This window comes from Cuculus canorus, chromosome 1 (assembly GCF_017976375.1).
Source record: "Cuculus canorus isolate bCucCan1 chromosome 1, bCucCan1.pri, whole genome shotgun sequence".
In the NCBI taxonomy this organism is placed as follows: domain Eukaryota; kingdom Metazoa; phylum Chordata; class Aves; order Cuculiformes; family Cuculidae; genus Cuculus; species Cuculus canorus.
In genome coordinates, this window is record NC_071401.1 from 155,766,137 (window position 1) to 155,904,319 (window position 138,183).

General features: G+C 50.4%; 6 protein-coding genes and 1 long non-coding RNA gene across 11 annotated transcripts; 4 read left to right on the forward strand and 3 right to left on the reverse strand.

The window, feature by feature from the left end:
• Positions 1–1,897: 1,897 nt before the first annotated feature.
• SNU13 (small nuclear ribonucleoprotein 13) lies at positions 1,898–4,997 on the reverse strand. The gene is made up of 3 exons (XM_054064302.1): positions 4,864–4,997; positions 3,862–3,982; positions 1,898–2,856 (listed from the first exon to the last, which is right to left on the reverse strand). Exons 1-3 carry the CDS (start codon positions 4,864–4,866, stop codon positions 2,594–2,596), a joined length of 387 nt encoding a protein of 128 aa, XP_053920277.1. The 5' UTR covers positions 4,867–4,997; the 3' UTR covers positions 1,898–2,593.
• On the forward strand, positions 4,870–48,469 carry MEI1 (meiotic double-stranded break formation protein 1). 2 transcript variants are annotated; one of them, XM_054064274.1, is made up of 31 exons: positions 4,870–5,843; positions 6,397–6,520; positions 9,591–9,641; positions 11,581–11,654; positions 13,066–13,171; positions 13,716–13,919; positions 15,146–15,276; positions 15,778–15,892; positions 16,702–16,818; positions 17,350–17,449; positions 20,668–20,805; positions 21,326–21,440; positions 22,974–23,092; positions 24,135–24,276; positions 25,662–25,773; positions 26,414–26,474; positions 28,091–28,188; positions 28,922–29,096; positions 29,207–29,351; positions 29,904–30,170; positions 33,902–34,067; positions 36,800–36,904; positions 38,824–38,934; positions 39,516–39,697; positions 42,074–42,155; positions 42,589–42,791; positions 43,513–43,594; positions 45,353–45,459; positions 46,356–46,487; positions 46,833–46,942; positions 48,272–48,469. In XM_054064274.1, the coding sequence occupies exons 1-31, from the start codon at positions 5,007–5,009 to the stop codon at positions 48,315–48,317; spliced, it is 4,557 nt and encodes a 1,518-aa protein (XP_053920249.1). In that variant the 5' UTR covers positions 4,870–5,006; the 3' UTR covers positions 48,318–48,469. The 2 variants fall into 2 exon arrangements, with proteins under 2 accessions (XP_053920249.1, XP_053920252.1); XM_054064277.1 differs by lacking the exon at positions 4,870–5,843 and having other exon boundaries at positions 6,021–6,520.
• Positions 48,470–50,003: 1,534 nt separating this feature from the next.
• On the forward strand, positions 50,004–59,101 carry CCDC134 (coiled-coil domain containing 134). Its single transcript, XM_054064293.1, has 8 exons — positions 50,004–50,142; positions 54,365–54,497; positions 55,206–55,323; positions 56,176–56,297; positions 56,528–56,612; positions 56,895–57,076; positions 57,292–57,363; positions 57,743–59,101. The coding sequence occupies exons 3-8, from the start codon at positions 55,221–55,223 to the stop codon at positions 57,866–57,868; spliced, it is 690 nt and encodes a 229-aa protein (XP_053920268.1). The 5' UTR covers positions 50,004–50,142; positions 54,365–54,497; positions 55,206–55,220; the 3' UTR covers positions 57,869–59,101.
• Positions 59,102–60,630: 1,529 nt separating this feature from the next.
• On the forward strand, positions 60,631–88,198 carry SREBF2 (sterol regulatory element binding transcription factor 2). The gene is made up of 19 exons (XM_054085351.1): positions 60,631–60,801; positions 66,422–66,808; positions 67,670–67,851; positions 69,045–69,185; positions 70,949–71,170; positions 72,232–72,346; positions 72,551–72,732; positions 73,503–73,695; positions 74,653–74,834; positions 75,226–75,499; positions 76,465–76,634; positions 76,847–77,015; positions 77,605–77,725; positions 80,031–80,140; positions 81,394–81,526; positions 82,092–82,260; positions 83,468–83,653; positions 84,311–84,422; positions 85,047–88,198. Exons 1-19 carry the CDS (start codon positions 60,720–60,722, stop codon positions 85,265–85,267), a joined length of 3,351 nt encoding a protein of 1,116 aa, XP_053941326.1. The 5' UTR covers positions 60,631–60,719; the 3' UTR covers positions 85,268–88,198.
• Positions 88,199–88,432: 234 nt separating this feature from the next.
• On the reverse strand, positions 88,433–98,932 carry SHISA8 (shisa family member 8). 2 transcript variants are annotated; one of them, XM_054056857.1, is made up of 4 exons: positions 97,933–98,932; positions 89,918–90,042; positions 89,668–89,808; positions 88,433–88,888 (listed from the first exon to the last, which is right to left on the reverse strand). In XM_054056857.1, exons 1-4 carry the CDS (start codon positions 98,451–98,453, stop codon positions 88,674–88,676), a joined length of 1,002 nt encoding a protein of 333 aa, XP_053912832.1. In that variant the 5' UTR covers positions 98,454–98,932; the 3' UTR covers positions 88,433–88,673. The 2 variants fall into 2 exon arrangements, with proteins under 2 accessions (XP_053912832.1, XP_009554956.1); XM_009556661.2 differs by having other exon boundaries at positions 88,719–89,183; positions 97,933–98,928.
• Positions 98,933–126,056: 27,124 nt separating this feature from the next.
• On the reverse strand, positions 126,057–131,509 carry LOC104055532 (tumor necrosis factor receptor superfamily member 13C). Of its 3 annotated transcripts, none has more exons than XM_054057025.1 (3): positions 131,211–131,509; positions 130,555–130,737; positions 126,057–128,957 (listed from the first exon to the last, which is right to left on the reverse strand). In XM_054057025.1, the coding sequence occupies exons 1-3, from the start codon at positions 131,353–131,355 to the stop codon at positions 128,635–128,637; spliced, it is 651 nt and encodes a 216-aa protein (XP_053913000.1). In that variant the 5' UTR covers positions 131,356–131,509; the 3' UTR covers positions 126,057–128,634. The 3 variants fall into 3 exon arrangements, with proteins under 3 accessions (XP_053913000.1, XP_009554955.1, XP_053913001.1); XM_009556660.2 differs by having other exon boundaries at positions 130,555–130,740; positions 131,211–131,498; XM_054057026.1 differs by lacking the exon at positions 131,211–131,509 and adding an exon at positions 130,916–131,204.
• Positions 128,815–134,649, forward strand: LOC128851004 (uncharacterized). The gene is made up of 3 exons (XR_008448285.1): positions 128,815–129,560; positions 132,418–132,548; positions 134,334–134,649. It is a non-coding gene; the product is annotated as an uncharacterized LOC128851004 (long non-coding RNA).
• The last annotated feature ends 3,534 nt before the right edge of the window (positions 134,650–138,183 follow it).

A 138,183-nucleotide genomic window follows, 5' to 3' on the forward strand; every position in this document is an offset into this window, starting at 1 on the left:
CGAGGGGCAATGGGTATAAACTGGAGAGGGGCAGATTTAGACCAGATGTAAGGAGGAATTTCTTCACGATGAGAGTGGTGAGGCACTGGCACAGGTTGCCCACGGAAGATGTGGATTCCCCATTCCTGGAGGTGTTCAAGGCCAGGTTGGATGGGACCTTGAGCAGCCTCATCTAGTGGGAGGTGTCCCTGCCTGTGGCAGGGGGGTTGGGACTGGATGATCTTTAAGGTCCCTTCCAACCCAAATTGTTCTATGATTATTGTTTGGGGTCAAGTGACGGGGGCACCCATCATCTCCACCCCTTATCACTGTCTACAACTGCCTGATATCAGGCAGCCTGTTCCGGTGCCTGATAACCCTTTCAGTGAATAAATTTTTCCTAATGTCCAATCTGAACCTACCCCGGTGCAACTTGAGGCCGTTCCTTCTCATTCTATCACCTATCACTTGGGAGAAGGGACCAGCACCCACCTTGCTACAACCTCCTTTTAGGCAGTTGTAGAAAGCAATAAGGCCTCCCCTCAGCATCCTCCAGACTAAGCAGTCTCAGTTCCATCAGCTGCTCCAGACTTGTGCTCCCGTCCCTTTACCAACCTTGCTGACCGTCTCTGGACACGCTCCAGCAGTTCCATGTCGAGCTACACAGTCTGTTAATAAAGATTTGGCTAAGCAATCAATTTATTTTTGCCCTTCAGCAGAGAAGTTACTGTAAATGCTTGTCTTAGCAAGACTTAAACGCAATAAAATAGTGAGGCTTTCCTATCTTTATTCGGTGAATTTTCACTCCCCTAACACCCATGTTAACTTCTCTCCTGGTTTGCTAACCCCCAGGCTCACTGTTCCAGGCTTTGCACCACTGTAGCATGATTTTTATAGGTTATTACATCCTCCTGGTTTGGTTGATTTTTTTTTCCACAGCAGGTCACTGCATTAAGCAGAAGTTCGGCAGGGATGGTTACAGGAGGCTTCAGAGCAGAAAAATCAAGACAGTTTTGCTTGCTCAATCATCCTTTATTTCTGCTCCTTATGTGCTTTGCCTTACAACAACTGTCTCGGCATGGTACAATAGGGCAACGCTGCAGCTTTAAACACCACTGGCTCCGTGGTCAGCATTGGTGGAAAGGAACAGCATTTCTAAACCTCATACGAATGAAAAGACTCACTAAATCTTTAGCTCACCTCAGCAAGGGTATTAGTTACCAGCCATTTACAAAACCACAGACATCAGTCTTCAGTCTTTCGTGGCCTGATTTTGTCTGCCTGGGAGTTACTGAAGGTATGAAGTTAGTGCCTCTGTGGAAATGTTACGGAACGTTTATTTTCCCTTCTGCTGTTGCAGCTATTGGTCTTTCCATGTTAGCTTTGCTTTGGCATCCTGCAATAGAAGACAGATTTGATATGACTCATTCCCACACAGAGGTTTAGACTCATCTGCTCAAAGCAGTAAGTGAATTTATTACACAATATGCATTTAGCTAAAGCTAGCTCCATAAAACCACCACTAATCCAGAAACTCGGTGGTGCTTCATGCTCTTCCAGAACACTGGAATTACCTAGCATTCTCTTCTTGAGAAACAAGTTGTTTTAGCTGAAAAATATTGTGCTTTCTTTTGCCTTGGCTGTAACTTTAAGGGTTTATCTTTTAGTCAGGTGACTACAGCAGCTTCCCTAGAAGCTGTAGGGTACTTGTCAGCAACAGCAGGCTGCTCTATACTGTGGGTTTTGTACTTAAATACCCTAGGAAGACCAAGCTCATTGAGAACAGTCCACACAAAGAAAACAGGAGTATAAACTACCACACTGCAGTAGCCTTAAGGCGATCTCAGAGATTAGTTTTACAAGTAGGAACACTCCAGTTAGTTGTTGCAAATGCTTCCCTGAGGGAACGACAATGAGATTCAGCTTTGTCAGCAATTTTATTTTTCTTAAAAAGTCAATACTTAAAAATAAGTGAGATAAGAGATTTCCCCTTGTGCACTGCCGCAAGATTTCTGCTCCCCATACAGCTCTCACAGAAATCTCGTCTGGTTTTGAGAAGAAAAAAGGTTGTGCTGTGTGCACTGAACCTGGCTCTGTCCCCTGCTGCTACTGCCTTTTATACACTTTCCATTACTTACAGCAAGAACTCCAGCCCTGCGCACAAACGCGCTGCGCAGGAAACCGACCTGCCTTACCCTCAGCAGACCAAACCGTTCAGAAACACAGAGTTAATCACGCCTGTTAGAAGCTGAACCTTAGCAGAAATACTGCAATGCAGAGGAAGCTCCTGGGTGGGTTAAAAAACCCCTGAGCAGGCAAACATGGAAAAAAAAAAGGGGCGATGTTTTTGTCTTTCTTTTCAACATCAAATAGGAAATACAGTTGTACAATCACTTTTCCAGAAGTAATACCATGAGAATGAATGCATTGGAGTGGAATAAAAAAGAGGGGGAAGCAGAGGCAGAAACACCAGGAATGAAGCCATTATTAAACAAAAAGTGTGGTGCTTTGAAATGAAACACTGATATAAAAATTATAATCTCAACTGAAGCTAGACATTAATTCCCTCTGACCTCAACTTTCCTGTTCCACTCACACTTAAACTCAGGGGCATTTAGACCAACAGTCTTTCTATAGCTTGCTGAACAGACTGGATCTGAGGCTTTAGCTGTGATCCCTCCTTAATGGTGATGGAGCAGGCGATGACAGGCCGGGAAACACCACACGCCCGGCCCAGAGCTTGCTTGGAGCGCACAAATACATAAGGGACGTTCTTGTCCTCACAGAGAAGAGGGAGGTGCAGGATGATCTCCAAGGGCTCTGCGTCTGCTGCCATCACAATGAACTCCGCTATCCCTCGGTTCAGTGTTTTGGTGGCTGTAAAGGAAACTGGAGAGTAAGTCTAGGTCCTTCTGGAAAGCACACGTCATGAAAAACAACATGAGGAGATGCTGAAATTAGTGTGAGCAAGAAGATGTGGTGGTAGCCAAAGGAAAATGGAAGCTATAGGGCTAGAGAAGGGGTTATCCACAGGGATGCACCTGGGATGCCGTGCCCGGTGCTGCCCTCAAACACAGCCGATTTGGCAAGGGAGCGAGGCCAACCCATAGCTGAGGAGCACCACAGCTGAGAAGAGGCTGAGGAAGCTGGATTTCTTTAGAAATAGGAAAAGGCCAGAGAGAAATGGGAGTCAGGGGATGCAGCTGCTGTCTTCCACTGCTTCAAGGGGATTGCAGAGAAGACGAAGCCAGGCTGTGCTCATGAGCACATGGGAAAAAAGGTAAGTTTCAGACTGAGACTGTTGCCACAGGGAGTCTGGGAACATGCTGCAAGTTTATATTCCCCTCACCTTGTGAGAGAGGTTTAAGCCATGTATCATGGATCCTGAGAGACTGGAGTTTCTATTCGTTAGGACTGGGGTTTTGTTTGTTTGGTTTTGGTTGGTTTTTTTTTTTTAAGTTTAACTAGGGAAAGCCCCAAGTAACCAGATCAAATTGTGTGGAAAGATACTCTCCGAGCATGTTGCTCTGGAGACCTCCAGAGATCCCCTCCAACCCAAACCTTTTAATGATTCTAAACTGGCTGGGTGCCTCGTAATCCCAGCTGGACACCACTAAAGTATGCATGATCGCAGGACAGGCACCAGGAACACAGTCCAGGCGTCTACCAGAACTGTATATAAACGTTGAAAAGATTACAGCTTAGTTCTGTCCCTGAATATTGCTTAGGCACGCCAGGAGGTAGAAGGAAGAGAGGCACACCTGCAATATTGAGATGCATGTAACATCAGTGGCCCACTGCTAGAGGGAAAAGACAATCTCTAGCCACAGCTTCTCACAAGATCCTTGCTATGCTGCACACTTCGCAACAGACTGGTCTCACCTTCATTGGCTCCCTTGCGTAGTTGCTTATAGTTGCAAGATTGTTGCACAAGATCCAGCAGTGTTTTGGTAAGCTGTGCATCAGCCAGAGGGTAAGCTTTGGGATTCACTTCTGCCTCAGTCTAGGCAAAGAAAAATGTCAAGAATATTACAACAGGAGCAATGGGGGTTTTGTTCTGAACAACAGCATGTCTACCACATATATTGACTACTGTCATCTCAGCATTCTCAGTGTCTCTGGACGTACACTAAAATTCCTACTGCATTTTATTTATAAAAAGGTGATTCTTCTCATACTCAATGCAGACAATATTTCTGCTCACACAGACAGCCAATTTATATCCTACAAATGTGCAGCAATGAACTTACAGGACAGTATTCAGGTATTTCCTCCCACAGATACTACATAAAATAAAGTGTTCCAGTGTACAAGAAGCAAGCTCCACCTAGCAGCAAATTAGCAAGCTCAGACTTTAAAGAAGTCCCGAGAAGAACACACATAGAATCATAGATTGGTTTTGGTTGGGAGGGACCTTAAAGCCCATCCAGTTCCAACCCCCATGCCATGGGCAGGGACACCCCCGACTAGACTAGGCTGCCCAAGGCCCCATCCAACCTGGCCTTGGACACCTCCAGGGATGGGGCAGCCACAACTTCCCTGGGCAACCTGTGCCAGTGCCTCACCACCCTCACAGGAAAGAATTTCTTCCTAGTATCTCATCTAAATGTCCCGTCTTTCAGCTTAAAAGCATTATCCCGGTACTATTCCTGCACTCGCTGATAAAGGGCCGCTCCCCAGCTTTCCCGCAGCCCCCTTTAACTACTGGGATGCCACTGGTATGGTTAATTTCTGCTAATTACAAGTAGCTCCTAAACGTTAACAGCAAGGGCGCTGCCAACCAAGCCACAAGCGGCGCTAACACCTCCCTGCTCTTCGCAGAAGCGGCCCCTGGCGCCTGCCCGCGCCTCCCTCCCGGCTGCCCCGTCCCCACGTGCCGCTCACCATGGCTGCGGCCTGGGCGGGGCGGCCCGGTCGCTGCTCTCTCGGCCCGAGCGCGCCGAAGGAGAAGGAAGCGGAAGCGCTGCTGCGCGCGCGCGCGCCGCGCCGCCGCCGCCGGAAGTGAAGCCGCCTCGCGCGAGGCGCCAATGGGAGAGGCTATGGGGAGGGGGCGGGGACAAATCTCCTCGGCGTTCCCAGGCACCTCAGCCTCGCAACTGACCTCAGCGCCCTCAGTCTCACTGTCTCCTAAGCCTCTCTGCTCTCCTCAATCCTTAGACTCCCCAGTCTCCAAAGTCTCCCCAGCCTCCCTATCTCCCAAGCCTCTCCGCTCTCCTCAGAATCCCCAGTCTCCAAAATCTCCTCAGCCTCTCATTTCCTCAGCCTCCCCACTGTCCTTATTCTCCCCAGTCTCCTCAATCTCCCTAGCTTCCTCAGCCTCTCCACTCCCCAGTCTCCTTGTCCTCCTGTTTCCCCTGTCTCCCCAGGCTCCTCAGCCTTCCATTTCTGCAGCCTTCTCAACATCCCCGACTTTCTCAGCCTCCCCAGTTTCTCCTGCCTCCCTGGTCTTCTCAGCATCCCCAGTCTCCTCAGCCCATCTAGCTTCCTCAGCCTCTCCACTTCCCAGTCTCCCGAGTCTCCTCAGCCTCCCCAGCTTCTCCTGTCTTCCTAGTCTCCTCAGCCTCCCCAGTCTCCTCAGGCTCCCTAGTTTCCTCAGCCTTCCCAGTCTCTCCAGCTTCCCCAGCCTCCCCAATCTTCCCAGCCTCCCCAGCCTTCCCCGTCTCTACAATTTCCCCAATCTTCCCAGTTTCCCCCATCCCCGCGCAGGGCTGCTCTCGGCCCCGCTCCCTGACGGCCGCCACCGGGCGGGCTGCGCGGCGATGGCGGGGCTGTGCGCGCAGCACGGGCAGCGGGGCCTGGTGCCGGTGTGGCCGCCGCTCTGCCTGCCCTGCACCCTGCACACCCTGGGCGACAGCGGCGCCTCGGTGGGCAGCCGCTTCCGACCCCTTCTCCGGTCCCTGCATCCCCGGGGCGAGCATCTCCAGGGCCCTGCTGGGAGTGAATGGGGCCGGGGGCTGGCAGGGGGTGGGAGGCTTGTGAGGGTGAATTGATAAGTTTAGCTGCAGCTGGTTTATATTTAATTACCTCGTCATATAAATCTGTCTTGTAAGATGTAGCTGGTTTAGGTTAAGAGGTAACCTGTCTTAGGGCCTCAAGGATTTATTAATACACTTAGTTGTCATGTAAGATGCAGCTGTTTTGGATCAGGAGATAACCTGGAGGGAGCCTCCAGACATGGTGGATAACCTAAAAATGAACATTCTTTGAGGATTTACATGCTTCTTTGTCTAAAACTAGTCTATATAACCACTGCTTTTGTAAGTTATGACCTTTATTTTAGGAGGGCGTCCAATTCGGTGCTGAATCGTAAAATAAAAATATTACTGTCTTTGCTTCAAAGACTTTATCCTTTTCAAATATTTTACCAGTGAATAAGTGTTTTTCACAGGCTGATGGGTTGTTGTCTCTGATCTGTAGCTGGTGCGCAAGAGGCATGTGCTCACCCATCTCCGCGACACCCTGGCCTCACAGGCGATGCACGTGGTCCAGGGGCTGGCATCGGATGAGAGGGGTTGCTGGCATTTGATAGGAACCCTCCTTGGTAAGAGCTCTGCTGTGTCCCAGGGAAAAGGCAGTGAGTGACCCTAACCCGCTGGGACACATGGTGTGAATGTTGGGGTTGTCCTCTGCAGGGGCAGAGGTTGGTCTCGATGGCCTTCAATGGCCTCAAGCTGCACCAGGGGAGGTTCAGACTAGGCATTAGGAGAAATTTCTTCACCAAAAGAGTTCTCAGTTACTAGTGGAGTGAGGTGGTGGAGTCCCCATCCTTCGAGGTATTTAAAAGACGGGTTGATGAGGTGCTCAGGAATGTGGTTTAGTAGAGGACAGGTATGATTGGACTCAGTCTCAGAGGTCTTTTCCAATCAAACGGTTCTATGATCCTTTTGGGTCCCTTCCAACTCAGGACGTTCTGTGATTCTAAGTGAAGCTTCTCCACATTTGAAGGAAAAAAAATGGCAGAAGGATCTCGAGGTACCTAATTCTATACTTCCTCCACTCTATATTAGGTGTGTCCCTGTGGAAAACTGACTGTTATTTGATTTAGAATAGGTTAATTAACGTCCTTATTCTCCAAGGAGCAGGATTGGCATGTTCATAGAGTGTTTGCAGTTTTTCAAAGTATCTTGATATACCATAGAATCATAGAATGGTTTGGTAGGGACCTCACCGATCATATAGTTCCAAACCCCCTGCCATGGAACTGGAGGAAAGGAGGCTGAGGCCTTATCACTGTCTACAACTACCTGAAGGGAGGTTGTAGTGAGGTGGGTGTTGGTCTCTTCTCCCAATAGCAAGTGATAGGATGAGAGGAAATGGCCTCAAGTTGCACGAGAGGAGGTTTAGATTGGATACTAGGAAAAATTTCTTTTCTGAAAGAGTGGTGAAGCATTGGCACAGGCTGCCCAGAGAAGTGGTAGAGTCTCCTTGTAGGTGTTCAAAAAGCGTGTAGACATGGCACTTTGGGACATGGTTTAGTATGCACGGTGGTGGTGGGTTGATGGTTCGACTTGATGATCTTGAAGGTCTTTTCCATACTTTATGATTCTTCCCTGAATACCCTCCTTTCTCGTCTCATGCCTTAGTGCTTTCTTATCTTGGTGTACTGTAGCATTTCATAGAGAAATGGAAGTACAAGCTTAAAGGGGTGTTGCTGGATTTACTATCAAATATGCAAAATACAGATCTGCTTAGTGTTTTTTTTCACACCATCACTTTAAATTTGTAGTCATAGTACTGTAATGCTGGCTTGCTTTCTGATGGGGCAGCATCACAGCAGAATACAATGTTTGGTAGGATGTCAGAAAGTGCCTTTCCTGTAATCCTATCTGCGATCTTCAGCTTCTTTTACTGGTTTGTTTCTGTAGGAGTGCTGTGGGAAAGGAGATGTTGTCTAAAAACTTCATGGAGAAGAAATGATAAAGGAACAGGCAGAAAGGGAAAGGTGGAGGGCATGAATGCAAGTGCCTTCAAAGAGCAAATAGACTGGATTCCTTTAATTCTGTGATCTCATTTGCACATCACAGATAATTCTTGTTCTTTGGGGGGGAAGGTGGCTTACAAGCCCCTTCCCCTGTCTTGTCACGCTGAATAATTCAAACAGTGTTTTCCCAGTTGATTTCCCAGCATAAACTGTTATGCATATTTGGGGAGCAGCTTTGTTAGAACTGTGTGCAGGTTTAGTTCTCTTCATTGCACAAATTTGTATTGATTGCTGTCTGTGCGCCGTCCTATACAGATGTGGAGGGAGTGGAGCTTATGGCCAGTTCAGTTTTCCACTCTACAACTCTGACATGAAATACCCCAGAAGACAGGAGAGCTGTGCTTGCATTTCAATGCTTTTGCCTGTTTTGAAATAATAATTCTCTCTCTCTTTAATTGGGTCGTTTAGAGACTGCTTTGGGAATTTACTGTGCTTGGTGTGACTTCTAGGGTGGCTAGAATCCCAGTCTACATTTGAGGGTCCAAATAACAATGTGTACATTTTGGATAGAGCTTGAATGAACCAAGAATCACTTGAAGCCAAATTGTAAGAGGGACCTCCCAAGGTTTGAGCAATGCTGTGGAGGAAGAATTAATGGTGAATTCAGGAAAGTTCGTTTTTGGAGAGAGACTATTGGGGTAAGCATAGGCAGAAGAAAGAGGGTTAAGAGAGCAGAGGTGCAGCGTGGAGTGTTATGTATGAGGAGATGATGAATTTCAGGAGACCCTGAATTTCATGCTGCTAAAATTGCAATGTTCACTAATGCTGTATGCAAATCTTTTCCAAAGTGTAAAGAATTTACTGAGGATTTGGCAGATGAGGCAGGAAGGAAGTGATTTCTTCACCTGCAGTGTCATAACTTTGCTTTACTTGGTCAAATTTCTGAGAGGTCATGGGGTCTCCAGAGGGGAGGTGGTTTGATCAGGTGTGTTGAAACAAGTAGTTTGGTGCGGCAGAAGTGGGGGCCTGAACCAGATGCCTGCTGTGGTAGATACCTGAATTTGGAAGGAGATGGGAGGTAAGATTTTTCTCTTCTATTGTTCTTTAGTAGAGACAGTGGCTTATTTTCATATATCCAAGCTTACGCTCTAGTTGTGCAAATGACTTGTGAAGTGATGCCGTCAGGTTCAACTTAATATTGTGATAGCTTCCATATGTTTTTAAACCTGGTGTTTAAATTTAGCCTTGGGATTTTCAGTACTGCGGAGGGACGGTTCGCGGTAACTGGTATGAATGGTAGATAGGAGAGTTAACTGGGCTCTAGTTTCTGTCATTCTTGGGTGTTGTAATTCAGGTGTGTAATACTGGAGTCATGCAGTGAGATGCAGTGATGGTAGCAGTTACATATTTACATGTATAGGTGGAGCCATTGACTTCAACTACAAAGTGCATAAAAAATTTGCAGGAGAACCGAATGCCATCATCTCCCTGTGTCCTGCTTATGGAGATGCCTTTTGCGATACTCTCTGAGTGTCCACCTCCCTCTGACAAAGCAGGCTGGTCTCAAATGAAGTGGGGAAAACAGAACAGTTTTAAAAAAAAGTTACAGCTGTTTTTATGAGAAAGCGTTGAAACACTGGTGATCACAAGTAGGAATGAGTTCCGTGACTGATGGTGGTTTGTCTTTTAGGGCTGTTGCATACAGTGGAAGACGGCAGTGCCCTGGACCTGGTTGTTGAAGGTGAGAGGCAGATGTTGTTTCTCAGTTACTGACAGCTTGCGAAGGGGGAATCTGTCTTGTCTGATAACTGTAGTGAGATGCTCAGCTTCTACGTAGCTTGAATTGGGAAGAGCATCTATTTTCTATCAATGCAACAGTGATGAGACAGCCGCCTCACTATTTAGGAGTGGAGGAATGCAAACAGGTTCAAGTATTTAGCATTTCTCTCCATATATGCCATGAATTTAGCATCAGGCTGGTAACAGTGGTAAACAAAGCCTGACTGAAGTCTCAAAGCAAATGGAAATCTTCCTGTTGACTTCAGTGAGCTTTGAGATCCACTGATTTCTCCTCAGAGATTTAGCTTTACAGGCTGCAGATATCTCTTTGTGAGCAGCCTTTCATTTGAAACCTGAAGGAAGTGCCTGCAGGGCTGACAAAGGAATCTGCAGTCCAGTTAACCTTGAGTGTGGCTGCTGAGTCTGGTGATATTAGCAATGCAATGATTTCCTCCTGTCCAGCTGTGAAAGATGAAAGAAGATGTGACCAGCTTCTTTCAGAGAGGCTTCATTTTTCAGGTGCTAGCTTAAAATGGTGTTGAAAAGGCGAGAAGTCTTTCTGTCATGTTACCAGTCTGTTACGAGATGGATGCTCTCAAACGCAGAAATTTTAATATAGCGTTACTTAACTTGAAAGCTTTTAGAGATTCTGAGAGTTCAGGGCAAGAAGGGGCTGCTAAACCACCTAAATATCACCCATCTCAAGATACTCCTTTGCTGTGTATCTTCTTATCTAAAGTGAGTCTCCCAGGTAAACTTCCAGTATTGCCCTTAGATATAACAAGAGATGGTGAAACAAAAGTCTTCTTCCTTTTTAATGATGTTTTTCCAGAATACAAATCAAGAGGGTGTTTCTCAGAGGAGTCATGCCATGAGAGCAAGATACATCCAAGACAGCCTTACCAAATCCCATAGAACAATGTTCTGCATTGTCTCCATAAAGGAGCTATTGTCAAGGCTTTATCTGCTGAACATTCAGGTGCCCACATTCTAAAAATATCAGAAGAGGGACTTTGCTTCCTGAAACCAGCACACGGCTATATGTATGGAGGCAAGGGCAGCCTGCCAGCATAGAATCATAAAATAGTTTGGGTTGGAAGGGACCTTAAAGATCATCTAGTTCCAACCCCTCTGCCATGGGGGATTTATGCTTATGTTGAGCATCAGGCAACTCCTTTGTGATTTGGTTAGGGAAAACCCCAGGAGCAGTGTAGCCAGTGCTGGGTAAACATAGTTTCTTGTTTAATCTTTTTTTAGGACAGAGCAGATAGAATTTACTTATAGTTGCAGTGAACCAAGAATAACAGCCTTTACTTGGGGTTGAGGAGGTGAACAGTGCCACAAAGGTGATGGGGGCCTTGCCTTCTGGCAAGATCTGTGGGATAACTGCAGTGGGGAGGAATGGCTGACAAGCTACACTGCTACCTCTGGGACAGCAGCACCTGGAGGAGCAGCTCTCAGTCTGCATCTAAGGATTCAGTTCTGATATCTTCGCTGGGAAGATATGTTTTTAAAGGCCAATTTTCATACGATACAGAATCTGCTCCATTCAGTTACCTGAAATTTTTATGCTTTTAAACTAGGGCTTTTGTTTCCTTCCTTTCCCGGTTCCTTACATTTACTTAGTGCCCTGATGCTCAGTTTGTTGCTTGCAGTTCATTTCCTTGCATGGTTTGTGGTGCGGCTGGAACAGGACTGCTGTAATGTTGCTGCAGAGAGCTGGGTCTCAAGTCTCAGAAACAATAGTGCTGGGAATGCTGATGCTCCCCTCCCTGCTCTCCTAGCGCTTCCACGCTCATTTAATTTCTAAGCTTTTTGCTCACTGGTCTGCTAAAGCCTTGTGGTAGATGGATTGTGAGTGCTCTTGGGTGTGAATTACTGATCCTGTTTCATCTGTCTAGTTCTGGTGCGGCTTGTAGTGGAGCTGAAGTCAGAAGAGTACTTACGCTGCATTTTGGATGAAAGCCAGAAAGAGGTCAGTGAAGATGAATTCCCTGCCTTTCCTTTCAGTCCTTCAGAGGCTGAGGAGATGGGAAAGAGTGGCTCAGCAAGACTGCAGCTACTGTGCTGGGATTTAGTCTCTGCTGCAGTTGGGGTGTCCTGGTGCCACCTTCCCTGCTGTGATTTTGGCAATGTTGGAATCTACCCTGGAGTTTTCCTGTTGTGCCCATGATGCTTTGCAGCCATGTGGCTTCGTGATATTCTCGTGAAGCTGTGTGGCTTCCTCAGATTCTTCTTTTCCTTCCTTCCTTCCTTCCTTCCTTCCTTCCTTCCTTCCTTCCTTCCTTCCTTCCTTCCTTCCTTCCTTCCTTCCTTCCTTCCTCCCTTCCTCCCTTCCTCCCTTCCTCCCTTCCTTCCTCCCTTCCTTCCTCCCTTCCTTCCTCCCTTCCTTCCTCCCTCCCTTCCTCCCTCCCTTCCTCCCTCCCTTCCTCCCTCCCTTCCTCCCTCCCTTCCTCCCTCCCTTCCTCCCTCCCTTCCTCCCTCCCTTCCTCCCTCCCTTCCTCCCTCCCTTCCTCCCTCCCTTCCTCCCTCCCTTCCTCCCTCCCTTCCTCCCTCCCTTCCTCCCTCCCTTCCTCCCTCCCTTCCTCCCTCCCTTCCTCCCTCCCTTCCTCCCTCCCTTCCTCCCTCCCTTCCTCCCTCCCTTCCTCCCTCCCTTCCTCCCTCCCTTCCTCCCTCCCTTCCTCCCTCCCTTCCTCCCTCCCTTCCTCCCTCCCTTCCTCCCTCCCTTCCTCCCTCCCTTCCTCCCTCCCTTCCTCCCTCCCTTCCTCCCTCCCTTCCTCCCTCCCTTCCTCCCTCCCTTCCTCCCTCCCTTCCTCCCTCCCTTCCTCCCTCCCTTCCTCCCTCCCTTCCTCCCTCCCTTCCTCCCTCCCTTCCTCCCTTCCTCCCTCCCTTCCTTCCTCCCTTCCTTCCTCCCTTCCTCCCTCCCTCCCTTCCTCCCTTCCCCCCTCCCTCCCTCCCTCCCTTCCTCCCTTCCTTCCTTCCTATTTCAGTGATATGAGGAGCTTTCCCAACCTGTACCCTGGGTTCTTGCTTTCTTCATTCCTAAGTTTGTGGTGGTCCCATGGGGAGCAAAAAATTGGGAAGTAGTGAAAGTGGGGAGAATTTTGGGTGGTTGGTCCGCTCATGTGAGAGCTAGACTGGAGAGTGAGGAAAAGGAGCAAAAAGCAAGAGATTTCTTGGATTTATTAAAAGACATTTTGGAAACTTGGTGGTGTGTTTGGGGTTTTCCTGTGGTTTATCTTAAGTAGCGAGTAGGACCCAGCTTAGGAAAAGGTCCTGTTCTGGAGCATTATGCATCACAGGGATCTTGCTGTTTTGTTTGCATTTCTGCCTTTAGACTGTATTCTCACCAGTGTAACGTTTTTCTTTTTCTGTCTTCTCTACAGCTCTGCAAAATGACTACCATGAGAGGCAGTCTGCCCACATTCACTCTCTTGGGCAAGCTGGCAGATGCCATCCCAGGCTTTCCTGATGTCCTGGTGGCAGAGCACAGTGAGTAACATGTCGTGCCCCACTGAAGGGTAATAGTCACAGCCCTAGTATGCATACTTATGCACTTCCCTATCCCCTATGTGAATTCATGAAGGTCACACAAGAAGGCTGTCCAGAAGTCACAGTGCCGTCCAGGCCTCCTGGGTTGCAGATCAGTACCTTCAGTGGAGGCTTGTCATCGTGCTCGTAGCCAGCCTGGCAAAACAAGCCTCTGTGAACTGGGGTTTGTGGGTCTGCATCACAAGCAACATACATTTAGTTTTTCTTTCCTTGGTCCAACCCCTGGGGGTCTGGTGAGCAAGCTGAGCTGTTCATGGAGGTACCTGGAAAGATGGACCTTCGTGTGGTGGACAGTGAGCTCCTCTAGCCATTTATTACTGCACCTCTGCTCAGAGGTGATGAGAACGTCACCTAGTCGTGGCATTCATTAATCTGCGTCCCCGAGTCAGCCTGTCCTCTGTGAGTTTTCAAGGGAAATAGGTTGGTGCTTTTAAAAGGTCGGTTCATTGGTGTGAATGTTTGCTGTTTCTGTTTCTCACACTAGGTAATTTAGTGGATCATCTGCTGATGGGCTTGATGTACCCAAATGAAGGAATAAAGGCTGCTGTCTGCTACTTGTATGGCAAGCTGTACTCCTCTTCTGTTGGCACAGAAAGGCTCTCAGCACACTTTGAAGAAAGGCTGTGTGGTCCCTTCTTGAATACTTTGGGACGTGCACAAGCAAAGGAGCTGCAGATTAATTGTTTGGGTAAGGCATTGCTGAGGGAAACTGCAGGGTGCAAGGGAGGGCTTAGAATTAGGAAGAAATCCTTGGCTTGTTTAGATGCTGTCATGTGGGTTGTTCTCTAGAGGATCTTCTTGCTGCTTTTCTGAAGCTGTCAATCCTTCTGTTACTCCATAGCAATAAAATCACCCAGACCTGCTGCTGAGGTCTCCCAGCCCTCCGTTGTCCCTCAATCCCCGTGTTTGCCAAGCCCTCACTAATCTTCAGTCTCTTCGGAACTTGCACTTGGCCGTGATTTGTCTCAGTGTGATGTTATCATCCTAGGAACAGGCCATCCTTCAAAGCGCCCAAATGCAAACATTATGCACAGACAAGTGGATTTCGTTGAGCAGCGAGATGGAGTCTAACAAATCCCATATTCTGGTGTGGGGCTTCATTTTATTTAGCTTAGAAAGCTGATGTAGAAATGGCACTTTCTTGCATTTATGCTTCCATCTGCATTTATTAGCTGTTGTTGGGGAGTGCAATTTCAGCCTTTCTGATACTGCTGGTTTGTGGACTATTCAGGGAATTCCTTTTTCTTGTACGAGGTAAGTAGGAATTGGATTACTCCTCAGATCATCTGCTCGGCTACTGGAAATGGATAATGATTCCTTTGAAAGTTGAATTCTATTGCCCAGGTGATACCCCTTTTGAATTTGTACTGGCACATTCTGATGATTTGCATTAGTTCCTGTTGCAGTGCTCTGTAGTTTTTTATTGAGGGCATTTTTTGTGTGTGTGTGTATCCTTTAGCTAAACAGCTGTGTCAGTAAAAGACTGTGAAAGTAGAAGTGGAAGATAAATGCCAGTTCTTTAGGAAGTTTTCCAGGGAACATGTCTAATTATTGTTAGATTGCTGATGGTAGCTTGGAAAAAAATGCAGGTCAAGAGCTCTCCCAAGAAACAGTTTAAAGGGAGAGTACTGGAGCACAGAGTGCTCCTGAGATCATTTACCAGTGCACGTGCACATCTCCGAGAAGGAACACGGAGAAGATCAGACCCAGCAAAAAGCATCAGCAACAAGGGATCACAAGACGTGGGGCTCATGACAGTTTCTGGGGGCACAGTGAGAAGCAGCTCTCTAAACTGGGGGTGAGAGCCTTTGTTAGGAGTGTGGGAAAGGAGAGGAAGTTGGCAGCAAGATTTAGGCTGTAAATACTGCATTAATGCAATCCTTGCTAAGCTCACTCTTGCTCCCCCTTTTGCAGGTCTGCTGAAGGAGCTGCTGAAATCTGACCATTTTGTATCCATTCTTATGAATAATTCAAATACAGAGGAGGAGTCCAAAACCCCAGACTTTTTAGAAGGGGAAAATCCACTGCCACTTGTTCTCAAAAAGGTGATGGCTGAAGCAGTAGTGAATTGTTGGTAGATGGAAAGAGTTTGCTGGCCTTTATTGAGTCTGTCTGAGGCACTTGAGCCTGCTCTTGGCAAAACCAGCAACAGAGGCTGCAGGAGGAGATGGGAACACCCCTGCAGAGCCCCTCATTGTTCATTCCTGCATCCTGAAGGGGGAAATTTTCCTCCTGGCCTCAGCTGATTTTACTCACCCTTGAGGTCTGATATAGTGCTTGTAGTGCCAGCATGGCTAAGCATGGGAGCAGAGCTATTCTTACTTATGATCATCTCTGTTGTGGTTCTCATTTTGAGGGTTTTTTTTTGGTTTTTCTTTTTTCAACTGTATTTTGTCCAGTTGCTTTAGGAAGTTGAATCTGTGAAATACATGCCAAAAGAAAGGTCTTAATTTTTGTTTTTAATTTAAAAATGTAGAGGAAACTGCTTCCTACTCATATCTGTATGGTTAACTTCCTCTCTCCTTTTGACTTCTGTTTCTCAATAGCTTTTGTTGACCAGAGATGAGATGTTGCAGGCAGCAAGTTCTGACTGCATGGCTGCAGTGCTGGCTCACTCTCCAAGCAGATACTCTCCTGCTTTTATCCATGCGGATGTCCCAGGTGAAGAAGAGCAGTGACATCTTATTGTTCATCTTCCAGGATTAAAGCATTTATTGTCTGTTTGTTTTAGCAGTCAGTCTGGCTCTATGAAATCCACTGATGGCAGAATCTGTGTGGTGACCATTTTGTACCAGTAAAAATGGCCTATGTGATTTTAGGAATAGGAGGGGAGAATAAGTTTTCAACTGCAAGTATAGAAGTATAGAAGCAGCTGTGTACAGGCAGAGAGTAGTTTCCATAGCAAGAATGTGAACAAGTCCTTGAGGCCAAGGTCCCTCTTGCAGCCTAGATACAAAGCCTAAACAGGTTGGGATTCCATCGTATCCCACTAAATATTGTATATTTGCACAGAGTTTGGTCTACAATTTGGCTTTAGAAGCTGGCTGTGGGAGATTCATTATTTCTCTGCAATCCCAAAAGACGGAAATGCTTTCATTTTACAAATTCTTTGGGAAATGTAAAAGTTCAGAGAAAAAAGATCAGTGCATGTGTGGTAAAGCTTGCTGCGTGGTTTTTCATTTGTGCCAAAGGCTAGAACCACAATTCTGCTCCTGCCTGCTGACTTTGTGCTGGGAAGCTGCCTGCCTATGGGACTCTGCTCTCCAGTCACCTTGTTTTGAAGACTAGCTTACCCCCAAGCATCCACTCCGTTCTCCATTTCTGCCATTTCATAACACAACTCTTCTCCCTGTGGCTGTTGCTATGTTTCCTCATCCTTCCCCTGCTGTGTTCTAGGAGCAGCTGTGTCATGCTGGGAGCAGACTGCCTTTTACCAGGGTGACCTTATTTATTTGTGTGTGTATTTGCAGAATTCCTGTTTGAGTGTCTCTCATCCAACAGTGAAATTCTCATCTGGTCAGTGTACTGCTGCCTGCTCCTCCTCACCGAGGAGCGGCTTTTCTTCTCTAAGTGTCACACAGTCTATGGTGAGTCATCAACCTCTCTGACAGAGTGACTGCAGTGATACCGTGGGCATTTGTTGTGCCTCTAGCTGAATTTCAATACTTTACGCACAATCACAATTTCCAGTCAGGATGGATAAAAGACTGAAAACAAGTACCTATCAGACATGTTTGTGGTGTCCAGCATAGCTTAATTTATGGTCTCGTTGTCCTAATGAGTTCCCAATGAGCACACATTCATTTTAATAATGAGTTATTATGACTGACACTACCTAAATTACTATTAGGTATTTCTGTGGACATACCAAGAGTGGATTTAGTAAGAAAGGCTAAATTCCTTCTATTCCTCTGGACTTTTGCCTCCAGCAGTGGAGGCTGGGGCCTGTTGTGAGGTTGCTGAGTGAACACTCAGCAGTTTTGGACAGTTTTTTTTCTTTCAGAGGCTCAGAAGGATAATTGTTCAAATCTTCCTTCCGTTTAAAAATTGATATTGGTTCCATCCTGGGATTTGGGATGTTAAAAGCCCTCTCTGTGACTTCTCTTGATCATGTGCAGGCATTGAATCTCTGATGAGGAGTCTCCGAGATGTCCTGAGGCTGCACAATGTGGAGTTGCAGAAAAAAGGGCTCCTGCTCTTCGCGGAAATACTGAAACGGTAAGGGAGTGCCCCAGTCAGGCTTGAACAGGCAGAGTTTGGTGCCCCAAAATGGAGGCTGTGGTCTGGTTTTGAGGTTTTTGTCGAAGACCAAGTGTCTTATGATTCTATGATTGTGTGATCTATACCTCAATAGCCTTTGTGTTTGAAAGATGTTGCAGAACAAATGCATCTCCGTTAATCTTGTAAAGAAGGGTCTGATGGTTGTTTCCAAACCTCCTAGCTTGTTTTCTTTGTGCATGCATCCATCAGTGTATCTGCCTCTTCCTGCTTCCTTGCCAATCTGGGAAGTGAAATCTCCTTTCAAGAGGAAGGAAGGCTAGGGAGATCCAGGTCTATGTGAGCAGGCCAGCTCCCCTAAGTGCACCTCTGTGACAAAACAGAGCATGCAATTTCATGACTTCTAGTCTTTTATCATCACCTGAGCTAAATTCAAACAGAAAAAAAAAATTCTAGGCTGAAATATTAATGTCTTCTGTCATTTTTTCCATCTTGTTTTCTTCTAAGAAATAACATAGCCTGGCTTGTTTTTCTTCTGTGCTTCCTGTTCTTGCCTCTATGATCTTGTTCCCATCCTGTCATGCTAGTGACAGAGTCTTGTTTTTGCCACTTAGTTCCCCCAAGAGAGCCCTTGAGCTGAGTTTTGGAAGTGTCATAATCAGCTTTGTAGCAAGTAGCAGTGTAAAAAGAGAAGGAAAAGCAGCAGTACTAGAACAGTGTGATGATGCCAGTGTGGGAGCTGTCAAAAAGAGAAACCAGGATGTGGGAAACACTAATTACGGCGTTTATGCTTGTAAAACAAAGAGAACGCTCTGTGCAATTACTCTCTTTTTCTATCACACCCATTCTGTTTCTCTGAGCTTTGCCTTAGAAATGATGTTTTATTTAAAACTATCTCATAGTGAGGGAAGAGGTCACATCCTGGAACCTCTCCTCTTGGTTTTCCCTTGCAGCTGGATTCTCTTGTGCAAGTGCTCCCCACACTCTGGTGGTGTCCAAACAGGATGTACTGCTCGCCTTGGCAGTAGGTCAGAAGAGGTGGGTCACTCTCCCTGGAATGTCCCGTATCTCTGCCAGCACAACCATAGCAGCAGGCACAATTTGGGGCCCAAAGTCAAGAGGCTGCAGAAAGATATGAGTGCCATCCTTCACATTTTTCTCCCAGGCCCTGAAGACGTAGTGCACCATATTGCAAGTGGGTTTGTGCCTCTTGGATGAGTCAGCAATACTCCTCCATCCCTTCCTCCCTGCATGAGTCAGTGAAGACTTTTTTTTTTTTCCATTATGTGTTTTACTTCAGAAGGTCAGCGATTAAAGGAAGGAAATACAGAGGATTAATGGAATTACAGTATAAGTAGAAACAACTTAGAAGTTGAGCATATCACTTATGGCTTGGGCCAGAGGTTGATCTTGATGCCCGAGTTCCACAAGCTTTTTCCTTGTCTTGACCTCCTCACAGCTTTTTCTAATAGCAGAACACGAGGTGACTGCTAAGCTGAGTTTCATCCCACTGAATACCTAAAAAGAGTGGTACTGCCTCTGTTCACCTTTTGTCCTATAGCTGGGCTATTAGGACAATTTCTACTGAAGCTCACTTTCCTCTCCCATTTGTGCATGAGAGCATGTGCTTCTGGCTTGCTTTTAGTCAGGCACATCTGTGAAAACCGGATAATGGGATACTTTTGGCTCCTAAGTCTGATTTCTGTTATGCTGTGCCACTTTTCTTGCTTTACTTCAAAGAGGGCCCCTGGCAGGCTGTTAGTGCCTCTCATCCACGTGGAGCTGCCTGTCTTCCCCTGCCTTCCCGACTGTACCTGACTTGCCAGGAGGCAAATGAGCACAATGTGTCTTTTAAACAGCTCTGTTGAGTAACGGGATTAATGGCTTGTCATCCCTCCATGCTCTTGTGCTGAATGTTCCTCAGTGCACCTTGGGCCATGAGATAATCAGACAACCAAAATGTTCATGATCAATTGTCAACATGGTTGGATTGTGTTTATTTTCCTGATGATTTTAAGTTTGTGAAAGTCCCTGTCCTTCTGGTAGCATCTGGCATTAGAAATGCTGGAGGACTGTGAGAGAAGCTATTCTCGCAGCATCGTCCAGTCATAGAATCATTGAGGCTGGAAAAGACCTCTAAGATCATCCGTTCCAACCGTCAGCCCAGCGCTACCGTGCCTGCTAAACCGAGTCCTTACGTGCCACCTCTACTCTTTTTATGAACATTTTCAGTGATAGTGACTCCACCACTTCCCTGGGCAGCCTGTGCCAGGGCTTTACCACTCTTTTCCTAAAGAATTTTTTTCTAGTATCCAATCTAAACCTCCCCCAGTGCAAGGCCATTTCCTCTCATACTATTGCTTGTTATTTGGGAGAAGAGACCAGCATTCTCTTCACTACAACCTCCTTTCAGGCAGTTGTAGACAGCAATGAGGTTTCCCCTCAGCCTTCTCCTCTCCAGACTAAACAACCTCGGTTCCCTCAGCTGCTCCTCATAAGACTTGTGCTCCAGTTTCATTTTGTGCAGGATTTATTCCATGTCTCTTCCAAATATGATAGAGACCCAAGGAAAATTTCTTATAAATAACCCCTTAAATACACAGCCACCTTGCATGAAGGTTTTGTTCTCTGAAGAATGACAAGACAGCCTCAACAGGCCACACTGGTGTTTGCTTGCTTAATCAAAAATATGATGTGCTAGATGAACCTGCAAATGCCAGAGCAGATGGCTTCACCATAAAATCCTAGTCAGAGAGATCACTGCATTTTGCTAAGCCTGTTTTTCTTGTGCTTTTCATGTCAATGGTTGCCGGTGCAGTCACGCAGTTATCCAGGCTGTGGCGTTTTTTCATCATAGTAGGGCTCCAGACCTGCTGAAGTTCACTCTTTGTAGCAAATCCTCCACTGGCTCAAGATTGAAACTGCACCCTTGAATGCAGCTGGCTCTGAATACTGAAAAGCATGGCCAGAACCACATGGCTCAGCTGTCCATTTGGTGAAGTGGACTTCACTTTACACATACTTTCCAACAGTTCTTACACTGTCAGTAGTTTTGGCTAATTTTCAAGCAGTTCCTCAAAGGCCAAAGACATGAAATAAACTGATAGGTCCCAGGCAAATTTCTTGGAAGACATATACAGGTGTCACAAAACTTTTACTACCTACAGTTACTTAACTCTAACAATATTCTCCTTGCTTACTCTGTTTCCCCTTTGCAGGCAACCAGTAGAAATCAAACTATTCACAAACCGAGGTGTATGTATGGAAGCCATTGGTGTTTTGATGGAGACAGTGAATAACTGCCCAGTGCTGGAGGTGGTAATGGAAGCTGTGAGAGCTGTGGCAGCTTTCCTGAGGTAGGCAGGAAAGTATCTGCAAGCTTTTCTTCAAACAGATCTGTTAATACCATGTTGGTCTCTGCGGCTCCCCTGTGGTGTGTGGGTGGGCGTGCTCTGCAGTGGGACTTCAGGCTGAGACAAGCGTGTGCATGGCAGAGCTTGCTTCCCACCCACCTCAAAAGGCTGCCAGGGCGATGAAGATGTGGTAGGCAGCAAGTTGCTGTATTTGGCTTGTACTGCGGCTGTGGTGGCTTTGTCTGTGCCCCGTCTGGATGGATAAGAGCAAGCATGGGACTCTGTACAGTCAATGCTTCCCGATGGTAGTAGGAGTGGACAGCTGACACAGTGACAAGTGTGTTTGGGTGCACATGTGGGTGAAGGCACTGTTCAGATGTTGTGACCTTAGTATGCTGTGCTGGAGAGAAGTGGCAATGGCACATTGCTGTCAGAAGAGCCGTTATTTCTGCTGGTGTTGCCTTACTGGGAGGAGTGTCCCCAACAGAGAATGTGCATGCTGTCTCTCTCTCTGCTTGTTCAGGAAGGACCATCTGAGCTCCCCTCCAGTCCCATATGAGGAGCTGCAGAAGCTGCTGGAGGCAATGCTGAAGCGATGTTCTGACCTTTGTCCACCACTGAGTAGAAAGAGGCGTGCAGTAAGTCAAAAGTTGCTGTTGCTTGTTGGTAGGACTAAGGAGTACAGCAGTGATCCTTGTAGCACACTGTGTGGATGTTGTTTGTATGTTCTGTCCCCTTACCCTGTGGCTGTTAGATTCTCCGGTGTTCCTTTTGCTCCTCATGCCTTGAGATGGTACCAGTCTTCATCTTTGAAGTAGCTGAAGATGGATGCTGGTGAATGTTGTCTTTCTAAATCAATGAAGATTTGTGGGATGCCACTTAAGCACATTGCTCTCTTTACATGTCCAGTATTCCAAGATCATTTGAACTTCCCTTTCTTCAGGACCCCACTTTGTAGGCTGCCTTGGTCAATCTTTTGGTTTTGGAATCAACATCTCTTTCTATGCCTTTACACCAAGAGGGCCACCACATATGCACTGTAATGCCTTAGCAAGGGAATTGTTAGCCACTCTTTGAACTGCAAATCCTTTCCTGTTCCTGGAATATGCAGTTACTATGATGTGTTGCTGGGACCTACCCATCTCTGAGGAGAGCTTCCATTACAGCTGGCTAGTGAAAAGGCAAGAGCTGAGCCTTCTTGCTGCAGGCTCAGGGCCAGGTAGGTTTAGATTCCATGTCTGTAGTGGCAAGAACGTCTTGCGCAGGAGCACCAGAGCTCCAGATGCTTGCTGAACTGTCTTTAGGTCTAAGTTCTGCGGTATCAGCTGTCTGTCTTGCCTGCCTGGAGAAAGCAGGGCTGATTTCTGCCACGCAGGCAGATGCTGGTCAGTCTGTTTGCATGCAGACAGTGCTTGGTGTCCTGTTCGCAATAAGGAGCTTTACAGGAAGGAAATCAGGCAGATAGGGAGGATACAGTTAATAGGAGAAAAGGGGATATGATTGTACCTGTTTGAAGATGTCTCAGCATTAAATGAAGAAGGAGGAGTTCTGAACTGCTAGGCATCGATGTGTCACTGTGTCCTCCTCTGGTAGAATTTGGAGAAGACCACACAACAGGTTGAGCTTTAAAAGCAGATTTGGAGTTCCAAGTAGTTCCCAAATTTGAGCAAATGATTAGTTCTGCTGCTGCAGTTCTGGCTGGACTCAGTAGGATGCTGCGTGGGAACAAGAGCTAGCACATGGATACTTGCTTAAAAATCTGAGCCAAAGTAGAGAACTTCCAAGATTTCAGTGCTGAGCAAGGAGAGGAACTGTTAGGTGTTGTCTGGAGAGTAACTGGAAGAAATGAAATTAAAAAAAAAGATATCAAATTTTCCCAGAAAGGCTTGAAGCTCCAACAGCTGAGCTGTTTAAAACTTGGGTTAGACCAAACCATGATTGTAAAGATGGGGCATTGCACAGCCAGTAGTTCTGTAACCATGTCTTCCCTAGGAACAACACAGAAGCTCTCTAACTCTGCTCTCAATGGGGAAAGCACAATAGTAAAAGCCAGCTCTGTGAAGTGAGTGAGTGAAGGGAAATCTGTTGTTCCTCCTGCTGCTGGCACCAGAGTAGAAAGCTTTTTTGTTTCTGACAATGAACACAAGATTTTTAATACTTCCCTCCTTTAGCAGGATGATCTATTCTCAGTGTCTCAGAGTCACTCAGCAAACAGAAATCTTAGCAGAGTTCCTCAGCGACAAGGCCAGCTCTTGCTCAACACCCTAGAAAGCTTCAATAGTGCTTGCAGGTGAGGACAAGTCAGAGGTGTGTGCGAGTGGATGGTGCGTGCGCCCATGTCTGTCCGTCCTTCTGGATGGAGTTCCTTCTGTAACTGAGTTCCTCTACCCAACCACACCACTGAAATATCACAGGTGAGTTCAATGTATGGCACTTGTAAGTGAAACAACAGGAGGACGGATTCATAGTGGTAGTAAAAGTTTTGTGACACCTGTATATGTCTCCCAAGAAATTTGCCTGGGACCTATCAGTTTATTTCATGTCTTTGGCCTTTGAGGAACTGCTTGAAAATTAGCCAAAACTACTGACAATGTAAGAACTGTTGGAAAGTATGTGTAAAACCCTATTTCTGTGCCCTGGGGTATTGTGGTCTCACTGCCAGAGGGGATTAGCAATACATGAATGTGTATCTGCTCCAGATGCTGGCCTTGCATTTGCTCATGGCTGTGACCTGTTACTTCAAGTGGGTTTGTAGCCACCAACTCTTCCTGTTTTGCTGGATGAGAGCTGTCTCTTACCCTTAGCTGTAGAGCAGACGGTGGTAGATGAGTTTCTGTGTGAATCCGGATCTGTTGTTAGGGAAGTCTGGCCAACTTAATTATTTTGCCTTGCATTGCTTGCATTTGGCTTGGCTGAGATAATTCAATCAGAAGCAGATGTCCCTGTCTGCACTGACCCAGTGTCTTCCGGTGGTTTTGTCATGGTTTTTAGATCAGCTGAATGGTCCCGCTGGCTGATTTTCACGAGGCTTGCTGTGTTGTGCTTCAGGCACTCTGGCCTGGCTGAGAACCTTTAGATTTGCCACACTAAGGCTTCCCACAGCAGATACTTTCTCCACAGAAGCTAAGCCTTCCTTTTGCAACTTGTACTGTTGTGCAACATTGCTGACTTTTAATAGCTTCACTCACGAGGTAACTCTGTGTGATTGCCAGACTCCTGTATTTCCAACTCATCAAGTGTTTGTGGGGTCCTTAATGGTGAAAGTTGTGAGGGAGATGTCATATCTCCTGGCTTCCTTTACAGACTATCTGGTATCTGCTGTGTGTTTGTAGGTTAGCAGTGGAATTCCAGAGTGACCCCATGGCCCAGGAGAATGCTTTCACTGCCCCCAACTCCGAGAGCAAGGACACGCTGTGCAACTTCTCTGAGTTCCTCTTGAGGATTTGTGACAGTCTCTGCATCCCCATGGTTGGGGTAAGGTTTCTTTTGAACTCGATCTATTCCTTGGATACCTGGAAAGGTGCTTTCAGGCACCAAGAGTGGGTTGCACAAGTGGTTGTTTTTTCGGAAAAGAGTGTGGTTTAAACCAAGAACAGCTGTGCATTTGCCATCTCTCCAGAGCCAAATGTGGCTTTATATAGTTCAGGTAAAATGGGAGCGAATAGCTTAGGAGGGTGGAGAAATTCATAAAGCTTCCATATAGGTGGCAGTGTCTTTCTTCAGACTGTACCATCCCCATAACCTACCTGCCATACTATTTAATCCATGGCAGCTTGGGTACTGCAGAAAATGAAGACTGTCAGAACTATTGTTTCCCCTTCTGCCACTTTTTCAAAGCTTGCCTGTGTCCCAGAAAGCAGCGGTATTTTGCACCTGCAATTTTGTTTTCATGCTTCTTTCCAGAAGATGTTGAGGAGGCTGCCTGCTCTGCACTGGAAGGGCGGTGCTAAGCATTGTGCCTCAGTTGGGCCAAGGACACAGTTTGAAAAGCAGCTGTGGAGAACCCACGAGTGCTTTAGTGCTGCGTACAGACCTGTCACTAGGACGCGTAATTGCCAAAGCAACGGGACTTTGGTTGTGGCTCTAAATGTGGAGGAAATTTTGCTTGTGCTTTGCCACAGGCTCAGGTACATGTATTCTTCCAGTTGTTGGGAGCTTGGAGATGCTTTGTTTTGTGTTTTTTTTTTTTAACCAATCTCCTGGGAGGCAGCTGCAGCAGCATTGCTGTTCTCCTCCTTGAAGGGATGGTGCAGTGTGTTTCTAGTTTGGCAGAGCTGGAGTCAGTGTGCTGTTTCTTGCTCGTTGAACTTCGGTAAAAACTAATGGACTGTGAGAAAATTGTCCAGTGACCTTCTAGAAGAATGAGTTGAGTCGTTCTCTCCTAAAGACTTTCCGGCTGGACTCTGGAGAGAACTGAGAGGCCTGTGTTCGCCACTACTGAATAAAATGCTGAAGCATAGGTGTGAAGTGGTACTGAAATCAGCTGCACTTAAGCTTATGTCCTACATAGTACGCCATGCTGGAGAATTAGCTATCTGACCTGTAGGAGCAGTTATGTCCAGGACAATATGGGCAGGAATGTCAGTTGCTGTGCATTAAAGCCTAACTGGTTGCCAGCTGGAATCAGAAAGAAGTTTCTCGTTTGATGTAATGTAACGTCGGCAGGAGGGAGCGTTAGTTGCTTTCAAAGTGCTCTGTGAGGCTGTGTACTTGCTGCCAGGCATTTTAGTAGAAGAACTGTTACTACATTTGCTTGGATTTAGAAATCTAACTTTCAGGGTGGGCGGAAGGCAGGAAGAAAACTTCTGCTTTCATTGTTTACTGCACATCACACACCTGATCTTTTCCTCTTTCCACAGAACTACTTGGAAAGAGCTGTCAGCCCATCGGTGATGGAGGTTTTCGTCTCAACACTTAATACCCTTTTTACAGCGGTACCACACATGCGGAATAAGTTCTCCAAAAAGCTGGGTATGGCAGTAGTGTGGGATTGTGTTCTCTGTGCTCTTAACTTAACTGATGGAACTTGCTGCTCCTGCATATTACCGAGGCAATGAGCTTAACGAGACTTTGTGTGGAGGATTATATTACATGTTTATATGAGCAAGAACAGGGTGCACAGTCCTGTTCAGCAGCCTGAAAAAGTTATTTGGTCCTGTAATGGTGATGGGACAGATTTTATTTTAGATAAGTAAGTTGTGTCAGCTTTGCTTTTTCCTCTGGAACATTTGGAACTGCCTGTTCCTGTAGACAAGGCTTATGGTGGAATTGTTTGTGGGATTTTACTATGTAGAAATGCTAATTACTCTGTGTATTCTTCACTGTTTGCACATCAGAGAGGTGATGTATGGAATTCCTCTGTTCTAAATATGTGAAGCTGGCAAATCTTCCCTCCTCCCCCTGAAAAGACAAATGAATCTCCCCTCCAATCCAAACTGGGAGTACTTTTCTTTGGGAGAGAGGCAAATCAAATGTATTTGTACTGAAATGCCCTGCCTTCTTCACCAGGTTTGCGTGGAGATGTGTGGGGATGGTTATGGGACCTGCTTACTCTTTTTCTTTATTATACACATTCCGTGCTCCTAAGACATTTGTCTTGCTTTCTGTCTAGCATCCTGTTCCTTCATCCGACTGACACTGGAGCTGAAGGACAGATTTTGCTCTATACAAAGGTATTTTCAAATGGGAAAGCAGGTCATGCCTTATCTAATGTGCCTGATTAGGCAAGATGGGAGGCTGAAACATTAGAGAGTGGTTTTATCTTATTGCAAAATGTAAATGGTAACTGGCAGTGGAAAAGCTGGATGAGAGAAACGGGAGAAGCAGTCAAGTAGGAGGCGAGTGGATTTACGCAGTGTTGTGAGAATTTTCTGCTCCTTCGTGAGCTGTGCAGATAGAGAAAAAGCAGCCTGACTTTGGAGTAGTCAAGTCGGTGGGTGTTTTGAAAATAAGTAAGAGTAGTGTCAGTTCCATCTGAGCTCTGGCTTCCTAGGCACATATTGCCACTCTCTTTTTTTTCCTTGTGAAATGATAATATATAAGAAATGGGAGGGAGGAGGAAGGCTTCAACAGCGGATATTGCAAAGGGTCTTCTGTAGCAGAGACGATGATCTCTAGGTTGAGGAGCGCTTGGGGAAACTCTTTGTGTGTCTAAAGAGATGACTAGAAGTCTGGCTAGAAAGCTGCCTAGGGGAGAAGGACGTGGGGGGGTGTTGGTTGACAGCCAACTGAACATGAGCCAGCAATGTGCCCAGGTGGCCAAGAAGGCCAATGGCATCTTGGCTTGTATCAGAAATGGCGTGACCAGCAGGTCCAGGGAGATTATTCTGCCCCTGTACTTGGCACTGGTGAGACCGCACCTTGAATACTGTGTTCAGTTCTGGGCCCCTCATCACAAGAAGGATGTTGAGGCTCTGGAGTGTGTCCAGAGAAGACCAATGAAGCTGGTGAAAGGGCTGGAGAATAAGTCTTATGAGGAGCGGCTGAGAGAGCTGGGGTTGTTTAGCCGGGAGAAGAGGAGGCTGAGGGTAGACCTTATTACTCTCTACAACTCCCTGAAAGGAGGTTGTGGAGAGGAGGGAGCTGGCCTTTTCTCCCAACTGACAGGGGACGGGACAAGGGGAAATGGCCTCAAGTTCCGCCAGGGGAGGTTCAGGCTGGACATCAGGAAGAAGTTTTTCACAGAAAGGGTCATTGGGCACTGGAACAGGCTGCCTGGGGACGTGGTTGAGTCACCTTCCCTGAAGGTGTTTAAGGGACAGGTGGATAGGGTGCTGAGGGGCATGGTTTAGGGAGTGTTAGGCATGGTTGGACTCAATGATCCAGTGGGACCCTTCCCACCTTGTGATTCTATGATTCTATGACTTTGCAGTACCTGAAAGGGCTACAGGAAAGCTGGGGAGGGACTATTTACAAAGTCTTGTAGTGATAGGACTAGGGGGAACAGGTATAAACTGGAGAGGGGCAGATTTAGACTAGACATAAGGAGGAATTTCCTCACGATGAGGATGTTGAGGCACTGGCACAGGTTGCCCAGGGAAGCTGTGGCTGCCCCATCTCTGGAAGTGTTCAAGGCCAGGTTAGATGGAGCCTTGGGCAGCCTGGTCTGGTGGGAGGTGTCCCTGCCCATGACAGGGGGATTGGAACTGGATGATTTTTAAGGTCCCTTCCAACCCAAACTATTCTATGATTCAATAAACTGAGGTTCTGGCAGACAGCATATGATACTAGAAGTACGATGAAGATGTTTCTAGCCTTATTGACTGTATCTTTCTGCTCTTCTCCACAGTAATCCTGCCTTGAATCAGGCCTGTTCCAACTTCCTCTGCAGCTTATGCCTCAGCCTTTACTCTGCCTCACAGAAGGAGAGGACTTCTTCTCAGGAGGGCAAGCTTGGGGAAAGAAACAAATTGCTTCATTTAGTTTGAGGCCCCACCACCCTCTATTTAGGCAATAGGTGCAAAAATAATAATAGAAAAAGGCAAAAGAAGAGGGAAGTTAAGACACATATAAGACCTATTTAGAGATTATTTTTTCCCAGCATTTTTTTAAGCTGATCCAACAAGGAGATGCCAGAATGCCTTTTGAAGAGTTTGGAACCCTACCTGAAAGAAAGTATTTCATCTGCCTATGGTTTTGTTTACGTGGTGACATTTATTAGCACAAGTGGGCATAGCTTAATCGAAACAATATTACTTAGCGCATAGTCACCCCTCTCTGCAGATTAAGGTAGTGTTTTCCTCTGGCATACTCTATAAAGCTTTCCTGTCTGTAACATAACTTCCATAACAGGTAAATTCCAAATAAATGAGATTAAAGATTCCACATTGGTCACTGTACAGGCAGCATCAGCAAATTGCTGGGAACCTCAAACAGAGGTTCAAAGCTAACTCCATTAAATCGGGTCTCACAACTCTATATCATCTTAACTCATAGAGGTGCACTTGCTATATGCAGGCTGGGGGGTAGTAGGTTGGCTTTGATATTTCTTACATCAGGAGCTTCCCTAATTTAATGTGCTTGAGTTAGAGCAGGCAGATGCTTCCCTGTTCCACTCTGATTTGTCATAGACATTCCTCATCACTGCCTGCTTGCCTGCTCATGTTAGTTTTATTTCTAGAGCGAGAGATGTCTGAGCTCCTGCAGAAGGGTCTGCCTCAATTGAACTACAGCATTGCTGAAAGCCTTCTCCTCCTGGCTGAAACCCCTGAGCCTTTCTCTTTGGATCAGCCTCTTTTCAGCCACCAACACTGCTTCATACTACTCTTATACTTCGCCTACACCCTTGAGGACAGGTGAGCCACGAGTATACAACACAAGTGGTTTTGTGGCCCTTACATACGATGTATTGGTGGGTAAGGCATGTCTGATGTTATTGTTTCCACTCCGATCTCCTTGAATGCAGGTTTGTCCCAGAAGAAGAATTATTTTTAGCCATTAGAAATTTCCTCCTGTCAGCACAGGACCTTGGAGACTGTCCTCCATACGTACTTAGAGCTGCACTTTACCTCCTTGCTGTCTGTCAGGACAAAGGCGAAGCCCTGGACTCGGTAAAAGATTTCATTTGTACCTCTTGGACCCTTTTTGTTGAAACTAAGGCTTCTTCCCACTCCTGTCTACCTGAAGGAAGCATTTTAGCATGGGTAGTGAGCGGTGAATGATTGTACAGTGCATCTACACTCTGGAAAGTTAACTGTGAAAAGCCACTAGGGAATATAGATCTGACTGAATAAACTTGTGTATGTGTGGGAAGTGTAAATGCGTTGGGTAGGCTGTGAATTCACATATGGAATATAATAAATTTCATTGCTTCAGTCTCCTGAACACATCTACAGTCTCTGCAGCAGGCTTTCTAGTGTTCCCATATGGCTCTTTGCTTCTGCACAGCTTTGAGCACTGTATAAAGCCTACAAGTTTCTTAGCCTTTGTGATGCAAATGGGCTTCACAAAATGATGTTTAACTGATATATTTGATTGTCTGCTTAAAAGGCAGTGTGACTTTCTCACAGTAAATGCTCATCACTTCATCTTTTTGATATTCAGTATCTAGTGATTATTTTATTCTCTCTCCCCCTCCCATTTCCCTCCCACGCACTTACCAGAGGTCGTTGTGTACCATAAGGAGGATCCTGGATAGTCTTCCAGATCTGAGCTTGGTCTATGTCCATTGTCCTCTCCTGCTGAAATTCTTCTTATGCTATCCTGAACTTATGGGAAGATTTGGACACCAAGTCCTCCAACTGTGGTTTTCCTGGGAAGACTACAAGCAAACTGAGGCTGAAGAAGCTGGTGCGTCTGATCAGCTGAACAGCTCTAACCCGTTACTTCCCATTCTGAAGAGCAATTCCAGCATTTTATTTATTTTACTGGTATGTGACTTTCACAAGGCCAGGCTGCTAGCCTGGCCCTGGTTTAGGGGGCTTTTTGGTTCATAAAGCTATTAGTGCTGTTATGAGGGCAAAGATTCTGCTAGAAGGGCCCATGTGTCTGTACACAGACTCTCACCTCCCAGGGAAGCCTGATATGGAAAATGGGACTGTGTGTGTTAGTTCTTTCTCTGTCATCCATACAGTGTGATAGAAAGGGGTCTTTTGAGAGTTGGCTAGGAAGGGATCTGAAGCGTGCTGCTTGGTGTATGCTTTGAAAACCCTGTTCCTTTCCTGTCTAGATATACAGCTGGGTATTCCAGATTCTTCTGTGGCAGCCTTTCAAGAAGCTGTTTTGCTAATTTGGGAGTGGTGGTTTACTACTGATAGATGAAAAAGCACATGGTGAACAAAAAACTTTGAAAAAACAGTGTGCAGAGATGGAGTCTTGAGGGCGCAGCTTTCCATTTGCTTGAGGTTTTAATTTTGTTTGTTTTTAACTGGAGAGTCTTGTCAGAGATTTTTGCAGTGCTCTTGAGCTTTCAGGACTGCAAATAGCACATTTTACTGCTCTTAAAAGAGAAAATAAAAATCATGGAGTGGGGAAAATTAATGAGTGCAGGGGAGAAAGGGGCCCTGAAGTATCAGGGTTAGTGTGTTTGCTTTAGCTTGCATCATGAGCTCTGTTAACCTGTGTAATCATGACAGAAACCAGGTCCTATTGGCTGCTCAGAGGCTTTCTCTCACTTCCACCTCTCCCACCTGCCCTGCCACTCCTTCCCATGGGTGGTCACTTGTCCCATGTGACATGTTCAGCATGTCATATAGTAAGTACTTGCTAACATTTCCACACAAGAACCGAGATTTGCCTGTAAGGGCAAAAGCTAAGAGCTGCAGTGCTTCTTCTCCAGCCTGCTAGAGAAATAAAACTCTGTATTATTGAGAATAGAAACCAATCTTGGCAGATAGTGAAGAAGAAAGGTTTGATTCTGAGAGGGCACCCATCAGGCATTACATCGCTTGCAGCCCAGGAGGCCAAACCATATCCTGGGCTGCATCAAAAGAAGCATGGCCAGCAGGTTGAGGGAGGTGATTCTGCCCATCTATTCCTCTCTTATGAGACCTCATCTGGAATATAGTGTCCAGTTCTGGAATCCTCAACATAAGAAGGATATGGAACTGTTGGAACAGGTCCAGAGGAGGGCTACAAGGATGATCAGAGGGCTGGAGCACTTTCCATATGAGGACGGGCTGAGAGAGTTGGGATTGTTCAGCCTGGAGAAGAGAAGGCTCCGAGGAGACCTTATAGCGACCTTCCGCTACCTGAAGAGGCCACAGGAATGCTGGGGAGGGACTATTTACAAAGTCTTGTAGTGATAAGACAAGGAGTGGTGGCTATAAACTGGAGAGGGGCAGATTTAGACTAGACATGAGGAAGAAATTCTTCACAATGAGGGTGGTGAGGCACTGGCACAGGTTGCCCAGGGAAGCTGTGGATACCCCATCCCTAGAGGTGTTCAAAGCCAGGTTAGATGGAGCCTTGGGCATCCTGGTCTGGTGGGAGGTATCCCTGCCCATGACAGGGGGATTGGAACTGGATGATCTTTAAGGTCCCTTCCAACCCAAACTATTATACGGTTCTATGATTACAGACTGGCACATGTTTGTTCTGATCTAAGAGGCTCTGAAGTAAATGTTAATATCTCATTTGGTGGCTATCAAGAGGACTCTTGCATAGGGCAGTCCTTTCGCAGTTATGGTGATACAGCAGAGTAGGTAGCAACACTCAGGCTTTGATACCATTGCAGAGCATGACTAAAAGTGATTAATGGATTACTGTATCAGTACAAATTATGGAGGAGGAATGTCCCATGAGACTGGCCTACCCTGTTACCTTTGGCAGTAGTTCTGAAATGTATCACTCCATGAAGTAAAGCTGAGGTATCCATCTCAGGTCTATTAGCAAGCAGAAGAGAAACAGTGGCTCCTTCCTTGAATGGTGCAGCATTCCTGATTTCCTTTTTCTGTCATGCCATGTGCTCTTGCAGAAATAAATTAATTTAGCTATGTCCCGGTCTTTAAAGTGAGTTGTAATAAATCACAGGCTTTGACAATTCACCTTTCAGTTGGGGAAGAGCATAATCAATCTGAATTTAGATGAGCTAATAAAACAGTGCTATATCCTGGGATAAATATACTGTCAAATGTAAACAAAACTTACGAAGTGAATAACCTCAGCCTGAGAATGCACTAGTAAAATGAAAAGGCCACTGCATGGGACAGTGAAACAAATATGAATGTCCTTCCAAGGATGACTTATTTGCTTATCTGCTTTTAATAATTGTCTGGATTAGATAGAACAGATGGTTAGTGGCTTCACCCGAGACCTCCAGCTCCTGAGTGGGAAGGAGGATGTTAACACAGTGATGCATTTACCAGGACCAGGAAAACTGGGTCCTTGGTTAGTGCCATTTTGTGTTCTGTCTATGTTTATCTGGGGGTGAATGATCACACATTGTCACATTTGTCTTCTCCATGCTCCAGAACTGAATTGCTCTCTCGGAAAATGTAGATGGGGTGACTGATGTTAGATTACATTCCTGAATGTCACATGGAGCAGATACATGTCAGCAGACCCAATTGTGCAGATAGCTCACTGCCCCTTTTTCCTGAAGGTCTCAGACATGGGCAGGAATCAGGCTCAGAACTAGAGAGGTATTTTCTAGCACAAGCAGCCTGTTCTTACCTTATGTCCTTTCTTTGCATATGGGGTCCATCTCCTTTCCATCAACCCAGTCTGGATGCATGGTTGCTGTGTGAGAAGGGAAAAGCAGCTGGAGAAGGCAGAAGGCTGTCCTGGCAGCCTCTAGGCTTGGTTTCTGAGACCAATTTTCTGTTTACCTCTGCCAGCTGTACCATTTGCAATGCAGTAGCCAGGGCTATTGGGGGAGGAGAGGAAAGGTAGTGCTGACATAATACATGATGAGACAGTCATATTATGTCAGCCCTATCAGGCATTTTCTGCCTGATCTTTATGGAACTGCATCTGTACGTGCTGTGCTGGTGAATTTAACATTAGACACCTTAACAACAAAGATAAGCCCAAATTTGGGCTACTGGCTGTGAGATTCGGCTCAGATACTCCAGACAGAGCTCTCTATGTTCAAGAAACGCTTGTGGGCTGAATGCTGCATACACGAGTCTTCCATTTTCCATGACTGAGTGATTGTTTGTCTGGTTTATGTACGTTTCGTGCAGTTTAACTGTTAGGTTGCTACTGCAGGTAGGAGGCTGCCAGCCTTTTGAAAATGAGTAACTATGGACTGACTCATAAGCTTGATTTTAGGTAAATGTCTTAATATTCAACCTGATTTTTCAAAACAACAAGGAGGGGAGGGGTGCCGGAGGCACTGTGCTTTTGCAAACAGGGCCCTGGCTTTAGGATCTCGCTTGTCTAAAATTTTGACCTTAAATGTATGTTACCCCTATGCTTGTATGCTGGATGGGAGTCACACAGCCAAATGCATTATTTAAATGGGGTATAGCTCTGATGTGCCTATCAGATGAAAGTCCATCTGATTTATTCAGTTCTCTGTTTAATCGGGACGTACTTAATCTGAATGGTGCTTTTTAGGCTGTTTCCTGAGGCACCAGATTAGCATAATGGTATTAAATAGCAGTGAATTCTGCCTAATCAGAGCAGAAAGGTGATGTGTGTGCTTCTTCCCTCGCAGGACCTGGTCTGCTCAAGCACTGTGGAAGTGGCTCAGAAGGTGTTGATGACTCTAAGGACCTTCCTGGAAAGAAATGAGGATATCCTTGTCTGTGACCTTCTCCGGAGTCAGTTCCTACAGATTCTGCAGCAGCTGCTGGTAGAGAGCAGCTCAGCCTCCTTGCAAGGTGACTCCCCTCTGTGACTTGGTCTTGCTGTAATATCAGCTAACAGGGTAGATGGCTGAAGAGCTACAATCTGGGATAAAGTGTTTCTGAACTGCTGATGTAGCTGTGGTACTTTCCTGCATGAGGAATTTTACAAACAGAACTGTGCTGATTTAGTTTCCTTCTCCAGAGATATTTTAAAGTGAGAGAGTCTTTTTCCTGATTCAAGTTGTTGTGGCTTCAAACTGTGATTGTTAAACCAAGGCAAGGTTTTCTTATACTGTTATAAGTGTTCAAGTGGGGACCTGTGCTGGTAAATCTCCCAGCTTGAACAGGGCCTCAACTGGTGACTGAAAGGCATCCTCCTCTCTGCCTCTTCTCTGTGCAGAACAGCTTGCGGTACCTGAGTACGCTTGGTTCCTTGGGCACAGGGACCGGGAGCAGAGACCGAATCATTTGTGATATAGATCTCCAAACAGGAACTGTGAGATCATCAGATGTCATGATTCTATTAAATACCTCAAAGTTTTAGCAGGGTTGTGACTGGGGGAAATCCCTCTGTTTTCCTTAGTAGCCTTGGCTGTGGAGTTGGGATTGTTGTCCCGTCATGAAAGGTGCTGTGCAAAGCATTCTGTGAGCTTGAACTCAAAAAGGGAGCAGCACTAGGATGTCCTTGGCTCCCCTGGGACAGGGGCCCAGCACAGCTTTTGCTTGTTCCTAAGGGGCTGCTGACACTTGTAAAAACCCTGCCCTATTTGGGGTGTTTTCTTGTGCAGCAATTGGGTTGGAAGCAAGAAGAGGGAAAATGGTTTTGCCTTACCTCTAGCAAAGTTAGGAGACTGGAGAAGGGAGGCATTGAAAGCGGAAGCATAGAGGCAATGAGGTTATGAATAAAGAAGGCAGTGTTGGCATCTGGCAGACCCGATCTTGTTTGGAATTGTGCACATTTGGAGTTGTGTCCCTCTGTCACTGATGCAGGGGTGCCAGGAGCGGTGGGGAGGTGGATTGTCTGTTTCCTGTTGCAGGCTTCAGATGTATTCCTCCAAATTGCTGCTGATGGAGACAGGACACTGGTGCTAGAGGGGCTTTTGAGACATTAGAACCCTTTTGCTGTGTCTAATATCCCCAGCTCCTCTTCATACTGCACCATGAACTCATTATCTGAGTTATAACATCTCCACCCGGGAAGTCAAACACTAGACATACTCTGGAGACACAAATTCCTCATCTCCCAGCGCACAGGCAGCTCTCTGTGAGGCCTGAGGCTGATAAGACCAGGGAATCTGCATCCAGGGAATCTGCATCCCTGTTCAAGAAGCAGCCTGCTCTTAGACAACAAGAAGACCCAACAGTGAGACTCCCTCAAGAATATGTTAACATTAAAGACAGCGTGACGTTCAACAAGGCCAAGTGCAAGGTCCTACACCTGGGTCAGGGCAATCCGTGGTTTCAGTACAGGATAGGGGATGATGTAATTGAGAGCAGCTCTGCAGAGAAGGACTTGGGTGTGCTGGTTGATGAGAAGCTCGACATGAGCTGGCAATGTGCGCTTGCAGCCCAGAAGGCCAACCGTGTCCTGGGCTGCATCAAAAGAAGCATGGCCAGCAGGGCGAGGGAGGTGATTCTGCCCCTCTATTCCTCTCTTGTGAGACCTCATCTGGAGTATTGTGTCCAGTTCTGGAATCCTCAGCGTAAGAAGGATATGTTGGATATCTGTTGGAACGGGTCCAGAGGAGGGCTACAAAGATGATCCAAGGGCTGAAGCACCTTCCTTATGAGGACAGGCTGAGAGAATTGGGCTTGCTCAGCCTGGAGTAGAGAAGGCTCTGAGGAGGCCTTATACTGACCTTCCACTACCTGAAGAGGCTACAGGAAAGCTGGAGAGGTACCATTCATAAAGGCTTGTAGTGATAGGACTAGGGGCAATGGGTGTAAACTGGAGAGGGGCAGATTTAGATTAGACATAAGGAGGAATTTCTTCACAATGAGGGTGGTGAGGCACTGGCACAGGTTGCCCAGGGAAGCTCTGGCTGCCCCATCCCTGGAAGTGTTCAAGGCCAGGTTGGATGAGGCTTTGAGCAGCCTGATCTAGTGGGATGTCCCTGCCTGTGGCAGGGGGGTTGGGACTGGGTGATCTTTAAGGTCCCTTCCAACCCAAACCATTCTGTGATGCTGTGAAATGTTTCCTCCTCAAACCTGAAAACTCCCGAGCTGTTGTGAAGACGTTTTCTGGAGGCAGTGGTTGCTTGCTGTAGATGTGGCCGTATACAATACAAAATCTTTACCTGTTTACAGCGCTCAGAAGATGCTAGAGAGCAAGTGCTGTGCAGTCGAGTGCTCTGAGGTGCTGGGCTGCTGTCAAAGCATGAGCTGCCAGTGATGGTCACGTAGGTGGGAATAGGGCAGTCTGCAAAGGGCTGGTGACTTGCAGCTTATTAGAGGCATCAAGGTGAATGTGTGGTGGCCTTGCCCCTTATGTGGTTTACTAAGGGTGTAAAAGACCCTAGCTTCCTTTTCCCTGACTCTTTTCTTGTTGTTCCTTGAACGATGTCACAGTGGCAGAAAAGGCGCAGTGGGGCCTGATCCAAAGGAAGAATTAAGTTGGGAGCGTATGTGTGTTTGTGTAGAGGTGTAATACTTCCTCCCCTAACCTACCCTGATTCCTGAGCTGAAAAATTAACAATTCTTGGCATGCTTTAAGATACAACAGTTTAGAGTTCACTGACAAGCTAAGCTATCTGTGCCCTTCTTAGCTAACAGGAACCTGCCTGTTTTGCTGAGCCTCCTTTTCCTGGTGCAGCTGCGAAGCAAAGGTGTAAGAGAGCTGGACAGCACAGACTTCAAGCTGCTTCACCAGGGTGAGTCTCTGCATCCATCTTCTCTCCCAGTGGACTTTGATCTGTGTTTGTTAATTGATCTATAAGATGATTAGAAGCTCTCTCTGGCCTTTGAGAGAAGGTGTATCTTGCATTACAGTTATGGTTGCTTTGAGATACTTCCATAGTTAGAGCATTGTAAAGAGCCCTGATTACCAGTGCAGTCAACAAAACCCTGATTCTCTTCCTCTTTCTTTCACATCACATTTGTTGTCTGAAACTTCACAAGGTAGCCAAAGTATTCTCCTGGCTATGGCGTGATTTCAGGGACTGTGACTATTGTTGACTTGGCACAGGGCAGCATTGCTGATGTGCTTCCTGAAACATCCTTCCCTGTCTACAATTGCTAACACAGTCCTGTGGGGTTCAGACCACAGGGGTGTCCTGTGAACCAACTGTCAAGCACCAGCAGCTTAGTGAACCTGGGCTTTCCCTGGAGTGTGAATCCAGAGAATGTGTGTCCTAACCAGCCATAGAACTTACCTGCTCCACCCAGCTGGTAACTTATAAGACCAGGCTATGTTTCCTTACCATACCATGACCTGCAGTCTGGTTTGGTGATCCTTACTTGGTGACTTCTCCTATACATTGGAGAGGGGCAGGTTTAGACTAGACATTAGGAGGAAATTCTTCACGCCAAGGGTGGTGAGGCACTGGCAGAGGTTGCCCAGGGAAGCTGTGGGTGCCCCATCCCTGGAAGTGTTCAAGGCCAGGTTGGATGGGGCCTTGAGCAGCCTGATCTTGTGGGAGGTGTCCCTGCTCATGACAGGGGGGTTGGAATTAGATGATCTTTAAGGTCCCTTCCAACCCAAACCGTTCTATGATTCTTACTTGGCTATTGAAGGTTCACACAGGCTGTGAAAAAGGAATGGATACTAGAAGGGGGTTCAGTTGATCCGTCCTCTCATCTCTTCTCTCCTCTGACAAATTGATCTCTTCAGCGGGCTTTGAAGGACTATCCCCTTCAATTTGAAACATTCCATGTCTCACAGCTCTCTACGTTGCCCTTGTAAGGAAGCAGTGTTTCTCAGACATTCATTAGCCAAGTGAACTGGGGTGTGGAAGAAGCGTGTCCTCTTTATACTAGCCCTTTTTAGCTGCTGTGATTTCAGAGCACAGCTCAGCTACTCCCAGAAGTCACAAGCTCCTTGTGCTCTTGCTTTTTGCTCTGTATTTTTCAGCACAGCTCTCTCCCTGCCCCAGCCCACCCCCTCCTTCATTCCCTGCTTGGCTCCTCAGGCTATGTTCTTCAGGCATGGGCATTCAGGGCAATCTCCTCTAATGACACCTATGTGAAATGAGCTCATAGATGGATGGAGTGAGGGAGGTGTGTTGATGTGTATTTTTTTGAGAACTGCTTACTCGGACTTTAATCTCTTCAAAAGATCTCCTATGACAGTTTTGCTGAGCCCTGCAATCCTGGATTTCTCTCCCAAACTTTTGCTAAACAGTGCTCGTAAGTGTTTGGTATTTACAACAACCATGACACGTTTATTCCTAGTGTGAGCAGAGTTGGAGAGAGTGGAGGAGCGCAGCTCTCTATGCCATTGCCCGGTCTTGTCACCAAGTGTGACAGGCACATGGCTGTTTACAGTTGACCTAGTATTAGGATCAAACTCACTAATACTGTGGAAACAGGTAACTTATAGTCTGTTTCTCTTGGATTCGTTACTGCCCTTTAACATACCCTTTTCTATCCCCCCCTTCCTCTTATCATCCTCCACTGCACTGTCTGGTCTAAAGCGAACACTCTAGGGCAGGTGCCTATTGCTTTGTCTGTAATTTCCACTTCAGGTTGTGTTGCTCTTGTCTGAATTCTCTCCCCACTGACTCACTCCTTTCTTGTGCCGAGGTGCTCTGTTACGTTGGTGTCTGTGTTGTGCACGTTCTTTTGTTTCCAGTCAGTAATCTCTGTGGGAAATGCAGGCCAATGGACACTGACCTCCTGCAGCCATGCTTGAATTTTCTGTACTGCAGCCTTCATCAGACAACACCGTGTAGTCAACAGAGAGGTGAGGCAAGATTTTATTGATTGCTAAGTTAATCTCAGCAAGGCTGTAGCTTGGCCATCAGAGACTGTATTCTAACTGTCTCAGCAGGTAAGGTGGATTTTTCCCCTTCCAGATGCAGCATTGCAGTTAACAAAGACCATTTTGTATTTGGGATGAGGTTTTTTTGGTTGAAGGTTTTGGTTTGGTTTTGCTGCCTTCTGATGATTCAGGAATTGGCTGCTGAGAGACAGAACCACTGTATTTTTCTCGTTCATAAAACACAGCAGTGGGGCTTCAGTGCCTTGTTTTGAAATGTCCTGATATTGCCATGGTTCAAAAAATTAAACAATAATAGAGAACAGCTCTAACCAACCTTCCAGCTGTGTTTGCTGAAGGCTGGTCATTTTATTAGCTGGCCGAGTAGTTGCTTGTGCTGTGGGAGATGAATACCAGAGTAGCTGGGCAGCCTCACTCTGATGAGCTGTGGCAGCTGAGGCTGTCTCAGTGCAGCAGGGGTGTGCTCTGAGCTTCTCTTCTGCTTGTCAAGCTGGTTTAACCTGTGCCATCCCATCAGTCTCTCCAATTCTTTTTCTCCCACACAGCAGCGGCTGTGCTGCTCTCCAACGTGTCCTTCCTAGAGCTCCTGCAGAAGGTTTTGGAGTGCACCTGGTTATGGTCCCCTCCCTCTGAGCCTCTTTACCTGTCACCTGAGGATGCACTGCTGTGCTCTGGATGGCTATTGGTTGCGTCCCTCTTGCTTTATCAGCATCGCTACAATACTGAGGTTAGAACCACTCTAATGTTCAGATCCAAGGAATGGCTTAACCTTAAAAAAAGAATCTTCATTAGCAGAGGAAAGTGCTTTGCTTTGGCCTGTAATCTGCTTGCCTTGGTTGGTCTTCTGTTACTGTCCACAAGTTGTTCCCTGCTGCACTTCTCCAGCAAGACTAGAAGCTGGCATGTTGCTGAAGGCTGAGACTTGAATCACTGGAGAGTTAGAGAGGGGCAGAAATCCTCAGGAGGGAAAGTGCATACCCAGTCCTCCTGATCCAAATCGCTTTCTTCTTCAGGACAGAGCCAAATACATGTTAAGGCCCATCTCAAGGGAAGACGGGGGGTAGGAGACACAGCTCCCATGTTGTAAACTGCTTTTTCTATACTTAAATGATCAATAGTGGAACAGTCACAATCCCAACCTTTTATTGGCAAGTAAGTGTTCGATACTAGCAAGCTCACATGAATGTGAGCGGCTGTCATTGTATTTGATGCTTTGCAGCTCGACAAGAACGCTAAGCTGGAGTTGTCTTCTGATGTTTGAATTACAGCTTCAGGGGAAGTATTTTATAATGCCGATACAAAGGAATAACATTTCCTTTTGAAGAGTCTACTCAGGCTTCTCTCCCTCTCTTGACACGGAGTTAAACAGCATGTCAAGTGTTATGAGCTCTGCTTTTGCAGTTATGCCCCACAGAGTGTGTTCTGTGGAATTCAATGCACCTATTTGCAGATGATAAAATCGCATTAAGGACGTATGTGTATCTGCACAGAGAAACAAGGACTGATTTTCTAACCCTGAGGGAAGACTTGGCCAAAAGGCCAACCCAGACCAAGCCTGCATCTTCACGGATGCTTCCTCCGCTTAGGTTTTACAGCATGGGACTTGTATGGACTGTCAGCTGTGTGAATGCATAGCAAGACCTGCCTGTCCCTGCTCTGTTAACTGCTGAACGCAATATACCTTCTCTGTTTCCAAGGCAGGACTGTGTCAGGGTGATCAGCATTCTGCTGGTCTCAAAAGGGATTCAATTCTAGCAGCTAGTGTTGAGCTTCGTCTTCTGGGAGTGACTCTCTCAGCTCATATTGATCCTTAAAGTGCAGTCGTTTAGTGGCTTATAAATCCATTGTTTGGTTTCCTCAATACCTCACTGGCTTGATGTGCTTTGATGTGCAATCTAGAATCCATCTTGCTCCAGAGATGGGGTAAGAAACTAGAGATACAGGTGGCAAATGGAAGTGGTTCAAGGATGCTTCAGTGTTTCTAATCTTCTGTGGAAGGGGAAGAAGAGGGACCAAGAAGAAGACTCGCTTCTTTTGCTGCTTTCTGCTGCTCAGTGTAGCTGAAGCTGCACAAAGCATCTTGGAGGTCCTTGTAAGAGTGCCTTTGACCTTTGTGCCTGTGAATGTAAGCTGATGCCAGGCTGTGTCCCTAAGCCTGCAACTTTTTGAGGGGAACAACGGCTCTGAGAAATGGTCACATTAATCTCAGGCTGATGTTAATAGTGAGGATTTGTCTGGCCATAGCAAGCTTGCCTGTTAACTGTATTACTGCTTCTGGCTTTAGCAGAAGCCTGGTGATAAACATGGGTCACGGATGGTCTGCTATTAAAGGCTTGGGCTTGTCAGTTCTTAGACAAGTAGCCACTGCCACCCTTTTGCAGGAGGTACTCTTAGCTCTCCTATTGAACATTTCTCTTTTCAGAGGACAGTTTGAAGGAGTTAGCCCTGTGGTCCTCATGCCCACCCTCCCATGCCAACTCTCTGCCTTACTGAAGAGCTTGAACCCTTTTGGGGCTCTGTGAGACTTTGTCATTTCTGCTGGATGGCTGCTTTGTGAGGGAAACAGCGTATTGCAGAACGCCCTCTCAAGCCCACCTTTCCTGTTGCCCGTAGTTCCCAAGACCCTAGCCTCCTCTGCCACCTTTACCTGTGCCGTAGTTCCCAACCTTGGGCTTTCTGGAGGCTTGCCAGCTCTAGCAGGCAGGGCCAGATTCTTATTGTCTTCACTGCTGGCTTTCTGCTGCCTGTCTCTCAGTCTTGCTGACTGGCTAAGGTACAGCCATGCTCGGGGATGGCTGTTCCTGCTACTCCATGTGCTCGGCAGTCTGCCAGCCATGTGTCAGAGGGCCTGCAGGGAACAGTGAGAGTGAGACAGGCAAATGAGTTGTGCTGTGGTTTGGAAGCTGTGCAGGGCTAGCAACTGGTGGTGAGTGAAACATGAGAGCTTGATGATGTGACCCTCTCTTCTGGGCCAGGCTCCTGTTCCCTTGTTTTTCTATGGTCATCATGGGGAAGTGTCTAAGGACTGAAAGTACGTAAGGGAGCTTTTTACCTGGTCCAGACCAGCACCATGTTTTCTCTTTTCTATTTCATTCTTCTCTAGGTTCACCAGACACTCTCTCTAGACCTAACGGAAGTCCTGAATGCAGTCATCTTCAGGAAGAAGAAGCCAATCCTGCTGTTAGGTATTTTGCATCTGTTATGGGGAGGCAGCTGCTCGTACCATGCTACAGGCAGTGAGGGAGAACTGTTGACTGTGAGATGAGACAGTGCAGGTGCTGGTGGGAATCTGGAAGCTTTGGTCCATTTGGCTTTGGGAGTACATAACAGGTGGTGAGAAAAGGCAAAAAGGAACTGTCTGGAGTTCTGTTGTCTTTGGACAAATCGTCCTTGGAGGTTGGTAGTGACATCTGGTGCTGAGTGTGAACTGTGATAGGGCCTTGCAGGGAGGAGACAAACTCATGTTGCCATGCCTGCCTGCAGCTGCTGGGCAACTTTGGTGAGCCCTTAAGCCCAAATTTTCTCTCCTCACCCTCTCCCGTGCAGTTGCACAGGCACCAACACAAGGGCAGGGGAGAGGAAAATACTGACATGCACTAACAAGCGGCTCCCTTCTAGTTAGCATCATGCAGTTCCTGAGAGCTCTCCTGCGACAGAACTTCTCCTCCTCTCTACTGGTGATCGTTAGCAAAAACACAGCTCAAAGTGCTATGCAACCACAGCCATCACCACAGGATGCTGCTTTGCAGCCCCTTGCCACACAGAAGGCCTTCTTGCTTGTTGTCAGTCTGCAGAACCTTTTGGTGCAAGTCCATTTGCAGGTATACAAAATATGACTTTTGGAACAACACTAGTGTTGGGTTTCAAGATAGTATGCTAACCTGAGGAGAAACCACCCAGTTGCACAACCTAAGAAGCTGCCTTTTTATTTTTCTTCTGCCTGCATTTTCCACCCCTTGCAGACATGCTGTGAGGAGAAGGGAAAATGCTCTTGCTGCAGCATGGCACAGTGAAAAAGAAGGTAAATCAAGCCATGCAGTACTTCCTGCTGCTGGACTGAATGGCTGAAATTCTGTCCTAATGATGATCTGTGTTTCCTCATCGTCCTGCTCTGCAGGGACGCCACACCCATAAGGACAAGAGTGGGAAAAGTGTAACAAATCCCAATCCCTTCCCCATGCACCTGGCAAGGTGCTCTGGCGGATAGTACATCAGCGTACATTTAACTTGTTCAAGTGATGTTGGGCTCCAGGGGATAGTACATCAGTTTACAAATAACTCTCTTGAGCGATGTTGGGCTCCCATCTTTATCCTTTGAAGGCTGTTACTTAATTTTCTTTTTTAGTCTCAGAAGAAGTAGTCATGCCTTTGTCTGGCTCCTTGAGGTGGCAGGTAATTTGTAGCGTGTTGCATCCTTGAAGGAGATGAAGAGAGTTGTTTTCCTGTGCTGCATGCTCTTCAGATCCTGCCACTTTATGAATTTTCCTCTTGCAATAGGTGTTGACTGTTTCTTTTCTTCTTTTTTTCCCCTTGGTATTCCAGAAAGAATTGCTGCTCTCTCAGGCTGTGGTTGCCTGCATGGAAACCTTAGTGGAATACCTGTATGTGAAGAACAAGAATGTTGGTAAAGTCTTCCTGCTCTTTCTTCTCCTGGCTTTTTCTCCTGCAGCGATTTTGATCTCTTTAATCTCCATCCAGTATCGCCCCGGAGCAGATGCTTAATGAATTTATGCCCAATAAGAAAAACTGTTTGTATGGCTGAAGTTAATCATGTGCTTTGTGGGGTGAAATCACAATGCCTGGCTCCCCTGCAGGCATGAGCCCTCACTTTGGCTCTGGACACGAAAATGCTTTCTAGAAGGAAAAACAGTCATTCCCCATCCCCTCTATATGGTACGAGTGAAAGGTTTAGGAATGGAGGGAGTATAGGAATAATCTTTCACTGCCCAGCCAATGTCAAACCTTTAGACCATAAATATAAGGGAGGATCTGAACATGATGTATCTTCCGCACAGGCAATATTGGTCACGGTTTGGCCCTCAGGGAGGAGAAGGGAGAAAGGGTACCTGGCAGCCTTAGGGAATGGAAGCTGGAAATTCTATATTTCCAGGGCTGAATGCAGACCTTGGTTTCTGGAATTCATGTCAGACCTAATGTTAGCAATATAACATAATATGACAGCATTGTACAGTCGGGGAAAAAAACCAGACCCTTCTGCTTATTGTCATTTAAGCTAATTAAGATTAAGCTAATGAAATACTGCTTCAGCAGCCACTGACTGTGGCTGCCTGAATTCTTGCTATGGTGCAGAAGTTCACAATAGCAACAGCAGGAGACTCCTTGTTCCAAGCAGAATGAGGATCAGAGCTTTGTTTTACTGAAAGATGTGAGAGCACCACGAAGAGTGTGGCCAGGATGCTGCCTCTAGGACTTGCTTTATTTGAGGCTTTCTAAAAACTTCTCTTGATCCTGAGATTTTTCCAGATGTGCAGAGTAGGCTGAGTGTGCAGTGCTAGTACTTCTGCATTTCCACCAGTACTTCACCATTTCCCCCCAACCATTTAACATGATTTTTTAGTGTTGTTTTCCCATAGAAAAGATTCTTATAGTGGCAATAGTGAGGTTACTTGACTGACGGTGGAAAAGGGAGCTTTTGTTGAGTTGCCATGGTGTAACAAGCTATATCAGCTGACTGTAGTAATTGTCCAGCCCATGCAATAAATATGTCCTAACCTGCAATAAATACAAGGTAATAACAGTGAACTATAGCATTCAATGAGAGACTTCATGCTGTCACAGGCGGTGACCTTGAGCCTTACCTCTATTTATCATATATGCCCCTTATTAAGAACATTTTCTCTGCTGATTGTTTGCATCGCTGCCATCAGCCTGGCTGGTCCCAGTAGTATCCTTTCTGATGCAGATCCAGGCTTATTTTGTGCAGCTTATGTTAAAGGTCTTTCTTCATTCCCCAAGGAGTATTCTGCAGCTAAATAAATTCCGTGGTCAGGAAACTTGTCCTCATATTGAAACCAGAGGGTATTATTTTTAAAACCCTGGGCTAAAGATAACCCCTTACTGTTTTATGACATGCACCCCAGGAGAAGGTTTCTCTTCCTGTACCAGCACAAAGATGGACAAAATGTATTTTCTGCTTTAAAAAGCTATTAAGCTTTTGTCCTCATGACTAAACTCTTGCCCAAAGACTGACCAATTTAAAAAGGCAAGCGAGTACAGAGCAAAACATCCCCTTAGTGTTTCACAGCATGGGGTCTAGAAGAGGAAGCTTGGGGTCAGTATTAAAGACTGTCCTTATTCAGGTCCAGCCTGTCAGCTGGCTGATTTTAAAGCTGTCTTTGATTGGCTTCTCCTTCTCTCTTAGCCCTACATGTTGTTTCACAGCCCTGGCACCGATTCCTGCTCTTCACAATACTCGATGGGGACCAGAAGGCCTTTCTGAAGCCAGAAGTTCTCAGGCTGATGACTTTGGTGAGCAGGGGAAGGGCAGGCTGTTTGGAGACAATCAGTATGTTGGTTGTATGCATGTATGCATGTGGGTTGGTTACTGAGCTTACCCCCCATGCACACACAAACTCTGATACTGCTGTGGCCGTTGTCTGTCACTATATTCATGCCCTATAATAATGATACTTTCAAGTGAACTTCCCTTCCACACCCTGCAGAAACTGACGTTAGTGAGCACATCCTGTTTTTCTGGTGTTTGTAGCATTTATTTATATCATCTAGGACCCCTGGGGAGGAGAGGGGAAACCTACAGAGACCATGCAACTGCTGTTGCCAGTCAATGAGCATTGCTACAGCGCTCTGAAGAGTGGAGCTCTGCTTGGCATCACAGCTCATCTCCTTGTCTTTGACCTTACAGACCTGACTTTTCCAGGCAGGGAGTTACTGCTGCCTACTGCTCTGCTGTACTTGGACCCTGCGAGCAAGAGAGGGCATGTGGTCCCAGCAGACATACTGAAGCTAAAGCCCTTGTGGCAGGGGTTGAGAGGAAGAGGTTATTAATGTGAATCATAGAATGGTTTGGGTTGGAAGGGACCTTAAAGATCATTCAGTTTCAAACCCCCTGCCATGAACCTTTTCTGTCCACATATATGATGGACTTGTGAATCTCAGTTATTCTTATTTGACTTTTTAAGAGTTTGCTGTTTCATTTCAGTTCTTTCCTGACCTAAACCAAAGTAATCTGGTTATAAATCAGAGTACCATCAACACTGATACTTGCACTAGTTCTATTAGAAGTGATATAAAAATCAGGCCTGTTGTTAAGGAGCTGCAGCAAGCCATTGCAGAGAAGAGGTCTTTCCAGGAGAACTCCGTGGGTCTTTCACTATTTAATGCCTCTATTTTTTTCTTTGTTCAAGTTTCTGAGATATCAGAGCAGCAACATTATTTCTCAAAAAGAAATTAGCCAGATTCTCCAGGAAGTAGCAGAAACCAACTTAGCAGACCTGCCTGAGGCCACCTCTCATGCTCTTCACGTCTTCCTTTGTCAGGTAAAAGAGCGGTGACAACCTTGGGAGATGAGAAGGGAATCCCTAGGGGATTGCTTTAGCTTTTGATGGGGAGCCATAAACTTCCATTGAGGAAGTCATAGTAAGGTGAAGAGGAATTCTGCAGTCACTGTCTACTGCCTTGAGGGATGCATGGTGAAATTGGAAAGCGAGTGATGCCAGCAACTGCCTGAACTGTGTTGTCATATTGGGCAGCCCCTGGATTCCCTCCAGATCAAAGTTTGAAGGTCTGATTGCTTTGTGTGGCGTTGAGGGAGGGAGGTATGAAGGAACAAGCCCAAAAGTTCCCTGTTGGTCTGGAAATCATTCCTTCTTCTGATTGCTCAGGTTCAGAGCAGTCATTGCCAGGTGGAGCCAGTGCAGTCAGGGACCATTCAGACTTGGCTGGAGCATCTCCTGCAACAGAGGAGCACTTGTGTGAAACGTCAGGACATTGTGTATCCTTTGCTGCGCAGATGCCTTTGACAGGTGGAGTGAGGGCGGTGGGTGTACCAGAAGGAGAAGGGATACTTAATCCTTCACTTGTTCCAGCTGAAGGCAAACAGGTAGAAAAACTCTTGAGTGCTTGCTACACTTGGCTAACTTTGGGATGAAAGTCTTCATCATCCCCAGACTCGAGAAGGCACTTGGGATATGAGGAGACATTTGGGATGAGAGATGGTGCTCTTTGCTGGAATTGCTGTTACCTATATGGCAGAGATGGTCTGATGGAAGGGGAGCAGGCTGAGAAGCCTGTGTTACATACCAGTAACGATCCCTGCATTGATTTACCTGGAGGATGAACAACCACTTAACCTCTGCCTGTGTGCTAACTAGTGCCAGTGTGCCTGTGAAGTTGTAGAAACCCAAAGATGACTCAGGCACTTTCAGAGAACAGTGGGCATTCAGAAACTGCTGAATGGAGTTTCTGAATTTTGTTCTGCTTGGCCTTAAGAGTCCCCTGCTGAGAACTGAATCCACCTCTCCTCTGGAGATGGAAGCAGGGGCTGTTCCCAGATTACTTGTGGAAACAAGAGGGAGCCTGATGCAGTGTTTGTGTACTTCTCAAACTGCCTGCTTTTGCTTCCTGCTTTCATCATGCCTCATTGCCTCAGACAGGTAGTAGTAATGGAAATGGCCCCAGCAGCGATTTCCTGTTGGGGTGGGGACTTACTCCACTGTGGTACACTGTCATCAGCCACGTGCAGGGTATGTGGTGGGTGAGGCATTTGTTTCCTGTGAGGAGTAGCTTGTCCTCATGCTTCCCTCCAATGTGATACTGCTGCTCTGTGGTGAGATGCTCAGAGCGCAAGTTGTCTGGTGGAGGCCATCCCGCCCAGTGAAGTTCCTCTCCACTGCCTTTGGTGTACAGAGGTGAGGAAAGGTGGACAGGAGGTCTTGTTATATTGTTAAAGTTGCTCCTCATTTCTGACTTTTCCACATATCAGGGAGCCTTCATGTCTTGGTGGTTAGAAAGGGTTTTGGATGCGCCTGTAGTATGTGGCTGGTGGCTGCCTGCATAAGATAGTTGTGAACACGGAAAACAAAATCTTCTGGTCAAAACTAAGCTATGACGTAAGTTTTGTCAAGGAGGAACTTTCTTCAGGTTCACCTGCACTGGTGCTTCTCACATGTGTTGAGGGTGGATGGGTGTTCCCATGGCTTGGGGTAGGGTTGGTTTAGTAATAAAAACCTGTCAGCCATGCATCAAATGTGGGAATTCCAGTAGCATCCTGGAGTTTCAGCCATACCTTCCCTTCCATTTCTGCTCATGCCATCAATGACAGATGTCTGGGAAGTGTGGCAGTGTCCCTCTCACACATTGGGGACTGAATTGAGAAGATAAAGTGCATGCAACAAGGCAAGAATGGAACAGGAGGCTTCATCCTGCCTTTTATTCCCAGTGAGTAGTAGAGAGAAGATAGATGAAAGAAGTAGTTTGTAGTTCATTTTCAGAAAAAAGGTTTGTTGGTTTGTTGTAAGTTGTTTATAAAGCCTGTTTAGTGAAATGGCTCCTTGTTTCTTTTTCTGTGTGGGTTGATGCTTAAAGAATCATTTAAGTTGGGAAAGACCTCTAAGATCAAGTCCAACCATCAGTCCAATACCACCGTGACAACTAAACTGTGTCAAGGTTTCGAGGCCAGGCTGGATGGGGCCTTGGGCAGCCTGATCTAGTGGGATGTGTCCCTGCCCATGCCAGGGGGGTTGGAAGTGGATGATCTTTAAGGTCCCTTCCAACCCAAATTATTCTACGATTCTGTGTCCTAAAGTGCTATGTCTACATGTTTTTTGAACACCTCCAGGGAGGGAGACTCCACCACTCCCCTTGGCAGCCTCTTCCAATGCTCCAGCACTCTTATGGGAAAGCATTTTTTTTTTAACATCCAATCTAAGCCTCCATTGGTACGACTTGAGGCCGTTTCCTCTCATCCTGTTGCTTCTCACTTGGGAGAAGAGACCAGCACCCACCTCACTACAACCTCCTTTGGACTTGGTAGATGCTTTTGAGTTACTAAAAGGCAGAAGTGGCTGATGGAAGCCATGCTGGGTGCAGTGGAGGAGGCATTCTGCTTCCCAACCTTGCCTTCACTGCTGGTGGGGCTGGGATTGCCCCTTTCCTTTGCGTGAGCAGGGGTGGTGGGGAGCTCAGCCAGGACCCTGGTCCTGCACTTGGGGCACAACAACCCTGTGCAATGCTTCAGACTAGGGGAAGAGTGGCTAGAAAGCTGCCTGGAGGAGAAGGACCTGGGGGTGTTGGTTGACAGTAGCTGAACATGAGCCAGCAGTGTGCCCGGGTGGCCAAGGCGGCCAATGGCATCTTGGCTTGTATCAGAAACTGCATGGCCAGCAGGACCAGGGTGGTGATTCTGCTCCTGTACTGGTGAGGCTGCACCTTGAACACTGTGTTCAGTTCTGTGCCCCTCACTACAAGAAAGATGTTGAGGCTCTGGAGCGTGTCCAGAGAAGAGCAAGGAAGCTGGTGAAGGGACTGGAGCACAAGTCTTATGAGGAGCAGCTGAGGGATCTGGGGTTGTTTAGCCTGGAGAAAAGGCTGAGGGGAGACCTTATTGCTGTTTACAACTACCTGAAAGGAGGTTGTAGAGAGGAGCGTGTTGGTCTCTTCTCCCAAGTGACAGGTGATAGGACAAGGGGGAATGGCCTCAAGCTGTGCCAGGGGAGGTTCAGACTGGACATCAGGAAAAAATTTTTCCCAGCAAGGGTCACCAGGCACAGTCAGAGGCTGCCCAGGGAGGTGGTGGAGTCCCCATCCCTGAAGGTGTTTAAAAGACATGTAGACGAGGTGCTCAGGGACATGGTTTAGTGGCAGATAGGAATGGTTGGACTCGATAATCTCGGAGGTCTTTTCCAACCTGGCGATTCCATGATTCTGTGACCCCTGGGGATAGTGATGTGGCAAGAGGACACTTCTTCCAGTTCGTTCCCCGCGGCTACAGCTTCGTTTGCCTGTTGCCTCCAAACCCCACCCGCATCCCTCTCTCCCGAGGGCTGGGTTTGCCAAGGAGCTGCGGGAGCAGCCGTCCCGCGGCGCTGGGGGCGGCGGGAGGGGCGGCAGCTCAGGAAGTGACACGGCGGGGCGGGGCGGCGGCATGGCCGGGGACGGGTGCTGAGTGGCACCGGCAGCGGGACCGGCCCGCAGGTGAGGGGGACACGGGGGGACGCGGGATGGGGGGGTGGGGGGCGGGGTGGACCTTCGGGTACGCAGCTTCCCGAGGGAGGCGCGGTGCCCGCCCGCTGTCCAGGCGGGGAACCATCCGGGACCCCCCTGGCCGTGCCGTGGGGAACCCAACGGAGCCGCGTCCTCGCATTTCCAGCAGGGACAGACGCTTCCCAGCCCATCTCCTCCATCCTGCTGGAAGAGGTCAGCAGGACCCCGAGGGGGGCTCAGACGGGCACAGGGAAATAGGGATTCTCTTTGGAGCACGACTGAAACTGATAGCAGTTGAACAGGGATGGAGACGTGGATGTTGGATCAGACCAGATACCCCTGGCCGTGCCGTGGGAAACCCACCCAGAACCGTGTCCTCACGTTTCCAGCAGGACCGATCCATCCCAGCACACCTCCCCCGTGTGCCCATCCCGCTGGAGCGGGACAGTGGAACCCCGAGGAGCTCAGACGGGTGCGAGGAGGTAGGGATTCTCTTTGGAGCACGGCTGAAACTAATGGCAGTCGCACAGGGATGGAGATGTGGATATTGGATCAGCCGAGAACCCCCCCTAGCCATTCTGTGGGAAACCTACCCAGAGCCGTGTCCTCGCGTTTCCACCAGGACAGATCCTTCCCAGACCACTTCCTCCGTGTCCCCATCCTGCTGGAAGGGGTCAGCAGGACCCCGAGGGGCTTGGATGGGCACAGGGAGATAGGGATCCTCTTAGGAGCATGGCTGAAACTAATAGCAATTGCACAGGGATGGAGATGTGGGTGTTGGATCAGCCCAGACTGCCCTGGCCATGCTGTGGAAAAACCACGCAGAACAGTGTCCTCAAATTTCCAGCAGGGACAGACCCGTCCCAGCCCATCTCCTCCATGTCCCCGTCCTGCTGGAGGGGGGCGGTGGGACTCCAAGGGGCTCGGGTGGGCACAGGGAGATTGAGATTCTCTTTCAAGCATGGCTGAAACTAGTGGCAGTTGCACAGGGATGGAGATGCGGGAGCTGGTGTGAGGAGCAGCACCGGGAGCAGCCCTCCTGCCCCGCGGGTTTGCATCCCCTCCTGTGGTGCCTGACAGCACTCTGGATCAGCTTGGCTGCTCTGATATCTGTACCTCCATCCCCCAATTGCCATTAGCTTCAGTTGTGCTTGAAAGAGAATCCGCATCTCCCTGTGCCTGTCCGAGCCCCTCAGGGTTCTGCTGACCCCTTCCAGCAGGATGGGGACACGGAGGTGGTGGGCTGAAACCAGAGGACATGGCTCTGGATGGGTGTTCCACAGCGCAGCCCGTGAAGTCTTGGCTGATCTGATTTCTCCATCCCTGTCCCTGAGTGACTGCCGTTAGTTTTGGTAGTGCTTGGAAGAGAATCCCCATCTCTCTGTGCCCACAGCTGTTTGAGGCCCTCAGGGTCCTGCTGACCCCCTCCAGCAGGATGGAGTCACAGAGGAGGTGGGCTGGGATGGGTCTGTCCCTGGTGGATATCCCACAGTACAGCCAGAGGGGTCTCGGCTGATCTGATTTCTGCACCCCTGTTCCTGTGTGATTGCCATTAGTTTCAGCGTTGCTTGAAAGAGAATCCCCGTTTCCCTGTGCCTGCAGCCATCCAAGCCCCTCAGGGTCCTGCTGACCCCCTCCAGCAGGTTGGGGAGCAGGGAGGAGGTGGGCTGGGATGGATCTTTCCCTGGTGGAAATCAGAGCAGCTCGCTGGCATCAATCAGAGCTGTCTGCCTCTGGCTGATGTCCATCACTACGATGTGCTAGATCTGGCTTTGGTGATCGAGGGACTTTTGAGATAAGCAGATGCAAGTGGCTGTTGTTTCGCTGAAGCACCCGGTCCTGTAAGAGTTCTGTATAGAAATGCCCCAGTAGAAGAAGTCTGAGCAGCCTGTGTTTCACCTCTTTTGGTTCAGTAGTGACAAGAGGTTAATCATCATCTGATTGACAGAAGAGTGGCTCGGGGATGGATTTGTGGGGCAGGGGGGATTTCATTTCTTATTTTGGCATGGTCTGCTCTCGGAGCAAGCTGGATGATGCTGCTTTTCCCCCTGCACTTCAGTGCCCTGTGTAGGAGAAAGGGGATCCTGTGAAAGTCCCTCCTGGGAGCCAAAACCTGGCAGTGTGACTCTGCCTTGCTGCCTTATTAAGTGAATAAATCCCAGGGATGCTCGGTTCAGCTGGGGCTCCTGCAGGAGATTTTATAAAGTCATTAAAAAAATTTTAATGGAAAGTACTAACCATCTATAACACAGCATCTGTTGTCGTGTCTTTGGAAAAACACATCTAAATTAGAAGGATGGGAGACAGTGAGACAGACTGGTGGGCTTTTTGCTGAAGCAACCAGCTGGCCAGGGCTGCCAGAGAATATTGGTGGAAACTCCTTCCCATCTGTAGCATCAGGCAAGACTGTGGCTCCACGGCCTGCTCTGGGAACGCTGAGCAGAACCAGCTTTGGCAGGAATCAGTTCAGGGAGGGAAGATGGGGAGCAGCTCTGTGGTGTTCCTGTTGCATCTCCTCCCTCAGTGGGTGTGAAAATACGAGGGAGGGTTTATAGAGAAAGCATGGAGAAACATCTGCGGGAAACTTTGGCATCTCTGTGCTTACACAGTGCAGCCTGGAAAGGAGGGAATGTCCTCTGCTATTAAAATGGGCAGGGCAGCAAGAGGGAATAAGCTCAAGCTGGTCCCGCATGGAACGAGCATGGAACTTTCCCTATGCATGAGGGCAACAACTGGCTCCTGCTTCATTTTCACCGGACTGTTTCAGCCCTGACGATGATAGCAGTCAGTACCTTCGATGTGAGAATAAGTGTCAGCAGGGAAGGAGTCAGACAAAAAGGTGATAGGCTCCTGGTGTGGCATGGTTCTTCGGCTGCCTTCTTCCAACCTTGTCCTATGGTGCAATCTTGTAGGGCCACTGCAGCAGGATTTATAAAGTCATTAAAAACACTTCCAGTGAAAACACTGACCGTTTATACTGCAGCATCTCCTGTCGTGTCTCTGGAAAAGCCCATCTCCATTTTGAGACTTGGAGGCAGCCAGGCAGGCTGCTGGGCTTTCAGCTACGGCAACCAGCTAGCTGGCATCTGCCTGGTCTGGAGGCCACCTGCTGCCTCCAAGGTTTTTCTTCGATTCTCCACAAGCACAGCAAATAGTCAGCTTGGTCCTTATGGCCGCGTGTCTGATCCAAGGGGCAAACAGGAGCCTAGGTCCCAGGTCAATTGCAGTTTGTGCTTTTGGTTTATAGAATCATAGAATGGTTTGGGTTGGAATGGACCTTTAAAGCCCATCCAGTTCCACCCCCCTGCCATGGGCAGGGACACCTCCCACCAGACCAGGTTGCTCAAGGCCCCGTCCAACCTGGCCTTGAACACTTCCAGCGATGAGGCATCCACAGCTTCCCTGGGCAACCTGTGCCAACTGCTGCTCTTCCTCTTCCCTGAGAGCCTGGGAGGGAGTGAGCACCTGTGGGTGACTCTGCAGAGGGGGGACCTGCACCCCCTTGCTGAGCCAGGCCTTAAGCCCTTTGGGTCATGTTTTTTGGCAGGATGGAGCAGTTTCTTGGAAGCCAGCTGGGCTGGTGGATCTGACAGAGCATCTACATGCCCAGCCTGGAGAATTTTGTACAGCCTCAGCTTGTCTGCATGCTTTGCATCCTTTAGTGATGCTGGAATATGCCTTAAGCCACAGAGGGCAGAGGGGCAGACCCTGAGCCCAGCATGGGAGGCCTGTGGTGCTATCCCGGCTCTGCATCGCATCCGAAACATGGGGCGTGATGCTGACCCCACAATGGAGGCAGCCATGTCTTCCTCTGTAACACTGGTTGCAGTCACTCTGATCCATTTCCTTCCAGAGGTGCTGCCTTTTGCAAAGCACAACAGCAAAATAATGCAGAGGATTTTTCGCGTCTGATGACATCTCTGCTGAGCTGGGGGTGAAGGGCCCTCTTGGTGGGAAGTGCATGGTCCTTGCACGCTGGGAGAGCTTCCGGTGCTGCCTGCTTTGCCTCACTTATGGGCCTGAGGTTGAACAAATTGTATTTGTTAAAGAAAGAAAAAAACCTCCTAGATTTGGTATAAAGAAGGGATTTGTTGCTGTTCCACTGTTAATGTGTTGCAGAGAGAGGCTCAGCTGGGAAAGTGAGCTTGTTCTTGGAAAGGGAGCAGGGCAGCAGGATGGTGGCCTTACATGTCTGCATTTCCTTTGGGAGCAGAAGCCAGGTTGGGGGATGCCTCTGAAGAAGCTGCTGCTGCTGCTTCCGTAATTGCTGGTGGCCACTGCTCAGCTCTGCAGAAACCTTATCCCTGCGGACTGGCTGCCTCAAGTTCCACCACCTGGAGATTGAGGTACTGCTCTCCTTTTCAATGTCTAGGCTGTCCCAAGTTCCTTGTTCCCAAGCACCTTCTCCTCCAGCCTCTTCTGCACGTTGGCTCTGTCTGAGGAATCATTGTGGCCAGAAGCAGCTCCATCTGACTGCATCCCCGTGGAGCCTCAGGAGGGACATGCAAGGGGGAAGTGACCACCACGTCACCCAGCTGCTGCTTTTCCCACAGCTGATGTCCAGCTTGTAGCAAGGGCGAAGGGGCCAGGTAGCAACACACCATGAGGTGAAGTGAGATGGCTGAGCTGGGCAAACCTGGTGCTTAAAGGAGAAGTACAGTTTGTCCCCTTGGTGGTCCTCCTCCTGTTCCTTCCTTGACCCTGCTGCTTTGGTTGCTGGGCTGCTCTAACTTGCAAACCCAGCAAAAAGCTGACGGTTATTTCTGGGGGAAGAGATTAGACTTAATTTTGTGTTGGGTCAGGTCCCTGGGGGACCAGCTGGCGCTCAGCTGGAGGCAGAAAGGGAGGAGAGGGCTTTCCTTGCAGGGAAGAACAAGGTGGCTGCAGCATCACCCCCGGCCCTGTTCTGGCCACTGCCTCCCTCAAACCCCTTGTGAGGACAAGGAACCTGGTGCTGAGGGTGATGTGCCGTTAGTCCCAAAAGGCTCATGTGACTTCTCCCTTTGGTAAGTCTCCTCTCTCATCGTTGGTTTTGTTGGTCCATTTTGCTCCAGGCTGCAGCAGCTGACATGGATTTTCTCTTGATCTGCCCCTTTGTGCTGGTGCTGCTGCTGTCCCGGGGCAGCTTTGCAGATCTGGAAAAGCAGAAGGTGGACTCTGGCTTGGAAATCTGTATCCTTCTCTGTAGCCTGCCCCTCGTGTCCTACATATGCACTCTCATCTGCTGAGGCTGGAAGGAGCTCACGCACAGGGAAAGGATCAGAGACCACAGAAAAGGGCACGTGGGGTAGAAGAGGGAGGACTCGGAACTGCTGGGCAGTTGCTCTCTTTGCTCTTCTGTAGAAGTGCTTTAGCCAAGCTCTTGGGTTTGCTAACCAAATGCGTGGCTCGGTGCAAGACCGGAGATGGTTCTTTTGGTGGTACTCAGGGTTCTCCAGAGTGCAGCACTCTTCCTTCCTGCTCCAGCGTGCTGGGTGCCAAGCACATTTCCCAGTCTGCCCTTGGGAGTTGCGTGGCCAGCCAGATGGCAAAGCATGCCTGCAGGTCTCAGTGCTTTGGGGTCACTGGCTGGGATGGTGGGAGAGGGCCCCTGGGCATGTGGCATGTGGTCACCTCTGTGCCATGAGCATCTACTGCCCACCAGGAGGTGGGCTAATGCAAGCCCTTCTTGGCAGACAGCAGCATCCCCTGGTGAACAGGCAAAGTATGAGAAGATGCCTGATGCCTGTGCTCATGGAGACACATGGGGAAGGTGTGGGTTCATGTTCCTCCTCCAGCCCATCAGCTAGAGCAGGAGATGGCAAGTAGAAAGCTCTGCACGAGCACCCAGTATTGCTAAGCCCTTCCACTGGGGTGTCCAGGGAAGGGTGCTCTCTGGAAACCCATGTTTCATCCTGGCTCAGGTGCTACCTCCCGGCCCTCAAGCATTCTATGGAGAACTCAGGGGGCTGGGGTGGTCCTGGAAGAGAGGGAGAATGGGAGCATGATGGAAGCATGCTGGGGGTGTCCTTGACAGTGGTGTAGATAAGAAGCTGTTTGAGGTGAAGCGCAAGGACCAGATGAACGCGCTGAAGAACCTGATCGAGCTCAATGACATCAACCAGCAGTACAAAATCATTGACATCATGCTCAAGGGACTCTTCAAAGTGAGCCACAGTGCAGGCTTCCCTCCGGGTTCAACGTGCCATGGGGCTGGAAGGGGTGGGCAGGAGAAGCGAGGAGGGCTCAGAGGGCTCTGTGCAGTCAAAGAGAAGAGCTGGGTGGGCAGGCGGGCTTGAGGACTTGAAAGGTGGATGCTGCGTGGCTTCAAAGCGAAGCACCCCGGGAGTATAGGGAAGGGCCAGCAGGACAAAGCAGTAACCAAGGACTCTGGCAGGTATTGGAGGACTCCCGGGCTGTGCTCATCGCTGCTGACGTGCCTCCCGATGGGCCTTTCCCTCAGGATGAGAAGATAAAGGATGGTAGGTTCTTTTCGGTCCTTACTCCCTTCCCTTTTCCAGTGCTCTGATGCATCACTGCCATTCCTTCTGGGACCAGTACTGGGGTAGGTACTCCCAGGTATCCAGAACAGACCTGGGATGGTCCTTGTCTGTCAGGGACACTATTGCTATCTCTCTGACAAGTTCATATGGGGAGCCTACCTGTTTGCCCTCAGTCTCCCCACCTTCTGGTGAGGCCATAGGTGCCAGTGGGACAGGGCACGTGTACCTGTGTGCTGATGGGGTGGGTGACTGTCTCCACAGCGTATTCCCACGTGATAGAGAACACCGCTTTCTTTGGGGATGTCGTCCTGCGCTTTCCCAAGATCGTGCACCACTACTTTGACCGCAACTCCAACTGGAACAGCCTCATCCGTTGGGGCATCGGCTTCTGCAACCTGACGGGTGTATTTGAGCAGGGACCCCACTCCCAAGTCCTGGGGCTGGTATGGCTGCTCCTGGTTCCTTGCTGCCACATCCTCTCTTTGCTGCTGGGGCTGGGGGATGACGTTTTGGGGGTAAAAGGAGGGCAGGCAGAGATCAGAGGGAGTGTACCCGACATCTGAGGGATAGAGGAAGAGCACGGAGCGGGCTGATGGGATGGAGGGGACCTTGGTCACACGGGGGTGTGACCCAACACGGTCTCCACTTTGATCTGCAGATGGCTCAGGAACTGGGCATCAGTGAGAAATCACCTGATTACCACAATCCCTTTAAAACGGACCATTCTGAGGTAAGAAAGTGATGCTGGCAGCTCACCCCACGGGTTTCCCCATCCCTGTTGCAGCTCCAGGCAGCCAGTTGGGAAAGGAACAGGTGGCTTGGTGAGGAATGGCCAAAAATCCCCAGCACAGAGGAAGCTTGGCCAAAACGTAGACATTGACATCCTTGGTTGGGCTGCAGTTGGTTTTGGGTGTCGGATGCCGTCTCCCCCTTCCTGTGGCCACCTGCCCATGAGAGCATCTGGGCCCTATTCACCTTGTGCCACGTCTGACCTCAGTCCCCCTGATACCGTGGGGCTGGTGTGATGGCTTTGGTGGATTTTGAGGGGAGTTACCCTTTGGGAATCTGCAGCAGCTCTCCCATGCTGACTGCCTGCTGTCATCCTGCAGTTTTTCCCCAGTGCTGACACCTTCCAGAAGGCACTGCGGGAGGAGGAGAAGCGGCGGAAGAAAGAGGAGAAGCGGAAGGAGATACGCAAGGGCCCGCGCATCTCGCGCTCGCAATCGGAGCTGTAGTGTGCGGGGGCTTGCACCTCGCTGTGGGGGCAGCGCTGCTGCGATGCGGAGCTGCTCACTTCCTCTCAGCGGCCTTGGGCCAATGCCTGGCGGTCCCCTTTCCATTTGTGCCGTGGATTTTGTTTTGTTGCCTTTCCCTTTCGTTCATGAGGAGCCGGGTGGTGGTGCTGGTGGGTTGCCCCAATGGGGCTGGTGGGAGCTGAAGCAAGATAGCCCTTCCCCAGAGACAAAGCACAGACAGGAAAGCAGTGGGGCCATCGCCTGGGCTGGTCAGAACGCTGCCACTCGTTGTGGGGTGGAACGAGGGGGACACACTGTGGCTGAGCCTCACGGGGAGCCAAGGAAGCCCTCCCTTATGCAGCACACAGTGCCCGCGCTGAACCTGCCTCCTCCGTCATGGGTGGGCTGGAGAGCGCGTCATGCCAAACAGCCTCATGAGCAATGCTGCTTCTCTCAGTTTTGGGGTTGGTTTTGTTTTCTGTTTGGTTTTTCCTTATTTTCTAAACCGGTGATCTCATTGGCACACACACACACACTCACACACCCCCCACCCGGTTATGACCTGGTCTCTGCTCAGCCACTACCTCTGCCGGATCAGCTCTCCCCTCTTCCCAACGGCTGTTTTACCAAGCAACACACATCTCATCAGTCAGCCGTAGTTGAAAGCCCGATGGTGCTGGTTTCTGGCTCAACAGCATCCTGCTCTCCCACGTGGCTGCCACAGCACATTCCCACAGGGAGGCAAACATGCAGGGAGTATTGGGGAAGGAGGGATTTCAACTTTTGGCCCTCTTGGGAGACAAGGTGTGCCTGTAACGCCAGCTGAAGGAAGCAGCCGTGTACCCTGTGAGCCCGACCTGCACCCCATGCCCTGCCCCATCCTTCCAGTGTTTGGCTGATCTTCTCATTGAGTCCCTCACCCTCCCTTCTCAGGGGGTCAAGTGTGTGGGTACAGCAGGGCTGCGACCCTCTGTGGGGCATCTAGGCTGCAGTGGGAGCAGAGGTGAGGTGCTGGCACAGCCACCCCGCCTTTTCTCATGGTTGCTGATGAAGCCGCACCAGTGGAGGTTCTCGCCTCCATCCCTGAAAAATAGGTGTTGGGCATGTGGGGCGCTGGGATGGGGTCACCACTACCTTTGGGAAAGGGGGAAATGTCCTTAATTTTAACTGTGGAGCCAGGTCCATCTGACCAGGGGGTGGCAATGTGCGCGTGTTTTATTTTTCTTGAATAAAATTGACTTTATTTTTTCTTTTTTTTTTATCTAAAAGAAGCTTGGCTTTTGCTCCTGGTCCTGGTGGGAGCAGGCATTGGTTTTGGCCCACTGGAACCTCAGGAGAGGTGCAGAGATGGAGTCTCCATCCCTGGAGGTGTTAAAAATCCGTGTAGACATGGCCCTTGGGGATGTGGTTTAGTACAGTGGTGTTGGGCTGCTAGTTGGATGTGGTGATTGTAAACGTCTTTTCCAACCTTAACAATCCTATGATTCCCTTTTAGCCTGGAGAGAGAAGGCTGATGGGAGGCCTTATCACTATCTACAGCTGCCTGAAAGGAGGTTGTAGCGAGTTGGGTGCTGCAAGTGATAGGTGATGGAAGGAGAGGAAATGGTCTCAAGCTGCATCAAGAGGGGTTTAGATTGGATAATAGGAAAAAAATCTTCACGGAAAGGGTTATCGGGCACTGGAACAGCTGCCCAAGGAGGTGGTTGAGTCCTCATCCCTGGAGGTGTTTAAAAGACAGGTAGATGAAATGCTCAGGGACGTGGTTTAGTAGAGGACAGGTATGGTTGGACTCAATCTGAAAGATCTTTTCCAACTTAGGGATTCAATTATCCTTCAGCCTGGGGGTCCTGTGTTTACCATGTTTTGGGGGTGTTGGTTGACAGCTGAACATGAGCTAGCAGTGTGCCCAGGTGGCCAAGAAGGCCAATGGCATCTTGGCTTGTATCAGAAACTGCATGGCCAGCAGGTCCAGGGTGGTGATTCTGCTCCTGTACTGGTGAGGCTGCACCTCAAACACTGTGTTCAGTTCTGGGCCCCTCACTACAAGAAGGATGTTGAGGCTCTGGAGCGTGTCCAGAGAAGAGCAAGGAAGCTGGTGAAGGGGCTGGAGCACAAGTCTTAAGAGGAGCGGCTGAGGGAGCTGGGGTTGTTTAGCCTGGAGAAGAGGAGGCTGAAGAGAGACCTTATCGTTGTTTACAACTCCCTGAAAGGAGGTTGTAGAGAGGAGTGTGTTGGTCTCTTCTCCCAAGTGTCAGATGATAGGACAAGGGGGAATGGCCTCAAGTTGTGCCAAGGGGGGTTCAGACTGGACATCAGGAAAAAAAATTTCCCAGCAAGGGTCACCGGGCACAGTCAGATGCTGCCCAGGGAGGTGGTGGAGTCCCCATTCCTGAAGGTGTTTAAAAGACGTGTAGAGGAGGTGCTCAGGGACATGGTTTAGCGGCAGATAGGAATGGCTGGACTCGATGCTCTCAGAGGTCTTTTCCCACCTGGTTATGCCATGATTCTATAATTCCTGCTGGGGGGTGGACCCGGCAGTGCCTGCCCCGCCCCTCCGCGCGCCCGCCGGCCCCGCCCCTTATTCTAATGAGGTGTGAAAGGGGCGTGGCTCCCTATGCTAATGAGAGCTGCTGATCGCTGACGCGCCATCACACCACGCGCTGCCGCGGCCGCCGATTGGCCGGCGCCGACCTGGTCTCATTGACAACAACCCGCGGCGGAGGATGGGGGGGCGGTGGGGGCTCGCGCAGGTGGAGGCGGGGCCCGCGGGGGGGCGGACCAAGATGGCGCGCGGCCGGAGGCGCCCGGAGGGTCCCTGCGACTGAGCGGCGGGAGCCGGGGGGGCCTCGCCATGGAGGGCGGCGAGCTGGGCGTGGAGAGCATGGAGAGCCTGGCCGAGCTGGGGGACGAGCTCACCCTGGGAGACATCGACGGTGGGAGAGCAAGGGCTGCGGGTGCCCGCGGGGAGCGTGGGTGGCGTGGTCCTGCGTGGGGTGTCCCCCACGAATGGGGAGCGTGGGTGGGGTGGTTCTTGGGTCTGGCTGTTTGGGGTGTCCCCCACCCGAGTAGGGAGTGGGATGTGTGGTTCTGGGGTCCCACTGCGTGGGGTGTCCCTCCTGCCCCGAGTGGGGAGCGTGGGTGACGTGGTTCTTGAGTCCCACTGCGTGGCGTGTCCGCCCCGTGCCCGGAGTGGCGAGTGTGGTTCTTGGATCCCACTGCGTGGGGTGTCCCCCCACCCCAAGCAGGGTGTGTGTGGGTGGGATGGTCCTGAGGTCTCGCCAGGTGGGGTGTTCCCTCACCCCCACTGGGGTGCATGGGTGGCGTGGTCCTTGAGTCTTGCTGTTTGGGGTGTCCCCCCCGAGTGGGATGCGTGGGTGGCATGGTTCTGGGGGCCCACTGCGTGGGGTGTCCCCCCCTGCCCCGAGTGCGGAGTGGGTTGCACAGGTGGGGTGTCTCCCCCTGCTCGGACTGGCGAGTGTGGTTCTTGGATCCCACTGTGTGGGCTGTCCCCCCACCCCGAGTGGGGAGTGTGGGTGAGGTGGTCCTTGGGTCTCGCCACGTGGGGTGTCCCCCACGAGTGAGGAGTTGGGTGCATGGATGAGGTGGTCCTTGGATCTGGCTGTTTAGGATGCTCCCCCACCCTGAGTGCAGTGGGTGGGGTGGTGGTGTTCGGGCATCCCACTGTGTGGGGTGTCCCCCTGTGCCCCGAGTGGGCGGTGGAGCACAGTGTGGCTGCACCAGCTTTACCCCCCATCGGGGGTATCCCCTCCCCGACCCTGATTGGGCAGTGGGCAGTGGGAGTATAGTGCGGCCACTCTGGCTTGGTCCTGCTCTGTGAGGTGTTGTCCCCCCAGCCACGAGTGGAGAGTGGGATGTGTGGGTGACGTGGCTCTTGGGTCCCACTGCGTGGAGTGTGTCCCCCAGCCCCAAATGGGTAGTGGGAGCATACTGTGGCTGCGCCAGCTTGGTCCTGCTCTGCGGCGTGTCCCGCCTGCGCCGAGTGGGGTGTGTGGGTGGCCACACCAGCTTGAACCTGCCCTGTGGGATGTGTTGTCCATGCGGTGCGGGCTTCTGAAACGCATGGTATTGAGCAGGAATCCTCTGTCTGGGGTGTGGCGTGGGGCTTGCCTGGCGAGCAGCCATATGTGTTTTCCCATAGGGAGTGGGCAGCTGATGGGCATCTGCACCGGGGAAGTGTGTTTGAGTGGCTTCCATGGGGCTGAACCACGCCGAGAGGAGCAAGAAGCTGCTTGGGGGTCCGAGCCTTCACAGCCACCAGGGCCTTCTGTCCACCTGTGGCCACTGCCGGCATGGAAGAGAGTTGGGGAGTGTAATTACCTTGCTCCCCTCCTCCTGCCTTGGACCTGTGGGGTAGCCCAGGGTTCCCCTTGTGTTTCCTCATAGCTCTTTTGAAGTTGATGCTAAATGATTGATGGAGCTGTGCCACCACCAGCGCCTGTGGGAGGCCGAGCCTCCACACTCTCCACCACAGAAACAGGTGTAACTGCTTAAATGTCCCATTTCCCCCTCCCCATGTCATTCTAAAACTTCATTGCCTCAATGCCAGAGCTCAGACCTATGAGAAAATCCCCATTTTCCAGCAAAGTGCAGCCAAACAAAGTGCCCTTCTGTGATCCCTCATTTAGCGTTTCCCAAAGAGCTCCTGAAAACCCATTAGAAATGTAATTTCTGGATGAGCTCTGCTGTGGGCTGGAGACGGGGTCCTGATTCAGCCTCCCTACTTTGCTCAGCTGTTAGCTCAAACAGAGAATCGTAGAATCATGGAATGGTTTGGGTTGGAAAGGATCGGCTGGGTTCCAGCCCCTCTGCTATGAGCTCAGCATTTAGCGGGTCATGCCTAGCGCATCCTTGTTCAGCAGCTGGAAAATAACGTGGAACTGGTGCTTTTCTGTTTCTAATTGTGATTGATTTGCAGTGTAGCTAGGGGCATCGTATGTTAGAGAATAACAGACCTGGTGAGTTGTCAGGGACTTAGTGATTCTATGATTGCTCATGAAGTTGCTGGTGCTAGTCAGAGGCGGTGTTTGCTCTTGTTTAAGCCCCTTGTAATGACTTCTCAGGATCCGTACGGAAACGGACACAAATTCTGGTGAATATGGAGCCAGCTCTCAACTGCAGTGTGCTTGAGGAGGTGTGATTCAGAGCGATGAGTAACTTGGGAAAAAGAGCTTTGCCTTCCTCACCAGCTCTTGAGGTGGATTTTCCTGAGGGCGGGTGAGCTATGTGACAGTCCTGCTTTTTTTTTTTTTGCTTTTTTTTTTGCTTTTTTTTTTACTCTGACACGGATTGACTTCAGGGTTTGAAATTCTGGAAGGGTTTTGATTTGAATCTGAAGTCTGCTTGTTGGCAGGTCTCTGCCGTCCTTTTCCATTCAGGCTGAGGGACTCTCACTGCCTGCTGCATGGCTGTTGATTTTCCGTGGTGAAGGAGGAGTGATGTCAGTATGGTGGATGTGCTGACTGCTTTAAGATGGGGTCACACTCCAGGATGGGGGATGAAGCTGGTTACTGCTGAGCCAGAGGCATCTGGCTCTGCCTCCTGCCCTGGTGTGAGCTCCTTGGCTGGCCACAGGCACCTTGCTGCCAGCAGGGCACCACCAGAGAGTGAGATCTGAGTTGGTGATGGGTACCAACCACATCTGGGTGGAGACAGGAGGGGTTGTGTCTGTCTGGGCTGGGATCTCCACTGCTTATTGCTTCTCAAAGCATGGCATCTCCAGGAATGTGAGGGAGAGCAAGCAGCCCCTGTGCAGGCTCTGACCTGGGAGAGGCAGCTGAAGGCCAGTCCTTTCTTTTCTGCCAGGTATTTGGGCGCTGGGCTGATACAAACAGCAGAAATCCTCGGTGGGCTTGGTTTTGTAACACCTGCTTGACATTTTTAGTCTTGGGCTTGGCTGAATGAGATATATTGCTGCAGTAACACCTTGGTCTGTGTTAGGGGCTGAGAACTCCTCTGCACAGAGGATACAGGTGATCTGATAATGGTGGATTTATCATCGATTGCAGTCCTGCAAAAGCATGAAGCTTTCTGACAGTTAATATAGACACTTGCTCTGTTGTCTGTAAAAGGAAGAGACTTGGATTTTGGATGTTGCTTTTTCTCCTACTTTTTATTTTCCTTGTGTTGCTGCTAGGAAAGCTCTTGGGTACTTGGAAAGAAGTGAGTTTGATTGCTTGGCAGTCTAATTTTTAATATTTATACTTTTTACGTTTAGTCAAGGTGAAGTCTTATGATAAAGATATGATTTAACTTGTGAGAGCAGGAGTAATTTTTGTAGTAAGGCATTAAGTCTGCTGTGTTAAGTACAATGTTCTTTGACAGTCCTTGAAATTTGGTTCTTACACTGGAATTTGCCTTTCCAGAGTGAATCTCTTGTGGTTTATGTTTATTCCCCACTTGCAGTAGTGCTGCCCGATGGTGAAATAACAGTGCCATCACAGGAAGAGCCTGAGAAGTACGCGGTTGGGATTGTCAAGTTTATCATGTTGGGGGCAATTTGGGATGATCTGGGCTGCAGTCAGTTGGAAGGTGAAAAGCCATTTAATACCCATCTAGACGTTAGGCAGAAGTGTTAATCTTTAAACAGCTCTCTTTGCTCCAGTAATGTTTTATGAAAGTTTAGTGAGGCATTGCATAAAAAAAAGTCTTTGGTTCATCTCATTAAAAGCAGAGACAAATGTTTGGTCCGGCTGGTCCCCAAGGGCAGCCACTGCTCTGTGCCGGGGGAACCACAAGGCTGCACTTGGTGTTGAGTTATAAATAGGTCATAGAATTGTGGAATTGTTAAGGTTTGTAAAACCTTGTAAAAGATCTCTAAGATCATGCAACCTCCAGCCCGACACCACTGTGCCTGCTAACCCGTGTCACCAAGTGCCATGTCTACACATTTTTTGAACCCCTCCATGGATGGTGACTCCACCACTTCCCTGAGCAGCCTGTGCCAACGCTTCAGCACTCTGTCAGTAAAGAAATCTTTTCTAATATTGAATCTAAACCTCCCCTGGTGCAGCTTGAGGCCCTTTCCTCTTGTCCTATCACTTCTTACTTGGAAGAAGAGAGGAAAAGGTCCAGAGGATGCATCTCCTCCCAAGCTCCACTGTCCACCAGACTCAAGTTTGTGAGAGCAGTGGTCAGGATCGATGCTTAAACATTTGAAAGGGTGTGGAGAAATCACTGTCGCAGGACAGAAGAGCAATATCGTAGAAATACAGAAATATGGCAAAATGTTTGTTGAGGGAACAAGGGGTGCGGATGACGATCATTTTGCTCTATTTCAGGAGTATCAGACAAATTAATTGGATAATGTGTGGGTGACCTTTTTAGAGAAGGAAATTAATAGCCTTCTTATTGCTGGGACAATTTCCACAGAAACACTTCATGAAAAGTTTGCTTCTTCAAACCCCCTTCATAAAACACAGCAGCAACATCCTTTGGGTTTGTGGGTGTGAAAGTTCCTGGTGTAAGGAGCCCTTTACCGTATTTGTTCCTATAAATCAGAAATCTATTTTCTACTTTGTAAACTCAGGTTTATTATTTAGTTATAAACCCTTCATTATGTTTGTGAGTCCCCTCCCTTTCCTACTTCTAGGGGAAAAAAAATTGGGCTTTCAGAAAGCTGAGGAAGAGCTGGTGTGGCATGGGCAGATCCTAGGGTGGGGAAGCATGTCTGACTCCTCATGCCACCACCCACACACAGATTAGGGCAGGCATGCAGGTAGCTTAAGGTCCATAATTAGATTAGATGGAGGGAAGTTGAAGTTTCACTTATGAGCAATCTCAGATTCTCATAATCTTTCAATTATGGTCTCTCAAATGTGGACTTTTTTTCCTATGTGGAGGAGAGCTACAGTGTTGCAGTAGGAGCCTCTTGATGTGGGCTGATAAAATCCTGGAGAAGGTGGAATGAAGAGTAACTACTGTGCAGTGATTGTGGGCAGGCAAACACCCTGCCTCCCCAAAGATATTCTGGTAGTTTAAACACATGCATGAATTTTTCCTGCTACAATTCTATCAAGTGTTTTTTTCCCCAACTGGTATGCTTGGAAGTGAAACAAAGTTAAGATGAATTCTCATCTCACTTCTTCATTTTCCAGATACTCAGTGAGACAGGGGACTTGGAAGCACCCTAAACTTGGGTGGGAGAATGGCTATTGCTGGAATTGTAGAGGTGCTTGTTTTCTTTCTTCTGCAAAGATTAGCCTGGAGTGGGAATGGAACAAGACTCATAATATTTTAGATGTATTTTAGATGGCAGAAAGTTCTAGTCTGTGCTTGGATCCTGTAGTCTGGGAAGGTGCTGTATGAGAGTCTTGCCTTTCCTCCTGAACAGCAGCAGCAGTGCCATGCTCGTGGCCACCTCTTGACTTCTTTCTGGAGATGTTCACTTTCTGCTGATGTCTTCTCTGGAGGTTTTGAAGGACCCAGAGCTCCCTTCTGTGCATGCAGACCATCATTGGAGTTGTGATGTAATGATGGGTGTCAAAGTGTGTGGGCAATAAAATAGCATTGAAATTATTTTTTTCTGTTTTACAGAGATGCTGCAGTTTGTGAGTAACCAGGCAGGAGACTTTCCAGATCTGTTTTCGGATCAATTGTGTGGCACCTTCCAGGGCAGCAGCAGCAGTACCAGCAGCGGTGGGACTCTGGAGCCGCAGCTGCAGCGACCGTACAGCCAGGTGCAGCTGCAGCCCTTCCCGCCACCTGCCGCCTCCCCCCAGCTCCAGACCCTGCCAGTCAAAGCACCACAGGCAACACCTCCAGCCCCTCCGCGGTCCGCCCCTCTCCTTCAGCCTCGGCCACCGCTCCAGCCTCAGCTTCAGCAGCAGGCTGTGATGATCACGCCGACGTTCAGCTCTGCTCCCCAGACCAGGATTATCCAGCAGCCGGTGATCTACCAGAATGCAGCCACCAGTTTCCAAGGTAGTGTTTGGGGTGCTCAGGCTACAGGTGTGCATGGCGCACTCTCTATAAACAGTGTCCATGTTCAAACTCCAAAGGCATCCTCAGCCATGACAAGCCTGACAGTCGTTTTCTTGCAGTGCTGCCTGTGGCGCATTCTTCCTCCTTCCTACATGACCTGAGGGTTGGGGGAGCGTGAGAAACTGTCATAAATGAGGTCTTGGGTGGTTTTGTGTGACCTCTTGTGATAGCCGTTTTCTTGCTGTTCTCTTCTGTTACAACCTTCTCTCCTTTGGCTCTTTGGAGGCTTCAGAAAAGTATGTCTAAAAAATCATTGTCAATATTGGTGGGTGCAGTAGGCAAATCCATTCCTGAAACTCCAGGCTGTCCCACCAGGAAATCCAGAATAAAGGGACAGTTTAATTACCAAAACCTCATGTGCAATGCTTGCATTGAACAAAGAGGGTTGTAAGGATATTTAGTGGCTATCGTGTCTTCCTTTGTGTTTATGAATGCCACTCGTCTTGATCCTCTTCAGTAGATGTTGATTCTTTATGTGGAAAAACAGGATCCTAGAGTCCACCAAGATCAGCAGGAATGGGCACTGCTGGTTGGATGCCCTGTGAGTCCTGTGCTATCAGACCAAAAGTTTTTTACTTCATTTTCTATTAGTTGATCTACTGTGCCTCCTGGAAAACTCATATGCTAGATGCAGTGAGGCATCAAAGGAGCTGGAAGCTTCCCAGTGCGTGGGATGTGTTAGATGAACGCTGCCTAGTGAAAAGCTCTGGGAGAAAGAGGACTGAAGCTAGGAGTGTTTATGGGCTCTATAGCAGAGACCTGTGTCTCTGGACTATTCCTGACACCTCTTCTGCTTTTCAGTTCTTCAGCCTCAAGTTCAGAGCCTTGTGACATCCTCCCAGGTTCAGCCGGTTGCCATCCAGCAGCCAGTGCAGACTGTGCAGGCCCAGCGTGTGCTAACACAGGCTGCCAACGGCACCATCCAGGCATTAGCGCCGGCCACGGTCCAGACAGTCGCTGCATCACAGGTCCAGCAAGTTCCAGTAAGTAAAAATGAAGAGTGATACAGGGAGACAGCAGCAGAAGAAATTGCTTTTGTGGGTCTGGTCTCCTGGCTTGCTGTGTGAAAGGTGACAAAGCTTGTGGGACTGGCTGTCCTGACCAGGATTGCTTTTGAACAAAGGTTTCTATGTGTGAGAGGTATTTCTAGCCAGCCTGTGTTCCTGAAGCATTTTACTTCATGCGAGCCACGCATGAGAGGCCCTGTTGTGAGCCACAATGTGGGCAACATTCAGAAACCGTTTTCACTAGAACACTTGCATAAGTAAACTTGGTCTAAAATATTTTTCTAACTGGATTGGAAATGTTTCTTGAACAAGCTTTCCTTGACTTTTCCCTTCTTCTTTGCAAGTCTGCCACCTGTTATAAGGGCTGGCTGACACTGGAATGTTTTTTGCCAGTTTTGCCAGTTTCTTTGATCTTTCTGTGGCAGTGTCATGTGATTTTTGTCTTAAAACATACATATGAGAGCGGAAAAGGCTTGTGTTTCTTTGTGTTGGATAAAAATATGTTTAGGGGGCACTTGGAATATGCCAAAGTTGCTCTGGTTCAATTGTACTGTGCTATCTGTTGTGCTGTCCTATCTGCTGTGCTGTCTGTATTTGAGAGTCAGGGAGGTATTTGAACAAGAAGAAGAAAGCTGTGTTAATGGCAAAATAACTTAGTGTTGCTGATCTGCATGACATTCTTGGAGTAGATCCCTTTAGTGAAATCAGGGAGTGAAAGCTGCTGCAGGTATTTGGAAAGTGCTGTAAACAAAGCAGGCTGTTCTAGCTATGTTAAACTCTGAGTACTCAGCCAGTTACTGTAGAGAGCTAATTATAGGTGTAATTGGAGAGAGGAAGGGAGCTTTTTCCATCAGCTCTTTTTTGTTTTTTTTTTTCTTTTATGCATGCTTAACTTCTAGTGACTGATTCAAGTCACTAGAAGGTGGTTCCTCTGCTCCCTTCCCACCAGCGTTGCTCAGACCTATCTCATGGTGAGAGTTCATATCAGGGGCTGACAAAAAAACATCCAGGTGACACAGGGTGCAAGGTGAAAGCAGTGCTGGCCCTGTTCTTTCGCCATCCACTGAAATGTAAAGTTACAACTCTGTCATCGCTTACCTCTGCCTACTGAGATCAGCAGAGAAATATGTGCCTACTCTCCCCTTCACCTTTAACTCTTTTCAACCTAGGTCCTAGTCCAACCTCAGATCATAAAAACAGACTCCCTTGTCTTGACAACCCTGAAAACAGACGGTAACCCTGTTATGGCCGCAGTACAGAACCCAGCGCTGACAGCACTCACTGCTCCCATTCAGACCACAGCTCTGCAGGTACTGTACGGACGTTCTTTCTTCAGTCTCCTCATAGACTTCCTTTCCTCTTAAGGCAGGGAATGGGTATGGGCTTTAGTCTTCTGTAGTGCTGCAGACAGGAGGGGTTTTGAGGGCTGCTTTAGACACATCCAGAGTGAGTAATACCCTCTTTCTGCCAAGGGCAAATGCACAGATTGTATGCTTTTGGCAGCCTCCCATGGCCAGTAAGCAAAGACCAAGGGCACGTTTTTGTTTACCTTTTTCTGGCATTACAAGGAGACGAATATGACTTAAAAGTTCTGTCCAGTTTTTAATCTCTGGAAGATATTTGAAACTGAAAGCCAACTCGGAGTACCTGTGGAACTTTCTTTCTCACCCAGAAGTGTCTAATAGCAGTGTATTAAATGTGAAAAGTAATTAAGCTTCTTTTGAAAGGACATTTGCAGTGAGGATTCAGTGTAAGGATTGGAGATGGCAGCTGTGCTTTGTGGCCTCAGCTTCTTATCATATTGGAGAAACTTGTATGCCCGAAGATGCAGTTATTGTGATCTTGTACATTCTGAACAGATATCTCTGTTCATATATTCACTAGGGGAGATAAACTTGCAATTCTGAACATCAAGTTTTGACTTCTTTTGCACTGCATGGTAGAGTTCTTATGTATTTGTTAGCAGCCAGGCTAAAATTTTCAATTAACCTGGTTGTTTTTTGGTGACAGTTTCACACAGAAGCAAGGCTTATGTGGTTGCATCTGTCTAACACACAACCCATAAAATATTTTGAACACGTGGAAATTTGGTGGAAATTAGCCAAGGAAAGGTGTAGGACTGAAATTCACTTACTTGTCAAGTTCCACCTTGAAATGAAACTAAATTAATCTCTAATATCCCAATTGGAAGACTATTTCAGAGACAGAATTGTTCCTAAATTTGTTCACAGCTAGTTTATTCTCATTAATGTTAATCTGCCTTTTGACAGGAATAACTCTTCTTCTTCATAACCACTTGCCTGATCCTTGGTGTACTTTGGAGAACGCATGTACTCCTTTTGTTTTGCTGGGTTAAGCAGTCTAAACTTTTACCTCAGCTGTCTGAGAAGCACCTCCGTGCAACTGTTCTGGTGGGATTAATCTTTTATTGCAGCGTACATAACTGCGTTAGTTTGGTCTAGGTGGTCTGTCCTATATCTGCATGTCCACGTTTGAGCTTTTCATGCCAGCGTATATCACTCATCGCTTTAGTTCCTCATTTTAAGGCATTTTTATCGCTTATGGATCTATTTTTTTTTTCCATTTAATCAAATTCAAACCAATAGCATTGCTCAAGTCAAGGTTTGTTTTTTCCATCGTTGGGTCCTTTCTAACATTGCCATTAGTGATTTGGAAGTAGCATTGCTTGTTGCTCATTTGATGACTTCATCTGCCCATGGAAAAGGTGAATTTGAACACTTGAGGTCTAAGGATTGTAGGAGCAAGAAAGAGCCTTTGTCTGTTCCTCTGTTTAGTGGATGAGCAGAGCAAAGTATTGGTGAAAATGTTGATGCTCTTGGAGAGCAAGAGGTGTTCTTCTTACTCCACAGTGACTAGCATGAGCAGCAGTGGCAGATTTTTCCTGTCCTGCTGTGCCAGCTAAGGAAGGTGGGAGGAAATCAGTATATCTCTTCTTTTCAGAGCTGTCCAAACTTTTCCCAGTCCTTCTTTTGTTTACTGCTTTTTCCATGACCATTACACCTTATCTAAATTGTCTGATTGCTCATGATGCTTGTTACCCTGGTCTTTGTAGACCCTGGTTGGGAGCAATGGGACCATTTTGACCACAATGCCAGTGATGGTGGGGCAAGAAAAGGTGCCTATCAAACAAGTTCCTGGGGGCGTAAAGCAACCAGAACCACCTAAAGAAGGAGAGAGGAGAACAACTCACAACATCATTGAAAAGCGTTACCGGTCATCCATAAATGACAAGATCATTGAGCTGAAGGACCTTGTCATGGGGACAGATGCCAAGGTAAAGATGCGGAATGAGAGGAAGTCCAGTGTCATAGATAGTTGTGTCTTCAGGTTCTTGCTGCTCTACCAAGTGAAGCGGTTTGGTATGTGTGACTGTTGTTCGTATACATGCATGTATTGGAATAAGGCTGTTAGTGTATAGTTGTGCAATGGAAAGCTTGATAACTGTATTTGGGAAAGATCGCCTGTAAAATGTTTATTTTGTTATGCTAGTGGCACTGTTTCTTGAAAATTAGCTATATCTTATGTATTTGATGTTAATGTCAGGCGTATCTTAAATAAAGCCTCTAGGTAGAATATCCAAGTGGATGTTTTGATAACTTTGCCGCACCAGAGCTTGCTTAATTTACGTTTATTTTCCTGTGGGGCTGCAGTAGAAATGAAGATTTACACAGCTTTCCATTTTGTTTCCTTTAGATATTGAGTTCTAAAAACTCCTGCTCACTCAAATATTGGAAGCTTTATCACACTGTGTGTTCATGGCTGTGCTCTTCACTTTGCCTCGTGCTGGTGGAGCAGGGAGTAGTAATCTTGATACCTTGTGTGGTCTCCATACAAGTAGTAGTGAAGTCACCTCCTACTGCTGAATGGAACTGGAAGCTTACATTTTAAAAGTGTTGGTAATACGCAGTGGCTTCCTATTACTTCAAGCTTGTGTTTGCAAGCTTTGTTGAAAAGAAGTACTTTTGTAGGGATGGCCAAAGGACTGAGGCACAGAGAGTCACTTCTGTCAGAATTAAACAGTGAATGATTGTTAACAGATAGTAGCTGATGCCCATAGAGTGTGCCTTGCTATTGAGTTTTCTTTTGCTGCTGAGTTGTTGATAAGGACCTCATATCTGACTGAATTCCAGGAAAAAACATTTAAAAGTAAGGAAGAGAACTTAAGATTCTATACAAACAGGGAACAAAAGTGGTGCTTAGAAACATGGTTTAGCAGTGCACTTGGCAGTGTTAGGTTTACCTTTGGACTTGTTGATCTTTTCCAACCTAAATGCTTCTATGACCCTTTGACACCCTTCTTGTAAACTGCTTTCTGTATGTTTTAATTCCTTGCAGATGCACAAGTCTGGAGTCCTGAGAAAAGCCATTGATTACATTAAATACTTACAGCAAGCCAACCATAAGCTGAGACAGGAGAACATGGTTCTGAAGCTGGCAAACCAAAAGAACAGTAAGTTGTAGAAGCTGTGCAGGGGGGAGGTAGTAGTCTTGGATATAGGATGCCTCTTGCAATCTCTTATTGCTGACAGAGGTAGATATATGCACATTACATCGATAGTGGCTAGTGTTACTGCAGGTGACAGAGTTGATCCGAGCAACATTGGCAGGATGCACAATCAAGAAATGTTTACATAATGGGCTCTGATTTTTGCAGAACTGTTGAAGGGCATTGACCTAAGCAGTCTGGTTGACAATGACGTGGATCTGAAGATAGATGACTTCAACCAGAATGTGCTGCTGATGTCTCCTCCGGCGTCTGACTCTGGGTCCCAGGCTGGTTTCTCTCCTTATTCCATTGACTCAGAGCCAGGAAGCCCACTCCTTGATGATGCAAAGGTATTTGTGACTTCAGTTGTCAAATTCAAGGCGTTTAACTAAGGGTCAGAATGTGAATTCACCTAATTCTCAGGAGCCAGCAGACATCTGACGAACAAAGCTGTCGAGATCGGAGTTCCTTTGTGAGGATGGAGAAGGTGCATGGGTGTCTAGTATCATTTCTTAAATAATTCAGAGTACTTCCTTAGCTGTTTTCTGAGCCATGCCTCAGCTGCTAGAAGAACTGTGCTTAGCCTTCAGCCCTTGTACAGTGTCTGCCTTTCAGTGGATGTTTGTGACCCAGAGAGCCCACGACTTTTGAGGTATATATGCATATCCTGTTAGTAAAGCAGGAGAACTTGGAAAAGGATGATGACATCAGCTGTGGGTATGAGATTATAAGTAACCACAGTAACAGAAAGCCATTATCTGTCTTCAGCTGACAAGTTTGTTCTGCAGGTATCACAGAAGGAGGTCCTCTGGGAGATACTCAAAAGAGTAAGGGCAGCAGAGCTTAATCCTAGCCTAAACCAGGGATTCCGTTAATAACAACTGAAATGAATGGTAGCAGAAGGAAGTTAAAGGCACTCGGATAGTTCAGTCCTATCTTACTAAGCTAGGGAAAGCTTCATTGGAGTTGTTCCTGATCTTGATCTTCAAAGCAAATTTTAAAACGTGTTCTATATTTCCTTCTTCCCTATCCCTCCTTGGTGTAAGTGGTTTTTGTTCTAGAGAATGGTAAGCAGTCTCTTTCTCCTCATACTTTTCTCTCCACTCCTATTCCTTTGAAGGTTAAAGATGAGCCTGACTCTCCTCCTGTGGCCCTTGGTATGGTGGATCGCTCTCGAATGCTCCTCTGTGCTCTCACATTTCTTTGCCTTTCCTTCAATCCTCTGACATCCCTCCTGGACGCCCGAGGAACGCCGGAGTCTGACAGCCTGGTGCGCCACAGCTCTGGCAGGAACATGCTGACCATTGAGTCAGGTAACAGACTAGAATAGTTGGGACCACAGGAGGTGGACAGGGTTACGTCGTCTCCCTAAAAAGCATCTCCAGCTGTAACAGCTGCAGGTCGTGAGGAGCACTGTCAGTGTGACGCAGTAGGGTGCTTTTCTGTGTTTAGGGAGTGTATGACCTTTGTTTCATGTTTGGGGAGGGGTGGTAACTGCAGGGCTGGGCATGGGAAGAGAGCCAGCTGTGAATATTTTGACATAGTTCCACTTCACGTTCACTTTCAGTCTTCTTGAGCCAAACCAGCTTTCACTCAGTGTGGTGGGGCAGAGGAGACACCCGCTTGTAGAAGAGCCAGCTTGGGCTTTTGTGATAAATCCTTAAAAAGTAGTTCAGAGTTAAGAGGTCTTCCAGTCCTCACCAGTCTCTGAAGCGTGTTCACATGTTATTTATTTTTAACATAACTTACTAATTTTTGTAACTTATTAATGAAGTAGTAGGTGAAGAATTACTTCATAAACACTGTTGCTATAGGATCTTGCAGCTGGCTTGTTCAATACTCTTTATTTTCATAGCTGAGAATACAGCAGCTTAGGGGAGGGCAGGGGATTCCGTAAGAATGCTCTCATTTCCCTGACTGATATAGAGGCTTCCTTGTTGTCCTTTTGTAAAGTTAATTGAGACTAGAAAAATGATGCTGAGGTGTTGAATACCCATGCGTGTATCCGATAGTTTTCCTAGAGTGCTTCGTATTCTGGATTTTCTAAGTGCTGACCCAGTTTTTAGAAATCCATCTTTTAAAAATAGATACTGTTACTTGGTTGGGAATGTTGATACAGGTGTTTCCTGATTAAATGCAGTCCTCACAAAAGTTAATCCCACATGTGGCAAGTGTAGCGAGACATCCTTCTGGGTTTGTGCTCATTCTATTGCTCTGCTTATGGTATCCAGGTTAACTTTTTAACTTTCCTTCTGGGCTGTCCATTTCAGATGCGGGTGGTTGGTTTGGCTGGATGATACCCACGCTGATCCTGTGGCTCGTGAACGGAGTGATTGTACTGAGTGTGTTCATAAAGCTCCTTGTACATGGAGAGCCGGTGACTCGACTGCACTCAAGATCATCGGTCACATTCTGGAGGCATCGCAAACAAGCGGACCTGGATTTGGCACGGGTAAAATTGACTTTGTTTTGCATCAGATGCATCTCCTGGTGTAGGTAAATATGGCCGAGTGAGGCAGTGTTGAGGCAACATTTGGCTTTTGATATGAGAACCCTGAAACTTCCTTTTTCTTTGACAAGGCAGTAAACTCCTTTCAGTTAGTGCTGATGTGTCTCACGGGCAGTGTAGGATCAGAGCCACATGTGGAAAGATCTGTGTAGGGCCAGATTTGAAGCTGGTGTAAATTGCCTTCCTGTTTAGCAGGAATATGTTGACTTTCCTCAGCTAAAGATCTTGTTCTAGCTTGCACATCAGTTTGTCTTGCTCCCAGTGCTGAGGAGGTCCCAAAGTGTCTCTGTGATGGTGCTTCTTGTTGTTGAACCTTTTGTGTTTTTATTTGCAGGGGGATTTTGCTGCAGCTGCGTCAAACCTGCAGACCTGCCTGTCTGTACTGGGCCGAGCGCTGCCAGCTTCCCGCCTGGACTTGGCTTGCAGCCTGTCCTGGAACGTGATCCGCTATAGCCTGCAGAAGCTGGCCCTGGTGCGGTGGCTGCTGAAGAGGACTTCTCATCAGTGGCGGGCGAGGGAGGCCACCGCAGGCTCTGAGGACGAGGCCAAGACCAGCGCTCGGGATGCAGCTCTAGCATATCACAAGCTCCATCAGCTCCACATAACAGGTAGGAGCAGAGGTGACAGATCTGCTGTCTGCATTTTGCCAAATGAGGAGGCTCGGAGCTGAACCTGGGCATACTGGGAGAGCGCTATATGTCTCCTTCCTCTGGAAGGGCTGCTGTTGGAAATCAGCCTGACAAATTTCAGGAGTCATTTAGTAAAACACGGCAGGTTCATGCAATAAAAGAACTCTAAGAATGGCAGAAGGAACAGCAGAGTCTGGAGTTCCATGTTTCCAAGTCTGCAGAAGTGGCTGAGAATCTTTCCCAAGCGGCGCTTGATTGATTCCAGTCACTTTTTGCTGCTGTTAAGGTCTTGTTTCATCCCTGTCCCTTGGGAACGTGATGTGGAAGCGAGAGGTGGGATTCATTGCTGAAAGAATTTAAATTTCCAAAGCTGTGTAGAGAACAGATTGCCAGTTGGTGTTGATATGCTTCGAAACCCTGGGTGTGCGTACATGTACTGAGGAAGTGCTTGAATATTCCTTGTGAACGGTTGTTTTTGCCATTTCCTTGGCAAACCAGTTTGTAATATTAATAGGCTCTGAGCCCATCAGAAATACAAGCTGAAGTTCCTTCTTCCTATTGATGCTGTGTGAATTGCAACCATGCCACCAGGGATAAGTTCTTGTCCACAACATTACCTGTGAAGGTACAGGTGTGGACTGAAAGGAGTTCAGTTTTCAGACAGTGACTATACAGAGGCAAAACTTGCTGATGATTTTCTCGTAACTGGTTTAGCTATGCGGGGGTTTCATGCAGAAACAAAGCTGTGGATGCCAACCTTGATATCTGTGGAGGGAAGTGTTAAAGTTGTTCTGTTGCCTGAATACAAAGTAGCCATAAGATCTAAACATCTCAGGTCAAGAGGATCTAATTTGTCTGGTTTAGATAGCAGCCCTGCAAATCAGGATAGTATTTAGTAGCTGTACAACATTGTCAGAAGTTAACCTTTTTTCTTTCTGGTGCAGGTAAACTTCCTTCCAGCTCCGCTTATTCAGGCTTGCACATGGCCCTGTGTGCTGTGAATCTGGCTGAGTGTGCAGAAGAAAAGATCCCACCCAGCACAATGGCCGAAATCCACCTGACCGCTGCAGTTGGCTTGAAAACTCGCTGTGGAGGCAAGCTTGGCTTCCTAGCGGTGAGTTGTCATCCTTCCCATCACATCTGTGAGCAGAGCTCTGAGGAGGTCTGCAAGTTGATATTGCCATAGCTCAGGGCATCTGATAACCCTAAAGTTAAAATATGTCCTGCAATTATGATACAAGCTGTAATTACAACATGACCTTTGTCTTCAGTGGTGTGTCTCTTTCCCTGGATACTGTTCTCAATCTTAACCTCTCCTTTCCCCAGAGCTACTTTCTAAGCCAAGCTCAAAGCCTATGCAGCTCAGAGCGGAGTGCCATTCCTGACTCATTGCGTTGGCTATGCCATCCGCTGGGACAGAAGTTTTTTGTGGAGCGAAGCTGGACGGTAAAGTCTGCTGCGAAGGAGAGCCTGTACTGCACCCAGAGGAACCCTGGTGAGGGCCGCTTGTGTCCTGACTGCATGGACTCCCAGGACTTCAAGCCTGGCAGTCTCTTAGCCTCCGGGACAAAAGCGGGTGTCTTGTTTGGGAGTGTGTTCTATGTCTGCGCTGCTTGTGATCTTGATGAATGAGAAGGGCTGTGGAGCTGAGAGACTGCGAGAGCTGGCTCTCTTCCCTTTGTGTACTGTGCTGTGTCATCCCACTTGTGCCTTTATATGCTGGAACACAACCTGGATGTGGACCCAAACGTCCTGGGGGGGTGACTTTGGGATGACCAAGGCTTATCTTCTGCAGAGCAGTGTTATCACTGTTTTGCTGAGTGGCTGAAGTGTCACAGGGATTTTTGGCTACGGGCTGCAGCTTTTAATGTCTGGTAAGTAAGAGTAAAGGGTAATAAGTAAGAATTGTAGTTAAAAAGGCCCTGAATCTTACTTTTTAGAAATCTTTGCATTAATTCCTAAAGAATTTCCCTCTACTGCTCTTCCTCTTGGTCTTACATTTTGATTCTTCTCTTTGTTTGTTTTGTGAGGTGGCCATTACTGTAAGCAAGTGAAATAGTTTGGTATTTTTAATTCCTCTCTAGCGGATCCCATTGCACAAGTTCATCAGGCGTTCTGTGAGAACCTGCTAGAGCGAGCAGTGGATTCACTTGTGAAGCCTCAGACTAGGAAAGAGATTGTGGGACAGGAGGAGGAGGAGCCGTGGTAAGTTTGTGTGCTGCAATGGTGACTGCTGGCTGCAGCAGCAGCTCTGAGGTCAAGCTCATAACCATTGACTGAGTGCTCTGGGGTAAACTGCTCTCATGAGACCTCACCTGGAGTCCTGCATTCACTTCTGGAGTCCTCAGCACAGGAAGGACATGGGTCTGTTAGAGCGACTCCAGAGGAGGCCATGAAGTTGATGAAGAGGGCTGGAGCTCCACCCATATATGAGGACAGGCTGAGAGAGTTGAGCTTGTTCAGCCTGGCTCTGGGGAGATCTTTGTAGCAGCCTTCCAGTACTTAAGGGGGTTACAGGAGAGCTGAGGAGCAGCTTTTTATTAGGGAGTGCAGGGATAGCACAAGGGGTGATGGTTTTCAGCTGAAAGAGGAGAGATTTAGATGAGCTCTTAAGAAGAAATTGTTTCCTGTGAGGGTGGTGAGGCACTGGCACAGGTTGCCCAGAGAAGCTGTGGATGCCTCATTGCTGGAGGTTTTCAAAGCCAGGTTGGATGAGGCTTTGAGCAGCCTATTCCAGTGGGAGATGTCCCAGCCCATGGCAGGGGGATTGAAACTTGGATGATCTTTAAGGTCCCTTCCAACACAATCCATTTTAGGATTCTGTTCAGTGAAACAGAGTGGTTTGTCCTTATTAAAGACCTGAAATGACAATGTAAGTCTGACCACCACAGCTTATTAGGTGGGTGAACTCTACCTCTTTGTGTTAAAACCTCTGAAGTCAAAGGTGAACCGGGGTGCAGTGAAAGGTTTTTGGTGTCAGCCAACATAGTGCTGGCTGATTCCTGAACTGGGTGGGTGGATGGTGCTTTCTCTGCTAAGTTCAATGTTCAGGAACGCTAAAATTGGTGTGCACCTACCACTTTTGCTGATCAGAATATATGTTCGGGCCACTAAGAGCATGAAGATCTGGCATGTCAGAGTGACCCTACCAGCTTGCTATGTTATGCACCTGGGTGTTCTCACTCAGCAAAGCAGCACACTTGCCAGCAGTGAAAAACCAAACCAATGCTCAGCAAGAGTGGAAGACATCGTTGGCCAATATTGACCTTGGCCTCTCCAAACTCTGTGACCAAATTGAAAGGATCTGATAGGTGGGAATTGGAGCAGCTTTTTCCTGGACTTGGCGGAAGGTGGAGCCCAAGCCTTTTTTCAGCAATTCCGCACTGTTTCTAGCCTATCTCCGAATTTGCTGGTGCTACGCAAGTGCTTTGTAAATACATGGGAAACTCTGCAGGGATTCTGTCCCCAAGAAGTGTGGCTAAAAGCCTCAATTGGGAAGACAACCCAGCTTTGTTACCCGTGTAGGGAAAATATTGCACTTTTAGCTTTTTTTTTTTTTAATCTTACATCTGTTTTCTAGCATCATTGCAGAGAGTGAGCAGCGGTTATGTCTCTGGTTGCTTGCACAGTACAGATGCTTGTCATCAGATGCTGCTGTTTATGATGAGAGAAGGTAGCAGGATTTGTATGAAAGAGGTAGATTGTCAATATACTTGCAAGACTTCTGTTTTGTGGGAAGGGCTAGCTTTAGTAGTACAGCAGGGCTCCTCTGTGCCCAGGGGTAGGACCTCAAGATCTTCCTCTGTAGAATGTCCCAGGAAATTAGATCATTGCCGCATGCGCTACTTTCTCTGACCAATGCTGTGAACATGTTACCACTTGCATTCATATATCACAGAATCGTAGAGTGGGTCGGAAGGGAGTTTTATACGTCATCTGGTCCAACTCTCCTGCAGGAGCGAGGACATCTTTAACCAGATCAGGTTGCTCAGAGCCCCATCCAGCCTGACCTTGAATATTTCCAGGGATGGAACCTCTACTACCTCCCTGGGCAACCTGTGCCAGTGCTTCACCACCCTCATTGTGAAGAATTTCTTCCTTCTGTCCAGTCTAAATGTACTCTATATATGCAAATAGTTACTTGTAGAAGTGTAGTTCAGCCTCTTTTGGAGGCGGTGATTGAAAAGAAGTTTGTAATCAACTTGTAACATACGTCATGTCCGGCATCTCTGTAGTTGAGGTGAGACTTCTGATGTTGACTCTAGTTCTGTGCTGGTCTCCATGCACAGGGAGATGTGAGGCTTCTCCCTGAGCATCTATCTGGGCTTCCACTCTCAGGAGGGGTCTCTTCAGTCCAGCAGTGTTGTGTTACTTTTAGAACTTGACCTTTCTGCTGACTTAATGGATCAACGTTGTTTAAAAATGCTTTAAGACTGATGGGAAACTCCTTCAGGCTTTGTTGTCTCCTATTTGACAGTATAGCGATGGTGTACCTTGCCTCTTGTTTCAGTGAGTTCTCCAGTGCCATGGAGTACCTGAAATTGCTCAACTCTTTCTTGGACTCGATGGGAAGTGGAGCCCCACCCTTTGCTGGCAATTCTGTACTCAAGTCTGCTGTGGGTAAGTCCAGCCAAACCAGAGCTCTCCTAGCTGCAGGAACTACTGCTGGAATGTGTTCCCTCTCTCCCTGCCACCTCTCAAACTCTGAGTAAGGAGAAAAGCAGTCCTTGGAGTGAGACTTGGTTGCTGAGCAGCAGCATATCACAATGTGGTACGGCAGCTCAGGCTGGAAAAGGGAGGTTGGAAAGGCTCATAAATTGGGCTATATGTCTTATTCCTGGGTGCCCAGGTGGGACTGCTATGATTTGTACTGCTGCACATGTTCTGAACTGAAGTCCATGCCCTCATGTGAGAGATCGCTCCTTGGCAATGCAAAGTGAGAGGAAGGGTGTAGCATCTAAAAAAAGGACAGCAGTGTTGCAGTTGAGGTACAGGAAGTTATGTTTTTTTTCCACTTAATTACCTATTGGCCCAAATACTTCCACTACATCTGTTCATGTGTATTCTTCAATCTCCAGAGACCTGCAGTCCCTGCTGTAGGCAAGCTGTAGGTGTCTGTTGGAAGGCACTTGGTTTGGTCTCTTGGTGTATGTTTAGTGGGACAGTGATAACTGTAAACTCCCTCTGAGCTGTGCACTCATCTGTCTGGAGTTGACTGGTAGCTGAAGTACCTATCTTGCTGGGTGGATGCTGCTGGATCTTTAGAAACAGACTAACTGTGCTGTGCCTAAAATGGCTGCAGAAGGAAAATGAGGTATTTCTTTTTCTAGGGATTCTTTTTGTTGTAAAGGAAAGTCTGTTTAGGTTGATATTGCCATGAAGTTTAGAAGCGGGTCACAGTAGTGGAGTATGTGTCCCTTGGCCCTAGATAGGCTTTGGTAAGTTTTTGTTAAATAATGGAGGAGATAATATAGGGAACCTCATTTACTGGATTGAATGCGATTAGGTAAATATATATACAAGTGGAGTTGTTACTTGGGGGTGGCGAGTGGAGAACCTTATTGGGAAGAAAGTCTACATTTCAGAGAAGTAGGTGAGTTGAGTTCTTATTAACAAGATACAAACTCGGCCTCCAAAAGCCTGCTTGCATTCAGACGTGGAATGTTTGCTTGCTGCCAGGTCCCTTTGTGTTCCTGCAGCACACTTCAGTGCTTACCTGTCCAGCTGCCTGCCTGGGGGATCAGTTCGGTCTTGCTAGCATTGATCTCGGTGGAAGGCATTGGCAAAGGGCATGTGATACCTGCCTGCTTCTCCGAGTGGGGAGGAGCCAGCTGTCCTCTCCTAGGTAGCAACTTGTGATTCTGTTTTCACAGGTCCTGACGTGGTGTGTAGATGGTGGTCAGCAGCAGTGACTATGGCGATCGGCTGGCTCAGAGGGGATGATACAGCAGTGAGGTCACATTTCGCAGAAGTGGAGCGCATGCCGAAATCCCTGGAGATGTCAGAGTGCGTAGACCTTGTATAACTTTCAAACCCCTGTTCCTCCTAAATGGGAGTGGTGCTTCCTCCAGTGCTGTTCAGTAGGATTAGTCCTACCAGTGCTCTGGAGTCACACACCTCTTGTGCTCTGGGATGGACTAATATGACGTGTGAATGTGCTGAGCCATAGGTGTGTCCGTCAAGGCTTGCAGACTGATCTAGAGATGTGGACTGTAAGTGTCTATAAGGGAACAGGTCTGCTTCCTTAGGGATATCTTTTGGCTAGTTGCCTCTCACCCCCACCCTCACAAATCAAACAACAGAACTCATGCACTGATGGAAGGGCTGCTGTCACCATTTTTGTCCTTTGTCATTAAAGCCTCTTAGCCAGTTTCCTTCCATTTCTCTGTGCAGTCTGTATATGAGGAACAATTTCCATCTTTTTACTTCCCTAAGCAATGATACAATCTCTGTTCTTGAAGATGGGAGGATGAAAGCTGATGCTGGTTGCTGCTTGAGCTCAGCTCCTGTGGCTGCCTGTTGGCAGCAGGACATGGTACCGCTTGAAAGCAGCGCTCTCTTTCTCTTTCAGGAATGCCCTGGTTAAAGCCACCTTCTACGTGTGTAAAGCCATGCAGGCCTCACTGCCTGGGAAGGCAGATGGACAGCAGAGCTCCCTGGGACACTGTGAGAGGGCCAGCAGTCACTTATGGAATAGCCTCAACATGACCAGTGGTGTCTCCAGCACCGTCCTCAACAACGTAAGAGCTATAAGCCCCGGGATAACATGTGCTCTGTCTCAGTTGTAAGGTTGGTCTTGCTGCAGGTGCATCACTTTCCTGTTGCTCGTATCTGCATTCTCCATCCATTCTGTGTCCAATGGGACTAAAGGGGAGCTTTCTCCCTTTCCTTCTAATGGGCATTGACATTTTTCTGCCTCTGCTGTATGGAGCAGCAGAGCTGCAGGAACAACATAATTTCCCTGGGCATGGTCTCAGATAGCTGAGCTCCTTCTCCTCTCCTGCCAGTAGCTGTTACCCCTTTCCGGTGCTTTGACCACTTTGAATTTGGCCCATGGAAATCATCTATCTCTGTCCTCCAAATTAAGTTGCTGACGCCTGTGAAGCAGGACCTCATTACCCAGTCTGCTCTGTTTCAGGCAGCACTAATGAGTGTTTGAACCCTCTCTCGCAGAAGTGGAACTCTGCTGTCTGATTCCTCAGTTTGTGTGGGGCTTGTTTCTCTTTCCAGGATTACCTAAAGGTGGAGCTTCCCTGCACGGCATATGGGACACAGCTCTGGTCCCTTCTGCCACGCCTGGGTGGCAGCTGTGGTGCATTGTAGTTGCATTGCATGTTGTGGCAGTAACTGTGCAATGTTTCTGCAGTGCAGTACAGAGGCACCCTCCTCTTCGGAAATGCAGGTGGTTCCCCAAGAACACCTAGGAGAGTGATGCTAGGGGGCAGCAGCAGATGGGGAAAAGTTTTCTGAGCAGCCAGAGGGCTGTCAAGACTGTGTTTTTTTATCACTGCAGATAGCAAGGCTGTCTTTGCTGTTTCCCACTAGTTGGTGCTGCCATTTGGGCAGGAAAGCCTTTGCAGAAGGCCGGGCCATTGCTAGTGCAATGTCTCCTTGGCATGTCTTGTCTGGGATGGGGTTGGGGCCAGCCCTATGTGAGGGCGTTGGCCGTCCTGGAAGGGACAGCTGTTCCTAGGGCACAGCCTAGTGCTTGTTCCTTAGGCTGGACCTCTCTGTGCTCGGCCCCAAGGATGCTGCTTGGGCAAAAGGCAAAGTCTTGCTCCCTTCAGTGCATCGTGGTGGGGTAGCTGGGGAGTCTCCTGGGTGGGCAGGAGGTGCCACAGCCACCCTTCCGTGGGCTGTGTTGGCAGCTGTGTAGCAAATGGCCTGTTCCTCGCCTGAAGGGTTGTGTTAATAAGCGTGTGTGCCCGGGCCCCCTGGCTCTTGCAGATGATCCAGCTGCTGGCCTGTGACTTGCTGCTCTCTCTCCGCACCAGCCTGTGGCAGAAGCAGGCAAACGCCAGCCAGGCCCTGGGTGAGACCTACCACGCCTCGGCTTCCGAGCTGACGGGCTTCCAGCGGGACCTCGGCAGCCTGCGCAAACTGGCCCATGGCTTCAGGCCTGCCTATCGCAAGGTGACAGCTTGTCTTCCCTGCTCACTATGCTTCTAGTTTAGCTATAGCCTTTCCTGGGAGGGGTGATGGGGAAGCTTTGGCCCTTGGAAATGTGGGGTGTATGTGGGCTTGAGTGACCTGGGTAACTGGGGTGGGATGGTCTGCTATCAGCAGCCTCCGTACTTCTTTTTGGCAAGTGATAAGGGGGCTCCCATGGGAATCAAGTGCATGTGGGGAGGTGTCCACCTTAGTTTCTCCCTAGAAAACCATCAGCAGGTCTGTGTTGCCAAGCGAGCATCGTGGTGTCCTGTCCCTTAACGTGGCTCCAGGCCAGGTCAGTCCCTCCACAGAGTGTGGAAGGAGGCTTCCACAGCCATATTATTCTCATTTCCCATCCTTTTCCCTTCTCTCATTCCTCCTCCTCCTTTGCAGGCTACTCAGTTAAGTGTTGTTTTCTTGTTTTGTTTTTTTTCTTGTTCTCCTCACGGTTGCTGACCTGAAAATTCCCCTGAGACAGGTGGAAAGATGAGGGAGGAGCATGAAAGTGGGTCTCTTTTGTTGTCAAGGTGTCAGTACTCTGCTCATGATATGTGGTGGCTGAGGGATGATGCTAGTTCAGCCGCAGCATCACCCCTGTGCCAGCCCACCTCTCACCCTGCCTCTTGCCTTGCCTTTCAGGTCTTTCTCCATGAGGCCACTGTGCGCCTGATGGCAGGTGCCAGTCCTACCCGCACCCACCAGCTGCTGGAGCACAGCTTAAGGCGACGCACGCCCCAGAGTAGCAAGCAAGGTCAGCCCTGGGGTCCAGGCCCTGTGGAGCTGGGAGGGGGCAGCGCTTAGGCAAGGTGGACCTGCAGCATCTTACCCATGTCTGAGACTCAGGATAAGAAGCTCCCGTCAGCGTGTGGCTTGTGGTGATACTTCTGCCACATTCTTAGAAGCTGGCTGAAGGTGTTGGTGAACAGATTAGAAAACATCCGCCTTCCTGCAGCCATGCATGCACAAAACGTGGCAGACTGGAGTTCAGGGTGGTCAATGAAAGGGCAGAAGTCAGGAAACCTAACGAGGAGAGCCAAGAGATGCAGTGCTGATTATAAAAATCCCTTGGGGGTGTTTAAAAAATGGGTAGATGTGCGCACGAGTGCTGGGTGCACTTAGGAAGTGAAGTGAAAGGCACTGTCTCTGTACAAGACGACATTGCCAGTCCTTGCCTGACTCCAGCTCAAATTATTCTCTACTAGCCTAAAGGAGCTGCTTGAGGGTCTGTAGGGTGCCCCCTACTCTTGGCACAGCTCGGGGATGCCAGTCAGAGATGTCTGTGCTCACTGGTGCTAGTCGAAGGCCCGCATGGCAGGGTTCCGTCATGTGGGTGGTAGCTTCATGGTGAGCTTTCTTTCTCCTCTTTTGTGTGTAGGCGAGCTGGACACCCTGCCAGGCCAGAGGGAGCGAGCCACAGCCATTCTGTTGGCCTGCCGCCATCTCCCCATCTCGTTCCTCTCCTCCCCGGGCCAGCGAGCTGTCCTGTTGGCTGAGGCTGCCCGCACCCTGGAGAAGGTGGGGGACAAGCGCTCCTGCAACGACTGCCAGCAGATGATAGTCAAGCTGAGTGGGGGCACGGCCATCGCCGCCTCGTAATGCCGACGTGGGGCTACCTTGTGCAAAGACAACCTGGTTGACTGTCAGCCTGGACTTCCCTCTGGAGCTTAAAAAAAAAATGTGCTAGGTTAGGGCTGTGCTGGTGGGGTTGCAATGGGGTGGGAGAGGGAGGGAGGGTTTTGGTTTTGTTTTGTGGTTTTGTTTTTTTTTAACTTGCCCCAGGTTTAGCTTTATTAGCCCCCTTGCCTGTTCTCAGGCGCTTCAGCAGGAATCTGACTAGTTGTGGGTTTTGCAACCACCCCTGAGGCTGTTGGGAAGCATTGCCCTGACTCGGAGCCCCCATCTGTGCTGGGGGAGAAGCCTGCAAGCCCAAGGCATAGATAAGTGGCACATTTGTGTCTGTCCTCAGGGGCATTTTGTTCCCTTCCCAGGCACCTCTGCAGAAAGAAGCCTTTGGGGAAGGCAGAGGATCTGCTCAAGCCTTTTCCCTGGGGAGTTCTTGGGGTCTAAGGCTATTTCCAAGAGAGAAGGGGAAGGCACCGGCTTTCCTCAAGCTGTGTGTGTTGGGAAACTGCTTTTTCACCGAAGTGTGATAGACCCAGCTTACAGAGGTGCTCTGGGAGGATCGCTTGGGGCCAGTACTGCCCAGCAAACTTCTCTACGGTTTTTTATACAGGTTTTTTATAGGAGTGTTTGTGGCTTTACAAAAATGTAGGGAACAATACAGCTGATTTCCCTCCCTCTCCATGTTATGTGTCTCTCTCTTGTGATTAGAGCTGCCTTCGTTTTTTGGCAAGGGGCTGGGTTTGTGGCAACCTACAAGCAGAGGCTTGTAGGAGGCTGAGGAGTCCCTGATCACCTGGAGCCGGGTGACAGCAGAGGTGGAACGCAGCGCCCTGCACTCTGCGTGAACAGTGAATGCTTCTCTGGTGCCTTTCTGTTGATGGAGAAAGAATTTTTAGAAAAGACTTATTTTACTCAACTCTCAGTCCCAGAACTTGTCTTCAGATGTTTCTCCTTCCCTTTTTTCCAACTGCTCAACAGCTCCTGAGCTCCTGCAGAGACTGGGAGGCACTGGCTTGGGGTGTGAGTCCCCCAGCTCCGTTACCATGGCTATTCAGAGCGATTTGACTTGCAGGTGTTGAATAGCCTGTGACTTTCCAAGAGGGGGAAGGTGGATTGGGGACAGGGAGGGAACGGTTTGCCCTTTTTCTCTCTGCCTTCCCTGTTGCATCTCTCCAAAGAAGTGCAAAGCGGTTGCCCTCTCACAGGTGCAAATGTGGAAACCAGTGTTTGGTGGGCAGGCATTGCTGTTTCTCCCTGTATGTGGCCAGCATGTGCTCTGTGCTGACAGCTAGAAGCATGGGATACGGCAGTAGCCCAATCCTATCCCATACCTATACAGTCTGACTCCTGCAAAATCTCTGTCTGTTTTGCAGCGTGTCCAGCTTTTGCAGAGGGCCATGAGGGCTGGAGCTCCTTCCAGAATGAGGGGGAGAGTTTGTTGTCTCATCTTACATGGGACCTTAAGGCATCTGAAGGGGGATTTCACGTGCTGCAGGAATTAAACATAAATAATGCTGGTCCTAGCATTACCTGACTTCAAGAAGATGGAAACTGGGCCAGGAGAAACCTGTCTCCCTGCAAAGACTGTTCACAGTCACCCTGTGCTGTAGCTGCGAACAGAAGCGTGGGGACCAGAAGATGCTTCCCTCCCTCCCTGACTTTATTTGGGGCCCAGTCCCAATGGCCAGCAGCCTGTGCTGTGGGAGGGGAGCTCATCCTCTGAGGGGGACAGATCGCTCTTACGTGTCTTCAGCCAGTGTAGGAGATGCTGTGGTTCGGGTGGTGGTAGCTGCTTCTGCTTTGAGCATGTATGCCAAGTGTGCAGAACAACTCTTGGGTTGGGGTGGGTTTTGATTGCCCATCCCGTCTCCTGGTTTATCAGTTATCCCATTTTGGGGGCTGGATCATATCCTCCTACTTTTCGTCCTCTACATGACTCTTGCACTGTCTTCCTGGTCATGTGTTTTTCCTAAAATACAGAAACTCTACCTGTGGCAACCTCCGAGTTTTGTCTTTCCCCAGATCCACGCGCAAAGTGTGGGAAGTGTTGTGCTTCAAGTAAAAGAGGAAATGAGGCTTTGGGAAAACAGTGATGCTGAGGCTTCACTTTGTCACTTAACACTGGACCAAGTCCTGCGGGCTGGGCTGCAGGGAGTACCAGCGGCGATGGGAGTGGGGGCTGCTGGGCTGAAACCCAGATGTGATCCGTGGAGGGTCCTAGTGCTGCTGGTCCTTCCCTCCAGGGCAAAGGGCTCTTTGCCCTGTTTTTCCACACTGTCCATAAATTCGCTGCCCATCTGCCCCTACAACTTTTTATTTTGTGTGTGTGTGTGTTTATGTACTGTAACTTTGTTTGCGGATGGGAGGAAATTTGTTTTATGGATTATGTGAAGAAAGTCTATTTATCCACATGGAGTTTGGAGTAGGGATGCTTTGTCATACAAGGTGCAACTGGTGGTTGGGAGGTTCCTCGGGGAACATAGCTGCTGTCTGAAAACCCTGTTCCAGGGCTCATGAGCATCTGTTACCTAATAAAACGTTACCACCACCTCCCACCTGCCCTTTTTCTCTTAGCCCTCTTCATCCTATCTGGCAGCTGCTCTTAAACATAGGTGAGCCTTGAACCATCCTTCAGAGACATCCAACCACAGAAGCGTCTTGGGAAGCTGCCACTTCTTTCTCCAGATAACCTGGAAAATGGAGCTGTATGGCTTGCAACAAAAGATGGTCCCTTGGTGCAGCAAGCGTGGTGTCTGTGCTCCTCTGGAAGCAACCCAAGAGGCTGAGGGGCAGAGCTGAGCCAATAGGCTGCAATTTTAGGAGCATCTATCTGGGAGGAAAGCTTTTACCTGACCTTGCTTGAAACAATGTCCTTTCGCTCCATCTATTTGGTTTTTCTGCTTCCCCTGGTAAAACTCTGTCAGAACCATTAAACTTCAGACAGAGGAGATCCGTTTGGCTTTTGTGTAGCTGCTCGAAGGGTTTTTGCACTTGGCCCTGGAAGCTGTGTTTCTACCCTATCCCCCACGGAGGAGTGTGTCCCCAGCCCCAGTGGGTGTGGGGAAGGGGCTGGGTTTTGGGGAGCAGTGCAGAGTTCCCCAGCCAATCCATACCAAGGCCGTACAGTTTCATGTATTATTTATTGACAAGGGGGAGGCCTGGACAGTGGGGAAGGGGAGGGAAGGGGGCTGCTTGGGCTCTGCCGGCAGTGCTTCGATGGTGCTTTGAGTCCATTGCTCTTCCCCTACCTGCTCGTGGGAATTAGGTGGGGGTGCTTGGCCCCACCAGGTTGTGTCCCACCATCCCTGAGGGCTGTGGCCTGTCCAGCATCAGTCCCCATCCCCTGGGTAGCCCCCACTCTGACAATTGTGCTCCTGGCTCAGCCGTTTCCTGGAGTGGGCTGAGAATGGCCGAAATTCATTGTCCTGATGAGAGGAGTGGCCTGGCCTTCTTGATGGTGAAGTGCGGTCAGCAGGCACCATCTCCAGAAAGAGGAAGGACAGTGCATCTTCCGCCATGGCCAGCCCTCGGTGTCCGCGTAGAACCTACAATCCTCCCAGTGGTTCCAGCCATCAGACCGTGACCTCAGTCTTGCTGTTGGTGGCGAGGTGCCGGGTGGGCTGGCCGTACAGTGGGGTGGCAGGGCTGAAGGTGTCGGGCAGCCCCTCAAGGCGCAGGGCAGCCAGACCAGGCCGTCGGGGGCCATGTGGGGGACCCCCCTCCCAGCCCCCTGAGAAGGCTGGGCCCCCTGGCAGCTTGGCGCCTTTGGCTTTGGGTAGGGAGCAGCCCTCGGGCAGCATCGGGGCCTCGGCGGGTGAGAAGGGCAGGGTGCTGGCAGGGGGTGCCTCGAGCCCCCCAAACCGTCTGTAGAAGTCCTCAGGGGCGCTTTCTGTGGGGATAGGGATGCGGTGTCACCCCCTGCTGGGACACCCCACCCTTTGCCATCACAGGGGGATCCTGGGGTGTGATTGACTGGGCAATGGGGAGATCCTGGACATGGAATGGGTGGGGAAGAGGGGGGCTTCTGGGCGTGGATTGGCTGAGGAATGGGGGCGTCCTGGACATGGACTGGGTGGGAGATGCTACAAGTTTTGGAAGATCTGGGGCAGCAATTGGGTGGGGAGTGCAGTGGGGTCCATGGGGGATCCTGAGCTCTGACGGGGTGGGCAGCGCTGCAGATCTGTGTGGGATCCTTGGTGCAAATTGGCTGGGGAATGCAGTGGGTCCATGGGAGATACTGGGTGCTGACTGGGGTGGGGGATGGAGTGGGTCCATGGGGGATCTTGAGCTCAGATTGGGTGGGAAGTGCTGCAGGTCTGTGGGACGCCGGCCCCCCCAGCTGCCATCCTGACACGCGCGGCACTGTCACTCACCTCCAGCCTTGAGAGTGGCATAGGTGGTGTAGGCAGGGGCTGGCAGGTCCAGGCCACTGGCCAGTGGCAGGCGCTTGCCATGGCCGTGGGGCCGCCCCAGCGAGGGGGTTATGGCCACAGCGTTGTTCAAGGGCGGCTTGTCTGGAGGAGGCAGAGGCAGGCAGGCGGGGGGCTCAGCCACAGGCAGCGCCTTCCCACTGCCTTTATACACCCAAGGGAGCCTGTTTTCCCCACCGCATGGACGCCTTACCTGTGCCGTTCCTGGGGGGCCCCCGGGTGAGCCCCTCACCCAGCGGGACCTGCACACCCCCCATGAGGCCATCCGTGTGATCGGAGGGGCTGTGGCCCGGCTGCTTCAGCAAGTCTGTCAGCGTCCTGGGGAGGGGATAAAGGACCATTAAGGTGATACCCGGCTCCCCCAGTTCCACCAAAGTGCTCCAGCCCCTGAACCCCTCCCTTTGAAGGCAGAGCTGGGCAGTCTGGGGCCAGGTTCTGGCCACTGGGAGCAAGGATCACACCCACACTACTAATCCAGCGTTTGCATGATGGCTGGTGAGGCCCCTGCAACACTGAATTGGGGTCTGGCTGGGCATGAGTGCTCCTGGGGACAGGAGTGTCATCGGGTGAGGGTGGCAAGAAAGACACGTGGCTTGGAGCAAGCTGCAAGGGTACAATGAACCAAGCCAGAGGAACACGAACTGGCTATGGCTGGAGCAACACCTCAGTGGCACTCCCCTGGAGCGAGCGCCTGGTGAAGAGGATGAGAGGAGGTGACGCCTCCACTTGAGTCCCTTCAAAGCAAAACAGACCCTGAGTAAGGGATTAGAGAAGCCGCTTGCACCTCTTCAGAAGGAGGATGAACTAGCAATGGCCTCCAGCACATGTGCCGTCCATGCGTAACGCCCTCCTTGTAAGTAACAGCATTAAACATTAAACACCATTACATAAGATAAAGACCTACTTCGTTTAACATTCATGGATGGAGACGCTGCAGTCCCACCACGGCGCACCAACAGTGCCAGAGCAGGGCGCTCCGGTGGTGGTGGAGCAGGACATGCTGGCAGTCCGGGAGCGGCGTGCGCTGGTGATGCTGCAGCAGGGCACACCAGTGGAGCCAGAGCAGGACATGCCCACGCAGCATCGTGGCCTTCAGCAGCAAGTTCCAAGGCAAGGATGGTATGGTCCTGCTGGGATGGGGCTTTGCAGGGAGGAAACTCACCGTTCTCCCTGCAGAGATCAGCCCTGCATGACTACAAAGGCTCAGGGGTGTCCACTGAGGGCTTTTTCTGGCTCCTTAATCCATGGCTCGCTGTGAGCATACCTTGCACCTCGGAGGCTCTGGCTGGCTCATAGACACGGTGGGAGCTGTAGCAGGAGCTCACGGTCGGCAAGTAGCTGGATGATAAATCAGCAGATTGAACTCAACGTGCATAAATGCAAATTAGAGAGGAAGGGGGGGAATAATCCTGATTTGGTGGATGTGTCAGCTCATGGCCTCAAAGCTTTCAAAAGCCCAGCAAACCCAGTGTAGGGAACTGCCAAGGAAGACAACGAGAACAATGGGGAAAGCAATGTGTTATGCCTCGGCATGCAGATGCCCAGGGCGGGGGGTGAGGCTGCTCCTGGGACATTTTCCCTCCCAGCTTAGATCCAGAGAACATCACAAGGCAATGACAAGAGCAAAGCTACAAGGGAGGTTCAGTCACCGTTTTGGTTCATTTCACACTATTCTTGGGGAGCTTTGGGTAACAGCCTCTCTGGGATCCTTCACTCTCCAAATGGGCCAACAGGACCCTCATGGAGCCGAACAAATTGAAATGGGGGAGGAACAACCCTGGCATTGGTATATACCAGGCGCAGAGCAGCTGGAAGGCAGCTTGGCGAAAAAGGGCTTGGGGATCCTGGTAGACACCAAGCAGACCATGAGCCAGCAATGTGCCCTTGGGATAAAGAAGTCTAACGCTAACCCTGGCTGTGTTAGGCAAAGTGTTGCCAGCAGGTCCGAGGGAGGTGATCCTTTCCCTCTACTTGGCAATGGTAAGTTCACTCCTGGAGTGCTGTCTCAGCTATGGGCTCCTCAGTCCAGGAGAGACATGGACAGACCGGAGAGAGTCCAGCAAAGAGCCACAAAGATGATGAAGGGACTAGAGCATCTCTCCTTAAGGACTGGCTGAGACCTGGAACTACTCAGCCTGGAGAAGAGAAGGCTCAAGGGGTTCTTGACACTGTATATGAATATCTGACCGAAGGGTACGACAAGTACAGGTCTAGGCTGACAAGAGACAATGGGCGCAACCCAAAACACACAAAATACTGTTCTAACAGCAGAAACACTGCAAGGGCGGTCAAATGCTGGACCAGGCTGCCCAGGAAGGCTGCGGCACCTCCATCCTGCAACTCTTCAAACCCCACGCATGCCCAGGAGCCCTCCTGCAGCCGACTGACTCCAGCTCTGGGCCCAGCCAGTCTCCTTTGGCCACTGGCGCTGCACCCAGAGGAGCTCTGGGCACGAGCCTGGGCAGGCAGGGGGGATGCAGGTCCCCCAAGGCCATGGGCGTGGGCTGTCAACCCAGGGAGCTGCCGCCCCATCAGCTCCTACCTTCCCTGCGGTGCATTGCTCACTGGCCACCTCCCCAGTGGCTGCTGCCTGCTCTCACCTGTCCCTGGAGCCCAGCATTCCAGCAGGGCTGTTTCATCAGGAAGTTTGATGCAATTTGACCTATTTTTACTTAAATATTATTTCTTTCTATCCTTGGGTCTATTTATGAAGCCTGAGCAATCCTTTATCTGTGACTTTCCCTCTCCAGATAAATCCATCCGTGCTCTTTCTCATAAGCCAACCATGCAGGATGTGTGGATGATAACAATTAACAGTGATGGCATGAGCAGCTCTCAATGAGCGATTTTGCTGAGGTGGGAAGCATGCACAAACCCTCAGCACCAGCCTCACCCCCTGCCTTGCGCTACAAGCGTGAGCCAGGACTGCATCCCCCCATCCTCAGTGCAGTGCAGTGCAAGGGGAGGTGGACTTGGAGGGTGACATCGCGCTAAGGAGCTGCTGTCTCACTGTATGTGTTTTCAGGGGTTTTATGAACTCAAGCCTGGTCCCATGGCTGGGGGGCTTGCGGAAGGTCGGGCCATGTCTCTCTAGGTCATCCAGCGATCTGTGGGGCTGAGATAGCTCTGAGGTGCAGATGGAGGTGTGGGGGACACAGGGCAAATGCAGCTTTAAATGTGCATTGCTCATCTGCAACAGAACACTAAGGAGCAGCACAAGGGAGGTCTCACCATCGTGTCCACGGACACCAAGCACACGAGGCCATGTGTGAGGGTCACTGAAGCAGGATCCTGCTCCCAGCTACTACCTGGCTTGACCAAGTACAGCCTCATCTGCGCTGGTATTCAGCCACCTCTGTGGCAAGTCTGGTTGTGCCAATGGGTGCAACCAAGGTCCCCAAACCAGCCTGGTACAAGTCCTGAGACCTAGCAAAGAGGCAGATCTGGGAACAGTGACAACGGAGACTGACATCTCCATGGCAGGAGCTGGCACACAGAGCTCAGTGCTCCCAAGGGAGCCACCAGAGCGCATGAAATGGAGGTGCTCATGTTGGAAGGAGACACGGAGCCTGGCAGAACACCTCAGCCCAACAGCTGACCTGCTTTTGGGAGGTCCAAGCTCCCAAACTCAGCAAACTCAATGGGACAGTGGCTGCAAGCCCTGGGCAAGGGGAAAGGGAATGATGGGAGAGGAAACAGGAGCACAACCACTGGAGGAAAGGATAGACGATAAAGTGACTGGCAAAGTGACATTGCCTTGAGACGGATTGAACCCTTGGAGGGGCTGCATAAGATGGCAGCTACCAGCCAAGCGGGGTGGTGAGGTTTGGAGCAGAGGTGCAATAGTGGAGGAGACACACGTCTCACCATGACCACAGGTGGGCTGGCACCTTGGCTGGCCACAATGACCCCATGCCCAGAGAGAGCATCACCTTCACCTCCCTGGGGACACGTGCCGTGGCTTATGCTGCATCTGCTTGGGCCAGGGAGTGTCTGTCCATGCAACCGAGCGGCACGGGCAGTGTGGGACACTCACGCACTGGAGCTGGGACAGTCAGGATGCTCAGGGAGCCTTGGAGATAGCAGGACACCTTTGCAAAACTGGAGTTGCAGTGGTGGTTAATGGAGTGTGAGCAAAGCATTGGGTGGTGGAAGTGTGCCTCCCTAGCTGGATGTTACATCCAGTCTGCAGACAGAGGTCTGGGTTTCCCTCGCTGCTAGAGCTGGGTCCCCTCTGTCACCCCCTGGAGAGCTGGGGCAGCAGGTGACAACTTGCCATACTGCCTGCAAACACCTTTTCCAGGTCTTTGCTGTCACCTGCTACTGTGGGTATCGACCACAGACTGGAGCGGCACCAGAAAAACACCCAGCACAGTTGGATGCGCAATGGGGCCAGGTTTTGGGACCCCATGGGGGGACCCAGAGAGTGAAAAGCCAGCACTGAGCACTTGGCTACTGTGGCTACCAGTGCACCTACTCCCACCTTCTTTTTCGCCCCTCTCCAGGATCATTGCTGTCCCCAGGAGGCTGCTCCTCACTCAACTCTTCCTATAGGGATGTTCACCCCAGCCATAACCTGCAGTTCTTCTCAGAAGGGTTTTGGGGAGAGGTCTGTGGCGCATGTGCCTGCTCTCATGTGATGGGTGCAGCCAAATCTTGGGGGCTCCCAGGGACCCGATGTCCCCGGAGATCCGGGGCCTGAAGAAAAACACGGGCAGGTGTTCCTGACTCAATGCGGGGTTTGGCCAGGCTGAGCGAGTACTGGGGACGGGTGCCAAGTGCGAGATGAGCAGGAAGGAGAGGGGCTTGTGGGAGCTGCCATAAGGCCCTGCAGAGGAGGGCGAATGGGCAGGGGATGACACGCCACGTAGCCACCACCACTCAAGCATCCACTCCCCTGGGTGGACTGGCAGCCAGAGCTGGGAGGAGAAGCTGTGTCAGAGGTAGCTGAGCCACTGGGGTCTTGGGATAAGTTGGACAATGGCTCAGGTGTGTCCATATTGGAGGAGCTGGTGGCATTTCTGCTCTTGATCGCTCTTCCTGCACTCAGACCAGGACCATGATGAATGATGTCTAGGGGTGCAGATGTGGTTGATCTTCCCTCCTAAATGTGAAGCCTGCAAGCAGTGGTGGTGGTAGCCATCCCAGGGCAGCAAGCAGTGCTCCAACGAACGGAAAAACCCTGGCAGGCAGGAGGGATGAGAATGGAAACCAAGCCGGCCGCGCAACAGGGAGCTGGCCCGAAGCCACAATGCGGTGCCCGAAGAGCAAATGAGAAGCTCCTACCTGAGGCACCAGGAGGAAGACGAGGTGGCACTGCCCATGTCCTGGGCCACGCGTGGGTATAGGGGAGCGAGGCAGCTAGAAATAGCTTCACTCTCTCAGAGGTGCTGAGATGAAATGTATTGTCCGGGCCAACCAGGCACACAGCAGGATGGAGGCAACAGCGTCCCTTTTCGGATGCCTGTGCCATGTACCTGGCCCCTGCAACATTTCCATCAGCCCAGCAGCTGGGAGGCTGTGCCTTGCCTGGTGTCCAGGGCTCTGTACCCATTGCACCGCTCCCACCCCACCACAGCTTGCCGGTCACCATCCCCATGGGGCTGGAGCCACTCATAGATTACGAAGAAGGACAACAGGCGCGGGAGATGGTGAGGCTTCCCCCAGCTTCTGCAGTGATGGAGGTGCCTTTCTGATTTTGTCTCACAAAGGCAGGCAAGGAAAACTCGCCTTCTCCCAGTCTGTATGCTGGTGTCTGAAAGATCTATGGCTTTGCGGACAAAAGGCACCATTCTCCCCAAACTCATCAGCAAAGTTCAGACTTGCACAGGCGAGAGGGAGGGAGGACATGGGGAAACACATGGCTCCTGTGGCACAGAATTGAGGCTACCTGCAGAAAGCACCCCTTGGTAAGCGGCAGCAGTCCCAGCAGTGGCTGGTGATGGGAGAAGGTAAGACCCACTGGCAGGGCATGAAGACCTGAATATGACCGTCCTTGGGGGCTGACCCTTCCCCAAGCCCAGTATGTCATTCCCAGGAGCTGGAGGGGGGAGACCAAAAAAAAAGATGTGGCAGCAGGCGAGTCGAAGGGGAGTCAGGAGGCTGGCGGAGGCTGTATTGATCCTGTCAAGGTGCCAGCACTTCCTCAGGCGACATGGGGAGAGGGGGAAGGCGCAGGCTCACAGTGGCACCCAGCCAGGCTTCCTGCCAAGGGGCGACAGCAGCATGAAGCCCCCAAAACTGACTCGTGTGGCTCAGGAGGGCCCTGCGACCCCCATCTGCGCCCAGATATGACCCTGCTCCGAGCAGAGGGATCAACCTCTGCCTCCCTGGAAAGGTGCAAGGAATGAGGTGGGTCTGGGGATGGGGTGCAGCTGGTCTGGACTTGGGGCACAGCACTGAGTGGCTGCCCAAGCCTCAGGCAGGCATGGGGAGATCAATGTCCCAGGAGAAGGAAGGAGGGTGTCTGTGCTGGGGGATGCAGTCAGGGCGGCTCCCTGACTGTCCTGGTGAAGCCATTTCCTCCAGCCCTGCTTTTTATTTTTTTTTCTTAAGCTAAAATCCCTGAAAAAAATGGCATAAAAAATGGGTTTATCACCAGGCTTGATGTCCTCAGTGGGAACACTGAGGTGGTGGATTCAACTCAGCCCCTGGCCCGTCTTCCTGCACCTCTCGCTGGGTCTCCTCTCCATCCTTCCCCTTCTGGTTTCAGGCGCTCATAGCATGACCATGGCACAACTGCTTTGGTGAACCTGTTCTGGCTCTGTTCCTCTGCATGTGCATCATGTGTGCGCAAGGGGGAGGCTGAGGGGGGACAGCTCTGAGTCAGAACCGCAGGGGCAGATCTGTGCTGGGAAGGCTGGAGCTGCTGGCAGCTGCTCCGAGGTGTCAAACTCATTGAATGTGATTGGTAAAAAAAAAAAAAAAAATTAAAAAAGAAAGAAATTTAAAAAAAAAAAAGGAGGGAGAAGAAAAAATGCATAAGCGGAGGAGCTGCATGACAGGACACCACGGGGAAAGCAAGGCTGTGGAGTCATGGCTGGGGCCAGGGCCAACAGCCCTGCCCTCCCTTGCTTGGCTTTGCCTTCGTGATGTCCTGCCATGCCCTGCCCCACCCTGCCTGGCTCTGCCTCTCCCCACCCCAGGCCAAAAGGGGGTCACCTGCCCCTCCTGCCTGTTCCCACACACCTCAGCTTTGAGTCCACGACCCCACTTGCTCCCAGGGATGCTGGCGGTGCACCCTGCGAGGCTGAGGTCGGGCTGCTTATGACACCTCAGTGCTGGGAGCAGAGGGGAGACCGTGTGGCAAAAGGCAGGGATGGGATGGACAAAAATGGGGTGAGAAGAGCATATCTGGAGCCAGGACTGGGGGAGGATGGAGAGGGGAAGACGCACCGACGGCCAGGAGGGCCGGGGGGACGTGCAGGGTGTCTCCAACGCTGAAGCATGCCTGACACCCCAACCTTCTCCCCACCAGCCCAGTGCTCAGGAGTGGGCTGAAAAGCCAGGGGCTGGTGCCACAGGGCACGGTGGCAGCTGCCCAGCTTTCTGCTGGAAGCCGAGCCACAGGGAGTGCGCAGCCCTGTCCCCCCGGCAAGGGCGACGTCCCACCCTGGTGCACAGAGGCAGGCAGTCGTGCACACCCATGTGCACATGCACACACACGCGTGTGCACACATGTGCACACACACACACAGAGGCAGCGCAGCAGCTGTGGCAAAGCTGTCTTTGCCATCTCCTCTCACCAACACCGCCAGCGAGGCTAAGCCCAAGGGGACTGCGGTCCCGAGTCACTCCATGCACAATCAGACCCAGGCTTGTCTCCCTCAAATACTGGGAACCACAGCTTTGCTTTTTGGGGGGGCGAAAGCCACTCCTAGAGCTCACTTATCACCCACCCCACTGTGTGCGGTGGGGATGGCACTCCTGAGCCAGGGATAGGCCTCCTCCAGGGACAGAGCAGGTCATTCGGAGAGGGGACAGATGCACATTCACCCCCTCTCATGGAGGCTTTCCTGGCTGGCAGCCCTGCCTGCTGGGACAGGTTGGGGAGCTGCATCCTACCCACCCCGTGGCATCTCAGCATGCCAGGACGGGAGCTTTAGGGATCAGCTCACGCTCTCGGCAGCTCCAGGGTGAAGCACAAGGGGCCCGGGACATGGGCTACCACCCACGGGGGAATTGAGTAGGGACACTGAACCCCTTTACCTGGAGACGGTCATCTCCGTCTGGGGTCCTTGCGCCTTCTCCAGGCCCAGCTTGGTGAAGATGCCCACCAGCACCATGATGGCCACCACACCGCAGATGATGTAGACGATCATGTTGGTCTTGTCGCGAGCGGGATCCTCGGTGGTCTCGTCCACCCGGGTGGGCGGCTGTCCCGTGTTCACCCAGTTTGGGGTATCGTAGTTGGAGCATCCGCTCTGATCCAGCCGCCCGGGCTTGAACTGGCAGCAGAAGCGGTACCCGCAGGTCCCGCAGCAGTACTGGTAGATGCCGGCGTTGCAGTTGAACGGCGGGTCCCACTGCCCCATCACGTCGTAGTACCCCCGGCACCGGTCCCCTCCCGGGGTGGCCCCGGTGGGCGCGGGGACCGTGGCCTCCGCCGGTGCCAGGCTGCCGTTCACGCCTTCCCCGGGGCTGCCCTCGCCGCTCCACACCCTGCCCGGCTCCAGCAGCACCAGGCACCACAGACCCACGACGTAGCTCGGCTCCATCCGAGGGGCCATCGGGGCGACTTAGAAGCGCTCGCCCAGGACCGCGTGCATGGTCGCCGAAAGCCCCCCCCGGGGAAGGGGGGATGTGGGGGGGATGATGGGGAAGGCAAAAAAAGGAAGGGGGGAAAAAAAAGAAGTAGGGGGGGGAAAAAGTACGAGGGGGCGTCCCCCCTCCCCGGCTCTCCCCAGCTCGGGCAGGGCAGGGGTTCAGCGCAGGAGGGGAGGAGGGCGGCGGGGCAGAACCCGCGCCTCCCGCCGGGAGCGGAGGGCACGCGGCGGGCGCCCCATCCCCGCGCCCCCCGGCACCGGAGAGAGAGAAGGGGAAAGCAGCGAGAGCCCTTCGCACCGGGGCGGGAGGAGCAGGAGCAGGAGGAGGAGGAGGAGGAGGAGGAGGATAGAGGAGGAGGATGGAGGAGGAGGGAGGGAGGGAGCCGGCGCGGGCAGCGAGGCGCGGGGGGCTCGGCTCCCCCCTCCTGCCGAGCCTCCCGAGGAAACCGGAGAAGGTCCTTCACCGAGTCCTCTGCCAGGCTCCCCGCCGCCACTGGGCGGCAGGACGCCCGCCCTCCCCGTCGAGCTGCCGCCGCGGGCGAGCGGGCACGCGTGGCACTCGCCCCAGGGGCAACCCCCCTGTGTCCCAGCGAGACCCCCACCCCGCAGGACCAGGGGCGTGAGGGGAGGGAAGCAGCCCTCTGGGGCGGTGGGGGGTCCTCCTGCCTCCCCACGGCTTGGTGACACTCGTGGAAGGGGGAGAGCAGCAGCCCCAGCACCGTGGTGGCATCAGAGCATTCCCGGCGGGGAGGTGGGTGCGATGGGGCTGCAGGACGGGCGAAGCGGGGGGCTGCTGGATCTCTTCCAGAAGCATCGTCTCCAGAGCTGTGATGGTTTTTATCAAGCCACTGGATGACTCCTTTGGGCTTCGAAGCCTGGACCTCTCTGGGTGATCCACACCCAACTGCTCTGCTCTCTGGCTGGTGCCACCCATAAAGGTGGTATTAAACCTCACTGCCAGGTCTTCTACTCAGAATGGTGGGATTCTCTGCTCTGGGGCTGTTGTGGCAAGAGCAGGATGAGGAAAACTGAGGTGCTGTTGAGCCTCTTGCCCAGCATAAGCATACTGTCCAGCCTGGAACGAGGGCGGCTGGAGCAAGGGGCAGCAACGAGTGGGAGCTGAGGCTGCAGCCTCACCCTTTCTGGACGGTCCTGCCCAAGGAAAGGCAGCAAATCCAGCATCACCACTGTCTCCATCCAAATCACTTGTCCCACTGTGCTCCGGCACAGCCTCATCCTGCCCCTCTGACTGGCACGTGCCCCGTTGGTACCCCAGCCTGCAGGACGAGGCTGCCTCTGGGCTGCGCAGTGCCAGCAGGGGAGAGACAGGCAAGCAGTGTTACCAACAGACATTGTAAAGACAGAGGGGAATTAAATAGGTCGGGGAGGTTCAGCTCCCTCTGACAGGTGCCTCCTTTGGGCCAACGCTCAAGCCCTGTGGACCAGCCTGTCCCCAGGACCCATCCCTTACGTGCCCCACCACAGGTGGCTGAGGGTCTCACACTGCTGTGGAGCTCCTGCAGAGACAACTGTCCTCGCTAGGAGCTTGGTCCAGCTCCCACAGGCAGAACCAGTCGTTGCAAGCTGCTCAGATGGAAGAGTGCTGTACCGCATACGATATGTAGGGGGGTGAAACACAGTGTTATCATCTCCCTGTGCTTCATGGTAATGCAATGTTTGGGGCCAGAGCTTTGCCCGAGCAGCTTTCCTCACATGAAGGGTGAAGCGCTGCTGTGTTTTGCTGTGGGAGGGATTTAGGGTGTGAAATATCCTCTCCTTGGTCATCAACCCCAGGCCCTGCAGGCCCCTGGCCGCTTCCCATCTGGAAGCTGGCAAGAGCCAATGACATTGAAAACATGGATAAGGAGAGCAGCTGGAGCCCGGGACGTCTCCAATTGGCCCCCAGTGCCACAACCTAATAGAGATCCATTAGGTAAGGTAGCTTGTAGCCTCCAGAGCTTCCCGAAAGAGATAAAAAGCCAGTGAGGTGGAAGAAAACTGCATGTCTCCAAAAGACACACTTTCCCCAAGTCTCAGAGGGGCTCTCTGATGAAAGGCCCCATCGACTGAAGTTGCAGACATGGGGGTCGTTAACACTAATAACCAACAGCAGCATTGGCCTTGAGAGATTCCGTGCATGCAAAGTTTGCTGGCTGCCCAGGTAACGTCAGCAAATATTTCCCAGGTGCCAGGCGATCGCTTCCGACGTGCATGAGAGCAGAGCTGCCCCAGAGGCCCAGAGGCTTTAGTAGGCTGTTAGCAGACAGAGCAAAAATCTGGCCAAAACTGGGGAGCTTGGCGGAAAATGATTTCCTGATGTGACCTGGGAGAAAGGCAACGATTTTAAGGGGAAGAGGATATTCACTGAGTGTGTGAAGCACTGAATTTAAAGGGTCTCTAGGAGTAAGAGGGAGGGAGAGCTGCTCGCAGGCGTTAGCTGGATGCATGAACCCAGAAGGAAACCAAACCTGAGGACACAGTGCAGAGGAGCAGCCCCCTGGCACATCCTCTGTGCTCAGGGCAAGACCCCACAGGAGCTTTCTCTGTGCCGCACTGGCACCGGCGCCTGCAGCCCGCAGCCCTGTTGAGCCGTCAGCTCATCTTCATCAAATAAGCAACCTGGCCACTAGCTCTATGCAAAAAGGGAGGGAGCTGCGGGAGGGAAGCCCCATGGCTTGGTACCCACACCTCTCAATCCCTGGGAATCAGTAGCAAGGACCTATAGGAAAATTCAGGTCAGCAGGGACCGCTGGAGAAAAAGCAAAGGATGTGCTTGCGATGTCCCTGGGCATTTCTGGGGATGGGGATTTGGGAGAGGAGCTCTGGTAGGCTTTGGCCACAGGCCTTGGAAGAGGTAATGGAAATATCCCCTGCAGTGACAACACCACCCGGACTACAGAGGGTGTCTTTGTGCCTGCAGAAATAGGGTACGGGCAGTTCAACACCACGTGGGGAGGGAAGGGATACGCTGAGCGCTGACACTATAAACAGATTGTTTCTGGCAGGCACGACAATCCAGTGGAGAATCTCTCTGCTGCAGTCAGAGAGCCGACAGACCCAGATCCTGGCGATCATGGGGGTGCAAACCAGGCAGAGCTGCCAGACCCATACCCAAGAAGGAGAAGGAGAAGGGAGCCATCATCAATGGGAAACAAGGTGACAGGAGCCTTCCTGAGTGCAGGAGGCTTTGTGGAACAATCAGCTCACAGGAAAAGCTGGTGATGAGTGGTTGCAGTCCTGAAGTTACCCAGGGAGCACATACTAGAGCTGAGGAATCAGAGATGTTTACCCCAAAAAAGTGACTTTTGCCATGCAGAATGGAGCTGGCCCTGAGCCAAGAAGGGAATGGAGGAAAAGATGCTGCTGTGGAGTGGATGCCCCACACCAGAGGGCTGTGCCAGGGAAGGAGGTCTCTCACCAGCTGACATCCTCTGCCCGTGTGCCAAGGAGCACTGCTGGGGTAGATTCTGCTGCTTGCAAATCAGCAGCTAATGCCCATAATCATCATCTGGGAAGAGCTGAAGGTGAAGGAAGGCTGTCAGGAATAGCTTCCAGCACACTCTGCAATGCTATCCCCTGCCTGGAGGCAGAGGAGAGGCAGAGTTCCTTCCACTGTTCCTGGGGGTATGTGGGGCAATGGCATCACCCAGGCCTCCCAGTATCCCCCAGGAGACCCCAGAGAAACCTGTCCCCTTCCAGAACTTCAGCTACAGAAGCCGGTACTTTTCCAACCAGGGAAGAGGATCTCTTTGCATTTTGTCTTCACTGTGGAGGAAATTTGGCCATCAGCATCCTGTTGAGAAGCCCTAAGTTTTCCTAGACCTGCTGTCTAGAACTGGGATAAGGGACTCCTGGGGTCAGGTGCTCAGCTAATGCGTAGTAAGATGCTGCTCCCCTTCATACGTTCTCATGGACTCAATGGATGAGGGAGCCCAAAGGAGAACTGTTGGTGATGGAGAAGCAAAGCAGGGGAATTAAATGTACAGGGTGGGGGAAAATGGTGGCAGAGCTCAGAGTGGTCCCCAACCATCCTATGACTATGCACAAGAGTTTTATTCTCCCGCCTGTGCTTGATGCTCTGGCTGTAAAATGGCTGTAAAAGAGCAATTGTGCCTCATCACAGCTTATAGAAAATACAGAAGCATATGTGCCTTTACCATTACGATCATAATTGCAAACATTCAAAAATCGAGATCTGTAAGCTCCCAGCTTCCTGAAGGCAGCTGGATTCGAACCCAAATGACATCCAGAGGAATCAAGAGAAAAATCTGCTCAAAGCAAGGGCTTATTTTTCATTTACACTGCTGCATGGGAGAGCAGGATCCAGCCTGACAGCCTAAGCTCCCCCAGCTGTCACTGTTAGAGGGCAGCCGTGGCCCCAGATGCAGCTGCAGAGCCCCCTGCGCATCGGCTGTGATGCCCAGAGTGCCGGTGGGGGCTGGCTGCATATGGACTTTACATTTGGGGATAGTCCCAGAGACCATGCTGGTGACAGGGGCCGCGTCGGCAAATGTTGCCTCAGTGCAAGCACTCCGTACCCAGCAGCTCGCTGGCCCCAGAAGCATTGCTAGTGCTGCCTGGAGAGCACGTTATGGATGGGTGTAGGGTCTTCACAGCCAGCTTTACAGTCATCTGAGCTTCAGGGCAGCTGGTGGGACGTTGGACTCAAAACCTGTTCCCTCACTGGTGCTTGCAAGTGAATGGAGAGGGAACAAACCAGTTGGAAACCTCCTTCCCAAGCAGCCAGTCCCTGTTGCTGTTCTGAGGGGAGCCCCAGCATCCTCTGCTTTCCTAGTTAAAGCAAATTTTCCACCAGCTTTTTCAAGCCTTAAAAGGCAATACAAGCACACCTGGAGGTGGTGGAGGTGTACAGCTTGGCTTGTCCAGCAGTGCTGTGGCATCCCTGGCTGTGCTCCTCCTCCACCACCCCCTTCTTCTCTGGCCACCCTTGCCCTGGCTAACCCTCATGCAAAGCGCTGGTACAAACAGCAATAATTTAGGGCAAAATACACCCAAAGAGAGACGGGATGAGAGGAGCCATCCGCATGTGCAGCCTGAAGAGGAGAAGGCTCTGAGGACACCTTATAGTGACATTCCAGAATCTGAAGGGGCTACAGGAAAGCTGGGGAGGGACTTTTTTTCAAAGGCTTGTAGTGATAGGACAAGGGATGGTGGCTATAAACTGAAGAGGGACAGATTTAGACTAGACATAAGGAGGAATTTCTTCACAATGCGGGTGGTGAGGCATTGGCACAAGTTGCCCAGGGAAGTTGTGGCTGCCCCATCCTTGGAGGTATTCAAGGCCAGGTTGGATGGGGCCTTGAGCAGACCGATCCAGTGGGAGGTGTCCCTGCCCATCACAGGATGGTCTTTAAGGACCCTTCCAACCCAAACCGTTCTATGATTATATATGGGATGTCCCTTGACGTGGGGGAGATGACTGTGTGTAAAGGGGGGGCTGCTGCAGAGCGGATGGGAGGCAGCGGGACCAGCCTGAGGATGTTTTTGTGAACTGTGGAGCTATAAAAACCAGGCTGTGGCAGCAAAAGGGACCCAACAATTTCTCCCCACACTTCAGGACCCAAGTTGGCAGTGGCAACAGAGCGAGCTGTTGGCATTTGCCGGCTAGAGGATTTAGGGCGCCTGTTCCGTCGGCCGAGGCAGAGTCAGCAGGAGGAGGCCATATGGCCAGGAGCAGCGTGTGGCGTGCCGTCCTGGCAGCAGACTGGCAGCAGCAGGCAGAGCCTCTCCTTGGGAAGGGTGGCTGTGCCAAGTGCAGGCTCCAGCATAGGCACCGGCAGGCTGCCAGGTATGTTCAGGTGCCATAGGAGGCTTGGATCCTGCAAGGTGGCATGTCACAGTGGGACACCTCCATGCAAACCAGCTCCCTCTCCTCATCCCTGGGCAGCAGCGGACTTGTGGGTGTTCGTCACCCTCATCCAGCACTGTGTAACCGTGTGTGTGGTTGTAGTGGGGTGCAAGTGCCGATGAGCCGGGGTGGACATGGGGAATACAGGCTGTGGAAGGGGGTGTACCCACGTAAATATGTGTGTATGAGCATCCAAGTGTGTGGTGGGGGATGTGGGTGCACGTATGTGTGTGTGTGTATGCGTGTAAAAGCGTGGTGGGGGCTGCATGTACATGGGCATGTGCTTACAGTGACTGCCTGGTGAGTGCGGGTGTCAATGCGTGGCAGGGGGATCCAGGCATGTGCCAAGTGGCTGTGTGCTGGTGGACACCTCAGGAAGAGGCGAGTGGATGTGCTCTGGCCAGGGGAGTCCTGGGGAAGCAAGGTGGCCGGAGCAGCCGGAGCAGCCAATCTATTGCTAAAGCCTATGTGCTGGGCAAGCTGGCTAGGGCAACCAGCTGGCATCTGAGCAGGGTTGCCTGGTGCCTGCAAACCTCCCGGCAAGCAGGTGAAATATTTTCTTTACTCAGGACAATCTAGTGGGAGGTGTCCCTGCTCATGGCAGGGAGTTGGAACTGGATGATCTTTAAGGTCCATTCCAACAAAAACTATTCTGTGATTCTATAATTCTATGATTCTATGATTCTATGACAACATTTCAGCATGGAAACAGAGAATGGCTAGTGGGATATTGGCAGCAGGATAACATCCACGTCCTCCTCTGCCTGCTCTGATCTGTACTGGGGGACAGGCTCCTCCAGCAGGGATGTGGAGCAGCTGAGCACCTCCACGACAACTCTTTTCCAGCAAAGACTGGTCCCAGACTTCCCAGTCCTGCCCTCACTTGAGGTACAAAGGAATGAAAAAGCAATCAGGGATGTGTCCAGAGAAAGAGAGGCTTTGGGCAGGCATTTGGGGAAGTTCTGAGCAGAACTGGGAGGGAAAGGTACTTAATTAATACCAGGAAAGGGGAAGAGGACCTCAGCAGATGATGTTTGCTTTTCACATGGAAGAGGATAGGAGAATGAGAAGCTAAAGAAAATGCAGATGTGAGGATGTGCTGCCCCTTGTGCATTGCCTTCACACAGAGCAGTGTGTCACCTTTTGACTATCACCTTCCTCCATACGCCCTTCCCTGGGTGCTGGCACGTGCTGAGCTGCCTCTTTCTCCCGTGGTGGACCATGGGATCTGCTCGCCCTTGGCTTCCCAAGAACGGTCCCAGAGTGGATGCTCTTGCCCTTTGATGTCTCTTTTCCTCGGATTAGAGGAAGGAGAGGGCTTCGCTATCAAAGTGCTGGCTGCGGGCAGAATTCCCTTGCCTGCTGGGAGCCTGCAGGCTCTTGAGCCAGCTTCATTTTAGCCTGATCTGCCTTTGCGAGTGAGACCTGCAGAAGACAGCCCAATCCTATTAGCATCAGGGATTTGCTTCAGGTCTCCCATCATTAACCTGATGACATTTTGCCGTGCAATAAGCCCCTGCCTTTTGGGAGACTAAAAATTAGGCATGTTGCTTTCCCTCTGTAGGAACTGTCCCTGTGCTGTGCCAGCAGTAGCCTCGCTGCATCAATCAGGAGTCACCTTGGTGTTTATATTGGATAAAGCACTTTTCTTCTACCTTCTAAATCCCATCCCAGGGACAAGACAGATGCCACCAACAGCAGGGCTCTGGGCAAAACAAGTCCCACGTTTGCAACCCAGGAGTGCCAGCTGAAGCCATTGTGGCTTTGAGCCTCTCAGAAGGAAGGGTAAAAAGCAGGTAGGGTCAGACCAAAGGGTTGTCCGGCCCCAGGAATCATCTCACAGTAACTAAAGGGAGGTACTGAGGACATGGTAGGATGGCAAGCATTTAATGAGACTGTCCCAGGCCATCTCCTTGCCTCCAGCAGCCTGGGGCTGGAGGACTCTTGGCCCAAGGGCTCTTTCTGGGGTTTGATATGTCTCAAAGGGTTTCTCCTTCCTGAGTTTGTCTGGGCTTCCCTTGAACTCATCACCTAGTCATCACCTGTAATAGCCAGTGGTGTAAAGTCCCTAATGCTGAGTCTCAGCCCACTCCTTCTTGCTGTGCACTGGATAAATGCAAAATATTCACTATACCTCCTCCAAACTCCTTTTAAAATGCATTTTCCCTGCTGCCTGCAACATAATTTCTACCTGCAACATAAGAGCCTTGGCATTGGGGCTCGTTTGCCCCCATGCCTTGGAGATCCTGCACCCCGTCTTATCAGTCAACAAGGGACGTGTGAGCACATCGCCCACCCAGTGTGCTGGGAGCCTGCCTGCTCCCGTGCTGCCTGAGCAGATGGCAATTGCAAGCTCACAGAGTGAGATTCAGCCTAAACAAGTATTCCGGGGATAAAAAATCCCCTATAGAGCACAGAAGGGGGAAGGCTGGCACTGCTAGGTGCAGTCCGGAGGTCACAGGAGAGCAATTAAATGAGCAGTTTTGAGCCAAACCAAAGGGCATCAATCCCACCCTGAGGAGGCAAGGGACATGGGGGGCATGAGAGGCAGCGGAAACTCCTGTGATCAGAGATGCGGGAGGATCAGAGGAAAACCTTGGGGAAAAGAAAGGAAAGAAAAGGTGAGATACTGATTCCTCAAAAATTGCTTCTGAAGATCTATGTGGGGTTTGCAAAGTGCTGAGATCAGACAAGGGTCTCAGGAACCACTTGCGGCTCCATGAAGGACAGGGTAAGAGAGGAAATGTCTGATGAGAGGAATAAGACTAAATTAAGAAGTACAGGAGACAACCTGAAAATCCAGACAGCGAGACATATGCGGCTACAAGAGATTCTCAGGCTGGAGCAAGCCAAGCATCATTAAAAACGTGCCAAAGCAGCAGAGCAGGCTCAGGGCAGAGGATATGACAGGTCTGCTCTCACTTCTGCAACCACCCGAGCGTGGCGGCCGAGGCGGCCGGGGCATGCTCTCGTGCACGTGGGACCCTGCCAGCACGGTGCAGGAGGAGGGGATTGTGAAGCCTCGCCTGTGCTGGCTCACGTACAGCAGGCAGGGAAGTTGTGCAATCCAGTGGGACAGCTGCATTCAAACCTCCCAGAGCCTGTGTGGGACAGGTGTTAATCTTCATCCATCACTCTTCTTGGAGGATTACTTCGCAGTCTAACAGTTGCTGTAGAGACAGATCATAGAATCATAGGATGTTTTGAGTTGGAAGTGATCTTAAAGATCATCCAGTTCCAATCCCCCTGCCACGGACACAGACACCTCCCACCAGACCAGGCTGCTCAAGGCCCCATCCAACCTGGCCTTGAACACCTCCAAGGATGGGGCATCCACAACTTCCCTGGACAACCTGTACCAGTGCCTCATGACCCTCATCATGAAGAAATTCCTCCTTATGTCTAGCCTAAACTGCACCATCTCCAATTTATATCCATTTCTCCTCACCCTATCACTACAAGCCTTTATAAAAAGTCCCCCCAGCTTTCTTGTGGGCCCCTTCAGGTACTGGAATGTCACTATAAGGTCTCCCAGATCCTTCTTCTGTCCAGGCTGAACACCACCAACTCTCTCAGCTTGTCCTATTATGGGAGGCGCTCCAGCATTCTCATCTTCCTTGTAGCCCTCCTCTGGACCCATTCCAACAGTTCCATATCCTTCTTATGTTGAGAATTCCAGAACTGGACACAATACTCCAGATGAGGTCTCACAAGAGAGGAATAGAGGGGCAGAATCACCTCCCTCGCCCTGCTGGCCACGCTTCTTTTGATGCAGCCCAGGAAACTCTTGGCCTTCTGGGCTGCAAGCGTACATTACTCATATGAAGCTTCTCATCAACCAGCACCCTCAAGTCCTTCTCCAGAGGGCTGCTCTCACTCACATCATCCCCCATCCTGTATTGAAATAACGCATTGCGCCGACCCAAGTGGAGGATCTTGCAGTTGGCCTTGTTGAACCTCATGAGGTGTCCCTGATTTCCCCCAGATGGGGCTCTCACTGATGGATATTTCATCCCATGATGAGACCTGCTGGACCTCCTGTGCAGTAGCCTGCTAGTGCTGGCCTTGGTCTCGCCCTTTGCTTTCTGCCCCACTAGCCTGTGTTTTGGGATGAACAATCAGTCTTCTGTGGGCAGAGCATGATGATGATGATGACGATGATGATGACTCGTGCCCTGGCTGGTGATGGGCTTAAATGCAGGGTGGTGGCTGCCAGAGTAAGGGGCATACGTACAAGCTTGCTGCTGCCTTGCTGGTTTTTAAAGCTTGCCAATATTTGTCACAACCCATGAAAGTAATTGCAAATGTGAGGAGAAATATAAGTGCTTGGCATCCACCAGCAGTGAGTTTCCTCTCTATCGCCAGCAGCATGGAGAGCCCAGGTCTGAAATAGGAGAGGGAGGCTACAAAGTGCTGACCTGGGTACTGGGAGAGAGGCTTGGCTGGATGGTCTCTTACCCAGGATCCTTCCAGGGACATGGGAATGGGGAATGGGACCCTGGGCAGACCCTGGTCAGACCCTGAGCAGCTCCCTGCCATGCCCCAGAGCTGCCACGTTATCCCAGCCACGTCACTGAGCACAGCATGGCCAGATTTCTGATTTCTGCTACCTTGCCATTTAGGAGCCTGAGATGAGACCTTGGGCCCCTGATTTTAGGTGGTGTGGAGGACACAGAGTGCTACACTTTTGAAACGATTGGAGCTCTCTCACCCCCACTTGCCCCACTTTAGTGAAGGTTGAAGCCTCTACCTAAAGCATTTCCAACTCTTTAGGTAAAGGTGAAAATGCTAGACACTTGCACCACCCTGCAGTGTGAAAGTGGTATGTGCATCAGAGATGCTTGTTACCAAAAGACTCTTTGGAGGGGCAGGAGATGTTTTACCATTGAGCTCACATTTAGGTGTCCAGCTCACATTTTCGTGGTGTCCTTGAGCCCTGAGCAGGAGCTTGTTGGCTGTGTGGTGACAGCGGCCCCTATGAGCCTGCCCTTGGCAGGCTGCAGGACTGATGGGAGAAGGAGCAGCCAGGATGGTGGTGGTGGGGAAATGTCATGCCTTGCTGAGCCGAATCACAAAGACAAAAAAACCTCGGTCTTAAAAATTAGCAACACCTGAGTGGCCTTTCTGCTGTCTTCCACATCATCGCCAGAGACATTTTCCTGTTGTGCCAGCTTTACCTCAGGGGATGGATGCCTCTACAAGCCACGCTTCCCTTGCTGCCGCTCTCGTGTTTCTCACTCCTCCCAAGCCATGCAATGTGGGGATCGGTGGCTTTAGAAATCAAAGGGGTTGGAGCCCCAAAAGCCCTGCCAGGTTCCCCACCCACACAAGTGCCCGTAGGGCTGTGCCTTCATTAGCAAGAAGTGGGTTCCTAGTCCTCCAGCTCACAGAGAAAAGCCTTGCAATGGCAAAATGAGCATAACCTGAAGGCTCAGGAGCTGGAGACGAAATAAGAAAAGTCTCAAAAACTTTGCTTTTTTCCCTTTTTTTTTTTTTGTTTTATCTTGCCATCTCTATGCCAGTTGCTGGCTTTCCACAGACCTGGCTCCTGCCTTGAGGTGCCTGAGGGGGCCACTGTGCTGGGGCCACCTGGGATGGTGGCTGGTGGCCTGGGCGGACTTTGCAGTTTCCTGCTGCACCAAAGATGCTTTCCACCAGAGTGAGACAGCTGGGCTGCTGGCACCTATCCCACTCCCCTTGCATGTGGTGGTGGTCTCAGGCAGGCTGCTGGCCCCCCACTTTCCGTGCCATTTACACCATCGTATGCTCGTCCCATCTGCACGGTGTGCCTGGAGCCGAGGCTCCCCTCTGGGATGTCTCCTGATGAGCCGGTCCCCCTCCCTTTGCCTCTTCCTCGAGGCAGCTTTGCCACGTGCCTCCATGCAAGCGCAGTGGGAGGACAGATCTGAGGAGACAGGAGGAAAATGAACTCCCTTAAATGTGATGGAGTCGACTGCCTGATTCTGTCAGCCATTGCCCCCCCCCCCTCTACACTGGGCTTGTCTCCTGCAGTTTTTCTCTCTCTCTGGGTATAAGATGTCACAAGAATTAGGCCCAAATCTCCCCTGGGTGCTGCAGCTTGGTCCCTGCTTATCTCTTGAGGTCACCTTGGAGTCTAGCTCTGTCCCCTCCAACCCGGGTGTCAACCACAACGGTGGCTGCAGTGGAAATCGCACCCTCCAAATGCCAGGCATGGGCAGATGTGGAGCTCCATTGTCGCCCTTCATGAGCAAACCCTTTAAAATGTCCTGGCCCGGTGACCAGCCCGGTGACCAGAGGGATGCACTGCTTGCAGATCCAGCCAGGATGTGCCAGGGCAGAGAGGCTGAAGCCAGGACAAGAGGAAATGCTCAGGCAGACTGCAGGCTCCAAATCCTCTGAGGTTTCCTGCGGTTCCTGGGTGGAAGTGGGGGGGGTGTAGCCAGAAGCAAACCCGTGAAACACAGTGCCCAGGCAGGCTTACCTGAGCCATGTCATCATGATGATCACAAAGCGTGCAAGAGCATGCAACAAAACACACTGTGATGTGGAGCAGCGAGTGGCACCATGACCCAGGAAGATCACTGTTGTTTGGGGGTCGTTGGTCTCAAGTGCTGTTACAGCCTCAATAGCAATAGATGTAAATCTTATGGGCTTTCCTGGTGCATCTGATTCCTTTCCTGAAATAAGTCAGTGGGACCATACTTGCCCCTGATGCTCTGCCATCCTATACCCACATGTCTGGAACTCTCTAGACTCTTTCCTGCTGCCCCTTTCCCCTGCAGATCCATCTGCGCCTGCACGCTGCCTCTGCCGCTGTCAGGGTGACCACCTTTCTCCTTGCTATCCCAGGAGAGAGCTTATACTGTCCTGATGTGCAGCACCTTTGCAGTGGGGCTGCCTCACCATCGGGCTTTTAATGAGCAGTTAATTGCAGGTGACACTGCCTGAGCCTGGGAGTTGTCTCCTGGGTCTCCGGGTCCATGGCAGCACTTGGCCAAGATAGAGAACAAGAGGAGGGAGCGTCAGTGCTGCCTGTAAATGTGCTCCAGACAGGCAGCAAGGGAGTAAGGGCTGCAGCATGTTTATTCCCTCTTGACCCATTTAAAGCAAGCACCGGTGACTAAGGGAGCTGGCAGGAGGATAAAAATACCTCCCACATGTTACCTATGAGGCCAGGGACAGAAATAGGGGTGCCATCACCTCTCCAGAGAGTGGCTGGGGTCACCCAGTATTTTGCAGTCCCAAAGGTGGAGATCCCCATTGCCTCTTAGAGCAAATATGACCCCACCAGCGGTTCAAAGCCTTCTGCCACGTGCAGGAGCTGGTCTCCTTGTGCCCTCTGTTTTCTTCCTTGGGGATGGAGCAATTGGAAAATCTCTCCTGAAAGTGGTGACTCTCCCATACCGCAAACAAAAGGAGGAAAGCATCATGCAAGGACATGTTCCCTGCAGACCCCAGCCATGCGGATCGCTGTGCTGCTGCTCAAATGCCTGTCACCACACTGCTCACCCCATTGGGGCTGCACCCCTGTGTGGATAGCGGTGGCCAGAGAGAAGACCTTGCTTGCCTCCCTGGCCTGAGCATCTCCAGGTGCTGCATTGTCATCTCACAAGACATAACATACAGATTTCCTGTGCCAGGGCGAGACTCAGTGGCCTGGTACTTATGCTCTCCATTCCCCCATCACCCATTGCCACCCGTGAGGAGGTGGGCAAGCTGGTTGTCGGTGTGGGAGGTGATGGCAGAAGGGTTTACATCGGAGTGATAAGCATAGACCCAATAGTCAAGAGCTGCCACGGAAAAGGAGATTGCTGGCCTATATGTGTTGCCAGGCTTGCTTATGGATTGCTCTGCACCCTCCACTCACCACCATGTTAGTCTGGGGACCAGTGAGGTCTTCCCAATGCCAAGCTGCCTAGAAGACCCACCAGGACAAATAAGACCCTTTCAAATAATGCAGTTTAGAGCAAGGCACAGTGCCCTCTATTTCTAGATCAGAGCCTGCTACCTCCCTCCCTGCTCTCGTCCCACTGTACCTGGCAAAGAGGGGCATCCCTGGGGTGGTGGTAGGGCAAGGTCCACAGTGGCAGTTGGGATCTGCTGCAACTACACCTGGTACCTGGTAATTTATTTGCTCTTCTTCAGGTCATGCAGATGCCTGCTGCTTTATTAAACCTTGGAAAACATCTTTTAGAGGCAGCCACGATACTGAATGAACCTGGTTTCTTCACAAAACAAAAGGTCTTAAACCAAGCAAGCAGACTGCAGCAGATATCCTGGACACTTGACCCCAAATAGTGCGACAATTGACTGCACAGACTCCATTCGGGTGTGGAAATGAAATCAGTTTATCATGCACATGCAAAGCCTTATGTACGCTCATCTGCCTCGTTATCCAGTTACTCACTCTAAAGCGCCACGGTTACAGCGATTCAGCCTAACACTACTTGCTATAAATGTTTCTCTTACCTAGCGACCAAAAAGTCCCAAAAGTCCTTCTTATGTAGCTCAGCTCCACGTTTTCTCCTGCCGCTTAACTGTTGCACGATTTCTTGCTTAACAATGAGCACAAGGATTTCAGCTGTACTATCCTGCACATATGCAGTGGTGGAATCTTCCACCGCCACATCTCCTCCTTCTTTGTTTACAACCATCACAGCTTTCAAAGAACAATCGATTGCTCGTTGTACAATTCGTAAAAAACACAGCAAATGTGATTATGCATAGAAATATACCAACACAAAGTAAACTGGTTTCAGTTAAAGCTTTTAGCCAGCCCATTAATCCCCATCCATTTAATAAGTCTTCCAAACAACGCCATCCGTTGTCCACTTGTAGGCTTTGGATTTCTTTGTCAAGCTGTGGGATACTTTGGTGTATAGATTTTGAATGGTCTGACAGATTCATACAACGCATGCCCTCAAAGTCCTCACATCCGTGACCATGTACTAAAAGTAAAAAGCCTATGGCTGCTCGATTTTGCAAGGTAGCAGGCCTTACTGGGTCTACAACTAATAAGAGACCAGACAAAGCTATTGATGTGGCATTTGTTTCTTTTGCTAACCCACAACCTCATTTGTTTAGAAAGTGGTTCCAATGCTTTTGCTGCTGCAACGTTAGGTGCAGGTAGTGAGACAGTCACTATTCGTGTAGTATTCCAAAAGGTAACCTGGTCGTTGCAGTGTGAATCAGAAGCATGAGTAGTTCTTTTCTGTTGGTGGTGTCAATGAAATAGAGCGTGGTTTAAAATCACAGAAATATTCGAGGTCAGCATCATAAGTCTGCCAATGGTGCATGGGCCTCCTGAAATATGGAATGGAATACCTCCCCATGCTCTGTCTCCACAAATAAAAATCAACCCTTTTGGCAACTGGAGAGGTGTGTTGGTAGACCTAGATATGGTTAAGGAAGTATAATTGCACCAAACAGAACTATATCTGTACACTGCAAGCAATGGATTAATAGTCTGCGCTACCGTGGTGTTTTTCCCTGTAGAGTTAAATGTTACACAAAAGTCAACCTTCACAGAGCCCAACAAAGAAATTTCTTGTGGCTCTATTCCTTTTTGAGGCAGTTGGGGTACCCAGCCATCCCAGTTGTCTGTACATGTGATACTATTGGTACATACATCACATGCACCTCTATGGTCTGGACACAGATTTTTACATCATCTATTGGCGAACCTACTAGGCAAGTACTAAATGGATTGTTTGGTGTTGCTACCAACAAACACAAGGAATCTTGTCCAGTAGCATCGGCTAAGGTTACCCATACATTTTCTTTTGGCTGGGGGGGAATCCAATGAGTGTTACAACTTATGATTAAAATTCCCAGTAATATTTGCATTCCCATGCAAATCATTTTCTGCATTTTCAGATTGTGGTATCCCATTTCTTATAAGGCATGTCCCAAATTTTTTGGTACCAAGTTTGATTTGCCACACACCAATGTCAAAATCACTGTCTGTTGTTGTGCCCCCATTCTGTTCCGATCACACCTCTTATACAGTCCCTTCCTTCTTTGTGATACACAATCTCATTTGCTCTTACAAATCGTGCATTCACAAAGCATCCATGCTTCGTGATAAGTAGTGTTACAACAAATTAAAGGAAATTGACCTTCAGTGTCATTTTCTAAGGCACATTGTGTGACCAGCAGGTCCAGGGAGGTGATTCTCCCTCTGTACTCAGCACTGGTGAGACCGCATCTTGAGTACTGTGTTCAGTTCTGGGCCCCTCACCACAAGAAGGATGTTGAGGCTCTGGAGCGTGTCCAGAGAAGAGCAACGAAGCTGGTGCGGGGGCTGGAGAACAAGTCTTATGAGGAGTGGCGGAGAGAGCTGGGGTTGTTTAGCCTGGAGAAGAGGAGGCTGAGGGGAGACCTTATTGCTCTCTACAACTACCTGAAAGGAGGTTGTGGAGAGGAGGGAGCTGGCCTCTTCTACCAAGTGACTGAGGACAGGACAAGGGGGAATGGCCTGAAGCTCCGCCAGGGGAGGTTCAGGCTGGATATCGGAAAAAAATTCTTCACAGAAAGAGTCATTGGGCACTGGAACAGGCTGCCCAGGGAGGTGGTCGAGTCACCTTCCCTGGAGGTGGTGGATTCCCTGGAGGAACGGGTGGATGAAGTGCTGAGGGACATGGTTTAAGGGAGTGTTGGGAATGGTTGGACTCGATGATCCAGTGGGTCCTTTCCAACCTGGTGATTCTATGATTCTATGATTTATCTATGCCATAATATTCCCAATCGAGAGCTAATGGTTTGCTAGTATTTGTGCGATAAATCTCTGCTTCAGTGCGCCCAGGGACAACGGGTTCTCCGGATACTGAGTGTTGACACTTTTGTAGGTTGTGGAAGGGTTCCAGGCCGAACCATTGATGTAGCATCATACAGCAGTTGATTCTTCAGGTGCCTTCTTTGTATCTTTCAAATACGGGCGAATGCACCATGCTGGCAGACACGTGGGTCCACGATCTGTGGAAACATAAGCATAACCTCTGCCCCATGTTATTAAAGGATATGGTCCTTCCAAGGAACCACTTTCTAAATTCCTTATAATTACTTTGTCTCTAGCATTCTGTCAATCAGGCAAAAGCGACAAAAAATGTTTATAGATAGGAGATAATGTATCAAAACAATCTAAAAAGTTATGAACGTACAATACTTTAGCCAATTGTTCCCGAGGAGATAGCTGTTTGACTCCCCCTTTTTGTTGTTGTAACTTACGTTTGAAAGTACCATGTGTATGTTTGACCATTGCTTGTCCAGTCGGGGAGTGTGGTATACCTGTTGTATGTGACATGGCCCATTGTTGAAAAAATTGACATATCGATTGTGAAATATATACAGGCCCGTTATCCATTTTGATCCTACTAGGTGCAGCTAAAACTGCAAATGCAAAAAGAAAATGTTTCCAGACATCTCAAGATTTTTCTCCCATGTGACAGGAGGCATACATAGCTCCTGAAAAAGTATCTACTGAAACATGGACCTATTTCAACCAGCCAAATGTGGGGATGTACGTGACATCTGACTGTCATAATTCTATGGCTGTTAAGCCTTGTGTGTTAATGTCTCCTGCCTTACATGCGGGAACAACAGCCTGACAATCTGGACAAGCAAGAATTATATCCTTGGCTTGTGTAGGGGTTAAAGAAACAGTTCTCTGCAACGCTTGAGCATTTTGGTTAAAAAGAAACATGAGAAATATGGGCTTGCTCAAAAACATTAGGGATAACTTGAACTGTAAGAGTTAGAGCGTCTGCCCTTCTGTCACCTTCTACCAGCGGTCCAGGTAAAGTGGTGTGTGCACTAAGTGCATAATGAAATATGGGGAACGTCAGGTATTCAGCAGCTGTAAGAGAGTTAATATGAGACCATACAATTGTAGATTAGTGACTTCCTTCAAATATGCGCCTTCTAACCTTTGAACAAACCCTGCAAGATAAGCAGAATTTGTAATAATATTTACAGGGCCTCACTATTTTTTAAATACTCTAACAACAGCTGTTAAGTTCTACTATTTGTGGGGACCCTGAAACTTGGATAATGTCTGACAACCATTTCTGACTTCGTTTATCTTTCCAAATGATAACTGATCGACCCGTTCGTCCAGACCCGTCAGTAAAAACTGTCAGTGCATCTAGAGGGATATGACTGTGCTTAGGAATTTCGTACAAAACAAAATCCTGTTGTAATAATCTATGTGCTGAGTTGTGTACACTTAGTTGACCTCTATAATCTACCATAGTGATCTGAAAATGCATGGACATCTGCATGAGCCATTGCAACGTTTGATTAGACACTGGCAGAATTATTACAGATGGCTCTTGTACAGATAACAGGAGAAGGCGCTGTCTTCTCTTCATGATTAACATTACAAACATTTCCGGATGGGTCACAATCGTTTTGTGCATTTGATGTGGAAGAAAAACCCATTCGATGATTAATAAGGAATCCTTTAAAGATGTGCCCCACTGAAATAACAGAGCACACAGTTGTGATGGTGGATTAAAGATAATAAATTGAAAGGGCAACTCAGGATCACATCAGGCAGCTTGCCAACTGGCAATAGCAACAGATATCTTTTCCACTGCTATCTTAACATCATCGGTTAGTTCTCTCGGAGAGGATAAACTAGGGTCTCCTATCAAGAGAAAATAATGGGTGAAGTTCCTGGTTTGTTATCCCCAACATGGTCTAACCCAATTGATTGGTCTCTGCTGTTATTGTGCATGGAGGTGTCAGGATCCAGGCCATAATTTTAATCTCGCCAGTATAATCTGTGTCAATAACCCCAGGTAACAGAAAGTCTTTGTGAGGTTGTTGATGATCTGCCCAAAAGTAAAGCAGACTTATTGTTCCCTAGTGGTCCATACACTCCAGTAGGTAGTAGGTGTACAGACAAATCCAGCAAAGCTATTGATTCGGAGGCTGCCGGGTCCACTCCGGCGCTGCCACTTGTCTGCCCGTAAAGTTTTGTGGCATTGCTGGGAGCACTGGGGGGGTGTTTTGTGGCATCGTGCCAGCCCCCCTTGCACTGCTCCTCGCGTTTCCCTTCGCTCTGCAGCAATCAGCCCCAGTAAAACCAGCCTTGGGCAGCCTGATCTAGTGGGATGTCCCTGCCCATGGCAGGGGGGTTGGAACTAGATGGTGTTTAAGGTCCCTTCCAAGTCAAACTATTCTATGATTCTATGATTATAAAACAAACAATCCCTGCTTTGTGACAGATGGTCATCCAATCACTAAGTCCATTTCTTAAGGGGTCCTGCAGTGTGACAGGTTTCTATTCTTTAAAGGTAGTAAAACTTTCTGACAGTCTGCACTTGCATTTTCTAAGGCTAATTGTTTAAGCAAACTTTCTCTAGAGGCACTACCATTTACCTGCTTATTTAGAGCTTCTTGTAGTTTGCCTAAAAAAACCATGTATGGTTCCGTAACTCCTTGGGGAATATTAACGAAAGACTCTACATGAGCCCCAGGTCAGGAATGTTTCTAAATGCCTTCAATACCTGCCTTTATTTGTTGCAGCCCTTCCATCGCAAAGGTCTATCCCATGGGCGCTGCAAATGATCCAAGGGCTGCTATAGCCACTCTGCCCGGGAGCTGCGGCAGTGCGGGGGGCAGGGTTTGGCTGATAAATTACCGGGGCAATGATTTCTTGTGCCAGCCCTGGTTCCCCTGCCTTAATAGCTTTGCAACATATGCTTTGTCACAGGTCATGGGGATCAGGGAGACATAAATCAGGCTCCTTTTCTGGATCCACAAGCCCGGGATCAGAGGAACTCTCATCATCATAGTCATTGTCATTCACGAACAAAACTCTGGTAGAACTATCCACAGTCTTAGGCTGTTCCTTAGGAATTGTGCCTTTGCTGTGACAGTCAAGAATAGGGGCTGACAGCTTTGTCTTTGGTACAGTTGTATCCCCTGTCTCACTATCATTTGTGTCATCTCCCCGATTCCTGGAGCCCTCCTGTTTCCTTATCATCTCAAAAAGCATCTGCCAGGGCATCACTAGTTCCTCAGCTGCAGCATCATTCTCAGTTGCATGATCCCATAGCTTCATCACCACCTGATCCCATATGTCTGCGTTAAAAATGTTAGCTGCAGTGACCCCAGGTATTGACACTGAAATCCTTTTCAACCCCACTTCAGCTATTTAGGGCTCACCTGCACTTTATGCTTCTACATAAATCCCTCCATTAACCTTAAACCCAATTGTTCTTCTGAGGACATAGAATTCTCCATTGTTCCCTGCGGCTCACCTTGCTCACTCCGGGAAGGTGACTGTAGCCGGCTCCTGCTTCCTTTCAGCAGCACTTGAGTTCTGAAGGGCTTGCCACCGGTCCGAGCCTCTTAGATCACCTGATTATTGCACCTCACATGGGGCACCATTTGCGGCAAATGGTCTCCTTGCATGGGGTAGTGCAGAGAGGTGTCGTGGGGAGACATCAGATGCTCCCTCGTGAGTGCAGAGTCCACCAGCTGGGCACGAGGGCTGGCACTAGGCTGGGCATGGTTGTCAAGACCTTTGTGTTCAAGAAAACAGCACTCAGCCTTTGTGGGGTTTGTTAATAATTTGTCCATGAAAAGCTGGGGGGTCTGGACAAAGGTGCGAGTCACAGCAAGGAGCCGGCAAGCTCAGGATCTCCCCCTCTTCTCTCTCGGCACAAGCTCCCTGCCAGGAACGGACAAAGTTTATAAAGCAGAGAGAAGACCAGTCTTATGGCTTTCATGAACCGACATATCTCCAGAATCTGGCTGAGTGTTAGCGGGGGGCTGAATGTTGAGGCAGAGGTTTGCAGGTGCTGGCCTGTGGCATGGCGTTCTGAGTGGGCACCCCCAGGAACCTAAATGTTACCAGCCCTGAAGGACTTGCTCATTTAATATATCCACCCAGATATATGACCACACAGGGTGGTCTCAATGCTAGTGAGGGTGTAAGCTGGTCTCCTGGTGCATCAAAGTTGTTGGGAGAGCAGTATATGCTGAAATAGGCAGTCCTGCTTACTAAATCTGTAAATTCCAGCTCTGGCTATATTTTCATCTTTCTAATAATAAGGGCAAATATAGTAAGGATGAATCACAGGCTGCAGGGTTTTTTTTCCCCCCTCCTTTCTCTGCGAATCCATCATGTAGGAAAGAGAGGCTGGTGCAGAAAAGGAGCTCAAACCCAGGGGAGATCCTGTCCCAAGCAACTCTAGACCCATCCCCTTGCACCTCTGCACGGTGTCAATTCTGGCCAGGAGCTGGCAGCCCCTCCGGCTCTGATTGCCTCCACCGTTTCATCTTGCCAGCATAACAGTCCTGCCCGGGGACATTTCCTTTCCAGGACATTCCCAGACCATTCCCAGACCCATGGACCTGTCCCATTCCCATCTGCATCCCTGGGCTTGTACGTGCCCACATCTGGATTTGCCTGCTGGGAATTTTTTGCTTTGTGGTGAAGACCTTTTGCAAATGTTAATGCTTTCCTTGCGCTGGAGAGCTCTTTGGCTGATCTGCCAGAACACATTTCACATGCTTCTCCTAAAATTATGCCCTTTGCTTTTCCCAGCGTTCAAGCTGAAGCGGAGCCTGGTGTGCCGGCGGCATGTGGGGAGAGCAGCTCACTGGCTGCACCGGGCTCTGGGGGCAGGGGAGCGAAGGGTTAAGCACTGTCCAAGTGAGCATTCACTGGGAGGCGGTGGGATGGGATGGGTAGAGGACTGGAGAGCTGAGAGGGCTGGAAAGTGCAAAGCTGGGGAGCTGTGGGGTGACAGCAGGGGTCTGTGCTAAATTTTGTAGATGCTCTCAGTGGGGAGAGGAGGGTGGATCAGAGCATCCCTTGAAACAAGACAGGTTTCAGCCCTTCTCACTTGAACTTGGGTTCAAAGTACATTAGAATTTAGGCACCAGCTTTTTAGCTGGGTGAGGGTGGTTCTGGATTTGGGCTGAAAGCAAGGGGTATGCTAAAGATCAGATGCGTTTAACATCTTCCAGACCAGTGGTTTCTCTCCCAGATTCTCTCTGCTGGACCCACCCCCACCCCCATACTGGGCTGTATACATTCCCTGCACAGTCTTTAGCCATCTCCTGCACCGCTACCACCACTCTTTAGGCTGGGAGCAGGGACACGGGGTGAGTCCCCTGCTGAGCATGGGGGCTGTGCCCAGCTGTTTGTGCTGAACACCCACCATCACAGGGAGATGGTGTTGGGAGCCCCTTTTGCTGCTATCCCCACAGCCATCTGACACTGGAGCTGAGATGAGGCTCAGGTGGGTAAAGGAGTGCTGGGGACAGGTCAACAGAGCTCCAGAGGAGCTGGCCTAGCACAGCCCTCCCTGCTCTCCAGGTCCCTACAAAGGGGTCTCAGCAGCCCCCTGGCACTATGTGCCCATGCGTGTGGACATCTCCACACCCCTCTGCATCCTTCAAACCCCTCCATCTCCTACATCCTGGTATCCACTGCATTCCCCTACATGTCCTGCATCCCCCATCTCTTACCATGTCCCCCACACCTCCCTGCATCCATCTGCATCCTCCTCTATCCTCCAAATCCACTGCACCCCTCCATCCCACCACAGTTCCTATAACCTCCCACATCCCCCGCATCCCTACATTTCCCCACCCCCACCTCAAGATATGTGTGTGGGTTACGGGAAGCTTACCCTTACACCTCAACCACCGAAAATGAGGGTAAATGAGGACATCCAGAGGTTACCGCTCCACTGACAGGAGGCCCTCCAAAGATCTCTGTTGGGAAAAGCTGTGGGAGGATTCATATTCAGCCGTGCCACTGGCCCTCCACGGCCAACGCCAGCAGTAAGCAGCTAGTCCTGACTATGGTCCCCGTGGTTAGAGCTGATTCAATACATCTTAAATGACTCATTGGGGAATATGTTGTTTCATTTTTTTTTTTAATAACTCACAGCGTCACTACAGGGCACAAAGTTTGCTTCGCTGATTTTAGTTCCCCATTTCCTTGCTGAGATAAATAATTGAGGAGCTGAATAGCAAAGCAGAAACCCAGAGAGACCGTTACCAGGAATGCACTGGGAAATGTGTCACCCCAGCAGCATTTATAGACTTCATTTTGATACTAGTGTTGTGAGGGGGGAGCAGAGACAAGAGAGAATTTGGCAGGAGTGGATAGAGGCAGGCAGGCTTGGGGCGCTGGGGTTGTGGGGAGGTTCTGTAGGGAGCTTGGGAGGGGTGCAAGGGGTGTCTCCATCCCCTTCATCCCAATCCACTGCTGCAGCCCTTTCTGCCCCCTCCACCTCCCCAACAGGACTGTCCACGGTCAGAATAATGGTCCCTCTCATTTGGAATGGGAAGTGCTTTCAGCATCTCCAACAGCATATTACCCAGGACCACTATCTGGGGAGGATGATGATGGCCACAAGGGGCCAGCGATGGTAATTGGATGTGGCTGCCCCTCTTGTGTCCATTCTTTGCCCCTGCTCTGCTCCAGGGAAGGGGACTGTGCCACTTCCATGAGGGCTGTGGACTTTGGCAGATGCTGGGGACCCCTGGGGGATGCTCACAGAGAAGATGAACCTGTTAGCCAGGACCCCCTCCCCCCAAATACCCAAATACTTGAATTTACCATATAGCCAAATTCACCAGTGCTAAGTTTATAGCACCTGCTTTAAAATTACCCAAACTTTATGAAGGACTTAACAGTCTTGTAAATTCTTGCAAAAACTATTGTTATTATCAAAGAATAAGAATTCTGGGGGTTTTATTGAGGAAGAAGAAGAAGATGCTCTTTTGCATGTTAACCCCACTGAAAACTCTTATTTAAATTGCCATCTTGAACTTGGTCTCAGCCACAGCTTTTGGCTGCAGGTGCCTTCATCCTGGAGTTTCGTCACTCTGTGAAATAATGCTGGTGCTTCTCAAATCAGGAAGGGACATCTGAGTAGTGGGACCCAGTCAGATTGCAACCTCCGTAGGGAAGGAAACGAGAAAGACATCTGCATCATTGAAACCTTTCAGGATCGGGTGGGGGGAAGGATATGGGAAACTCCTGAAAAATCCCATCTGCTCTTCCCTGCCCACAGTCCTCCTCCCAACATGCTTCCTGTGGCTGTCACCCAAACCTTCGTGCTTGCCCATCGATCCAGGCTCAGAATAGCTCCCGCCACCAGCTGGCAAACCGTGGCCGGCTGACACCAGAGACACCAAATGAAGGACATGGGGCGTCACCCCTGCAGTACCCCACTGTTGGTGCTCCCCCTCCTCCGGCTGCATCCCAGGCTCCTAGCACAGCCCCATGCTTTAAAAAAAAGGGGGAGAAAAAAGGGAAATATTGCGAATTGAGTGGAAGAGAGGAGGATGCAATGGGGGAATGTAGCAAGGTGGGCTGCCCCACGTGCTCTAGCTCCAGCACTGGTCACTTCATCACCCAGCTGGCCCCTTTAAGGGGAGATCTAGAAGCAGATCCCCTACTTTTAGGGGTCTTCCACATCTCATTTCCATTTCCACAGCCCTTTGGGAATGGTGCAATAGGGCAGCCAATATCCAAGCAGAAGAGCCCTACATCCCTCGAACATGTCCCCGGCAGTGGAGGGGCCGGGGCGTGCAGAAAGGCGTGCAGAAGCTCTCCCCGTGCAATCTGCCTGTCACTGCTGATCACTTCAGGTGTCAGACAAGGTTTGTGTCACTTGATGGGGATCTCCCCGCCTTGCAGGCTAAGACTGGGATGAAGACTGGATTTAAAATGAACTGACTTGCTGTGGGAAGGGGGGAAAGTCACCCCCAAAAGCCCAGGGGACCTGCAGGTTTGCCCTATGCCTGCCTTGGAGCCTACTCTTGGAGCCTGCAATGGGGCCAGGCTGACACCGCAGCACGAGACTGAGTGTCCTCCTCCATGGGCATCCACCTCCATGAGTATCCTCCTCCATGCTGAGCATCCTTCCCCACCCTCCATATCCCCGTGTCTGCACCTCTGGGGTGCAATGAGGGGGCAAAAGCCCAGGCACCCCAAGAGCATTTGGGGCAGCCAACAGGGACAGCATGGGGGGTTCTCTCGCACCCCTCACATCCCCGCTAGCCCCAGGTGCTCCTACAGCCTGACAGGTGGCTCTGGAGCCAAGTACAGCCCCATGCTGTACTTCCTGGCTGCAGGTGAGGTTTCACCAGGAAGGAGAAGCTGAGGGCTTCACAGTACCTGCCCACCCTCTTTGGTCCTTGAGGCTGTGTTTTTGGTACTCCCCTGTAAACCCCAGGGTGGTGGCCATGCTCCATGGTTTCAGGGAAAACATGTGGCTGTCCTTTCACCTCCCAAAACCGAGGGCAGCCCTTTCTGCCAGGGAAGCTGCTGCCTGCTCACCGCAGCCCCTCAGGGTTTTTGGCTGTCCTGTCTGTCTGTCCCCTCCTCCACCCCCTTAATCCCCTGGGAAACTGCTTGCCGAACACAGCCAGCAAAGCGGGGAGCAGTGGGGGCGGCCCCAAGGGAGGCATCGGCCCACAAAGGCAGCGAGGAAACCCCCTCTGCTCCCCGTCCCTGCTCCCCCAACACCCCAAAACACCTGGAGATGCAGAGGACAGACAGTGGCCAGTGCCACATCTCAGCATCTCCCCGGTGTGCCCATGGACCAAAGTGATGCTGACACTAAGTGAAGGGAGGCTGATCAAAGCCGAGTGGTATTTTTTTTTCTTTTCTTCCTTTTTCTTTTTTTTTTTTAATCTTTCCTTAAGTGCGAACACCATCTGGCTCCCCCAACTCTGTCAGTGCTTCCAGTCCCCAGGCAGCTTCACTCTTCCTAATTACTGTCATTAGGCACTGGGTAGCGATTAGGGAGGGATGCTGATGAGTGGCAACAAGAAGGCTGTGGTCCCTCAATAGCCTCATGTAAGGGGCCAAGTGACTTCTTCTCTCCAGCCCGGGGTTTTTTCCAGCTGGGGAGCTTGGCAGGTAGCAGGGTGATTGTATTTTTTCAGTAGAGGCTGATGGGGAAAGGAGGTGCAGGCTGGCAGATCTGAGTCCCATGATGTTCCTGAGGAGTCCTGGCAGAGCTGGGTATGAGCTGCTCTGGGGAGCAGTGTGATGGAGAGGTGCTCAGTGCTGCTGGGGGTGAGGGAAGGAGCTGCATCCTGCTCTGCCTGTGGTTGCCCCACTGATCCTTGCCTGCTCTACCCACATGTCCAGCTACCAACAATCATGTCTCCTGGGCAGCCCTGTGGCCACAGTGATGGGCCTCGCAGCCAGATCCACCAGCAGCTATTTCTCCCGGGTAGCCCAGAGGCCATGGTGATCGGCTGCATGGCCAGATGGAGTCAGGCTAGCCGCCACCTTTTTTTCTGGTCAAAGTGGGGCTGGCCACCAGCCTGCCTGGCCCTCCCTGGCTCCCCTTGCTGCATTTGGGCACTCCACCTCCCATGCAGCTCCCCTGCAGCACTGCAGCCATGCAGTCTGGTGTGCAGTGTCAGTGCCACCTCGTGGCAGGTGCCCCAGACCTGCTGGCCTCTCTTCATCACCCATGGTCTCCCATAGGTATCCCTCAGGGATCCCTTGTGTCCCTCTGCATTGGCGCTGGGAAGCGGGTGGTGTGGAAGGCTCTTATGGGGTGGGACATGGTCCATATCCCGTGAGTGGGTGAGGGGTGGCCATGCAGCAAGTGAGGGGATCAAAGCCTGTACCCAGAGGTGGGCGGTCCCTGCTGGACGTTGGCTATTGGACTGTTGCTTCGTGCATGGGATAAAATAGTCCACACCTCACCCCGCCTGCCCTGCCTGCTGCTGAGCTCCAGCACCCACAGCAAGCCCGTGGAGGGCAAGCCAGGTCTGTAGGGCTGCTTCGGGCCAGTGGAGCTGAGCCCATGGGTGAGCTATTGGTAGATGAATCTGTCGGCTAAACCAACAATGGAGGGAGAGAAGAGAAAGTGAGGGGAGAAAAGCCTAGGCAGAGAGGCTGGCAAAGGAAAGCAGAGCACTTTGGGGGCCAGGAAGCCCATGGGATTGAGGAGGTTTTTGCAGACGTGCCCGGAGGCAACAGAAGAAGATCTTTGGCTCGGGTACCCCCAGTGCCTCCCCTCCCCGCACCACCATGCTCTGTTGGCTAGCTGGCTCTTTCCTCTAGGATCAGGATAAAAACCACGCCCCCATTCCTAGGAACACCAACGTTTCCATCCTTTACCACTACCATCATTGGTGGGACTTGCAGGAACTCAAATACCCGCAAGACCTCTGCCATGGGCAGGTCAGTGGGGTTGAAGCAGCTAGGGTGGCTTCGCAGCAAGGAAAGTTTTAACCTGGTCTCCTTCCTCCTACCCTGTGCTTTCTTCAAACTTTCCTGTCTCTCTGAAACCCCGCGCCCCTGCGTCCAGCTGAAGCCTGGCCTCATCAGCCTTTCTAGGCAGTTGTGTGGGCAACAGGGCGGACACAGGGCTGAGGAGGAAGCACAGCTCCTGCCTCGCAGGGGGAAGTGAGAAACTACCGTGAAAAGTCAAAGACAGGCAACACCACCCTCCCCAAAAAGAACACTTGCCCCACTCTTCATCCTGTCATCCAGTTCCCAGGGTGGCTGTAGGGGATGGAGGTGGCCAGGCTCGACTTGTCTCTGCCAATGCAAGTGGCCACGTGCAGGGGACTTGCCAGTGAAGCCAGAGCAGAGGGAGACTCTTCAACTCGAGGTCTTATTGTACCCCTGGGGCCCCCGGAGACCCTTGAAACAAGGGGAATAGGGATCGAGAAAGTGCCTCTCCACACGGATCCCTGAGCATGCACTGGCAATGGGTTCACTTTATTCTTTAATTTTCACAGCCATTTATTACATCTCCATTCTCTCTGCTCTCCATGCAGACAAGACACGCAGCCCCTGCCCTGTACATAAGGATGGAGAAGCATGAACAGAGAGGGCTGCGAATCCCACCCAGGCCCAGGCAAGCCGACCAGGCAGGGGGGAACCTCTGCCCCACCATAACTGGCAGTCCCGCAGGCAGGACGTGGGAAAGATGCCCTGCACACCATAGAGAGAGGATCAGAGGGGCACTCTGCTGCTGAGGAATCCAACGTGGATTGAATTGCTGTTTCTGCAAACCATGGGTATCAGCCCGCAGAGGAGACACCTGGCTGAAGCTCTAGCAGAAATGAAAGCAGAAGCCCTTACCTGAGCAGCAAGAGGGGCTTTTTCAACAGGATTGATATGAGAGTTTCTTTTTCAAATCACCACACCAACCGCGGTGGGCAAGTGCATCCACAGGACTGAGCCACAGCAGCCACCAAGGAATTGGGAGATGAGCCAGACTGTCCTGCTCCTTTTCCTTGCTCTGCCTCTGACGAGCAGTCCTTCCAGCGCCAAAATGTCCCCTGGTCTGGCTTTGTCTCATTTCCCCACTTCAGACGCACAAAGGTTACTCAAAGTCACTTCATAGGGCTGCATGTGGATGAGGAGTTGTCCAGTTCACGACACGGGGATACCCCTCCTGCTGCGGAAAACTAGGAGCCCAGCACTGGAGCGTCTACAACTCCTGCAGCAAGCCATGGGTACCTTGAGCCCCAAAGGACAGTTGTGGGCATGTGGACCAGCCTCTCCACCATCCTCAGCCCTGAGGCTGAGATGGAGACACATCCCATCCTGGGCCATGCGGAGCCTCGGCTGGTTGAAGACTCACCTCTTCCAACATGTTGAGGTCTGGGAGGTGAATTGTGGTGAGGAATTTTGCCCTTGTCACCCGTGGAAGGACCTGTGATTCCCCTTATGGGATGGGTGTTGCAAGCCCAGCTCCAGTGCCACAGTAGGGAAGAAGAGGGAGGGTCAGAAGAGGGATACTTCAACAGCAGTATCTGGTCCTGCAGCCCCAGAGAGTAAGCTCAGGCCTGGGCAGAAGCCCATCTTCCCACCGTCAGAGGGACATCCCCTCCACATAGTGCTAGCGGGTGACCCTACTGTGAGCTGTGGCCCTCAGTGGCCCACTAGCCCTTGGTGGCAGTGCTTCCACACCTTGCTTGACCATGTCTCAGTCCCTGAAGCCTTTTGGGCAAGGAGGACACTTTGACGAAGGAAGAGTACACCTGGTCTGCTACCAAGATGGCAATTCATGCAAATAACACGCCCCTAGGCATTCCTAATTGTCTAACCACCCCTCTGGAGCCAGCAGGGTTTCTCACCTGAGCTGTTGGCTGGGCTTTGTTCAGCCAGGGGGATCAGCTGCTGTAATTACTTGGGAACAGCAATCCTGTACTAATGAGTTCATATTTGAAGTAGAGCCCGTCCTGTGCAGTAAAGCCATTCACGGGCGGGTGAACAAGATCATCTACAGAGAGATGCCTTGGATCAGCACTGCCAGCCAGCTCTGGCACACAGGAAAAGCCTTGAAGACACTCACATAAATTAAGTCATCACGCCTACGCTCGCATCACTCCCTTGCCTGGTTTTGCATGGCGTGGAAACATCCATCTCTGGGAGCCCTGTCATTCCAAGTGACACGTGGTATTTCTGCAGCCACAGTGAGTTGAAGTGACGGTTGTCTGGGGCTATAATGACAAGCTCATGGAGCTTCTCAAGACCAGCAGTCTCCATTGCCTGTCCCTGGTCCTCCCTGACTTCGATGACTGTAGGTCAGAGCAAAGACAGATTTTCCCCCCTCTTTCCTCCCTCACTTCCTGCTTGGGAAGAGGCCTTGTTTCCCATCCCTAGGGTACCCGGCTGTGAAGGAGGTTCTCAGGAGTGTCAGTGGATGCCTGCCACAATATGAGAGTGCCCAGAGGGAGGAGAAACCTGGATATTATGGCATGCAGAAGACAGCTGGGGGCAGGACTATGAATGGAGCAGATGCTGAATGTGCCTTTCTCCATATGGCCCCAACCCTCCATTTATTGAGGTCAGTGGCAAAAATTGAGCTAATGGCAGAGGTGTGGAATTTGCTCCTAATGTAACTTCCTGCTTCTTTCATCTTCCTTTCCCCCATCTCCTTCTGCTATTCGAGCTCCATGCCTCCACGAGTTGCCCATCCAGCAGCAAACCTGCCCTGGCACAACAGCAGCCTCAGAAATGACACAGCAGCCCCTGCCACGCTCTGTCCTCACCGGCATGTCCTCTGCCTTCTCCCAACGGCATGGCTGCGACAGCTGTTGGCAGTTCAGTGTAATTCAGTGTGATCCACTTCGGCGTTTTCCAGCGCTTACAGGCATAACTTGGGATTCAGTGCAAATGGGAAAGTGGAAAATGTCCTTGAAGGCTGATGCTGCTCAAGACAGAACGCAGCCCTCAGAGAGTTCACTTCCATGCAAGGCTTTGCCCACCCAGGGGATGGGCTCTGATCCGCAGGGAGCAGCCAGAGTGCTCCAGCTCCATTCTCCTTGTCCTCAGGCTCTCTCCTCGGCGGCGCAGTTCTGGGTGGTTTTGGTGGTGACCAAGGCCGTGGCCCCCAGCTCGGTGGCGGGCAGCGGGAAGCTGTGGTTGTGATCCTCATGCCGGGGGTACACAGTGGAGAGCAGGATGATGTCGCCGTCATAATCGCCTTGGCAGCACACGCTCCGCTTTGCCCCAGCTTTCCCTGGTGGCCCTGGCATCTTCAGGCCTCCATTCAGATGCAGGCACGAGGCAGAGGCCAGGGCGGCATCTCCCTCCAGCACGGCAGAGTCCTGACAGCCTGGGCTGGGCAGGGGGCAGCTGGTGTCCACGTTTGCTGGGAGCAGACAAGAAAAAGGGGTTACAGGGCTCACAAAGTGGGGCCAGGTGGGTCCCAGAGAGAGGGTCCCTTGGAACACACAGTGAGGAAGATGGGGCTGGAGCAAGCGGAGCCTCCAAGGTCCTCACTGCACCTCTCCTGCTGCAGAACTCCTCCTGCTTAAGACTGATACATTCTTTCCCCCCTAAAAAACAATAGGGGAAGGTGGAAACTCACACTTGCACTTCGAGCCCTCCTGCTAAACCCTGCCAGAGGCAGAGCAGCCCGGCCCTTGGTGCCTCGCCCTCCCCGACCGCCTGCCACTTAAAAATAGACTTGTTTACACACTTTGAACGCAAGCGCGTGCCACCAGCCCTAAGCTTCCTGCAATGTTCCTTGCATCCAGTGCTGCAGCAGTGGGCTTCCCAGGGTGCAGACTAGGGGCACAGGGACCATGGTGTACGGCAGGGGAGTATCCGAGGGGTGCTTCTGATGTTCTCCATCACGGCCAGACCTCTCTTGCCACCAGATTTCTCCCTCTTCTTTCGTTCTAGGTATTTTTCCCGGCTGTGTGCATCATGAGCCGCTGCAACCGCACTTGGTATAGTGGAAAAGCCCCAGGTAATGTCCCCTCTGGTCTGAGTCACCCGGCCAGCACTGCCAGTGGTCTGTGGACAAGCTGGGGAATGAGGACCCCAACGCCCCGCAAGGGCACTCACCCAGGCGGTGGGTCAGTAGTGGGTGCTAGAAACCCCTGAGGCAGCCCCGCATGGGGGTGATGGGGAGCTGTACTCCCTGTTCAGGGATGAGGAGTGGTGAAGCCAGGTGAGACTGTTTCTGAGAAGAGTGGACAGGGTTTAGTCAGTGCCAGCGTGGGGGTCTCTGAGGGAGGAAATGGCCACACGGCCTCCTGCTGACATCCCAACAAGATAGGCCATCATGGGGCACTATAGCATCATCCCCCTGGAAATACCCCACCAGGAAAGGCTCAGCCCCAACTCTCGCATTCCAGCCATATTTTTGATGACCATGGGGACAATATCGTGCGGTCCTCCATAGCCCTGCCAATGGGGCTGACTCTGACACTGCTGAGGTCTTTGGGGCATGTGTTGGAGTTCTGGATCCTCCAAATGGAAATGCCAGGCTGGATGGTCAACACAGGACCCCGACTTGCATCACTGTGAGGAGAGCCTCCCTCTGGAGCCACCCCTAGTCATCTACCACGGCTGCCACAACCACTGCTCCATCCATGGTCCTCTGGCTACTTGGGGAGAAGGACAGGCAACTTGCTAGTGCTCTGTATGTGTGCACCATGGAGACGGTGCTGGAGGATGATTTAAGCAAGCGAAGGCACAGGGAGACTTGGCAAAGGAAAGGACAGTTCAGTAGGGTCACACTGGGAGCCAGGTGCAGGTGTGGGTTCCCAGGGGACACAGGGCACTGTCACTCGGGGCAGTTGAGCTGCCCCAGAATGACCCAAAGTGCCCATGGAGCCCATGTCTGGATAAAAGAACTGGCCTTGACAAGAACATGCCTCGGGGGAGCTGGTAGCAAGCGATTCCATCTGCCCTGGAAGCCTTGGGATGCTGTGATGCAGAGAGCAAGAGGTTCCTACCTTCAGCCTCTTCTTCCTCCACCTTGCTCTTTCTCCTCTGCTTGCCCACCCTGCAGGCCAGGAATCCCAGAACCAGGATGATCCCCACCACTATCAGGACTCCGAAGATCAGGAGGGTTCTGGGCAAGTCCACTGTATAGAGAGTGGGCACCAGGGCGGAGGTGGGAGCCACGCGGTTGGGCTCTGCTGTGGGGCGAGATGCCAACAGAGTCAAGAGGGGGAGAACTGGGGTGAGAGAAGGAGGGCAGCAGCCTTACCCATCCATCTGTGCAGCCTCAGTGCAGGGGTGGTGGGGAAGGAGAGTGGCAAAACCGTCCTCCTGCCTGGCAGGACCCTCAATCCCACCCACTACCATTCCCACCTGGTGGGAGATGAGGGCATCCTGCTCTTCCCATGGTCACTCCTGAGGCAGGCTGTGACTACCATGCTGGGCTGGATCTTCCCTCTTCTCCTCACGCAGAATTTCCCTCACTGGAATTGGCTGCCCTCTTGCTTCCTTCTGCTCCTTCAGGGCTCCATTCTCCATTGCCAACTCCATTTCCATCTGCAGGACAAGCTCCCCTCCACCTGCTCACCCCCAGGGTGCCCCCAGCCCCCTTGTCCCACCACCGCTCAGCCCCAGGGAGCTCAGTCCCCGGCCACCCTCATCCTCTTACTTGTGTTGTCCTTGAACAATTCAGAGCAGTCAATGCAGGACCTGGTCAGGGTGTCAAAGCACTCGGGGAAAAGGCAGGAGGAGGCAGCATCGGCTTTTCCTGACAAGGACATGGTGGAGAGGGAGCGCGAGCCCTGCTCCCGCATGGCGCAGTGGCAAAGAGGCCACCCGAGTGTGAAATCGCACTGCCCCAGGGCCCGTGGCAGAGGGAGATACAGTCTGTCAAGCTGCGTTGTTTCCCTTGGGGCTTGTGATTGCTGCGCTTGCCCTGGGGCGGATCTTCACTAGGGAGGAGGAGAGCGAACACTCACGCCTTACCCCTGCCTGGCCATGAAACCCTCAAACTACCCATCTCCTTCAAAATAAGCCTCCAAATCCCTACCATCTCCCGTGCACCCTGGCTGTGCAGCACTCGTGCCCAGCGGCATGGTGTCCCAGGTCAATAGTGTCACCTCCTCAGCCTTCACCCTTTCCCAGCCCACCTGTACGTTGTCCCCTAGACTGGGCATGTCCCCTAGCTCACACCCTCCCTCAACAGCTGGTGAAAAGCCCTCTCAGCATCCTCCTTTGCCTACAGGAGGCTTTCCTCTGCTCAGATCTTTACAAGACCCCGTCCCAGGTCCACAGATCCAGCTTGGATGGAAAATGCAGAAAAAGAATAGAGGAGAAAAGAGTGCAAGCACACCAAGTTTTCCCCTTTCAAAAACTCCTACTGCCCCTAGGACATGGCATGCCAGTGATTGCTGTGCAGGCAGGCCAAGAATTTGTATTCTCCAACCCTGTTGATGATGGTGCCCTCCATCACCTTGATTTCCATCTCAGACCTAGACCTGTCACAACAACCCTCCCAGACCTTTGGCACCGTGTCTCATTTTCTGGGGTTCAGACCTTGGTCTGGTCAGTAACTGCCCAGGAATGGGCAAAGCAGGTCACACCAAGCACAAGTGTCACTTGTCACAAGTGTCACAAGTGTCACCAAGAACAAGCAGGTCACATACAAGTCCCTTCTGTTGAGAAGGGACCAAATAGATCCTTACTGGTTGTAGCTGTTCCTGATCATGAGCAGGAGAAACCTGCTACCAGTACCCATATGTCAAAGCCTGATGCCAGAGATCTGAAGTGGATAAGTGATGGATTTCAGTGCTGCAGGTGACTCTTCTTTGTTGCTACCAAACAAAATTCACATCTCCTTTTCCTACATCCTTTAGGAAAGAAAAGGATCAGCCACTTGCTCTCAGATGAAGGAAGCAACTGGAGACCCAGCGTTGCAGCAGCTATGGCCTGCAGGCTCTTTCTAACGAGATCTCTGCCGCTTGCTGGCCTGGACTGAGGCTGGGAGGTGAGGAGGAGAAAAGCCAAAGGATGCTCTGGCTTGAAGTGATAGGCGCCCCATTGGGCAACCGAGCTAGATAGAGCTTAGCAGAGAGAGGGCTTGGTCCCTGGGTATGCCTGCTCCTCTCCAATGGATTTTGGGCAAGCTGAGCTCACAGCCTTTGCACCCCACCCCCTGAAGCCCTGGGTGGGATGCAGGCATCAGCTCCCCATGCTGGGACACAGGCCAAGCATGGCTCTCCAGCACCCCACATCCTACAGAGCAAGAGTTGCCCCATGGCAGGGCCCTCCTGGCCCCCCAGCTGTGTCTCCCTCCCTGCCACCAGCATCCCCAGAGAGTGTCGTACACCAGGGCAGTCCTGAAGCAGCCCCAACACCATCTCGGCCACCCTGTCAGGTGCCACAGGGCCCCAGACAAGTGAAAGTCCTGACCAAAACTTGTCGCTGCCCACTGGTTCCACGCCTGCTGTGATTTCACTTCTCTTTCCAGCCAGTGTGCCCAGCCACTGTCTTCTTTGCCCTTCACATACATGCACATGTGCCCGGTTGCCAGAGACCACCCTACCTGGCTGTGCCGTGCCAGCAGGGATGGCTATGCCAAACCCAGGGACCTATGTGCTCCTCCAAGGAGCTGTGGGAGCCTGGCTGCCTTTCCTGCGCCTGTGACTCAGTTATCCTCCCTCTGTCTTAGTCAAAGCAAAACTCCCCGAGTGAGTAGGGGCACACCAGGCACTTCCCTCTCTCGGTGCAGCCCTGAATTCTGAATCCACAAGCGGCACAGCCAGCTCAGCACCCTCCATCATGATGCTTGTGCTGAACAGGCTGTGCTTGCCCCAGTGCAGGTACCGACAGGCATGGGAGCAGGAGGGGTGAGTGTCCAAGCAGCATGGTGCCCCAGAAGCAGCTCTGGGGGTGTGTGGAAAGCTATGATGTAGTGCCATGACCCGCAGCAGGTACCGGCAAGGGTGACAGGAGAAAAGCCCAGGCTTGCTCCAGTCCACATCTGAGCTCTGGGGAGAAAGGGGCACCTGGAGCCCTAGCTCTTCCTGGTAGGCAGTTTGTAAAAATGCAGTGGTAGGCACTAGGGAGCAGAAAACATCCTGCCTTGCAGGCTGGGGAGGCTGAAGCTGTGCACAGAGGAGGAGGACCCCCCAAAATAGCCAGGACTCTGTCAGCGTACCTGCCTTTGAAACAGCTCCCTGCTCTAAAGGCTTTGCTGTTCCTCTTGTTCTGGGATGTTTCCTCCTGATGGTCTCTTTTTCCCAAAGGGGGATGCTCCTCCATCATACCACTCTTGCCCTCTCCCCGAGATCCCCCCACTGTGCTTCGCTTGTGTCAGTGGTCTCTCAGGACCGCCAGCCCCTATTCCCATGGGTCCTGCTGTAGCATCCTTATCCTGTCCCCCTCTTTCCCTTCCCTGCTTGGCTTAATACAGGGAGGGAAATGGATCCTGACATCCGCTGTACCATACTCGCAGACTAACTCTGTGACCCCTCCAGTCAAATATGTGCACTGGGGAAAGCCCAAACCAAGGTACCTACGTGTTGCTTTTGACGTGGAGGGCAAGATTTGAAATAGAGCTCAGGAGCTGATGGCTCTTGTTTCGGTACCTGGAATGAAACCCTGAAGCTGCAACTGCATGGCAAGAAGCCCAGGGACCGCAGCTGTGATGTCCTCTGGCAAATGAAGTGCTCCCAGGTCCTGTTACATGGAAGGACGTTGCAGTCACATCCCTACTATTGATCGTACCCTATTCCCTCTCATTTTCTGAGGTCTCTATTCCCCACTACAGCTCTTCCACACTCCCTTCCTGGCCTGTCCACCTCCTCCTGTGCTGAGAAAATGTTTGAATTCACACATTATAACGCTTACTCATGGAGAAAATCACCGCTGACTTCCCCAGCGGCACTTGCACGTGTTCCCACTCATCACTGTGGTCCAGGCTGCCTGTCTGACTCTGGGCATCAGCCATCCTCCGCTTCGTCTCCCCCATCTTCGCCTTCCCTACCTTTCATAACAGCGCTTGATTGGTTTTGGAGAAGCAAAAGTTAAAGCTTGGTGAGTAGTTTGAACTGTTTGCATCTAAGAGCTGAATACGCTTGATAATAGCATAAATGCATAATTAAAGAGCAGAAAAAATGACTCACTGGATAAGGAAATGCGCTTTTCTTATCTCCTCTGCAGAGAAACGAAAGCCCCAGGAGCCTGGGACTACAGCTAACTAAGTGCTTTTATTAAACAAATAAACCAGCAGAGATATTAAATGAGCTATTTAAAAATTATATCTTAATCCTAGAGCCGGAGAGCTTGATCTCCAGTGCCATTTACTCCAGCCGTGCACTGGGAGGGCTGGCTTCAGCTGAGGTCGGCTGCTGGGATCCCCACAGGGGACAGGGCAGTGCCAGTGATGCCAGGATTGGGGAGCGACAGTGGTGTCCTGTGAGCGCTCATGTACACATGAGTGACTGGACTCATGTAAGTGGTTCCTTTGGTGTCAGGGGTGGGTGAAGTGACTCACACATGTGCTTGCAGAACCACTCAGAGCAGAAAATATCCACCGAAAGTTCACCTTGTACTCGTGTGCACCGGAAACCCAAGAGCTTGTAAGCCAGAGGAGCTGCAAGGTGTTTATCGAGCAGACCCAGTAACCTTGGGCAAAAAACTCTGACAGGAAACATCCAACACCCTGGGAATGCTTTGCCAAAGCCTGATACCTGCCCTGCATCCAGATGGTGCCGCTAGATGGTTTTGGTTGGATCCAAGCCCCAAAGCATATTCGGCACCTCACCCTCGAGCTCCTTCCCACCACCCTCTCCTGAAAGGTCCAGCTATGGCTCTTAGAAGCTGGTTTCTCAGGCCTCCAGCACAAACCTCCTCCTTGGGATCAGCCGGGATGCCCCAGCGCAGCCCAGCCCTTCACTTTGCTCAAAGCCAGAGAGACTTAGGGACAAAATCTGGGAAGATTTTAGGAATAAGGTGGGAAAACGAAGTCTTCCAGAGACTAACCAACACTTAAACCCAGACTCCTCCATAGGTGCTCTGCTTCTTAACAAGGGATTTTGTGGCACTGCTCAGCCACCTGTAGCAGGAGTTTGGTGCTGGCAGTGGCACCGGCTCTGCTGAATCTAGTTTGCCTTCTCCCTTTCTTGTTTAAAAGGCCCTGGAGCTGTGCTCGTACATGAGGTTAAGGAAAAATAAGCAGGTGTCCTTGGCTTCCTCTGCAAGGGTGCTTGGACCCCTCCAGGGGTGATGCTGAGCACCCACATTAGGCTTCTATGGTAAACTGCCTTTTGAAGACTCTTTGGGTGCTGTAGAGAGAGTGGGTGGTGGGTTGCTCTGCCTGGACTCGAGCTCTCTCTGCCCATTCCTCCTCCCTGCTCCAGAGAGCCCAAGAGGGACACAGCAACACTGAGGACATGGGAGAACCTCTCCTTCCAGATCCTGCCTTTGACTTCCTCTTCCAGGAGTAGGCAGTAGGGCGGAGCGAGAGGTGTTTCCAGCAAGCTGCTGGCTGCTCTTGCTGCTCTGCAGAGTGCAGCAGGACTCCCTGAGCGAGGCTTCCACACCTGGATGCTGCCTGGGTTCTTACAAGTCCCCCATGTCATGAGCGACACAACCATTAGTTGAGCCTGGCTCTTCTGCCTGGATGTCCCCGCAAGTGAATCCCCCTGCCCACTCTGCCTGCAGCAAGGATGCTGCCCCCTCCCCCTCTCTTGTGTGGCTTGGGGGAGGCCAAGTGCCCCCCCCAGGTGCTTCACCTGTGGCTGCTTATTGAGAGTGTTCACGTGTGGGGTCAGGCAGCACCTCCAGCACCGAAACAGAAACCAGTGGCAGAAACCAGTGGCTGAGAGTGACGCGCTACCACACTACAAACCTCTGAGCAGGTGGGTTCAGCCACTTTCAGCATGCGTGTGCCAGGCTGAGTACAGAAACCTCCCCAGCACTTGCCATGGGGACCCCCACTGCTGCGCTCTTGGGGCACGAATCTCCAGCAGATGACTACAAAGTTGAAACCAAAGCCCACTGAAGGCAAGGTGCTATCCTCTTTTGAGCCCCCTCTCTCTGCCGTGTACTCCGGCAGCAAGGGACAGGAAGCCACTTTAGTCAGCCTGGGAGTTAAAACTAAACTTAGCAGCCCTGATTGCATTTTGCATAGCACTTTGTTATAATGAACTGCTTGCAGGTGAGCTGCAGCTCCAGCTCGTGCCTGGGAATGGTTTGGTGAATACGTTTGAACAGGAAGACAACTTGAGAAAGTACAAAGGTCCATGCAAGTGATTCCAAGACAGAAGAAATCGTGTTTATCTGAAGCACTCAATTGTTGCTCTTTACTCTGTTGCCTGCTGTACAACCCATACCCAAGTAACACCCCACTGCACCCCCAAACTGCAGCACAGACCCACTACAGCTGCTCCACTGTCACGCTCCTTAGTACTGGCCATGGGAGCCATCCTAATGGACATGCTCAAACCTAGCAGTGTGCATGGATAAGTTAAAGCAAAGCTCAAATGGGGAACAGAATGCACCAAAAAAACCCCTAAAACTCCTGTGGCACTTGCAGATTGCAGCAGCTTAAGCAGGAGGAAGGGTACAGGAACCTGCATGGTTTCCAGTATTAACTACGGCTCCAGAAAGGAGTCCCTGAGCTGGCTTTTCCAGCTGCCTTGCAGCTTCCCACCACCAGTGAGGAAGCCAGCCTTCCTCATTCCCACTGTCAAGAAGCTCCAACTTCTCAGTTTGTTACCACCGGATGATGCCCTGCAAGTGGCTGGGCAAGAGGGAAAACAGGGATTTTGGCTATAGGCTGCTTGGCCAGTCTGATGCCAAACTCAAGCCTGTTTCAGTCCCAGAGAGGGACTGGAGTGCTGCAGGAGGAACGAGTGGCACATGTTTGGACATGAGTGCAGCCCTAATCCAGGATGAGAAGCAAGGAAGCACGTTTCTGCTGAGCCGAAGCAGGCCCCGCAGCCGGCAAGCTGCCTCCGGCAGCGAGCTCGTCACTGCCACGCTGTCGACTGCGAGGCTCCAGCTGACAGCCTCCCCTCTCCTCCCTCTCCAGCTGGAGCGCTGGACTGTGTTTCGTTGGTCTACGGTAGCATTGCCACTCTTACCAGTCCCTTCACACCATTCTCCAGCTTCTATTCGACCTTTAGGTACCGACAGAAAAAGGCCAGAGTGATTTCATTTGCACAGGCTTGAGTACGAAATAACGTTATGAACTTCCATGGCTGCACTAAGAATGTAATGTAGGAGAGAGCTGACAGATGGATTTGGCCCATACCCCTCCTTTCCTGGCCAGCATTTGGATGCAATGACTTGGCTGTCCTGCCAAAGCCCAGAGAAGCAACAAGGGTGCAAGGCAGTGTGTGGAAAAGAGGAGGGTGTCAAGGTGCTGCAGATGCAGGGCTGGGGAGGTGGAGAGGGACTGCCACCACCCCTGTGTCACGCTCACCACCCTCCCATCCCGGGGTGCAAGGAACCGATGTGGAATCCATCGATTCTCTTTCAAAGGCACAGTCCTCCTGACAGCTCTGTAACCTCACAGCTCTGTAACAACCCCACCAACTTCTGAGCCTTTGGGGCTTCAAAGGTTCTGTTTGGAAGAAGGACGAGTTGCACCAGCATGGGCTGCCACAGGAATG

Coding starts and splice junctions, on each gene's coding strand:
- SNU13 (XM_054064302.1), bottom strand. Junction 2,857..3,861: donor ACGCAAGGGAGCCAATGAAG/GTGAGACCAGTC, acceptor TTTCCTTTACAG/CCACCAAAACACTGAACCGA.
- MEI1 (XM_054064274.1), top strand. CDS start 5,007: ATGGGAGAGGCTATGGGGAGGGGGCGGGGACAAATCTCCTCGGCGTTC. Junction 21,441..22,973: donor TGAGTAGAAAGAGGCGTGCA/GTAAGTCAAAAG, acceptor TCCCTCCTTTAG/CAGGATGATCTATTCTCAGT. Junction 25,774..26,413: donor TAAGTTCTCCAAAAAGCTGG/GTATGGCAGTAG, acceptor CTTTCTGTCTAG/CATCCTGTTCCTTCATCCGA.
- CCDC134 (XM_054064293.1), top strand. CDS start 55,221: ATGGATTTTCTCTTGATCTGCCCCTTTGTGCTGGTGCTGCTGCTGTCC. Junction 56,298..56,527: donor TGCTCAAGGGACTCTTCAAA/GTGAGCCACAGT, acceptor GGACTCTGGCAG/GTATTGGAGGACTCCCGGGC. Junction 56,613..56,894: donor GGATGAGAAGATAAAGGATG/GTAGGTTCTTTT, acceptor CTGTCTCCACAG/CGTATTCCCACGTGATAGAG.
- SREBF2 (XM_054085351.1), top strand. CDS start 60,720: ATGGAGGGCGGCGAGCTGGGCGTGGAGAGCATGGAGAGCCTGGCCGAG. Junction 69,186..70,948: donor TTCAGACCACAGCTCTGCAG/GTACTGTACGGA, acceptor TGGTCTTTGTAG/ACCCTGGTTGGGAGCAATGG. Junction 72,733..73,502: donor CACTCCTTGATGATGCAAAG/GTATTTGTGACT, acceptor ATTCCTTTGAAG/GTTAAAGATGAGCCTGACTC.
- SHISA8 (XM_009556661.2), bottom strand. CDS start 98,453: ATGGCCCCTCGGATGGAGCCGAGCTACGTCGTGGGTCTGTGGTGCCTG. Junction 89,809..89,917: donor GCCCCCCAGGAACGGCACAG/GTAAGGCGTCCA, acceptor TGCCTCCTCCAG/ACAAGCCGCCCTTGAACAAC. Junction 89,184..89,667: donor TGCCACTCTCAAGGCTGGAG/GTGAGTGACAGT, acceptor CTATCCCCACAG/AAAGCGCCCCTGAGGACTTC.
- LOC104055532 (XM_009556660.2), bottom strand. CDS start 131,355: ATGCGGGAGCAGGGCTCGCGCTCCCTCTCCACCATGTCCTTGTCAGGA. Junction 130,741..131,210: donor ATTGTTCAAGGACAACACAA/GTAAGAGGATGA, acceptor CTCGCCCCACAG/CAGAGCCCAACCGCGTGGCT. Junction 128,958..130,554: donor GGAGGAAGAAGAGGCTGAAG/GTAGGAACCTCT, acceptor GTCTGCTCCCAG/CAAACGTGGACACCAGCTGC.